Below are 144179 nucleotides of genomic sequence, written 5' to 3'. Positions count from 1 at the left end.
TAACTATAGTCCCTCATCACATGCTCAGGACTTATTTTGTAACTGGAAGTTGGTACCTTTGACCACTGAAGGGTTAACTTTTAAGTAAAGAAGCCTGTACTAGGACTTTACATATAGCTGTACCTTCTGGGCTGTATTATTCACTCAGTGCTGATGAACCAGATTCCTCTCAAGTGTAAGATGATACAATGTCATCTGATATTTGTAATGCTAACCCTGAAGCAAGAATCTGAATTGTTTCTGAGTCACCAAATAAGATTAAACTGTGTGCACTATAATTTGTGTTCTCTGCATCTTAATACATTTGGGTTCTTTAGAAACTGCCCAGTGAGGAGGGCTAGCCGGTGGCTTCAGCCTCTGGTCTCCCATCCGTGCTTCTTCCCGGCTCCAACCTCCACCGTCCTGTCAGAATTCAAATAAAATTATATTCCTATTTTTTTTTTAAGTATTGTATTCTTGATTAAGCAGATAATTTCTCTCCCTCAGCCAGGCTTAGAAAAAGAATCTTTCCTGCTTAGATATGAAAGACAGAATCTGGACAATTCTTTCCAAAAATACAAGTCCCGTTTTGCAGAGTGTATTTTCATGAAGGAGTTCAAGCCTGTTTCAAAAGGCATGTGGGAGGTGTGGGTTTTTTCACAGGGTTGGAACAGCACCTGACAAAATAACGGGGTGTGAAGCCTGCATCCCTAGAGGAAGCGAGCAGAGCCGAGGCAGGAGCACCATGGTCCAAGAGCCATCACCTCTAACCTTCAGGCTCACCCCTGCCTGGACGGCTGCTCCCGCTCCTGCTGGTGGCCCCCTTGTTCTGAGAAGGGCAGCAGTGGGTTCTCCCAGACTCTGAGGAGCTCCTGAGACAGTCTCAGGGGCCGCAGGAGCCGACCTCCCTAAGATGCTGTTGCTGGGCTGGACTCATGCCTGGAAAAGCTCCAGCCGCCTTGGAGGTGGGTTCAGCAGAGAGAGCCTGCTCCGTCCCCACATCCGTCTCGCTTTCCTGACTTTACATCGAGCCAAGGTCCTCAGGGCCCAAATAAGTAAGATGCAGCCTGAGAATGGCACACCAGCAATGAAAGCAGCTGTCAATCTGCTGGTGATAAACCAAGATTACCGAAGGACATTTATTATATTCTCAATTATTCTATTTTTCTCTTTGCAAAACACCCTAGGAAGGGTATACAGAGACTGTAAAGAAGAAAGCATTTCATACAGGGTTGGAAAGGCCTGCAGGGTTCTGCCTTCAAGTCCCAGTTGGATCCAGAAGGCTAACCCTGTCATGCTCAAAGGCAGATTTGACTTTAGGTTACCAAGATTAAGGAGATTTAAAGTCACTACTAAAGGCTACTAAGGTCATGGCATCCGGTCCAATCATTTCATGGCAAATAGATGGGGAAACAGTGGAAACAGTGGCTGATCTTAATTTTTGGGGCTCCAAAATCACTGCAGATGATGACTCAGCCATGAATTTAAAAGACATTTACTTCTTGAAAGGAAAGTTATGACCAACCTAGACAGCATATTAAAAAGCAGAGACATTACTTTGTCAACAAAGGTCCATCTAGTCAAGGCTATGGTTTTTCCAGTGGTCATGTATGGATGTGAGATTGGACCATAATGAAAGCTGAGTGCCAAAGAATTGATGCTTTTGAACTGTGGTGTTGGAGAAGAGTCTTGAGAGTCCCTTGGACTGCAAGGAGATCCAACCAGTTCATCCTAAAGGAAATGAGTCGTGAGTATTTATTGGAAGGACTAATGCTGAAACTGATACTCCAATACTTTGGCCACCTGATGTGAAGAACTGACTCAATGAAAAAGACCCTGATGCTGGGAAAGATTGAGGGCAGGAGGAGAAGGGGTTGAGAGAGGATGAGATGGTTGGGTGGCATCTCTGACTCAATGGACATGAGTTTGAGTAAACTCCGGGAGTTGGCGATGGACAGGGAGCCCTGGCGTGCTGCAGTCCATGTGGTTGCAAAGAGTTGGATAGGACTAAGCAACTAAACTGAACTGAACTGAAAGGTTACAAGACTTTTCATTCAATAAACATGGAAGCAAGGAAGAGAGATGAGGAAAGAATAGGAGAAATGAAGAAACAGGGAGCAAGAAAAGAAAGAACACGAGGAGGACGGGAAGCACCGACACAAACCCTGCTTCCTGAGGAGCTGAGGCATCAGATGAGTGAGGCTTGGCCCTGAATCAGTGGAGCTCATGCCAGGAGGAATGACAAAGTGATCATGAAAAATAGGGTGAATGAAAACAGCTTTTATATACCTACAGTTAATGTCCATTTAAATTATTCTAATAGCAAAAATTGGATGCTATGATAAATTAAACTTTGTAAGTAATTATCTCGACAGGAAATTTTAAACTGTCTTGAATTTTGTTTTCTTTTTGGAAGAGACAACTTTTTTAAATGTAATATAAGAATTTTATCTTATAATATCTTCAAAAACATGAGGAGAGAAGAGAGATGAATTTAAGAAAATGAATATAAATTCATACACACGTGTCACAATTATTTAAAGAGCCTCCTGTGAAAACATAAGTAAAGGATAATATCATTTTTTATTAAAAACTCTATATATTACTAACAAAGGGAATCATTACACTTGTAATCCAAATGAAAACCAGAAACTAACACCATAAGGAAAATCAGCTCTATAGCTGGAGGCAACACTACTGAGAAAAAGCCAGTCAACGATATATGCCAAAAAGAAAGATAATAACATTTAGGAAATATTTAACTAGAGGAAAAGATTTCATGCTAAATTTGATTACAAGTCACTATTAGTAAAATGAGAAAAACTGACCCTGAGCTTGTATTAAATCAGATTTCATGTGTTCATATGTTCTGTGTTTGAGGCTAGATAGCAATGACAAACTAATTTTTTTTTAAACCTATGGCTCAGCCCATGAAGAACCTACCTGCCAGTGCAGGAGACGTAGGAGATGCAGGTTCAATCCGTGGATCTGGAAGATCCCTTGGAGAAGGAAATGGCAACCCACTTCAGTATTCTTGCCTAGAGAATTGCATGGACAGAGGAGCCTGGCGGGCTACAGTCCACAGCGTCACAAAGAGTCAGACACAAGTGAAGTGACTTAGCACGATGAGCACAAATAAATCCAATATGAATTCACTGTAGCATTACGGACTTGCTGACCAGGTATATTAAATAATTTAGTACGGAACTGAAATGCCCAGAAACAGAAAGAGTTTCCATATGTTGATCTCAAAACTCTTTACTTCCACTCTATGAAGCATCCACGGAGAAGGCAATGGCACCCCACTCCAGTACTCTTGCCTGGAAGATCCCATGGGCAGAGAAGCCTGGTGGGCTGCAGTCCGTGGCGTTGCTAGAGTTGGACACGACTGAGCGATTCACTTTCGCTTTTCACTTTCATGCATTGGAGAAGGAAATGGCAACCCACTCCAGTACTTTTGCCTGGAAGATCCCATGGACGGGGAAGCCTGGTGGGCTGCTGTCTATGGGGTTGCACAGAGTCGGACACAACTAAAGCGACTTAGCAGCAGCAGCAGCATGAAGCATCCAACTAGCAAAGATATAACCAACATTATCCAGATAGCTTCAGCTTTGGGTCTTGACCTGGACTCATCAAATAAAATTCAATATAAGTTACATGACACCATAATGCCGGTATGAACATTTTTATAGATTAATATCCCCCTCTGGCATGCTGAATCCAAGAGAACATTAAAAGACAGTAGGATTCATCCTGGGAATGTAAGTGGAGTTCAGTTCAGTTCAGTCGCTCAGTCGTGTTCAACCCTTTGCGACCCCATGAACCACAGCACGCCAGGCCTCCCTGTCCATCACCAATTCCCAGAGTCTACCCAAACCCATGTCCATTGAGTCGGTGATGCCATCCAACCGTTTCATCCTCTGTTGTCCCCTTCTCCTCCTGCCCTCAATCTTTCCCAGCATCAGGGTCTTTTCAAGTGAGTCAGCTCTTCGCATCAAGTGGCCAAAGTATTGGAGTTTCAGCTTCAATATCAGTCCTTCCAATGAATATTCAGGACTCATTTCCTTTAGGATGGACTGGTTGGATCTCCTTGCAGTCCAAGGGACTCTTGAGATTCTTCTCCAACACCACAGTTCAAAAGCATTGATTCTTCGGTGCTCAGCTTTCTTTATAGTCCAAGTCTCACATCCATTCATGACTACAGGAAAAACCATAGCCTTGACTAGACAGACCTTTGTTGACAAAGTAATGTCTCTGCTTTTTAATATGCTGTCTAGGTTGGTCATAACTTTCCTTCCAAGGAGTAAGCGTCTTAATTTCATGGCTGCAGTCACCATCTGCAGTGATTTTGGAGCCCAAAAAAATAAAATCTCTCACTGTTTCCCCACCTATTTGCCATGGAGTGATGGGACTGGATGCCATGATCTTAGTTTTCTGAATGTTGAACTTTAAGCCAACTTTTCACTCTCCTCTTTCACTTTCATCAAGAGGCTCTTTAGGTCTTCTTCACTTTCTGCCATAAGGGTGGTGTCATCTGCATATCTGAGCATATTGATATTTTTCCCGGCAATCTTGATTCCAGCTTCACTATAGGGAAATCAGTTAACGGAATGCACCATATTAATAGACTGAAGAACAGACACATGTAATCATGTAAACAGACGCAAAGAAAATATTTGACAAAATTCAACACATTTTGCTGATTTAAGAAACAAACTCGGCAAACCTGGAGGACAACAGAACATGTTTTCAGCATGACACAGGACAGCTGGGAAAACCGCAGCTAAGATCACACTTAATAATGAAAGACTGAAGCATGTCCTCCCCCCACAAGATCGAGAACAGGACAAGGATGCCTAATGCCGTGAAGTACTGCAGGTCCCAGCCAGAGCAGTTGGGAAAGAAAACGAAATAAGTTGTTCAAATTGAAGTAAAGTATCTCTATTTGCAGATGACACGATTCTGTACATAGAAAATCTACAGAATTCATCCGTGGCCAGAATAAACTGTTAGTACTGATAAAGCAAAGCTGCAGGGTGTGAGATCAACAACAACAAAAATAATCAGCTGTGTGTCCATACAGCAGCAGTAAAGAATCTGAAAGGAAATTAAAACTAAATTTACAATAGCATTCAAAATAGTAAAATATCTAGAAAGAAATTTACCCAAGAAAGTAACAGCTTTATACACTGAAACTACAAGACAGTGTTGAAATAAGTCAAAGACCTAAATAAATGGAAAGACATCCCATGATTATAAACTGGAAAATGTAATATTGTCAATATGGCAATACTCCCCAGAGTGGTCTTCACACTGAAGACAATCTCAGCCCAAATTTAATGGCCTTTTGGGGGGTGGGCAGGAAAAGCTGATTCTCAAATTCATATGAGGAGTCCCCAAATAGTCAAAACAATTTTGAAAAAAAAAATAGGAGGACTCACACTTCTAGTTTCAAAACTTATACAAAGCAAACTCACTTCCTTGCTAGAATTTGTTACAAAGTCAATACTTGCAGCACTTGCTTTCCGGGCTATTTGCAGGCATAATCGGACTGATGAAATTTTGAGTCGCCCAAGGCCCATGTTCCCAACTAGGGTTCCCCGAGGCTGCCCTCTGCCTTCCTGTCTCAGATCTTACCTGTAAACGGTGAACAGGCGTGCCACAGCAGCGCATTTAGTGCCACATTTTTAAATTCTCGTGCGTGTTTGCCGTGATTTTTGCTTTAAAATGGCCTCAGGCATATTGTGAAGGCTTGGCTAGTGCTCCTAAGCACAAGAAAGCCAAGTCCCTGGTGAAACAACCCTTGTTTACAAGTTCTAACAACTTTGCCATAAACAAGTGTTTCGCCCTCCCTCATTCTCAGCTTTTCTCTCTACTTTTATCAAAGGCAGCCTCAATGCTTTCGTATAACGTCCTCCCTTCTATGTCACATGGTCAGTCTTCAGAGCTACCTGCTCTGTGCTCCGCTACCCTGCACATCAGGACCGGCCCTCTCCTCCCCTGCAGGCTCTGCGTGACTCCCCATCTCCTTCAACAGCGATCTTATAATTCGGTTTAGATCAATACCAGCATTCAGTTTTGTCATTATAAATGTAATTGACAAAGACACGTACTGAGCTATGAGTGTGTTTCACAGTAGATTCCCCCTTCTCTGGGGCTGGGACTGCCTCGTTTTCTCTCTGGTTGTTACTCAAGTAACACAACGCCAAATCGCCTCTCTAGGCTTTCAGACACGTCATCCAGTTTTCTCCCAGTCCCGTCTTCTGGGCGTCCTTTAAACCGGCTGCACAAGCCGCTCAGGGCCAGCCACCCTCCGCCCCGGGAGGCTCCTCCTTGGCGGCCTCCCTGGCTCCTGTTTCCCTGCCTCCTCTCTTGTGCCTCAGTGAAGCACACGTCCCAGGGCTTCCCCAGGAGGGCAATCAGGAGGCAGATGCATTTCCTGTCTGAAGACCTCTACATTCTACCTTAGATTCTGGTTGATCGTTTGGCTGGATTTGGTACATAAGGTCCACAGGAAGCTGGCTGCCCCTGATCTCCGTGCTGCGTGTGAATGCTGGTCCTCGTGTTCTATCTCAGGGGTTCAGCTTCCTTCTGCCCTGAAGTGTCCTGGCATCATGTTTTGCTTTGACTTGATCTTCATCCCTTGTACTGGGCTGTCGGTGTTTCCTTTCAGTTTGGAAAGCGGTGTTATCTGGCTCTGGAGGTTTGTTCTTCGATTATTTCAGGGGTTGCCTTCCCTCAGGTGCCTCTGACCCTGGGTCACCGATTTAGGACAAAGGCTGGGGACCAGCTGTGCAGGCTTCGCTTCCCCAGCGCCCTGCCTGCCTCTTTCAGCTCCAAAAGATTTCCTCGACGGCAGTTTCCAACTCTTTCACTGTTTTAACTTGGGCTTTCCTGATAGTTCAGCTGGTAAAGAATCTGCCTGCAATGCGGGAGACCCCAGTTCGATTCCTGGGTCGGAAAGATCCGCTGGAGAACGCATAGGCTACTCACTCCAGTATTCTGGCCTACAGAATTCCGTGGACTGTATCATCCATGGGCGACAAAGAGTCAGACATGACTGAGTGACCTTCACTTTGACTTTTATGTATTTTTAATGTCTCAGTGTTCGTTGTTGTCCGCTGAGTATTTCTGCCTGATGACACCTTTTCTCATTTCATACCATCTCTAACCTCTCTGAGGATGCTGATTACTTTCTGCTCTCTTCTGCTTGCACTCTTCAAACTGTGCATTGGCTTGCTGTCGATTTGTTCTGCCTTTCCTGCTAGTAAGTTTCCCGGTGTGCCTGGTAATCACCGGGGCCCTTTCACGGTTAGGAGGCGTACTGAGCAAGGAACACACGCTTCTGTGTCGCGGCCCCCCTGCAGCGTCCCAGCTTCCGTGCAGCCCTCTGGAGATGAAGCAATGGGGGGCCCTGAGCTCTGGGAATGCTGCGCCCCTCTGGGACCCTCTAGGACTGGCTCAGCCAGCTCTCACTGCCTACCTTTCTCCTCAGGAGTGAGACAGGCCCCTGCCCCCAGGCCTCCCTGCCAGTGAACACTGCCACCAGTGAGTCCAAGGGTCTGCAGTCCCCGAGCAGCTCCCCTTCTAAGAAGGAAAGATGCAAGCTAAGAGGCAGGGTGAGAGCAGAACGTCCCCAGTACAGGTGGGCCTTCAGGGAGCCAAGTCCAGACTTGTCCCGCTGTCCGTGTCCTCTGGGACCTGCCCAACAGCTCCCCTCTGCAACATAACCGACCAGCTCCTGCAGGGAGTTGCTGCCAAAGGGAAAGATGCAGGTGCTTAATCTGCTTCAAAGGAAAAAAAAGAAAATGCCTAATTTTATATAAAATTGTAAGTGCGCACAAAGACAGGAGGGGTTCTGGAACCTCAGTCAGCGAGAACATCCTACAACATCAAGCAACAAGATGTGTGCACCTGGAGGGCCTCCGGAGGCGGTGGCTGAAGTGTGCCCACCTGATGCAGAGTCCAGGTGAGCCTGGGACCCTCAGCCTCAAGTGCACAAGCGCTGCAGTTGGCACAGCCAGCTGAGAGCTGCAGACGGGGTGTGCAAAGCCATCACATTTTTAAACATGTTCAGTTATTTTTAACCTTTTATAGTCCTTTCTGGTTTGCACTGTTCGGAGACTATTTTAAACCTTTTCTTTATTATATTTGGAACTGCAGACAAGGACACACTGTAAATTGTGAATGAGAGAGAAAGGGCCCCCCACAGGCCGGCAGGCTGAGAGCCGACCCAGGAGGGGCTCCCCGGTGCCAGCAGGGCCAGCCCGCCTGGACCTCCGCCCGGTGCCCCGCCCTGGACGTCGGCCGCACCTGCGCGCGGCTCGGCGGCGCGTGGCCCAGTGCTCACACCTCACTCCCACCCCAGGCCGTGCACCAGCCCGAAAGGCGCCCGCGGAGCTTTGCGGGCTGCCGCCTTCACCCCGTGTCTGCAGGGTCATCCGCTGGCGGCCACGCTCCCCCGCGGTCACTGCCTGCTGTCCCGGGCGGCAGCCCGCACCCACTCCCCGTCCCCCCGGACTCGTCCTGAGATCACCCCCAGACTCGTCCTCTGAGACCGCCCCTCTCCGGCGCAGCCTCCTTCCTCCCGAGTCTCCTGTCCAGCCTCGCTCTGCGGTCCCTTTCCCTGGAGGAAATCAAGCCGCAGGCCCCCAGGCCCCCTCCGCGGGTCAGCCGAGGCAGGCGCGGTGCACCCGGGGCGCTGGCCGGACTCACGTGAGCACCGGGGCGCCCAGCGGTGGGAGGCGGGTCAAGCGGCACGGAGGAAGAGTCTGGAAAGGTCAGTGTAAAGGTGAAGGCGGCGATGGCCCTACTCTGCTGCTGTGATTTAAAGGAACTGAGATGTGGCAGGTTGAGAACCACTGAGAATAAGAGCCACACAAAAATGCCACGTGTGATAAGATATTCCAGTGTGCGTACGCACCACGACCTCTTTATCCATTCGTGTGGCAGGGGACATCTAGATTGCTTGCACGTCCTGGCTATTGTAAACAGTGCTCCTGTGAGCATTGGGGTACGTGTGTCTTTTTTGATTACGGTTTCCTCAGGGCATATGCGCAATAGTGGGATTGCTGGGTCATATGGTAGTTTTATTCCTAGTTTTTAAAGGAGTTTGCACACTGTTCTCCACAGTGGCTGTGTCAATTTACATTCCCAACAGTGTAGGAGGGTTCTCTTTGTCCTCACTCTTTCCAGCGTTTACTGTTTGTAGATTTTTTGATGATGGCCTTCTGATCGATGTGAGGTAATATCTCATTATAGTTTTGATTTGCATTTTTCTAATAATGAGCGATGCTGAGCATCTTTTCATGTCTTTGTTGGCCATCTGTATGTCTTCTTTGGAGAAATCTCTGTTTAGTCATAAAAAGGAATACATTTGAGTCAGCTCTAGTGAAGTGGATGAATCTATAGCCTATAATCCAGAGTGAAGTAAGTCAGAAAGAGAAAAACAAATATCATGTATTAATGCGTATATATAGAATGGTACTGAGTGCCAAAGAATTGATGCTTTTGAACTGTGGTGTTGGAGAAGACTCTTGAGAGTCCCTTGGACTGTAAGGAGATCCAGCCAGTCCATTCTAAAGGAGATCAGCCCTGAGTGTTCTTTGGAAGGAATGATGCTAAAGCTGAAACTCCAGTACTTTGGCCACCTCATGCGAAGAGTTGACTCATTGGAAAAGACTCTGATGCTGGGAGGGATTGGGGGCAGGAGGAGAAGGGGACGACAGAGGATGAGATGGCTGGATGGCATCACTGACTCGATGGACTTGAGTTTGAGTGAACTCCGGGAGTTGGTGATGGACAGGGAGGCTTGGCGTGCTGCGATTCATGGGGTTGCAAAGAGTCGGACACGACTGAGCGACTGAACTGAACTGAACTGATGAACCTACTTTCAGGGCAGGAATAGAAATGCAGACATAGAAAACAGACTTTGGACACAGCGGGGGAAGGAGAGATGGAGCCAATTGAAAGAGTAGCATTGAAATGCACATGTTACCACTGTAAACTGATAGCTAGTGGGAAGTCGCTGTGTAACGCAGGGGCGCTCAACGTGGTGCTCTGTGACACTCGGAGGGACGGGATGGGGTCGAGGGTGAGGGTGCTTCCAGAGGAGGGGACATATATGTGCTCATGACTGATTCATGCTGATGTATGGCAGAAGCCAACCCAACACTGTAATTATTCTCCAATTAAAAATAAACTTTAAAAAAGCATTTAAAAAATACCGTGTTTGCATTTCCTCCAGAAGAGCATGTCAGAGACCATGGACTCCCATTTTGTTTAGGTACATATTTTTGTGTCTAAGCGTAGAATATATGTTTTTATTTCTTTTTATACTGTTTTTGAGTGGGTATTTTGAAGCAAATTTTTCATGCAAATATACAGATCTCAAGGATACATTTTTTAAATAATTTATTTTATTAGATCCACAACAAAATTGGGAGGGAAGTGTGGAGATTTCTCATACACCCCACCCCCACCACATGTACGTCACATCCCAGTTACCAACATCCCCCTACTTCCTGCCAGGGGACATTCATCACCAAGGAAGACCCCACACTGACACGTCATCACTGCTCATGGCCCAGTGTTTACATCAGGGTTCAGACTTAGGTTGTATGGTCTGTGGGTCTGGACGATGGGTGATGAAGTGTGTCCACCATTACAGGGACATATGGAGCATTTCACTGCCCTGAACGTCCTCTGTGCACCCCCAACTCTTCCCTCCCTGACCCCAACCCCAGGCAACCACTGACCACTTCATTGTCCCCATAGCTCTGTTAAGGGTAACTCTGACATTTTGAGAAATGCCTATAGTCATAAAACCAGCATTAGCTCAGTTCAGTCACACAGTCATGTCCGACTCTTTGCGACCCCATGGACTGCAGCACACCAGGCCTCCCTGTCCACCACCAACTCCCAAAGCTTGCTCAAACTCATGTGCATTGAGTCGGTGATGCCATCCAACCATCTCATCCTCTGTCATCCCCTTCTCCTCCTGCCTTCAACCTTTCCCAGCATCAGAGTCTTTTCTAAGGAGTCAGTTCTTCCCATCAGGTGACCAAAGTATTGGAGCTTCAGCTTCAGCATCAGTCCTTCCAATGAATATTCAGGACTGACCTCCTTTAGGATAGACTGGTTGGATCTCCTTGCAGTCCAAGGGACTCTCAAGACTCTTCTCCAACACCACAGTTCAAAGGATCAATTCTTCGGTGCTCAGCTTTCTTTATAGTCTAACTCTCACATCCATACATGACTACTAGAGAAACCACAGCTTTGACTAGACAGACCTTTGTTGGCAAAATAATGTCTCTGCTTTTTAATATCCTTTTCTTCCAAGAGCAAGTGTCTTTTAATTTCATGCCTGCAGTCACCACCTGCAGTGATTTTGGAGCCCAAGAAAATAAAGTCTCTCACTGTTTCCATTGTTTCCCCATCAATTTGCCATGAAGTGATGAGACTGGATGCCACGATCTTAGTTTTTTGAATGTTGAGTTTTAAGCCAGCTTTTTCACTCTCCTCTTTCACTTTCATCAAGAGGCTCTTTAGTTCTTCTTCACTTTATACCCTAAGGGTGGTGTCATCTGCATATCTGAGGTTACTGATATTTTTCATAGCAATCTTCATTCCAGCTTGTGCTTCTTCCAGCCCAGCGTTTCTCATGATGTACTCTGCATATAAGTTAAATAAGCAGGGTGACAATATATAGCTTTGCCGTACTCCTTTCCCAATCTAGAACCATGTCCTGTTGTTCCATGTCCTGTTCTAACTGTTGCTTTTTGACCTGTATACAAATTTCTCAGGAGGCAGGTCAGGTGGTCTGGAATTCCCATCTCTTGAAGAATTTTCCACCAGCATTCCAGCTATATTTCCAGGGGCTGCAGAACAAATGACTACAAGCCAGGTTGGGGGCAGTGTTAAACCAGTACGCATTTTTTCTCTTACTGTTTGGCAACCGTGGTCAGGGTGCTGGCGGAGCCCTCCCTCTGAAGCTCCGGGGCAGAAGCTGGGTTCCGGCCTTGTTCCGCCCCTGGACGTTGTCCTCAGGACGCTGTGTCCTCAACCTTTACTCCCCTGGTCCCCCGCTCACATCCCTTCCGAGCTGTCTTCCCACCTCCTGTGCCTCCCTGTTTCAAATCATCCAGGATGATTCCCCATCTCAAAGTCCTTATCCTAATTGCATCAGCAAAAGTCCCTCTTTCACATAAAGCAGTTCCACAGGTCCAAGGACTAGGACCTGGGTGTCTCTGGAGGCCACCACACCAGTCAGGATGCAGGAAGGGCTCCGTCACCCCCAGAGCCCCACCATGCTCATGCCAGAGAGGACACAGGCCTCTACAGACACCACAGTTCTGGCTTCTGTCAACAGGAGAGCCAGGGAGGGAGTCAGGCTGTCCACACTCCCTGCACCTGCGTCCCCTCCTCCGAACCTCCCGCACCCACACGTGCTGTGTGCGCTTTAGTCCCTGCCTCTTCATTGCTGAGTAACATCGATCCTACGGTTGGATGTGTTGCTATGCTTAGTCACTCACTTGTGTCCGAATCTGTGCGACCCCATGGACTGTAGCCCACCAGGCTCCTCTGTCCATGGGGATTCTCCAGGCAAGAATACTGGAATCACTTGCCATGCCCTCCTCCAGGGGGTCTTCCCAGCCCAGGGATCGAATCCAGTTTTCCCATAATGCAGGTGGATTCTTTATCATCTGGACATCATCAAGATGCGGAGTAGAAGGACGTGCGCTCATTCTCTCCTGCGAGAACTCCAAAATTACAACTCACTGCTGGACAACCATCAACAAGAGAATGTTGGATTTCACCAAAAAAAGATAACCCATGTCCAAAAGATGATGCTGTTAAAGTGCTGCACTCAATATGCCAGCAAATTTGGAAAACTCAACAGTGGCCACAGGACTGGAAAAGGTCAGTTTTCATTCCAATCCCAAAGAAAGGCAATACCAAAGAATGCTCAAACTACCGCACAATTGTACTCATCTCACACACTAGCAAAGTAATGCTCAAAATTCTCCAAGGTAGGCTTCAATAATACGTGAACTGTGAACTTCCAGATGTTCAAGCTGGATTTAGAAAATGCAGAGGAACAAGAGATCAAATTGCCAACATCCATTGGATCATCGAAAACGCAAGAGAGTTCCAGAAAAATCTCTAGTTCCACTTTATTGACTATGCCAAAGCCTTTGACTGTGTGAATCATAAGCAACTATGGAAAATTCTTAAAAAGATGGGAATACCAGATCACCTGACCTGCCTCCTGAGAAATCTGTATGCAGGTTAGGAAGCAACAGTTAGAACTGGACATGGAACAACAGACTGGTTCCAAATTGGGAAAGGAGTACGTCAAGTCTGTATATTGTCACCCTGCTTATTTAACTTATATGCAGAGTACACCATACGAAATGCCAGGCTGGATGAAGCACAAGCTGGAATTAAGATTGCCCGGAGAAATATCAATAACCTCAGATATGCAGATGACACCACCCTGATGGCAGAAAGCGAAGAAGAACTGAAGACCCACTTGATGAAAGTGAAAGAGGAGAGTGAAAAAGTTGGTTTAAAGCTCAACATTCAGAAAACGAAGATCATGGCATCCAGTTCCATCACTTCATGGCAAATAGATGGGGAAACAGTGGAAATGGTGAGAGACTTTATTTTTGGGGCTCCAAAATCACTGCAGATGGTGACTGCAGACATGAAATTAAAAGACACTTGCTCCTTGGAAGAAAGGCTATGATCAACCTAGACAGCACATTAAAAAGCAGAGACATTACTTTGCCAACAAAGGTTTGTCTAGTCAAAGCTATGGTTTTTCCAGTAGTCATGTATGGATGTAAGTTGGACCATAAAGAAAGCTGAGCTCCAAAAAATTGATGCTTTTGAACTGTGATGTTGGAGAAGATGCTTGAGAGTCCCTTGGACAGCAAGGAGATCCAGCCAGTCCATCCTAAAGGAAATCAGTCCTGAATATTCATTGGCAGGACTGATGCTGAAGCTGAAGCTACAATACTTTGGCCACCTGATGCAAAGAATGGAGTCATTGTAAAACAGCCTGATTCTGGGAAAGATTGAGGGCAGGAGGAGAAGGGGATGACAGAGGATGAGATGGTTGGATGGCATCAGCAACTCGATGGACATGAGTTTGAGCAAGCATTGGGAGTTGATGATGGACAGGGAGGCCTGGCGTGCTGCAGTCCATAGCAGCACAAAGAGCCGGACAGGACTGAGTGACTGAACTGAACTCTTTACCATCTGAGCCACCAGGAAGCCCAGTTGTATGGTAATGTTAAAATCTTTTTTTCCTGCTGATGGGGATTTCAGTTGCTCACAGCAAAGCCAGTGCAGACAGCTTTGAACAAGCCTTTTGTGCGGATTTTTTCCTGCCTATTGGGTGAACACCAGAGTGGTATCAGTGAAGCGCGTAGCAGCATGCGTCTTTACCGTGCCAGAAGCTGCCAAACTTCTGCAAAGCGGTGGAGACTTTCAGCGCTTCCCAACCCCCACACACTGGGTTGGGGTTTAATAACAGCAAAACGGAGTCACACTCCCTATTTGGTGTGTAAAGCACAGTGTAAACCACATGAGGTGGTTTTTTCCACGTTTATTCTGCTGTCCCAGCATCACTTAAAAAACACTTTTTTCCCATTTAATTTCTTTAGAATTTTTGTCAAAAATCAATTTACAGTCTACACAAGTGTCTATTCTGAGCTGCTCACTGTGCTGCTGACACTGCCTCTGTGTGTATGAAGTGTCTTCAGGGTGAGCCTTGGAATTAGGAATTCTTCGTTCTTTCTTATCAGAAGTATTGGGCTGTTCCAGGTCCTTAACACTCCCACATAAATGTTAAAATTATTGTACATTTTTAGAAAACCAGTATTTAGGTTGATGCTGTATTGGATTAATTTGTGGGTGTTTGAATTCTTAATATTAGTGAAAGTGCTTCTCTCTGTTTACTTAGGTCCTCTTTAATTTCAAGTCACAATTCTTGCCCTTTTTTATGAAATATACTCTTGAATGTTTTATATTCCTTTTTTATTCTGTTTAAATAAACTTTTGTTTTATTTTTCACTTGATTTATGCTGCTGCTAAGTCACTTCAGTCATGTCCGACTCTGTGTGACCCCATAGACGGCAGCCCACCAGGCTCCCCCGTCCTGGGATTCTCCAGGCAAGAACACTGGAGTGGGTTGCCATTTCCTTCTCCAATGCATGAAAGTGAAAAGTGAAAGTGAAGTCGCTCAGTCGTGTCCGACCCTCAGCGACCCCATGGACTGCAGCCCACCAGGCTTCTCCATCCATGGGATTTTCCAGGCAAGAGTACTGGAGTGGGGTGCCATTGCCTTCTCCCAATTTATGCTAGTATATAGCAATAAAATTGATTTTTATAGTCGTTTGTGTCTCATGGCCTGGCTAAATTCACTTATTGTTTCAAGTAGCTATTTGTAAATTCCTTAAGAATTTCTGCATGAACCATTGTGCCACACACAAATTTAGAGGTTTTGTTTTCTCTTTTCCAGTCTGTGTGGCTTTCTCGTTTCTTGCTTGAATGCACTGGCCAGGCACTCAATCCTGTGCAGAGCTGAACTGAAGGGGTCAGAAAGGCCTTCCTCCCCCGCTCCTCATTTGGGGGCAAGCCTTCAGCATTTCACCGCTCACTGATCTGCAGGTTTTTCATAGATGCCCCTTTATCAGTTTGAGGGACTTCCTTTTTATTCTTTGCTTACATTTGCTATCTATCTTGAATGTTTTTAATGTCAAATATTTTTCTGCATTTCTTGAACTGACATATTTCCTCTTTATTTTGTTAATATGTAGACAAATTAATGGTTTTTCAAGTGTTCGATCAATCTGGAATTCCTGGGATATATCTCACTTGGTAATGTTCTATTATCTTTTTATTTCCAATATTTTGTTGAATATTTTTATGGTTTGTTCGTGAGGAAAGTTTGTGTGTACATGTACTTATATACATATGCATATACATGCGTGTGTTTATGTCTTTGTCGTGTTTTGGTGTCAGGGTGGTGTCGATTCAAAACCACACCACACGTGTTTGGCATTTTCCTGTTTCCCCTGCTTTCTGTAAGAGTCTGTGTAAGTCTCCATTCCTTCTCCTGTTATTCAAGAATTCACTGTCTGGGCTCAATGCTGTCTTTGTACTAAGGTTGTCTGATAAACTTCAATATAAATGGTCAAATTTGTCTTTAGATACATGGCTATTCAGATTTTCAATTTATTTTTGTGTCAATTTTGGTAAACTATCTTTGTCAAAGACTATGCATTTCATCTGTGTTATCAAATTTAGTAGAATAACTTTGCTTATAATTCTTTCTTATAATCTTTCTAAAATTATGTAGAAAACTTGTGTTTTCACTCATCTCACTAGAGATTAGTCAGTTTACTATTCTTTTCAAAGAACCACCTTAAAATACTTTTGTCTTTATTGTTTGCTTTTCTCTGGTTTACTTATGTTGTCTGTTTATTTGGTTTCACTGTACAATTTAATTTACGTTACTTTTTCTAGTTTCTTATGCAGGCACACAGAACAAGTTTCAACAATTGGTCTTTTCTAATATTGGCATTAAAACTGCAAATTTCCCTCTAAATGCTGTTACTATTACTGTATTTATATTCATAAAGCTCGAATATTTTCTGATTTTTCTAGTGCTTTCGTCCTTCATCAGTAAGTTATTTACAAGTGTGCTGTTTAAATTCCAAGTACTTGGGGGCTTTTCTAGCTTTTGTTGTAGTTGCTCTTTCCTTCGATTCTATTCTGATCAGAGAACAGAAACTGCAAGGTTTCAAGCTCTCGAAAGTGACTGACACTTACTTTATGGCCCAGCACGTGGTCAACCCGGGAGAGTCCCAGCTGCACGGGGACGGCACAGGCATGCTCTAGCCGTTGTTCGGCATGTTCTGTAAAAGGAAAGTAAGTCACGGAGTTGATAATTGTTTCAAATGTCCATATGCTCGTTTTTTCTAGTTATTCTAGTAATTACCAAGAATGGGATGTTAAAAGTCTTCAACTGTAATTTTGGATTTGTCTTTCTTTCATTCTCAGTTTTCTTATAAAAGAAATGACTCGAGGTTTATACTTAGATACATCCACATTAATGATTATTACGTCTTCCTGAAAACCTGACAATTTCATGTCTGTAAAGTGTCCCCGCACCTTTGGTAACGGGTTCTGACTTAGTCTACGCCTCGTTTCGGGGCAGCATGACGACCTTCTTGCGCTCGTGGCATGACAGTCTTCTCCTACCCTTTTATTTTCAACCTGTTTTCTATACTTAAAGCCTCTTGTAGGCAGCATACATCTTATTTTCTATTTAGTCTATTTAGATAATCTCTGCATTTTAATTGGAATATTTGACCCATTTACACTTAACAAAATTGCAAGATTGTCATGCTTAATGAGGCTAAGCTATCCTGAAAAATGAAAAATCAGATGGAGAACAGTTTCAGAATCTTAGCTGAAAATCACTTAGCCCTGCCAGCTGTGCACAAATGGCAAGAGGGTCCTTCAGATCAGTCAGAGCACTTCAAGCCATAAGAACACCAGCGAATCCACAGAACCATGAACTAAATAAACAGCCATTGTTTCAACTACCAAGAGTTTATTACACAGCCAAAAGCTAGCTAATACACCACCTCATTAGCTACTGTTTAATTAATTGACTTCTAACTATACTTCCCATAACTGTTTCATCTCTGAGTTAGTCTGAATGCTTCTTTGCCTGATACTCTTTCCATGTTATATATCTGTAGAAAATCTGTTAAGACCATTTCTGGCTAAAAACAAACAAAAACACTTTTGCTAAATTTTATTTAGTATATGATTTCATTTGAGTATGTTCAACTTCAAAGCTCTGTGTCCATATTCAAGTAATGACATGATTTCTTAGATGACCCCAATTATCCACCTGAACTTTTATTTTAAAGAGGCTGATGTTTTTCTTTAATATATTTACTCATTCATGACCTTTTCCCTTCTTTTAAAAAAGAGAGATCTTCAATAATATATCAGTTAGAGTACTTTATTTGGGCAGCCAAAAAATCTCACCCGTGTCTGTTTTTGAATCCTATTTTCCAGTAGATATATAGGTAGGGACTTAAAACGTCTCTGTGAAAACTTAATGGGGCTAAACATCAAAACACATGGAAAATCTATACAGCTGATCCTTGAACAAGACGGGGTTAACCTGAGTGTAATTTATAGGTGGTCTCTGCATCCGTGGCTCCTCCGCATCAGAGGGCCAGCCACCATGGACTGTGTAGTCCTGTAGTGTTACTTTTGGGAAACATCCAAGTGTAAGTGGACCCACACAGTTCAAGGTCAATTGTTGATGTGGATATGGCTACCCTGGGGCTGCTCTAGCAGAGAATGAAACGCCCCATTAAAAACATCACTGGTCATTAGCTGATAAATGTTCTAAATATAAAGAGCTTGTATATACACCTCACAGGCTCACCATCACTGACACATGTCATTGATGATAAACACTAACTTTCAAGCTCGCTTTCATCAAACAGCCGAATCAAAACCTGAACACACACTGCCAGGGCCGTGAGGAGGTACTGAGCTGTGTGCACAGGATCAGCCCTCGCAGGGCCCGGCGCTTACTGATGATGGCGTGGGGCAAGATTTCACACACAGATATTTTTAATACTTCATGTATAAATTTTTAAAAAATGAAATTTTCAGTTTAGTGCCATTTTGGAGCCTGAGAATCATTTTCTAATACAAAATTCAGGATTCCTAAGACATCAGCCAGGAGGCCAGGATATCAGGCCTGCTGCTGGTTGAACTGTGCTTGTTTCCATGCCCTCACATTCTCAAGGCACAATATTTTATTTATAGGAACTCTATATAAAACTTGGAAGATTGAATAAAAACAAACAGATATGGTTTGCCTTTTCAGTCATGAGAGATAAAAACTTGCCAGTACAACAATGTGCTCATGGGACCTCCTAAAACAACATCAGGATGGAGCTGGAGAGGATGGGGAGCTAAAGACACCGTCAATTCTGAGCCACAGAATCGCTGCCTCTGACCTGGCACAGTTAGAGCTCCAGGTTCAGTGGGAGTCAGTCCAAGGGTGTGGGAAACAAGATTTCTGGCGTCTGGGCCCTGGATCTATAAACCATGAAACTTGGAACATCTGGAGACTTGAGCTGTGTGTTGCAAGATAGAAGAGGAGAAGTTGATGGAGGCCTGGCAGGAATCTTTGCCAGTCAGCCTGGCACTCTAAGAGTGCCCCCTCCATCCAGCTACTCACGATAACCGTGGGGCATAAGGAACAGACTCCAGGCCTTAAGCCAGAATTGGGAACCAGAGACCGGTTTTCACATTTATCTTCATGGAGTGTAGTTATTAGTGCAGCCCTGGGAGGTCCGGAGCTCTGCAGACAAGGACCTCAGGCGGTCAGCACCTCCCTCGGATGCGGAGTCAGTTCACACCATTTCCAGTCTTGTACCAGGAACAAGGGGCCAAGCTGCCAGACTCAGGGAACAGAGGACCCCACGGTCAGCCTGCAAACACCAGGGAGGAAGAAAGCAAAGCTGCTCCTGCAGGGCATGCGCCTCTCCAGGCCGAGCCGGCACTTCATTGCCGCTTCCGGTCTCGTCTGCTCGCTGCTCTCAACACCCCACCTGGAACTCTTCCTCCGGCTCTTTCTGAGATTTAGGGGGAAACGGTTGATAGACAAATGGGGGCCATGGGAAATTCAGAGGCTAGAAACAAGGGCGCTATCCGTGTGTGTTAGTTGCTAGTCGTGCCCAACTTTTTGTGACCCCATGGACTGTGGCCCGCCAGGCTCCTCTGTCCATGAGATTCTCCAGGCAGGAATACTGGGGTGGGTTGCCATTTCCTACTCTAGGGATCCTTTACGTAAGTCTCCACGTATTTCTGAAATAAACTGGCCCTGCCTTCCCGATCTGAGGTTGCACAGGCACCAGACGCCCCCAGCAAACGACCACACACAGTGCACGGACTCTGGGTCCAGGCCACAGTCCGCCCCCAGCCCCACTGAAAACTCTGCTTACCCCGGTGACTCAAAAAACCCTGGTTCAAAAGGAATAGATGGGAAGATTTTCAGATTTTCCTGGAGCTCTTGGTGCTTCTATCCTCAAAGGTTGCTGCTTACGGCCCAGGACAGTTGAGGGACCAGAGCTTGGTACCTGCTCAAGCAGCGTCTGGCTGCCCTTCACCTCAGACAGCTCAGCACAGCCCTGGAGCTGAGAGATGCACAGATGCGCCTCTAGAAATTGCTCACGTGTCCTTCCTGCGAACCTCGAGGACAGAATCCACAGGAGCCCATGTGTGAGGCAGCGGGCTGGGCAAGAGTCATCAGAGGGCCTGGGAGAGCCAAGCACAGAGCCAGGGGCAGAGCAGGGACGCAGGGGTGACTGCTGGTGGGTGACCGGCGCTCCCCACCCTCTGTGCTTGGCTTGGGGGAGAGAAGCTTTCTCTCCAGAAAGCTCATCCAGCTGGTGCTTCCAGACCCCGTGGCCTTCCCGGGCTGACAACCCTCAAATGGCTCTAGAGCAGCCCCTTGATCCAGAAACATGCCCCCACCAGCCATCCCAAACAGTAGCATGCTTTCTTTCTCTTTGCTTTGGCTTTGGGGGGCTTGGAAATCACACATCAGATGTGAAACTTCTCTCCCCTCGAGGCTATGTGGGGACCCAGACACGTGGCCCTTGTCAGCCCCTGAGATGGGGTGCACCACAGCCAAGCCTCCAATGGGGATTTCTCCTCACGGGCCCAGGGTCACGGCAAGCCCTTGGGGGCTGTCCTCTGCCCCCATAGCTACTAGAGGATAAAGCACCACCCCCTCTAAAAGGGGCAGCTTTTATACTGATCTAATTTCAGATCCAAAACAGATCAACTTAAATAACTATAAGTGGTAGTTTATATGCTGAGTATACCTTAAAATTTCTTTATGACAGTTCTTGGCCTGAGTGAGAGCATCATCCTGCGAGTATTGCTGGAAAAGAGGAAAAGTCAAAAAACTGTCATCCTTCACACATCAGACCTACCTCCACAGGCCGACCCGCGTCCAATGTCCACACATCAGACCCGTGTCCACGCAGCAGACCCGGGTCCACACCGCCGATCTGCATCCACATGGCAGACCCCGGTCCGCATAGCAGACCCGCGTCCACGTGAGGGGCGGCCTCCCTGCCTCACAGACGAGGAAGCTGGGGTTCCAGACCCACCGGCTCACACAGCTGACCGCCGCCCCTCCTCCTCTGCCCCCAGGGATGTCCCTCCGCACCTGGGGCCTGGCCCTCGGTGGCTGGCACACCCCTCAGGATGAGTGAGAAGGGACCCAGCATGTCACAGCTGCCCTCTTCTTCGGTGAGGACACGCACGCGTGCGTCCAGCTCCGGCGCCTGGAGGACAAGGCCCACCCGTGGGGTCTGGTGGTGGCGGGCTTCCTCCTCCTCTGTGATCACCAGCTCAACAGAGTTGGAGTCCACGCCTGTAGGGAAGCACTCTCCCTTGGTAAAGGACTTGCATGGATTGCTTGAGTGAAACTTTCACAAAACTTCTCTTACCTTATATTTTTAAATATTGTATATAAATATAAGGAAGTGTTCCACCAGAGGTGTGGATTCTGCAACTCAGGATACTCCCCACCTAAAGTCACAGTTATCCCCAGGGTGCCCGGGGTTCCAGTCCAGAGCTCACCGGGGTGCACCTCCTGGCTGGCAGGTCAGGCTGTGCCCACAGGGGCTCGGAGCTCACGTCCACTTTCCATGCGTTTCCACACAGAATGAAGAAAGCTCCTCTGAAGCACTCGCTCTACACATGCTCCTCCGCCTCTGGCTTCTGTTCCCCGCTGACCCTTCTTGGGGACGTGTGCTGTTTCCTAACTGACCACTTAGCAGGACACCATCACTCAAGACAGGGGTGATGTCTATGGTGACTGGCTCTCAACTCAGCAGCTTCCTCCTGCAAGTTTAGCTGCATCCTGCGTCAAGGATACAGGACTGTCAAGTCCTGCTCAAAGCGCATGGGAAGGAAGGAGGGAAAGCTGGCAGATTCTGACATTTCAAACACGGCAGTTTTCAAACCCAATTTCCTTCTGAGAAAGGTGTGTCCAAAAATAGCCCCAAGTGATCAGCACCCACTAACTGGAGCCTATAAACAGGAAGACAGGATCTGACATCTCCCTGCAGGCAGGGCAGGTAGGCAAGTGGGGGTCCCAAAGCCAAGGCAAAACCCGTGTGAGCCCTCAGCTTGAAAGGCACCAGGTGAGCAGAAGGGGTCGTCTCACTCCGTGAGGTCAGAGGACGCACTCACCCTGGGAACACAACTGCATGCGACTCTCTAGGCCACCCGGATAAGCAATGTGCGTAGAGAACGGGGCCTTAGGAAACATCATCTTTTGCTTGGATTTTGTGTGATTGCAAGTAGGAAAGCAGAAATGCAAGTGTGCATCTGCAACGCCCGCCCCACCGCCAACAGCACCCGGACCTGGATTCCACCTCCCAGAGAGCAAGGCTTTCTGACCTGAGGTGAGGGCTCCTGAAGACGGAGACGGCGCCTGCCTTTGATTAGAAGTCAGCCCCGCTGCTGTGTGCCCTTGGAGTACCACCCAAGGCCAGTCTAAAGCCAAACCCCAGATTTAACCACCCTTGCCTAATTGGCATGTGCTGTATTGATTGCATGTGTCCAAAAGCAGAGGAAATCTGAAGAGCCTGAATCACAAGAGGTCAAGTCCAGTGGAGCTGATTCAGGGTGGGGGCGGGGCTGGCCTCTCTCCAGCCTCCGTGCAAGCACAGCGCAGGCTGTTTACATCTCCGTGCTTTTTCTGTCACTTGCTAAGCCACCATGGGGGAAATGAAAAATCTGAGTACCGATGGTGCATAAGTAATTTGGCCAGATGCCAACAGTGGCCAGTGGCCTGCCACGCAAAGCTGGTGGTGGAATTTTGCCTTTATTTGGTACCAAAGGAAGAAAGGAAATGAGCAAGTGAGATGTATAGAAGCTAAGAATATCTTCTTGATGAAAAACTCAACTTTCTTTTTGATTTTGATTTTGGGTGGCTAAGGGTTTATCCTTACATTCTGGTGCCAATGAAAGACCCTCCCATAGCCCTCAGCGCCCCACTCCGCGTGCCTGATACATCCAACAGATGTCTCGTATCAGGAACAGAATGCTTGCCTGGCATTAAACAAGGACATATAAGGTGCCAGACACACGGCTCCTCCTTCCCACCAGGCCACATGCGCTGAGATGGTTTACACTTGGGCATGTGAAGCGATTTAGCCTGTCCTGGTGTTATACTGTAAGGGGTCAGGTTTTAGAAGGTGGGTGGGGTGGGGGTCTGTATTTTATTACTTCTGTTCCTTGAAATGGGCCCCTTTTTTGTCCGACACCATATTCTATGGGAATCTGATTGTTGTTCTGTTGTGAGAACAACTTAAAAATTAGATTTCTTAATCTACTTTTCCTCCTATTACCACTACTACAGCCACTACTTTCAAATTTACACATTGCTAAACTCGAAGGTTTGTCTCTTACAAAACAAAGCTGATACCTCGAAAGGCAATAGGAAATCTCAGTCTTAGAGGAAAAGAAGCCCCCATAATTTTTTGTTTGCAAAGATAGGGTTAACTTTTTACCAAAATGACAGAGACCAGTTCTTCGGAAGCCAGCATGGGCTTAGGTGCCAGTCCGGGGCAATTTGCTTTCAGGTCTGACTCATTAAGCGATCGCGCCGTTCGTTAAACTCTCGCGCAATGGGGACTCGCAGAGGTGCCGAGGTGCTGGGCCGTGGGACCCTGACGGGGGCGCTCTAGAGTCAAAGACGTCCCCCGCGCCTCGCCCGGCTGCCCGCCTGACCACAGCCCTGTCGACCCCACAGCCTCAGGCCCTGAGCCAGCAGGACACAGACTCGAGGGCCCCGCAGCGGACCCTGTGGCCCCACTGATCACAGATCACGCTAAAGATCCCTGCCACTCACAGGCTGGTAGCGACAGGCTCAGATTTTTATTCCATCACAGCAAATGTGTTACTCACACTAGAGCCTCCAACTCAGCTCTTGTGTGGGTTGACAGCTCTGCCTATACAACAGAAGTAATTTAGTTGAAAAGTGAAAAATGCCATTTACTTGGATGAATGGTGAGTCACGAAACTAGGACCACTTAATTTGCACAGACTGTGAATGGTCCTAGGAAATCTTCTAACTTCATCTTCTTTTTTCTCACTGAAGGGCACAGAGGCTGAGGTTCAGGGTCATAAGCTGCTAGTTGGAGCTGGCCCCAGAGCCCTGCCCGGAGCGAGGACCAGGCGGCCAGCGCCCGAGACCCGCTCTCAGCCCCGCCTCCGCTGCCCGGAGCTCCGCCCCCGCAAGATGCTCGGACGAACAAGCGCAGTGCTCACTGTTCAGAGACTGAAAGCGCGTTTTCTCAATTCTTTCAGCCAGGGGACAGTGATGGGTGGTTTCGGAACACCTGGGCCCCCTCAGCCAATGTACGAAGCCAGGGTGGACAGTGGAAGAAACCACCCCAGAGCACCTACCCTTCCCACTGATAAACACCTGTTTAGCAGTGAGTCAGAAATTCATGTGAACTCCATGGGATGACCCTCCAGCATGAGCCATGACTTAGATGTTGGGCGTTGATTTACTATTGATGCAGGAAACATTGAGTTGTATATGTAATATATGTATAAAACATAAAAAATTGGGGGCATAGTACCTTTTGGGGCCTACCCTGCTGGTAGGCCCAATCAAAGAGACATTTCCTCTTTGACTATTACTTTCTATTTTGATTAATTTGGACTTTGTGAGCATTTTTTTTCTATGATCGCCATTATAACCCTATTTAAATATTAATAGCTATTTATTTTAGTAGAGTGTTTTCAATATCACCTATACAAGTGGTTTTGATTTGGAAACAATTGAAAGCCTAAAATTTCCATTCTTGGTCATAAACTGAGTAAAGGCATCGATTCAATCATTCAGAAACAATCCTGGAGTGTCTACCAGGTTTCGAATACTCCACTCGGTGTGGCGCAGTCTACAGGAGACAGAACAGGTCCGCTCTTGCTCGTCACTGGCTGACGCTCCAGGAGTGCTGGAAGCTCTCGGATCGCACACTTTCACCAGGAGGCCCAGCCTGTGGGCATGAGGGCCGGCGTCCTTGTGCACTGCTGGGCTACAGGACACCGGACAACAGATGCCCTGAGGGCTCTGACCCGCACCCGCACCCCACAGCCACGGCGCTGACTCACAGAAGCCAGGCGTTTACCTCCTCAGGACGCGGAACCGCAGCGGCACTGCCACGGCATTCTGCCTCATATGGACCACAGGTTACTTGGTGCAGAGACCTGTAAGGCTCACTTTTGAAGGCATTGCGTGACCTCAGTTTTCTCTGCAAAAAGTCATCATTTTCCTTCTTTCTCCTGTTTTCAATTCAAAGACGTCCTTTTAATAAAGCCCAAGGGGAAAGATCCAGTAAATGTTAAACAAATGCGCTTGGGAATAAAAGCTGAAACCCAAAGCTAAAGCCGCATCTCAGGCAGCCTCAGGTAAGCCATCCTGGTGGGTAGCAGGTCAGGTGTCCGGGCCTGGGAGAGGCGGCCAGGCCCGCAGAGACACAGGGCGGTCCAGGGCCAGGCCCCGTGGTGGGCGGCCTGCTTGGGGCCAGGTTTTGGACTGCAGCGGAGTCCCCCGTGTGTTTCCAATTTGGGGAACAGAAACACACCCCAAAGGCCGTAAATCTATACAGCCCGCCCTCCCCATCTAGCGACCACATCTCTGGACACCCTTCCTGGTAGACGGCAGTTGTTTCAAGAGATTCCCAGAGAGAAACAGATTCTACCCTGGCTGCAGACCACTGAGACAGCAGCCAGAAGGCTCGGCCACCTGGACCTGGTGATGGGGTGGGTGGGGGGCGTGAAAGAACCAAGCGTGTCTGTCCTCCTCCTCCTGCCTCCAGCGCCGCTCTGTAATCTCTGTTTTCTTTGGACTCGCTTAAGTGGAGGATCGTTGCGACTCTTTGAACTGCACTAGCTGCCACTTTCCAGCTCTCCTAAGTGAACAAACGCTAGAAGGCCGGCTGGCCCAGGCGCTCGGACTGAGTGCAGGCTGAACGCTCGCCGCCTGCCTCCCGTGCCTTTCCGCCCTCTGAGCTGAACGCCAGATGTTTTACAAGCACAGAGGGTCTGTGTTGCCCTCTGGTCAGAGAAGTGATACAGGCCCTCCTGTGAGCCCAGATAACACCTACGGAGCGTTCACACCTGACAGCAAAACGTGGGCTCCCAGGGGATCTTAAGTATAAAACCTGGGCTCATTTTAAGATGCAGTTGTGAATATAAGTATTAACATTTATTATGTCTCCTCCATTCTCCTCCTTAACAAATTCATCTTATATCTTTTTCATTCTGTATTTTTAAATGCTCAATTTCTTGTTAGACTTACAAGATTAAATTCTGATTCTGTTACTTGACTGCCTCTTGAGGCACAGGGAGGGGGCCATCATTAAGGCCTTGCTGCTGCTGCTGCTAAGTCGCCTCAGTCGAGTCTGACTCTGTGCAACCCCATAGAGGGCAGCCCACTAGGCTCCTCTGTCCCTGGGATTCTCCAAGCAAGAATACTGGAGTGGGTTGCCATTTCCTTCTCCAATGCATGAAAGTGAAAAGTGAAAGTGATGGCCTAATCTCTATTTGAATACTTCTACTGTTACATGAGGACACTAAATCTCAAGAGAGATACATGACTTTCCATAGTTTACATAGCCAAAAAGGTACATGAGGTTCCTTGTTTCAGTTCAGTCGCTCAGTCGTGTCTGACTCTTTGTGACCCCATGAATCGCAGCACGCCAGGCCTCCCTGTCCATCACCAACTCCCAGAGTTCACCCAGACTCACGTCCATAGAGTCAGTGATGCCATCCAGCCATCTCATCCTCTGTCGTCCCTTTCACCTCCTGCCCCCAATCCCTCCCAGCATCAGAGTCTTTTCCAATGAGTCAACTCTTCACATGAGGTGGCCAAAGTACTGGAGTTTCAGCTTTAGCATCATTCCTTCCAAAGAAATCCCAGGGCTGATCTCCTTCAGAATGGACTGGTTGGATCTCCTTGTAGTCCATGGGACTCTCAAGAGCCTTCTCCAACACCACAGTTCAAAAGCACCAATTCTTCGGTGCTCAGCCTTCTTCACAGTCCAACTCTCACATCCATACATGACCACAGGAAAAACCATAGCCTTGACTAGACGGACCTTTGTTGGCAAAGTAATGTCTCTGCTTTTGAATATGCTATCTAGGTTGGTCATAACTGTCCTTCCAAGGAGTAAGCATCTTTTAATTTCATGGCTGCAGTCACCATCTGTAGTGATTTTGGAGCCCAGAAAAATAAAGTCTGACACTGTTTCCACTGTTTCCCCATCTATTTCCCATGAAGTGATGGGACCGGATGCCATGATCTTCGTTTTCTGAATGTTGAGCTTTAAGCCAAATTTTTCACTCTCCACTTTCACTTTCATCAAGAGGCTTTTTAGTTCCTCTTCACTTTCTGCCATAAGGGTGGTGTCATCTGCATATCTGAGGTTATTGATATTTCTCCTGGCAATCTTGATTCCAGCTTGTGTTTCTTCCAGTCCAGCGTTTCTCATGATGTACTCTGCATATAAGTTAAATAAACAGGGTGACAATATACAGCCTTGATGAACTCCTTTTCCTATTTGGAACCAGTCTGTTGTTCCATGTCCAGTTCTAACTGTTGCTTCCTGACCTGCATATAGATTTCTCAAAAGGCAGATCAGGTGGTCTGGTATTCCCATCTCTTTCAGAGTTTTCTACAGTTTATTGTGATCCACACAGTCAAAGGCTTTGGCATAGTCAATAAAGCAGAAATAGATGCTTTTCTGGAACTCTCTTGCTTTTTCCATGATCCAGCGGATGTTGGCAATTTGATCTCTGGTTCCTCTGCCTTTTCTAAAACCAGCTTGAACATCAGGAAGTTCACGGTTCACATGTTGCTGAAGCCTGGCTTGGAGAATTTTGAGCATTACTTTACTAGCATGTGAGATGAGTGCAATTACGTGGTAGTTTGAGCATTCTTTGGCATTGCCTTTCTTTGGGATTGGAATGAAAACTGACCTTTTCCAGTCCAGTGGCCACTGCTGAGTTTTCCAAATTTGCTGGCATATTGAGTGCAGCACTTTCACAGCATCATCTTTCAGGATTTGGAATAGCTCAACTGGAATTCCATCACCTCCACTTAGTTTACATAGGAATCACCAAATCTTTGTTCCTGTTTACAAAGAAGAGAGCTGAATACAGATGGTTTAAGCAGCAAAGTAACTCTTCTAAAGGTGTAAGACGGTGGAAATATCTCCAAGAGCCAGAGCCAGACCCCAAGCTTCATGCGGCGCTATTGCAGGGGCTCCCTGGGAAGGTGCTCCTGCACCAGCCACACGGCATCTGGAGGGCCGGCCAAGTGTGGGGGCATCCCCCCTGCCCCTCCCCAGTGGGCCACCAGGTCTGACTGAGAGCTGAGGTCACACACCTGCAGGCTGCACCTGGGGCGCCTAAGACACGAGGATATTCAAGACGCCTCACAATGACGGTGGCAAAGGTCCGCACAGGAACTGAAACACCAAGTGAAATCCTCACTTCTCAGGGGCCACGGAGCACGGCGTGCAGCTGAGCGCGTTCAGAGCGGCCATCGCTGCTTCCCTCCAATGGAGACAGTCATCCGCATCGATGGTCAGACATGTATCAGCCAAACACAGCCAGTGGCTGTGATTCACGTGTGCTTTGAGCCAATCTGAGAAAACAAGCAGCCCAATAAATCAGAGTAACTACTTGTTGCTAAATTATGGCAAAAGTTGTCTGTTTACCAACATCATAGGTTATCCTCTTTGTAGGAGTAAAGGAAACAGAGCTGAACATTTTGGACTGGTTAGAACTTTGCTAAAAATGCAAAGAAATTTAAAAATATATTTCAGTAGGCATATTTTCTTTCATGGTATTAAAATATGCAAAGCTGCAAAGCACCAAGAATAAACAAAGTGCTTTGGATCCAGGAAAGCAAGTCACTTTAGAATATGGGCATCATCATTAAAGTGTGTAGACTTTATGCAGTCACTCAATTTATCGTTTAGGTTGAGATTTTAAACTGCAGGCTCAGGAGCTCCATGTTTGGATGATATCGATACTGCTGATGCGTGCTTAGCAGACCAATTTTTCAGACTAACCTGGGCTGCCTCTGGTCCACTTTAAGGAAATCTTTCCTTCTATCATTATTTGGGGGAGGAGGGTAACATTTCTACTAAGAATGTTAACATTTCTGCTAAGAACAAAATGCTTTCTGTAATAATTGGCTGAGAAAAGAAGAGAAACAAAAGGGAAGGGAGAAAAGGAAAGATATAAGCATCTGAATGCAGAGTTCCAAAGAATAGCAAGGAGAGATAAGTAAGCCTTCCTCAGCGATCAATGCAAAGAAATAGAGAAAAACAATAGAATGGGAAAGACTAGAGATCTCTTCAAGAAAATTAGAGATACCAAGAGAACATTTCATGCAAAGATGCGCACAATAAAGGACAGAAACGGTAGGGACCTGACAGAAGCAGAAGACATTAAGAAGAGGTGGCAAGAACACACAGAAGAACTGTACAAAAAAGATCTTCATGGCCCAGATAACCATGATGGTGTGATCACTCACCTAGAGACAGACATCCTGGAATGCAAAGTCAAGTGGGCCTTAGGAAGCATCACTACAAATAAAACTGGTGGAGGTGATGGAATTCCAGCTGAGCTATTTCAGGTCCTAAAGGATGATGCTGTGAAAGTGCTGCACTCAATATGCCAGCAAATTTGGAAAACTCAGCAGTGGCCACAGGACTGGGAAAGGTCAGCTTTCATTCCAATCCCAAAGAAAGGAAATGCAAAAGAATGTTTAAACTACCGCACAACTGCACTTATCTCACACGCTAGTAAAGTAATGCTCAAAATTCTCCAAGCCAAGCTTCCACAATACATGAACTGTGAATTTCCAAATGTCCAAGCTGGATTTAGAAAAGGCAGAGGAACCAGAGATCAAATTGCCAACATCCAATGGATCACAGATAAATTAAGAGAATTCCACAAAAATATCTACTTCTGCTTTATTGATTATGCCAAAGCCTGTGACTGTGCGGATCACAATAAACTGTGGAAAATTCTTCAAGAGCTGAGAATACCAGAACACATTACCTGCCTCCTGAGAAATCTGTATGCATGTCAGGAATCAACAGTTAGAACTGGACATGGAACAACAGACTGGTTCCAAATTGGGAAAGGAGTACGTCAGGGCTGTATATTGTTACCTTGCTTATTTAACTTATATGCAGAGTACATCATGCGAAATGCCAGGCTGGATGAAACATAAGCTGGATTCAAGATTGCTGGGAGAAACATTAATAACCTCAGATACACAGATGATACCACCCTTATGGCAGAAAGTGAAGAAGAACTGAAGAGCTTCTTGACGAAAGTGAAAGAGGAGAGTGAAAAATCTGACTTAAAACTCATCTTTCAAAAACCTAAGATCATGGCATCTGGTCCCATCACTTCATGTCAAATAGACGGGAAACTGGAAACAGTGAGAGACTTTATTTTCTTGGGCTCCAAAATCACTGCAGATGATGACGCCAGCCATGAAATTAAAAGCTGCTTGCTCCTTGGAAGAAAAGCTATGACCAACCTAGACAGCATATTAAAAAGCAGAGACATTACTTTGCCAACAAAGTTCTGTCTGCTCAAAGCTATGATTTCTCCAGTAGTCATGTATGGATATGAGAGTTGGGCTATAGAGAAACCTGAGTGCGAAAGAATTGATGCTTTTGAACTGTGGTGTTGGAGAAGAGTCTTAAGAGTCCCTTGGACTGCGAGGAGATCAAATCAATCCATCTTAAAGGAATTCATTGGAAGAACTGATGCTGAAGCTGAAACTCCAAAATTTTGGCCATCTGATGGGAAGAACTGATTCATTGGAAAAGACCCTGATGCTGGGAAAGGTTGAAGGCGGGAGAAGGGGACTAAAGAGGATGAGATGATTGGATGACATCACCAACTTGATGGACATGAGTTTGTGCAAGCTGCAAGAGTTGGTGATGGACAGGGAGGCCTGGCGTGCTGCAGTCCATGGGGTTGCAACGAGGCAGACATGACTGAGTGACTGAACTGAACTGATCCCTTGGCCACTGAACACTGTCATGTTTCAGTGCAACATTGATTCCAAGGCAATCAATTCACTGTGTCAAACCCACAGAATTATATCATCAGTTATTAGTGAAAGCAGTTGATGTGTTTCCATTTTATTATTTTCAAATTTTTATGGAATCATCTAAGGAGATGTTTTAGAGCTTCCCTGGTGGCTCAGTGGTAAAGAATCCACCTGCCAATATAGGAGACATGGGTTCAATCCCTGGGTCAGGAAGATTCTCTGGAGGAGAAAATGGCGAACCACTCTAGTATGCTTGCCTGGGAAATCCCATGGACAGAGGAGCCTGGTGGGCTACTGTCCATGGGATTGCAAAAGAGTTGGACATGACTTAATGACTAAACAATAACAAAGGAGATGTTTTAGCCTCTAGTAGAGGAAATCTTGTACATTGAAGATAGGTTCTTCAATCAAATGGTCAATGTCATTCAATATGGATTTCCAATCAGATGCTGAGTCACCACCTGCCAAGGAAAAACACTGATGTCTGGATAAGCAAGAAGTGTTCAGGAGAAACCCTTGGACAAAATAAAAGATTCATGTTTTCTTTTTTGTTGTTATTTTTAGTTCTAGAAGCTCTTATAAGTCTTCATAGGACCATTCAACTTCAGCTCCTTTGGCATTACTGGTTGGGGCATAGACTTGGATTACCATGATATTGAATGATTTGCCTTGGAAATGAGCAGAGATCATTCTGTCATTTTTGAGATTGTACCCAAGTACTGCATTTCAGACTCTTTTGTTGACTATGATGACTACTCCATTTCTTCTAAGGGATTCTTGCCCACAGTAGTAGATATAATGGTCATCTGAATTAAATTAGCCCATTCCAGTTCATTTTAGTTCACTGATTCCTAAAATGTCAATGTTCATTTTTGCCATTCTGTTTGACCACTTCCGATTTACCTTGATTCATGAGCCTAACATTCCAGGTTCCTATGCAATATTGTCGTTTACAGCATCAGACTTTACTTCCATCACCAGTCACATCCACAACTGGGCACTGTTTTTGCTTTGACTCAGCCGCTTCATTCTTTCTGGAGCTATTTGGTGATGGAATTCCAGCTGAACTATTTCAAATCCTAAGAGATGATGCTGGTAAAGTGCTTCACTCAATATGCCAGAAAATTTGGAAAACTCAGCAGTAGCCACAGGTCTGGAAAAGGTCAGTTTTTATTTCAATTCCAAAGAAAGGCAATGCCAAAGAATGTTCAAACTATTGCACAATTGTACTCATCTCACATGTTAGCAAAGTAATGCTCAAAATTCTCCAAGCCAGGCTTCAATAGTATCTGAACCGTGAATTTCCAGATGTTCAAACTGGATTTAGAAAAGGCAGAGGGACCAGAGATCAAATTGCCAACATCCGTTGGATCATAGAAAAAGCAAGAGAGTTCCAGAAAAACACCTACTTCTGCTTTATTGACTGCGCCAAAGCTTTTGAGTCTATGGATCACAATAAACTGGAAAATTCTCCAAGAGATGGGAATACCAGACCACCTTACCTGCCTCCTGAGAGATCTGTATGAGGTCAAGAAGCAACAGTAGAACTGGACAAGGAACAACAGAATGGTTCCAAATTGGGAAAGGAGTACATGAAGGCTGTATATTGTCACCCTGCTTATTTAACTCACATGCACAATGCATCATGTGAAATGCTAGGCTGGATGAAGCACAAGCTGGAATCAAGATTTCCATGAGAAATATCAACATCAACCTCAGATATGCAGATAACACCACCCTTATGGCAGAAAGCAAAGAGGAACTGAAGAGCCTCTTGATGAAAGTCAAAGAGAAGAGTGAAAAGATGGCTTAAAACTCAGCATTCAGAAAACTAAGATCATGGCATCTGGTCCCATCACCTAATGGCGAATAGATGAGGAACCAATGGAAACCATGACAGACTATTTTCTTGGGCTCCAAAATCACTGCAGATGGTGACTGCAGCCATGAAATTAAAAGACGCTTACTTCTTGGAAGAAAAGCTGTGACTAACCTAGACAGCATACTAAAAAGCAGAGACATTACTTTGCCAACAAATGTCTGTCTAGTCAAAGCTATGGTTTTTCCAGTGGTCATGTATGGATGTGAGAGTTGGGCTATAAAGAAAGGTGAATGCCAAAGAATTGAAGTTTTTGAACTGTGGTGTTGGAGAAGACTCTTGAGAGTCTCTTGGACAGTAGGGAGATCCAACCAGTCCATCCTAAAGAAAATCAGTCCTGAATATTCATTGGAAGGACTGATGCTGAAGCTGAATACTTTGGCCACCTGATGAGAAGAGCTGACTCATTTGAAAAGACCCTGATGCTGGGAAAGATTGAAGGTGGGACGAGAAGGGAATGACAGGGGATGAGATGGTTGGATGGCATCACCGACTCGATAGACATGAGTTTGAGCAAACTCTGGGAGTTGGTGATAGACAGGGAAACCTGGTGTGCTGCAGTCCATGGGGTCACAACGAGTCAGACACGACTGAGAGACTGAACTGAAGTGTTTTATTTTCAAGTGTATAAAAGATTCAGAGACAGAGAGAAAGCAGACAAGAGAGAGAAAGACAAGGGGTCCTGTATTTGTCTCTCTGTTTACATGAAATGTGTACAAACAGACCCCTGGAGAGTCTCCAAACACTTAGGAGGCCAGTGGGGTGTGAGGACTGTCCTGATTAACTCCCTAACATCAAAATAAATTATTTCTCAGTGAAACACAGTGAAAAGGTGTTTTCAGATCACTGGTGTTGTTCAGCAAATTTTTTTTAATATACTGTATCATACTGTACTTTCAGATATGTATTAGTGAAGATTAGCTATTGATGCAGCATAATAAGTAACTGTTTATACTGTTTAAAAAAAAGATTCAAGAGAGAAAAATTCTTGCAAGCAAAGGAATAACTGGCTATAAAATCCCTAGATTGAAGTCCTTCAGTCAGCAGAAAGACTGAAACTGAATGCCAATTAAAGCTCCATTTGGTAGAAAGGATAATTAACAGAGTGGTTACCATAGCAACAAAGGGAGACTAAAGGTATTGGGGTACCTGCATGAAAGCAGGTGACATTGTAGTTGATCATTCGCTGCACTGACCCTCACCTGATGCACATCAGCCTGTCTCAGAAAGGCTGGGCCACACAGGACCAACGTGTTTAAACAAATTATTGAATACATTAAGAAATAAACTAACAGAAAATACTAAATACATGTACGACAGATGAATTTTTGTTGACCATCAGTCACTATGGAGATTTCCCAGATATCCTCAGCTTGAAAACTCACTCCACCTAATGTCGGTGTCCAGGGGTCCTAGCAAGCTCTGGAGACCACGGGGGACTTGCTCCCCGTCAGCCTCCTATTGTCTGAGATGCTCAGACCCCGAAGCTCCGGCTCACGGACGGCAAGGCCTTCACCTCCTCCTCCTGCTGCTCTGTGAGAGGCGTGGCCCAGCTCCCTGCCCATCATTTGCCCAGCTGGTCCCCATGAACACTGACATCCACTCAGATGTTCGACTCTTGTTTTTATAAAATAAGCCTGTATGTTCATCTTGTTTACATAGTTATATTTAAAAGGTTACCATAAGAAATTAGGAGTCTAGTGGTAAGAGTACAGTTGCAAACATCCAAAACCTTGATTCAGGCCTCAAATCTACCACTTAACAAGCTGTGCGATCTTAAGAAAAATGGATTTCCAATAACTGTTTTGAAAGCATTCCTACGAAGGTGAGAGCATCGGCATAGATTAGTAAATTTCAATCTTTATTAAGCAGTTAAATTCTTTAATTTTTTCCAAAGTGTAATGTTAGGCAGAAGCTCAGTTTGAAAATGAAAGAGTTGTCCTAGATTAAGGGCCCTACTGTCAGAGCCCAGATGTCCCAGTCCATTGTGGGGCTCCTGGAAGCTCTTGAAATACTGATCCTAGTTCCAGTGCAATTTGACATGATTGTATCAAGTAACTCAACAATAAGAAAAACATATGGGGTTTTCCACACAAAGACACGGAAAGCACAGAAATGGTGCTGTCTCTAAAATGAAGATGTCTCAGGTTCTTGATGAAGGAAGATACAAGGAAGTTGTCATTTATGAAGAGAATCACCCAGGTTGACAACAATAGCAGCCTCAAGTCGCAGCGGTTGATTGTGTGGTAGGGTATTTCACTGATAAAGTAACATGTATTAAGGTTGAGTTTGGTTACATGGGGGTTTCCCTGGTAGCTCAGCTGGTAAAGAATCTGCCTGCAATACAGGAGACCCTGATTCGATTCCTGAGTTGGGAAGATCCCCTGAGAAGGGATAGGCTACCCACTCCCTATGTGTTGTTGGCCCTGGTGGCTCAGCTGGTAAAGAATCCACTGGCAATGCAGGATACCTGGGTTCAATCTCTGGGTTGGGAAGATCTCCTGGAAAAGGGAATGGTTACCCACTCCAGTATTTTGGCCTGGAGAATTCCATGGACTATATAGAACACGGGGTCACAAAGAGTCAGACATGACTGAGTGACTTTCACTTTCTTTCTTTCCTTTTTTCACTTTTGGTTACATGGACCAGGATATACAACTTGCAATGGCTTGACCCCATAGAGAATTATATTTTGCATAAAATAAGCAGGTGCCATTAGGCAACCTAGCAGATAAACAGCAAATCCACAATATCACCAGCCTCCTACTAGCCTTCTGCTTCACACACCCTAGACTTAGCGAGGTTCTCTCGGCCAGCAGGAAGCCCACCCAAGGGAGAGAGAGAATACCCTTCACTGTCACCCCCCTGCTCCCTGCCTGTGAAGTCACCCGAGCTGATCTGTCTCTCCTGAAACCAGATCTGTGGTATTCTCACCCTCATCACTCTGGGTGTGGGAGGTGGAAGCCCTTGTGGTTTCCCATGGCCTGTCTCTAGTCATCATGTCATTAAATGTCCCCTCCTAAGTCTGATGACTGATGAGTGTAGTCATGATCCGTGCTCTTGCAGAGCACCCCCTTTGGCCAGCCAGTCCCCGAACACTCTCCTCTGTAAGGCCTCACTCTCTCTTCACCTGCATTCTGCCTTCAGTTCAAAAATCCAGGGTTGCAGACAAAGTGAAGACCAGAGGTGGCTCCCCCCAGTCCACCGACCCATTCTCTTAAAGGCTAGAACTTGCTGACATGAGTATGCTCTGGTGCAGCAGGAACAGGAACAGAACTAAATCACACAGTAAACCCTGGTCATCAACATCTTCGGTCACTGAGTTGGGAAGACTCTCCACTGGGGACTGGGGAAAAAACCCTGAGTCTAAGGCAGCCAGCATGAGACCAGGACAAAACATCCAGACGAACGACGGAGGTGCCGGACTGACGTCCTAGAGCCACTGACCAACCCCCAGAACTCCTACCTGGCTCTGTGCGCGTGTGCATACAACATGTACATGTGTATTTGCATTGTGCGCGTATATTTTTAGCCCCCTTTGAGTTTCCTGTTATTATTTAAAAAATCATCACTAAATCCTTCATTCTCAACTTTTAGGCCAGCTATAGCCAAGCATGACAGTCTTGATGGTGGTCTGAACAGAATGTGTGACTGATCAGCCTTGAAGCTAAAACGCAGAGGCCTAGATGCTGAGGTCGGGAAGGGGCAGAGTAAAAGAAGTTAAGTGCTTGTAGAGCAGAAGGGCAGGTAGGTTATTTACAGTAAGAGTCAGAGTAAAGTGTGCGCATCTCCAGTGGAATCCACGGAAAAGCGAAATGCAGAGAAATAATTCCCTTTGTCTCATGGGAGGAGAGAGCTAAGAGGAGCAGGCCACATCCAGACGTCACAGGGCAAGTTTAAATCATCTAACGAGTTCAGTATGATGTAAATGACTGCTTCTACCTTTAAGGTGTGCGGAATCACTGGGCCTCACTGAAATGTAGACGCGGATTCTTGGTGAAGGGTGTGGGGGCGGTTATGCCAAGGGGATGCCATGCTGGCCAGTGACCCGAGGCACCACCTGTGCCTGGGGTCCAGCGCCAGCCCAAAGAACGGCTTCAGGAACCGTCTCCTTGGAGAGGAAAGGACTCAGGGCCTCATGCCGAGGGTGGTTTTTTTCTGCTTGAGGCTTGTTTACTCATCTGACCGTTGTAAGTCAACATTTTTTGGAAAGGACAGTGTACACATAGAGAATGCGGCATAATAAGCAAGTGGTCTCTCCTTGACTGTCAAGATTTTCCAGCAAGTGATGATGAATGATGAGGAGGAGGAGGAGAATAAGACTGACAACAGTAAGATGACTCCTTCCTGAATAAGAAAAAGGGCTGCATTGCACTTCTACGGACTCTTTCAAAGCCCCAGATTCCAGTTTAGCCAGAGTCCACTTGGAGGTAATGAGGCTTAGAAATGCAGAATTCCACAGTGGCAAACATGAAGCCTTTGTATGTCTGTAGATACCAGATACCAGAGTTCTTACATAGCTTATTATAATTTAAATATGAGGATTAAAATAACTATTGTAAAAATGTAAGGAAATAATCAAAAGAAAGGCATCCAAGATTGTTTTAAAAATCCATTTCTACTTAGTGAAATAAATTTAAATTTGCAAAAAATTATAATGAATATCAATTTTCCTCATTTTTAAAAAGTATATATTTCTTTAAAAATAAATTAACCAGATTCTTTAAATAACAAACACTGTTAACATGTTTAGGATTCAACTCAATTTAAATTTCACCCACGTTCTCGGGAATATATATAAGTAATTACAAGCATATTCTCAGGGTCAGCTCTATCAAAATACTTTCTAAAAAATGAGCTAGTTATTTAGATGGAATTTCTACAGATGCCAAACATTTGAAAGCATAGAAATGATTGATACCATTATTCATTTTTCATCTGAATGTTCTTGCCTTTTGTAGAGTGGATATTGTCATACTATATATCAGTTTCTCAAAACTGAGTGCATTTTAAAAGATGGAGGAAATTATAATTACTAAACCCCTACATATGGGACTATTCTTTCACAAACCGGCTAATCATAAGGGTTCAAATAAAAGTCAAAAGTGTAAAGAGCTGTTTTACTTTCTGTACATACAAATTACATCAGGAAAAAGCTGGACCCAGTGAAAGCTGCGACTTTGGAATTGATATAAATTTGTTTCTACCATTTTCTATCACTCTAATTTCAATATGCTGACAATAAAAATGGAATGTCTTCATACTGTGGTATGCACATGGAATTCATTTATTTATTCATCAGGATCTGAGTAGGAGCACACTTAGGAAGTAAGAAACGCTGTCAACCACTTAAAATAGGACATCAATTAATTTTATCAAAAACGTCCTTTGAAAACTGCTTATTGTTATCACTTCAACTAGGAACGCTTTTAAAATTACACCAATCAATTCTAGGTTGTTCCAACACAGATCTCCATTAGACTGGTTACATCCTCATCAATGCCATGGTATTGATAACATTTAATCAGGGCCTGCCTGAAGGAAGTCCGATAATCAAGATTCTGAACAATGCAAACTGGATTCACTTTTTGCTATTTATATCCAGTTACTATTTTATAAAATAAATGCAATACAATGCTAAACAAAGTGCCCCTTTTAAGGTGCTCTCTCTTCTCAAACTCAAATCCTCCCACTCTTTGGGGAAAAACCCCACTGCCACTGGCTTAAACTCTGCTGTACAGGAACTGTTCCCATTTCTGTGGCAGTGGCAAGAAGCAGCCAGGCGTGTGACTGTGTCCCCTGCTGCAGAGCAGGTTACAGCCTTGGTTTAAACTTTTGTTTTTGTTGCCTATTTTTTCTAAGTGGCTAACGTTACCTCTTAAGCCAAGTAGTGAGAACTTCGGCTTTGCACACTGCAGTGTTCCCAAATCTGCTAAGACTGCTCAACGCACGGTGGGCACAAGACCGGTATCTGCTGAGTGGAAAGATGAATCAGCTAATGGAGGTTCAAGCTTTGGTCTTTTCACTGTATTTTTAACGCACGTGGGGAACCTTGCCTCAGTGGGCATGTTGACCTCATGATGAAACAAGAAAGCAAAAGAGGTAGTTGTCCTAGGCAGCCAAGGCTTTCCTTCCTTTCCAGCCTCGTCTCCGCGCCCTCATTCTGGGCTTCGTCCTTTCCTCACTCCTACTGCTGTTTCCATTCTTCAGATTTCTGTTCAAACGACACTTCTTCAGAGATGATTTTTCCTGCTACCTTGTGAAACACAGGTTCCTCTCCACATCTTTTGACCCCATCTTTCTCAGAATTTCTTTCTTTCCTTCTTCTGAGCCTTTTGTAATTTACATTTTTATTCAGTCATCTGTTATCTGGCATGAGAGCAGCACCGGGCAGGGACCTGATGTAGCGCTGGACAATCAGTGAGGTCCACAGTGTGAGGTTCACGGTGTGAGGTCCATGGTGAGGTCCACGGTGTGCGGTCCACGGTGTGAGGTCCACAGAGTGAGGTCCACGGTGTGCGGTCCACGGTGTGAGGTCCACAGAGTGAGGTCCACGGTGTGAGGTCCACAGAGTGAGGTCCACGGTGTGAGGTCCACGGTGTGAGGTCCACAGAGTGAGGTCCACGGTGTGAGGTCCACAGAGTGAGGTCCACGGTGTGAGGTCCACAGAGTGAGGTCCACGGTGTGAGGTCCACGGTGTGAGGTCCATGGTGAGGTCCACGGTGTGAGGTCCATGGTGAGGTCCACAGTGTGAGGTCCACGGTGTGAGGTCCACGGTGTGAGGTCCACGATGTGAGGTCCACGGTGTGAGGTCCATGGTGTGAGGTCCACAGAGTGAGGTCCACAGCCCTGCAAAGGACAGCTGCTGCCTGGAGGGAGGGTTGAGTGAGAGAATGAACCGTGGGCCTCTTCACTGGGCCACTGCCGCTGGCAAACCCCTCTGAATCTATTTTTCACGTCCACCCCCAGCAGGATCCATGTAAAATATAAACCTGAGGACCCTGCAAACATTTATCACACACCACAGGAGAGAGTCCACAGAGCTCAGAATGGCCTTGTCTCTCTTCATTTCCCCAGAGAGGAGCTCCTCAGATTTTCCAGGACTTATAGCAGCTGAAGGTGTGAGTTAAAGTTTCTCCACGTGCATTCACCCTGCCTTCCTAGAAGTATCGCACTGTTTGTGTCTGATGTCGCTGAAACCGAGCTCCATCAGGACCAGGTATCAGACTGCATCTGATGGGTGCCAAGTATCCCAAATGCTCTGCTGACGGATTGCATCATAAAAGTGGCAAAAACAGAAGTAGTGCTGCCACGTTCAAATGTTCCCATGATTACAAGGGGCAGGTGACCAAAAAATAGACCGTTCCTACGTATTCGTGTCCCAAGCCAACCAACACACTTGTCTTCCTCACTTAACAGCGGGTCCTGTGCTGCCTCAGATTAGGGCAGTGGCCCTCACCCGCTGGTCTGAGTGCAGCTGGTCACATGGACTGTTAATAGTTCTGGATGTTTCAGTCCACTTTCTAACTATAGATTCTCCATGCAGCTGTGAACGAGTCACCAAATTCTGCTGCCCCAGACACTGTAGGATTTGGATGATGCTCTCTTTCACAGCGTATTGTAAGAAGTGCTGAAAAAGACTTTTGGAGTGGGGCGCAGGAGTCAGACGAGCCGCGCCCTCCACCCCCCTGGGCTCCCTGGTCCGCAGCCTGCTCCCAGCAGCCTCTCACACTCCAGACCCCTGTGGCTTTGTGCACTCAACTTGGCCTTGGACACGCACGTCCCTCATCCCCACGGACAACCCCCATCATTCAAGTGCATTTCAAATATCACTTTTCCTACAGGAGTCTTATGAGATAGCTTCAGCTGGAGATAATGTTTTCTTATTAACAGTGTATTAGTTGATGGCACTCCACTCCAGTACTCTTGCCTGGAAACTCCCATGGATGGAGAAGCCTGGTGGGCTGCAGTCCATGGGGTCGCGAAGAGTCGGACACGAATGAGCGACTTCACTTTCACTTTTCATCTTCATGCATTGGAGAAGGAAATGACAACCCACTCCAGTGTTCTTGCCTGGAGAATCCCAGGAACTGGGGAGCCTGGTGGGCTGCCGTCTATGGGATCGCACAGAGTCGGACACGACTGAAGCGTGTCAGCAGTCATAGCTTTATCATATGATCAGACACTTTCTAAAGGGATGTCCCCTCTGTCCATGGGATACTCCAGGCAAGAATACTGGAGTGGGTTGCCATTTCCTGATAAGTATTTAAGTCATGCTTTATGAGTATCTGTCAGAAAAATTATATAAAAATAATATCTTTATTCATATTTCAAACATATTTACTTTGTATGCACAATGTTCCCCATATGACATCAACATTGACGATCTAAAAGAGCTCCTGGCTGCAAGAGGATACAGAAAAGTAACGCAGGATGTTTCGGGAACTACATGGAGTGAGTGAGGTTAATGCCGTGATAGGAAGAAGCACAGATGCGAAGCTCAGGCAGGTGGGGGCCGGGGGTTCCCAGAAGATCTGCTGTCTGAATTGGGAATGAGCTATTCAGTGAAAGTGAGGAGTAGAAGGAAGTGGTTCTGCACAAAAAGAGCAGTCTGGATGAAGGTTCGGGGGCAAGAATTCCTGAAGCACAGCTACATGGCTGAAGCACAGATCTTGAGGCTGGGGTCTCCTTCAGGGAGGCCAGCGAGCCCTGCAGTCCTGCCTCTCTGCCCGGAGCCTGGCAGTTGGCAGCACAGGGCTGTCTGCTGGCAGACATTCTACCCTGTTCCACTGTCCACAAACAGGCACAGGCACCCTGACCTGAGGCCAGGGGTTAGGAGCTGTTGCTTCCTGAATTCCTTAAGGGAAAGAAAACAGGTCTTAGGTTTCTGAAGAGAGCCTGCTCCTGCTACTCACAGTGATCTGAACCCCACGGTGAGAGGACAAGCTGGCGTGTTTGGCGGGCTGCTGACCCCGGGCACTGGGCGGGGTACCATGTGCCAGCTCCAGGCCAGCTCCCACCACCCGCCAGGCCAGAGGCAGAGGGCCCAGTGGGGCCTTCCAGCCCAAAGAAAGGCAGCCCTGAGTGACAGCAGGGAGAGACCATGCCCCTCCGCATGGTAGACCCAGGCTTGAAAGGTTTTATTGCATTTAGCCACTAAAATACAAGGACTGTCTGTTAGAGAAGTTGCTGCTGCTGCTGCTGCTAAGTCGCTTCAGTCGTGTCCGACTCTGTGCGATCCCATAGATGTTATCTTACTTTAAAAAGTACTACTTGGTTTGGGAATATCTTTGGAATATGGTATCTTTTTGGCACATTGGAATTGCCTACATAACCCCAATCATTACACACATCTCTTTTGATCAGGATGTTTGATCTCCTGCAGAAAAAAGTATCCAGAAAATATTAATAGACTGAGTGGGTGTATCACATTTTTCCTCAGCAGGACTATAGTCTGTACAGATATTTCCATGGGAGAACCTGACTGTTTACAAATTTGAGACGTATTTACCAAATAAGGAGTCTTTTTTTGATGTGGGGTGTATACATTTCAATTTACTCTCATTGTTGCCATCAAAAGGCACCAGAGTGTTACCTCTAAGGACAGAAACGCTCACCAAGCCTCAAGACACCTTCACTAGCTGGGTTCTATAACCGAACCAGTTCCAAGGAACAAGGTAAGGTCCACACTCCCTTTAAGCTTTGCCCCTGAAGGGCGTCCTCTTCAGCCCTGGACAAAGATCTGAGCAAGAATCAGTCAGTGGCGTCATCAGGGGCCCTCGGGCCCTGTCCTCTCTGGACCAGCATGAACACGGCTCTGCAGACTGAGAAGTGTGCATAGAAAAATGGAAAGTGGGTGGACGGCCTACATATCTTTAGAATAGCGTGCTCCCTTCTCATATCTGAGGGAAAGAACTATGTGGAAGCTAAATTTCGTTAATCCAAAATACACTGCCAGGTAGCATTGTTACTTGTATGTACATATAACAACGATATTCGTATTACATTTGTACTAAGAAGGTCGCTCCTGTTAGAAAGATTGTCTTCCTAAATGCACAGTTTCTAGTACATGCCTAGCATACTAACAGCATATTAATAGTGAAAATAACAGAGCTGATAAAAGTTAAACATTAAACAATATTTCATTATAGCACATAATGTTATCCTTTATGAAAGGTAATTGTTTTCTCCCTAGTAAGAGTTTAGTTAGACTATTAAATGATAAGCATAATGGTTTAACAAATGTAACAATTCATTTTGAAACATGTAGTTAATTAACATATACCTACTTTGGAAACCTTTGAAGTTAGTTAATAGTTATCTCAAATAAAATATATTCCTTTTGGAGGGAAAGAGAAAATTGATGTAGCTGAAACACTGGAGTTTTACACTGTTTACAAAAAAACACTTTTCATCTCACAACATACATTTACAGTAAATACAAGTTAAACACAGCACTTCCCTTTATGATCCAATATTGCTTTCTCAAAAGACGAAATCAAATCTAGCAAAATAAATTATTTTTGTTGTTGTGTAATTTTCTCCCTTATCTTTTCTGGGCCCTTCAGAGTGGAAAGCTGTTCACTTACTAAAGGAGGGAATTAAATTTCTTAATATGAATATATCACCTCTTCTTGCCTAAAAACAGATGTGAAACTTGTAGAGATTATTTCAGTGAATTATCTTCAGCTTTTGTAGGAAACTTCCATTTTGTGGTTTTTAAACTTTGTTGGTAACCATCATGGAATTACACTTAGACTTCAGAAACCATCCAGTCCAATCAGCATTTGACACAAAAGATAGTCCAGTTCAGTTCAGTCGCTCAGTCGTGTCCGACTCTTTGCAACCCCATGAATCACAGCATGCCAGGCCTCCCTGTCCATCACCAACTCCCGGAGTTCACTCAGACGCACGTCCATCAAGTTGGTGATGCCATCCAGCCATCTCATCCTCTGGCGTCCCCTTCTCCTCCTGCCCCCAATCCCTCCCAGCATCAGAGTCTTTTCCAATGAGTCAACTCTTCGCATGAGGGGACCAAAGTACTGGAGTTTCAGCTTTAGCATCATTCCTTCCAAAGAAATCCCAGGGCTGATCTCCTTCAGAATGGACTGGTTGGATCTCCTTGCAGTCCAAGGGACTCTCAAGAGTCTTCTCCAACACCACAGTTCAAAAGCATCAATTCTTCGGCGCTCAGCCTTCTTCACAGTCCAACTCTCACATCCATACATGACCACTGGAAAAAACCATAGCCTTGACTAGACAGACTTTTGTTGGCAAAGTAATGTCTCTGCTTTTGAATATGCTATCTAGGTTGGTCATAACTTTTCTTCCAAGGAGTAAGTGTCTTTTAATTTCATGGCTGCAATCACCATCTGCAGTGATTTTGGAGCCCCCCAAAATAAAGTCTGACACTGTTTCCACTGTTTCCCCGTTTCCCATGAAGTGATGAGACCAGAGGCCATGATCTTCATTTTCACAAAAGATAGGGGAGAGTCTAAACAATTTGCACATACAATTTCACATTTTGTGTGAGCCAGTTTATATATATTATACTTCAATTTGCCTTAACCGGCACAAATTAATTTAGCCAATCAGAAGTGTTAACAGTCTGTACAATACACATATTTCTGGTGACTGGAGAGCTCCAGAAAGTTAATTCTGACAATACCACAAGTGGAAAAGCTCAGTAGAGATTCTAAATCAGTGCACTCTTTTATTAAGTTGAAAAAGTTTGTTAAAAAGGCTCATCCAAACTGAGGGCACCTAGTCATGTCAGCCTGTGCAAAGAATGGATGAACTAACGCATGACCTGTCTGAGCCTCGTGGGCAGATCTCATGAGTCTAAAGGCCGACTAAATACCAGTTTTGTCACTGCTGTTTGTACATCTAAGTATCTAATAAGCTGAGCTGAAGTGTTGGCATATATATAATTGGGTGATAGAAGGATTCATTCAAGAAATCCATTTGTCTGTCCCATTTAAACACTGCAAAATAAAAAAGGACAACAGTGATTACTATCAAGGCTTCTTTGGTATAATTTGGGGTGCAGTGGAAGATAGTTCTTACTGGTATTTTTTAGAAAAAAAATCTATTTTGATATGGTAAGATTTAGAAAGAAAGATTATATGCAAATTTAAAACAATATGAGATTGGGCTAATTTCTTTTTTCACTGCAGCAAGATGTTTTTACAAAAACAGATTTACACCAAAATATTTTTTCATAGAAACGTCACCTGCTTCCACTATGCTGGAGAGGAGTCCAAAGATGTCCCGGCTGCACAGGGATGCTGTTGAGAGCCGGCTGGGAAAGACTTGTCACTAGGCGGCGCTCTCCCTAGAGCAGCGTGAACTCCATCTACACACAGAAGGGGGAAAAGGAAAAATACCTCTTTCATCTGCCTCAGAGCAGTTTGATATGAGTTTTTACTTTTCTAGAGCACACCTTGACAGAAAGTTCACGTTTTAGTCGTATTGCTTGGAGAAAGAAAAAGTTCACTGAGAAATCAAACCATCTCCTTCAAACACATACCCCCAGAGTGTGTGCAGAAGGCGGTGCGTTTAGACGACACGGTTTTTCAGCTCTATTCTATTCACCCTACCCGACTCTGCCAAACACTTTCCTGAGGACTCGGACCTCCGGGAGGGAGCGAGAGGAAGGGACGCGGAGATCCGCGCGCGTCCGGCCGGGGTCGCCGCGCGCGTCCCGGGCGCATCCAGCCGGCCGGCGGCCGCCGCGCTCGCGGCCGAGGTTTCCATTCCCGCCGCCGCGCTCCCTGCGGTATTGCGCCGAGAATACCTTTCCCAACCAGATCGCCGGTTTGGAGAAAGTCCAGCTCTTGCCCAGAAAGAGCCAATAAAATGGGAAAGTGCGCAACTGATTGATAATACATTTTACAAGAAGAAAAATTAAAGGAGGTAAACTGCTGAACTCTCACAAATGGGCCTGCCTACAACCTAAAACTTTCTGCAGGACGCGGGCCTGGACGGAGGGCCCGGGGCCGAGGGTCCAGCGCGCCGTCCTCCGGGGGCTCGCCGGGCGGGTGAGGGTGGCAGGGGGCCGCCGCGGTCCAGCCAGGGGGCTGTGTCCGGGGGTCCCAGCGCTAACTCAGACCCTGCCCTCCCCGCCGCGCCCCGGACCGGCCTGGGGCGAAGCGACCTCGCCCCCGGGAGTGGTCCCCAGCCTCGCCGGCAGATCCCCCAAAACACACAGACTCTCGTTGACTTATTAAATGTGAGGCAATCAGGCAGCTCCTTTTTTAATAGCCCGAGATCTACATTTAGACAAAAACAGATCCGAGTTCCTGGTAAAGGCGTTTCTTCTCATCCTGTCATAAGTGACAGGAACGGAGGGAAATAGACTGGAGGAGAGAAGGGGTGGGGGGAGGTGAAGGGGAGGGACAAGGAGGGGAGGGAGATGGGAGAGGGGGGCCGCCGGGGTGGGGGTGCAGGGTGGGCAGTGGGGGAGGGAAATGGAGGAGACGGGAGAAAGGGGGATCGGGTGCGTGGGGAGAGGGGGTGTAGGAGGGGGTCGGGGAGGGAGTGGAGGGGAGGAGACGGGGAGTGTGGGGAGACGGGGCGGGGAGACGGGGAGAAGGAGGGGGAGACGCGGAGGGGCGATGGGGGGGCAGACGGGGTGGGGAGACGGGGAAGAGATGGGGGTGGTGAAGGGGGTGTCTGACGAAGATCCGCGCGGGGATACGAACACTCCGGCGGCTTCTAATTAAAGACCGGAGCCGGGCCCTCGGGGACCCGCCTGACGTCGGCAGCCGCGGGGATAAGAGGCGCCCAGAGGTCCGAGGCCGGACTCCGCCAGCCCGCACCCCAAGCCACTGCGAGTTCCGCGCCCGCAGCTCCGAGGCGCCGCGTCCCTTCCCCGCGCGTCCAGTGCGCCCCGCGGCCGGGCGCCGCCGGGCATGGAGTAGGGAGCCGGGCGCCAGCTCCGGGGCGCGGGGACGGACGCCGGAGGACGCGCACGGCTGCGGGGCGCGGGGACGGGCGACCCGGCCGGGTTCCTGCGCGCAGGTGGCTCCGCGGCTGGCGCCGGGCAGGTACGAGCCGGGCTCCCTCCCCGGGGCCAGGGGTTTTCCAGAACCGGGCCCAGCGGGCGTCTGGGGAGAGGGTCTCGTCGCCGGGGCTTTTCGGCGGAGATCGGGGACACCGGGAAGAGGGGCGACCGCCACACAAAGGCGCTGCTGGAAACTTGAGCCCGGCCGCCGGGCGGGGCGCCCACACCCCCGGCTTGCCGGGGTGCGCGGCGGTTCCCTGAGGCAGACGCCTGGGCCCGAGCCCCCGAGCCCCCGCTGCCCCCCGCTCGGCGCCCGTGGGGGAAAGAAAGTTGAGGCGCTGCGCCGCGCTGCGGGGCTCCGGCCAATGTGCCATCTCCAGGAAAGTTCGGGGCCGCGGCGGGGCCGAGGCGCGTGCCGCCCTGCGCGGAGGGCGCGCGGCACCCAAGGCGCGCTCTCCACGTCGCCGCGAGGGCCTCGGGGAGGGGGCGTCCGCGTGGGACCCCGCCCAACCTCCCGCCCCGGCCCCGCGGCGGCCTCCCCGGTCCGGACGGCGCGGGCGCCCCTCCACCGGCTTGGCGACTCCGGGGCGCGGGGGCCGGGGCGCGCGGTCCGAGGGGAGTGGCCTCGCCGCCCTCCCTACCGACCGGCTCTCCAGGTCTCCGCGCACCCTGTCCCTCCAGCGAGCCGAGCTCCGGGAGCGCACCGACCCCACCCGGCCCGGCCGAGCGCAGAATGCACGGACCCGGGCGCCCCCTCCTGCTGGGGCTGCTGCTTGTGCTGGGGGCGGCGGGGCCCGGCAGGGGCGGCGCGGAGCCCCGGGAGGCCGCGGACCGACAGACGCTGCTGCGGCTCATCGTGGAGATCGTCCAGGAGCTCAGGAAGTACCACTCGGGGGAGTCCAAGAGGCTGCAGCTCTCGGGCCGGCAGGACTACACCCTGGACCGCAGGGAGGTCGCGGACTACGCTTACCCAGAGGAGCAGAGAGTGGGTGAGTCCCCGCCCGCCCGCTGTGGAGGCGAGCGCCGCCTGCAAAGGCCTCCAGCTTGTGGGGCTGGCCGAGCCCCCGGGTCTGCCTGTCTGGTATCAGGGGACGCTAGAAGAACCAGGACTTGCTTGGAGATAGAACTCTGAGAACGCATACGTAGTTTTAAAATATAAATGCATTTCTACTGTTTTTTTTTTTTTTTTTTAGCTGGGAAATATTTTTATTTAAAAAAGGAGATAGGAATTCCATGAATGATGCCTGGCAGATAACATAACTACCCCTCATCCACATCTAAGACGTGTGAGTTGTTACCCGGGTCGGTAATTTCAGCATGGAACTGTCATCTGTTATTTTGGAAATGGAAATATTTTCAGCAAAGCAGTTTCAACTGAGACAGAAATGTTTCAGAACCCCCCACCCCCATCCCCACGGCAGAGCCTTCCCAGAGTGGCTGCCCTCTGGGAAATTTCCAAGGAAAGCATGCAAGCTTTTAATGCTTTCATGACACAATCAGGTCAAATATGATAAGGTCAATTTTATATAGACGGACTAAACTTAGTTGTAAACGAAGACTGACATTTAGGAGATGTCTAAACCTTGCAAGCAAGATTCTTACGGAAATTTTCCCTCTTTGAATGAGAATTGGTGGTAGTGTGACCACATGCCATCACATTACTAGTGCAGATCAGGTGAGTAAAAGTGAATCCAGATGACTGTTAAAAAGAGCAAAAGCAAGGCTGAAAGCAGAAAGGATGTCAGCCAGGCTAGTCACCAACACCAGCTGGGACTGTGCAGACACAGCTTTCCCTGGGAACTGTACTTTAGCTCATCTGCCCGGTTACGTCTGTTTGCATGCATTCATACCAACCTTCACAACAGGTGGTATTGACAGACCCTCACCCTTTTTCTAAGTGAATACCTAGAAGAATACGCCTATGGCAGATTCTTTTGTTTGTTTGAAGGATGATATCAGGTTTTCCTCTTAGAACTTTGAGAGACGGTTGAATTTGATTTTCTAGGTCTTCAAGATCAAAGTGTCTAGAGTGATTTATTCACTGGAAGATAACTGTCACACACACACACACACACTTCATGGTCCCTGCCTCTCTCCTGATGGTGGAGATCGGTGTTAGTAGCAGATCTTGGAGTGTTGTGAACCTGATTTGAGGACAATGTGCCCACTCACCCGTCCTCATATCGCCGTGTATGGCAATCAAGGGGCTGCTATGATTGCTGTTTATAGCCGAATATCCAGTAATTTTAAAACACCCACTTCAGATCACATGAGAAAATGCTTCTTTTGGTCAAGTTAATAATTTACTTCTTTTCCCTTAAACAGAAATTGTCCCTCGAGATCTAAGGATGAAAGACAAGTTTCTAAAACATCTTACAGGTAAGCTTGCCCCTCGTTCCTTCGCCTCTCCCCAGATACTGGCCTCCCAGGAGCTCTCACTATCTGTTTCTCCTTGCACGCTCCAGGCCCTCTGTATTTCAGCCCAAAGTGCAGCAAACACTTCCACAGACTTTACCACAACACCCGAGACTGCACCATCCCCGCATGTAAGTGACCACGTCTGAATCGCTGCGTAGAGTAGACGTGAGTATGGGCCTCCACCTGGGTGAACAGCGCCTGCCTTGTGTCACCCAGACTTGCTAATATTTACTCCCTGTTGACTCTGCAGTCAGGGGCTGGGCTGAGCAGACCATTGAGGAAGATAACGACATGCAGCAGCTAGTGCCAAACAGAACACAGTTTACATTTGCTGGAATTAATCAACTCTTGGAATGGGCTGGACTCCTCCATGCATTTCTCGAATTCTGGCCTCATGCCTGTCCTTGTATCCACTCGACTCTGACAGTGGAGCAGACGTTTAAAATGAGTTGCTAAAGTGACTACTGTAGGGTATAAAGTATCGAAGGATGGATCTGGACCATTCCCACCACCCTGGCCAGAGACTTTTTGTTTCTACCAGTAATTATAACCTCATCACCCAAGAATTTTACTGCTATTTCAAAACTTTGCTCTTCTGCTTGGTTTCATCATTCATTCAGAAATGCAGGTGTCCCTCTTCATGTGGCTCTCAGCTGTAACTTTCTGGGTTATCTACAACAAAATGGATTTCATTTCCCTCAAAAGTGGCTCCTTGTGCTCTTCACAAAACATGCAATGATGACAAGTAGCTGAGTAGCTGGAGTGACATGTGCTAGAGCTGTCAACCAACTTTTGTGTGTTGTAGGGACCACAACTTCCCTTCCCTTTAAGGCTCACAGGAGGACAGCTGTGCAAATAAGTCAAGCCTCTTAGAAGCCGTTTTCAGGACTGTCCTTAGGCTGTCCTTAGACTGTCCAGACCTGCCTGTCCTGCTCAAAACAGTAAACCCCTTTCCATGAAGGGGAAACTGCTCTGCGTAGGCAGCAGAGCCACTTTGTGGAGCTCTCCCACCCCCAGGCACAGCAGGAAGGCAGGGAGCTCCTCCTGGAGGGAGGGGCGGTGGCCTCGGTCAGCGCCGTCACAGGGACAGAGGCACAAGCGCTGTCTTTGGGCTGCGTGTGCCTGATCGCAGACGCCACACGCTCATCCACAGACCCTCCCCGGGACCCCCCCACACACACACACACACTTGCTGCCTCCTCTGCTGATGTAACTGAGTAGCGAGGCAGCGATTCTCCTGGCCATCCAGAAGGGGAGGTGGCAGGACCAGGACGCATGACGGCTGCACCTGGAGACAGGTCAGTGCCCTGGACGCGCGGCTGGCCACACGGCTCCCACCCTCTCAGCTCATAATGAGCTGCGGAGCCAAATCTGGGCACGTTTGTGCAGCTCGAGGCTGAATACAAGAGTTCCAGCATCCTGGCAGGTCAGACAGAAGGAACAATGGACCTTCTCACTCAAGGCGTGGTCTTGGGGTGAGCTCCTTTGAAGAGCAGGACTTTTGAGTCCATCACACCCGCTGAGCAGTCTGCACCTTAAGGGGACCCCCCAGGTGGACATCAGGGTGGAGACCTGTTGTCCAGCAGGGAGATGGTTGACCTCAGGATCTTAGGGCGTGTGTCAAATGCCAGTATCTTCTTTGAGCTCATACAATCCACTGTATCACATATGGTCTGTTTAGGAAAACCGCATCCTAAAAAATGTGGTGCATCTGGTGAAGAGCCAAAAAGCCAGGAGTCCCAATGACCCTGCTTCCAGCTGTCAGATCATCCTTTGAGTCTAAATTATGTCCTCTAAATATTTATCAGGTGTGATTTTCGAAGAATTAGCTGCTTGTCCACCATGTGGTGCATACTCATTGCTGTTAATGTATTCACTCACTCGGGATTTGGCCAAGAGTATGAACTCTCCCATCTTTAAGTAGGGTTTTGTGACTCTTGAGAAGTAAACTCTGTCTTGAGGAATCCCTGTATGGCTGTGACTGCTGAGCTGCCTGTCCTCTGAGGCAGCATCTGCGAGACGAATGGAGCAGGCAACCACATGCGCTCGCTAGGAGGGCCAGGCCGCACCCAGAAACCAGCTCTTGCTTCCCTCCATTGTCCAGCCAGGTGTTTTCACTCTGGTACTTGGCTGCTGACCCCCTGTCTTTAGAATTTTTGTGCGGAAGGCTTTATGTTATGATCAACTCAAGAGGGGACCCAGCCTGCACGTGACCTAAAAGTTATGAAATAATACAGGGCATGGAAGACTGTCTGCCAGCAAGCAAACGAAAGCCATTTTGATGAGCCCATCAACCACTGTGCGGAGCAGACGGGCAGAGCAGGCGTGTGGACGTCTGCGTCCCCACCCCCAACAGCCTCCCGGTCACATCACCTAGCTTCTGTCACGTGACACTGGCGGTCCTGAGGTGCCATGAATTATTAAGTCAGCAGCTTCAAGCCATGATTGCAGACGACAGTCTGCGTGCTGCTTCCAGGGAATTTAGAGTGTATAAAGGAATGAATGGCTTTAGCAGCTGCTATGGTTTTTAAAGTGAATGCTGTTCATCTAAGCTGCTGAGGTATCTCACGAGGGTCTGTGATCTATTCCCACTTGCAGACTACAAGAGGTGTGCCCGGCTTCTAACTCGGCTGGCAGTCAGCCCGATGTGCGTGGAGGGATAAGGTAAGTTGGCGGCCCTGTCACCATGCCCTGCACACCAAAGATGGGGTGTGTCTGGGACTTGAAAAATTCACGGGGGTTTAGAGACAGTCATTCTCAGTGAAAGTAGAGTTATTGTGGGTCAGGCTGACAGAATACTCCAAATGTCTCTAAATACTGGCCAGCAGTAAAACACACAGCCGCGCAGGCAGCCTCTGGGGCCCAGTCCCAGGAGGACGTGCTGGCCGAGTGCACGGTAATCTGCACACAGCCCACTGGCTACTGACTTCAGCACGCGCTTGGTGCATGCGTGAAGTCCTGCTCACCCACCTACAGGCTCTCGTTCAGACGTTCATAGATGAGGATATGACTAACCGTATCCATGCAGATTCTAGAGACATACTGTTTGAGGCGGACGTCTATCAGGATGTCAGGGCACTGATGAAGCTGTAAGAACAGCTGAGAACAGGTCTATCTGCATCTGATGGCTGCCCCCTCGTTTCCCGTGAGTCGAGGAGAGGTGCTTTTTGTGGCGAAGGCCACGCTGACCAAGGTCTGTGCGGGTGTCCAGGGCAGCCGCCGTGGGTGCTGCCCTGAGCTCCATCCACAGCACTGCTTCTCCCTAGCAGAGTCTGTCCAGCAAACAGGGGTTCAGGGAAGCACGCGGTTACTGGAGGCTGTGACCCCACACCCTCCACAGGCTCATGGAACTTACAACACTTCCTATCTGCGGGGAGTGAAAGCACATTTTTTAAAGTGAAAGCTGAGAAATCCCTCCTCCTTCGTGTTTCATCTGAATGCTGCCCAGTCTCTCCTCCACTGCCCACGTGGCAAACAGAACACTTATTTTTAAAGCAATGAATGGATTATTATAAGTCTCCCAAAGAACCTGCCAGGAGAGATGAGAATGCTTTTATTAAGTATTTCTTTATAGTTAAAGCATCACTGTCCCAAAGATGAACCAGGCACATCCTTGGAAACAACTGCCATTTACTCACAAGTGGGGAGACCCGGTCAGGCCGCAGGCTCCCTGCCTTCCTGCCTGTGAGCTGACCCCTGCATCCCCTAACTGCTCTCCCGCAAAGACAGCTCGTCCGAGTGCAAAGGCGGGAGTAGTGGCTTCCAGGAGCCCTGGCGGCTGTGGAGCTGCTCCCAAGCGTGACCCCGCCCTGCTCCGTGTCAGGAAGGGCTTTCCCAGCACAGCAGGCGTGTCACCACTGTCAGTAACCGTGTTTGTTTTGGCCAAGGTGTCATTTACAATATAGATTCTTATGCTAAAATAGCTTTATAGTGCTTTAAAAGATTAATTTCTTCCAATTCCAGAAGCTTTAAGCCACAATTGCAAACGCTTAACTGGTTGGTGACAGTGCAGAGTCAAGGGTCTCCCTGACCCCCTGGAGGGTAGAGCCCACATCCTGCATCAACATCCGACTTTGCTCACGAGCCATAAGCTGTGCCCAAGTGCCTCTTCTGTGGTCCTAACCCACGAAGACATCAGGACGCACCTGCAGAGGGAGATGCTTCTTCCCACGCCAGACCATGACCTCAGCCTCTTAAAGGCTGGTCTGAAGGAAGTCAGGCTTCAGGGGATCCTGAGCGTGGAACCCCTCCACTCCGTGATCTCAGAGCAGAGCCCTCTCCTTCTTTCTGCACCTCATGACCTGATCTCCTCCAGCCAGAGGAGTCTAGCTTTCCAGCCCCTCTCCCACATGGCAAGACAGCCTCCCCACACACTCTCCTTGTCCTGGGCTTCCCCTCAGGTAATTTCACAGCCTCAGACCTGGAATATTTTCAGAGGAAACAAGTAGCAAGCATCCACCTCATTCTACAAAATGCAGCCCAGGATCACCGCAGTCAGTCAGACTGCACTGCCGAGAACTCACAGCAGACGCGGCAACACCGAGCTCTAGTCTTCAGCCCAGCAGGCATTCTCTTCATCTGAGACAATTTCACTCCTTCAGCACAGCAGGCCCATGGTGACAGCAGAACTGAGTTATTTCTCACAGTAAAAGACGCACAGGAACATGGGGAGACACATGCAGACTGAAAACTCCTCAGGTCTGGACACACATCAGTGTCAGTCACTCAGTCGTGTCCGACTCTTTGCGACCCCATGGGCGGTAGCCCGCCAGGCTCCTCTGTCCACAGGATTTCCCAGGCAAGAATTCTGCAGTGGGTTGTCATTTCCTTCTCCAGGGGATCTTCCTGACCCAGGAATTGAACCTGGGTCTCCTGCATCGCAGGTTGATTATGTTACACGTAATTTAACATATAGGTCTTCCAGTGTGAGTCATTCTAGAAAACCAAGCCTGTCTGTTTTGCAGTGAGCAGAGCTGTGCAGCAGCCCAGGACCCATGAGAAGTGCCTTGGAGACCAACAGGACAGAACCCACTGCCTTCTGAACACACCCCGTGAACAGAGATTTATTTTTGCAGACAGACTTCCATAATTCCTTTACCTTGAGTTTCGTATGTGGTTGACACCATGTGTGGACACATATTCAGTAAATTTGTGTGCCTGACAGTAATGCTTGCCACTCAGTATTTTAGACAACAGGACTGCCTTTGATGTGTCATGCTGTGAAATGGCAGAGAGAGATCTTTTTCCTGATTAGGTGACATCACAGATATTTCTTTAGAAACATAAGCAGAGTCAGCAGAATCTAAAAATATATTTTCATATAGCATATGGTATTAATATTTTATTATTTTTACAATTAAATTCCCAGAATATTATTTGGAACTGCATGAAAAAAAAAAAAAAAAACTTCAGTGTGGAGACATCTGTGTACATGCTCAGGCTGATTTCATTTGTCCTTTTGTAAAATAAGTGTAAAGTGGTGTCCAGATCCTGTGCAATATGTAAATACTGTAAATAAAACACCAGTAATAAATGAAGAGTTTGGTACAGTGAAGGCTTCAGAGTGACTCTTTACTTCTGAACAAGTTTATCTGGGGAATTTGTGATTTACAAATCTTTATGACACTGAAATACTGGCAGAAGTCACAGAATAAAAAAGGCATAAATAAAACGAGAAAGCTACACATTCTTGTAAGGGACAATCAGCATTTTCTAGAGAGTGGTATTATATTGGTGACATACTCCGTAAGACACGTGCTTTAGTAGTGAATAGTTCAAATGAGTGTGCCTCTACTTCCTATGTGACTTTGTAATGGAAACATGAAACCAAGAGGGACCTTAAAACTTCCAAGAAGCTCCAGATTTTATAGGTAGATATATTTTGAACAAATCTGACTGGATCTAATTTTTTTAAAAACAAGTGAATTCAGCAGTGACATTTTCTGTGCAGAGGATCCCTGGTCTGAATACAGCCTAACATGTAGTGTGCTGTTGCTTCAGTCCTCTCTTTAGACTGTAGCCCGCCAGGCTCCTCTGCCATGGGCTTCTCCAGGCAAGAATACTGGAGTGGGTTGCCATGCCCTCCTCCAGGGGATCTTCCTGCCCCAGGGATCTAATTTGTGGCTCCTGAGGCTCTGGCATTGCAGGTGGGTTCTGTACCGCTGAGCCACCAGGGACGCCCCGGATATAGCCTAGGGACAAAGTCAACTAGAATCCTAGGATTTGTGTGATAATCCGCATGGAAGACATAAACATTAAGGGAAAGTAAACTATGAACATGAAAGAACAGAAACAGTAAAAAATTCTCTGGCCCTGAGATTATTAAGCAGTTACTAAATGGTCAAGACTCTGGGGTATAGCTTCTGAAGTACTTTGCTTCCCTGTTTTCTAGCTGCAGTTAAACTTTTCCCCTTGATTCTTTACTTTTTAGAGCTACCATTATCAAACCCTCAGTCCACCTGACTCTCAAGTCTTCAGGATGAGTCTGACGTAGCAGTCTTCTGGCCAAACCTCCCCAGCGTTTCACCTGTGCTACCCCTGACGGCCTGGGGTGACGACAGCCTTATCCGCCCCTCAGGCCCAAGGACTAAATGCCCCCACCTGAGACCCTCACGAGACTAAGGACTGGACACCATGCCTCTGCGCTCTCCCTGCTGCTGAGTGACCGTCACTCAGACTGACCTGAGACTCAGTCCTCCCAGGGCTTCAGGTCACCAGCTATGGACAGGGGTGAAGACTCGGAGAACCGCTGTCCCTCATCGAGCCGTCCATGCAGAGTCTCTCTTGGGGTCCCAGGCAGCTATGGCTGAGGGCCACCAGCTTCTCCCATGAACAGATGAGTCAAGCGGAAGCAACATGCTTGCTCAGCAGGCCCGCTCCTCAGGCTTCTGCCCGACCCTGAGCAGACAGGCACACCACACCCCAAACACAGGGACAGGGGAGCCCAGGCGTTCTGACTCTTCCTCACCTCTCGGTAAAAAAGCAGGCAGACACCAGACTTGCACCTCAGTTGTGTTTTTGTAATTTCCCCAGTTTATTTGAGAACAATTTTTTCTGACATATATTCATATGAATTTTAGATTAGTTATTTCAAAGTGTGCACAAATTATGTATATTTCCCTATAACCAGGCACTGACAAAACAATACTTAATATATTGATGTTTAAGCATTCCAACATAAAAGGGCTTTTTCCAACTTAATACTTTTCCCACACAAGGTGATCTGTAATTGACATTCAGGCAATTGTACGCATGTAGAAGCAGACACAGTCCCCAGCTGACCATAATACAAACCAGCACACACGTCCTTCTCCGGGATATAACTACATTTCCAGAGGCAAAGGGGTTCCAATGGGAACACATAAGGTGACTTCCTTATGAAACGAACCACACAGACACAAACTAAGAAGGAGTGAAGGTGCTGAGGAGGAGTCCCACGACCCTCGCTCCGTCCTGTCCTGAGAGTGCGGGCCTGGCAGCTCACCGCCGCTGGGCGCCGGCAGTGGAGAGGCGGTGTGGCAGGGCCCGTCCACAGCGGGGGCAGCGCAGGCCCCCGGGGGCGTCTCACTTCCCTTCACGATGGTCTACTGTGCTGCTCCACTATCTCGACGGTTCCACTCTTTTTGTAACTGGGGCATAGTGGGAGGTTTAGCTAGTCTAAGGAACTCTTACCCCACATAAAGATTTTTTATTTACTCTTTCGCCAAACACAAAGACTGATTTCCATCTACAATTTTTTTTTCAGGTAGGAAACAGTGAGTCAACTGAAGAGAGGGCTGCGGCCTTGGCTCGGAACGGTGACACAGTTGACACTGGACACACGGCCTGGGGGGACGAGCCTGGGCCACAGCGGGACGGCCGGTCAGCGCACCTTCTCCAGGAAGGCCCTGCAGCACCGCACGCACTGCTGGTAGACGGTCTCAAAGTCGGCGTCGTTGCCCTGGAAGGACAGGGAGAAGGGAGAGTAACAAAACCACTCAGGAATTCGCCTTCAGGGAGCCTGCCTCTGACCCCCGACGGCAGGCACTCACGCGGGCTCTCTGTACGTCGCCCTTGTCTGTGAGCATCAGGATGGAAGTGAGACCACACTTACATAATAGGGATCTTCAATGATAAGTTGTTTTTGTGGATCATAGCTCCCGAGCAGTTCGATTTTCGCTCTGCAGTTTTTAACTTGATTACTTTTTCTATTCAAATCTCTGTAAAATTGAAACATGAACTTAGTTTTCTGATCTATGGCTTCCAGTTAAACTGGGACATCTGCTAGGGTTTTATGAAGTATCCGTATCAAAATCCAGCAAAAGTGACCTGATTTAAAAAGGAAACCAAACACTCGGCAGTTGGGCACAGCCTCCGGGTGGCTGCCCCCGCGGGCTCTCTCTCCCAGGCAAGGGGGCTCCGACGGCAGCACGTTTACACAGGATGTGCTCCCTCAGGTCGGACAATAATTAGCCCTCTCCTCTGAAGCACATGTTCAGAAAGACCCAGGGTCAGCAACTGAGCAAGAAGACAGGACGGAACTCAAAAAGCCACAAAGACAGGTCCCAGAGGGTGGCAGGCTCCCTGGGGAGGTGTCCTGAGCGGACCCTACAGCCACTCCGTCTGCTTCCAGCTCAGCCTTCTCACTGAGCTTTGTGGGGCCTGATTAGCAACCTCCACAGGGGAGGCCAGCGTCTCACAGGAAACCTGCAGCCCTCAGAGCAGAGCCTCCTGAGAAGCCAGGAGGCTGAAACAAGAAGGGCGGGGAGGACTGGGGTGGCAAGGGCTGCACCACCAAATGCCAACCACCTCTGAAACTTCTCTAATAAATATGCACACAGAGTTCTCTAGCAAGATACTGCTAGAGATAATACTGATAAGCTATTCAGCGAGAAAAATGAGGCCAAACAAGTGAAAAACAAAAATAGAAAATTTACGCATTTTAATGAACTTAACGAAAACCTAGTAAGCTTGGTGCATCTGTGCCTGACCACCCCACAACAGCGACTCAAGGAAAGTTTCTCTTAATTAAATGCATGCACATTTACGGGTTAGCAGGGAAGCAGTCAGGGTGGTCCGGTGCTCACGGGGAGGGCTGGTCTCTGTCCCCTTGGTGCAGGCAGACTGTGACAAGCAGCTCGGCGCCTGTCTCGCAGCGGGCACAGGGCCACACAGTCCTCTGAACTGCCAGATGCACCGTATTCACTCATCTTTGCACCCTCGGCACGTCATATCATATTGTTTGTTGGGTTTAATTTCCACACACGTGGCCCACCCTAGACTTCACGGGAGGCCCAGGTGACCAGTGCTAGGCACACACCGCTGAAGAAATGCCACCAGGTTCCTTGTCACCCAGATTTAGGTCGCGAGGGTCAAACCCACGTGAGGTGGGGGTGTGACTCAGGCCATGCAGAGCCGAGGCCTGAAGCCCACCACGTCCACCCCGGAACTGTGAACCCGGGCACGTGACGAACCCCTCTGTGCCTCCAGTTCCCAGTGACGAGATGGGGCCAGCGTGCAGACTTCTGGGCTAGTGCTCTGGTGCGCAGAGCCACTTTTGTCTAATACCTTAATCTGACAGCTTTTGTTTTTAAACTGATTAAGGGAATCAACAATTTAAATGGAGTAAGAAGACTTTTTTGGCCAGCCTTTCCTTCGGGGTGGGGGTGGGGCAGCACTAAAGGGGAGTTAGATGAGACACAGTAAAGCACCCCGCGAGTCATCACAGCAATAACAAAGGCTCTCTTCTGCAAAACAGAGTCACCTTACACACCAGACCTTTCCTTGTCAGAAGGTGTGCCTCAATGCAAACACACCTGTGAGGCTCAATTCTAAATGACTCTGGATTTCTCACTCTTCTAAATAAATAATTCTGCATATTATGACCACCACTATTTATTAAAAGTTTAAGGTAATAAAAAATCATTTGGACAACAAACTGCCTGGCCTATTACTGAAATGAGTTGAAGAGAAATACCCTTAAAAATGTGATTACCTCAGATTGCTCTCATCCATACATAGTATATAATCAAAAGTGACAAAGTCTTCTTTGGTAACCTAAAAGCAAATGAGAAATCAAAACTGTTTACATTCAGACCAATCAAGCCTAGAGGACGCAAAACAACTTAAAAATAAAAAAAGCTATACTGGAATCTGCTACTAATTAAGTTAAATCATTTAGGGCACTTTAAAGTTAAAACAGAGTTAACCTATTAATAATTTCCTAAAATTGTATTACAAAGAAGTTTTATAAAGTTTCCTGGGGTAATCATAAGATAGTATTTTATAGTATGTGCATGCAAAGCTTATACTTCATCTTAGACTTCTTAGAAACAAAGTGAAATACAGCTAACTTTTTATACATTCCATATCTGAGTCCTGTTCTTCACTCTCCAGGCACTCATTCTGAGCCCCAGTGACGGGTGCCCACTGCAGGGCAGACACTGGCCTTGTGGGGCTTCCCCAAGCAGGGCGCGCAGCTCCCAGGAGTGACTGTCTCATGGAAAAATAAAGCAGAGCAGAGGGGAGAGGAAGCTGACATGTAAGTGGGGCTCAGGGATCTAAGACAGAAACGCATGAGTGACACTCCCTGGATCTTCCTTCTCCTTACTGAATGTATATAATTTGGACATGACACGGAAGAGAGTGCCGCTCTATATTTTTACTAATTCTAACCTAAACTTGGCATTTTTTGACATTTGTAAACACAAGCCTGCTAAAATATAAACGAAAAATTATTTTCTGATTTTTTACTGTTATAATGACAATAAAAAGGAGCAACTATATTCAATTTTAATAACCTATAAGGGAAAAGAGTCTGAAAAAGAATATATATAATAGAATCACTCTGCTGTACTCCTGAAACTAACACAGCATTGCAAGTTAGCTATATGTCAACTGAAAAAATGGCAGGAAGGGAGGGAGGGAGGGAGGAAAACATGCCCCAAACCAAAGGTGGAAATAATTTCTAGGAATGTTATTTCAATAATCATCTTCATCACTAAAAAGTCCTCTGAAATACAGTGGTACAGTGATAACCACAAGGAAGATTCTGATAATCTGGTTAAGAGAAGTGATACTCGACTATAGTCGGTGTTGCAACAGAACAATAAATATACTCATTTTCTGTTAAAAATAATAAATTTTGGCTCTCAGTATGCATTTGCATTAGTTTTCAGTATACTATATTAATAAAATACTGGAATCAAATTTTGTTCACATTCCCAAGGTACTAGATTATTTCAAAATGTTTTAGAACAAATACTACAAGTTATTTCCCCAAGTTAGCTGTCTGAAAATGTCCTGGGATTAAACATTGTTTTTAATTTTGCAAAGACTGTGACCGCAGATCCTAAAATTTAGTAACTGACAGCTACATGTAGCTACATGATGTTAAGATGTTAAAATAACTGTCAAAGAATTGACAATTAAAGAATGCATGGTAAAGGATTTTCGCTTGCAGCTATAAATCAAATAGCTGTGACAAAACAACCCTATTGCTAGAAAAAAACTAGAAAACGCCCATCAAAACTGAACACTTCTGCACAATCATTAACACGCTCCCATGATGGCCAGGCTGAAAAATCCCAAGTGCGTGCGCAGAGCCAAGCGTGCAAACCTGGGGACTCTCTGCCGCTGTAGACAAGCCTGGCTACTTGAGAGGCTGACCTGCCAGAGGCAGCCGGCAGCCTGCTCCCACCCCCAGAGCACTTGCTGACCCTGCGCCTAGGCTTGAGGTCGGAAGAGAGATCTTAAACTTCTTGGCTGCAGAACGTTTTAACTCTTAAAATATTTACCAAAGTTATTAAAAGTAAAACTGTTATAAACTGTTTGCTTAAAATAATAAAAATTCATTACTTGTTATTATAACATTTTTGTAAATGAAAAACAGCTATATTTTCCACACTGAGACACAGGGAGGAGGAGAGCGGCACTGTTTCACATTTCTGCAAATTTCTTTAATATCCACATGTTCAAGACAGGTGGTTATCCTGTGTGCTTCCGCATCTGATTGGCTGAAATACACAAACTCAGCCTCATACAAGTACATAGTTTAAAAGAAGGCTTTTTACACCCATTGTATGACTGTGGATATTCTTTGATCTAACACCAAAACTCATTCAGCAGTGGTTTCTCACAGGTTACCTGCAACGTGGATTATGAAACCACATCAGCAAGCTTCTCCTACTCTGCCCATGTTCACTGGTTAGTCTGACCCTTTGAATGGATCCCTCCCTCACTCATACATTTTGACCTCAGGACCGAGGGTCCCTGGACCCCACTGTGGGGATCATGCTTTAGACTCACAGGAGGGGCTACCAGCAGTATCTGAGGACACTGTGATCATCGCAATGGGGGGGAAAGTGGGTGCTCGGCATCAAGAGAGTAGAACCACACGGCCTCCCGGGGCCACGAGAAGCCTGGGCAGAAGCACCAAAGGACAGCCAGCAACCTCACCAGCTGGAGAAGCTGGAGGTAAGGATGGCAAGACGGCCAGAGGAGGAGGGAGACCCCAGAGAGGGAAGCCTGGTCCCCACAAGGTCTCTCTCAGACCACCCGATAAGCTCCTAACAGACTCAGCTCAAGAAGCCAAGAGGACAGGGGGCCGGCGGCAGCAGGCCCAGGGAGGGAGAAACAGAACTCGGCCTCCAGACAGAAGCAGGCCACCCGATCAGGTGGGGTCCTGAGTTCCCCCGAGAGGAGCTGGCCAGGACGGCCAGAGCCCCGTGAAGCAGGATGAGCTCCCAGTCAGCTCTGAACCAGACCCTCCCCACCAAAGTGAAGCCCCAACGGCAAAGGACCTGAACCCAGAGCGTCCACACGACTCACACATCATGCTCAGCATTTAATCCAAATCAGCACAGAAGCAATAAACAAAGCAGGAGAGCAGACTCACAGAAGACCCAGGTGTCAGTCACCAGACCTTATTTTATTGGGTTGGCCAAAAACCTCATTTGGGTTTTTCCAGAATGTTACGGAAAATTCCAAACAAACTTCTTCCAAACAAACTCTTGTCGTCGTTGTTCAGTTGCTCAATTGTGTCCGATTCTTTGCGACCCCATGGACTGCAGCACACCAGGCTTCCCTGTCCTTCACTATCTCCCAGAGCTTGCTCAAACTCAGGTCCGTCCAGTCAGCGACACCAGCCAACCATCTTGTCCTCTGTCACCCCTTCTCCTCTCACCCTAATCTTTCCCAGCATCAGGCTCTGTTCCAATGAATTGACTCTTGGCATCAGGTGGCCGAAGTATTGGAGTTTCAGCATCAGTCCTTCCAATGAGTATTCAGGGTTGATTTCCTTTAGGAGTAACTGGTTTGATCTCCTTCCAGTCCAAGGGACTCTCAAGTCTTTTCCAGCGTCACAGGTTGAAAGCATCAATACTTTGGCACTCAGCTTCTTTATGGTCCCACACACATACATGACCACTGGAAAAACCACTGCTTTGACTATATGGACCTCTGTCGGCAAAGTAATGTCTGCTTTTTAATACGCTGTCTAGGTTTGTCAAGCTTTTTGGCCAACCAAATAAACAGCTATAATCAGAACTGTTCAAAAAAATACAGGGCAAGATGCATAATTTTACCCGAGAGCTGGAATCAATTTTTAAATGAAATAAAATAAAATTTATTAAATAAAACAACAGACATCAAATATTCAATAAAGGCTTATAACAGTTTGAAAACACAGAAAGATTAGTACATCACAGAACAGGTCAGTAGAAAATCTCAGACTAAAAACTGAAGTGAAAAGGATGGAAAAAGTAGAAAAGTCGTAAGAAATTTATGTTTAAAATACATTTAGGTTGAATTTCAGAAGAATGAGGGGAAGAAAAATATACACAGATAACAGCCCAGAATTTTCTGATAAAAAACTGATAAAAACCATCAAGACACAATTCAGGAAGTGAAGCTGACCACATAAAATTATCGGAAACTACACACCAAAGAAAAGCTAAAGACAGCAGAAGAAAACGACAGCAAGGGTAGGAAACAACAAAATTAGGATGGAGCAGATGAACCCTCCCAAGTGGTTAGAGCAGAAACGCTGTCGCTGTTTGGCGAAAGTTTTCTAAGTGAAGAGAATGTTAGGCCACCTGTGTTACGAGGCTGCTCCACCCAGAGGTACTGATAAACAGACTGTCACTAACTGTGGAATGACACCGAATCCACAAATGAAGATGACTGAAGCTTTGCTAGGAGCAATATGGAGAATCTCACAAAGGAAAATGCTGACAGAAAGATATGCACTAGAGGATCCCACTGCCATACAGGCAGGAGGTTAGAAGGCATTTTGAGTGGGGCCCTCTGCAGTAGAGGGGAGCTGGGATGATGCAAGACGCACTGAGCACCCAGACATCTGTGTACGTGTCAAACAAAGTTGACTGAAAAGGAAAGAGTGTATGGTAAGGAAACAACCCCACAGAACTAACCGGATGTGAGTTCACATAACTAGGGAACTGATTTACACGTGACAGAGAAAAAAGCACCCTAAATGTATTTTGTCTGTTAAACTCAGGTTTAGTAGAAGTATTACAGTTCTCATACAAGTTGTGACAGGAAGAGGAAACCTGTAAACATTAGAAAATGCTAAAAAATAACAAAGATCTGATGTGATACTGACATATCTTACTAGGACTTTGAAATTAAAAAAAAAAATCATCGTTGAGAATTTTCTTAAAAGCAACAAGGAAAAGGAAAAAGTAGTTTATGTGGAGATACTACTTCAAAAACGGGTAATAATTTCATAAGCAATAACTTCCTAGCTTTGTTTTTTTAAGGCATGTGTATTTAAAATACTTCATTTGTGTACATTTTTATTATAAACTTAGTGTATGAAAAATAATCTGACCTTAAAAATAGAAAACATGAAAATATGATTGCTCATAATTCTCAAGGACTACTCAAAATATTTAAAAAACAGAAAGTAGAAATTAGCAAGGAATCCAAAACCTTGAAGAGATTAGAGTGCAGAAATGATATAAAAAATGTTTAATCTCTGTCCAGTGAAATTCCACTTAAGAAAGGGTTTTTAAAATAGTTAAATAGTAAATTGTTAACACACACAGTCAACTGACATAGCCAGAAAATTAGTTCACAAATATCTCAGAATAAATTAATCTAAGACAAAAATAATCTGTATATTACTAATTCCTGAGACATAAATGTGTTAGAAGTATTTCTATAGCAATTTTGTTTTGTGAATTTTCTGGCTCACATTCCACCAAATAAACCTGTAATTAAATCCAAGTTCTACTACTTGGCAGCTGGGTAACCTTTAATAAGTCATTTATTTTCTCTCTGGAAGTGCTTCTTGATCTGCAAAATGTGTTTATCAACTACTTCCTCCCATAATTGGTAAAAATTAAGACATTAATAATTTAAAATATGACGCATGGCAAAGCAATCTGCAGTTTTAAGTCGAGACAAGATTCAGCGTAACAATGACTAAGGGACCTTCATCCAGTTTTACAGCAAGTTCTGCTTTAAGCACTCGTGCTCAGCTACAGTTCCCACGCTGCCAGCCACACTTACAAACATGCAAGGTATCTGACAAGCGATTTGAAAATATTTGGCTTCTCGTTTTGAAGGCCTCAAAAGCTCTTCTCCAGGCGTGGGCTCTCATGCTCTGACACCAAGCCACAGCCCTTCTTGGGCTGTGCGTGGTTCAGCTGGAATCCCAGTCCACAGAGCTGTACATTTTGTTGGGATGATACAAAATGAAGTTTGAAGGTTTTAGACAGGTTTTTTAAAACATCCAATTGAATCTCCACAATATAATCGTACCGATAAAAGTAACAATTCCTGCAGAACAACACAGCATCAGAACGAAGCCTGTTTCTGCAGAAGCTGGTCCCATGGCTACAGAAGTTCCCGGTGCCAGCACCCACCGCAGCTTCTGCACAAGGAGGGACAGGGCTGGCTGCCCGTGGGCCCGATGTCTTGCCGGGCATGCCACCATGGACACCTCTCTCCCCCACCCCACAGGCCCATGTGAGTCTGGAACCCTACAGGCACCCACCAGACCAAGTGGCTATTGAAATGTGTTATAATTTAAAATTCAGCTCCCATCACACTGGCCATACCTCAAAGGTGAAGAGCCACACGCAGCTGGTGGACTCCACCCTGGAAAGCAGGTGAGATGCACCAGCCTCAATGTAGAATGCTCTCCTGGGCCACACTCCAGAAACCAAACTCAGAAGTAAAACTGCTGTGTGCAGAATACGCATCCATAAAAATATCAGCATTACCCTGTACTTCCAAGGCACTTCACAGCTGGAAATGTTTTTGTATTAATAGCAGAACTGTATTCTGTTGGGTTGGCCAAAAAGTTCATTCAAGCTGTTCTGTAAGATGTTGTGAAAAACCCAGACAAACTTTGGGTCAGGCCAACAGCAGCAACCTCGCAATGGAAGCAGAGTAAGCCGCCTGGACCAGAACATAAAAGGGCACCAGAAACAAAATGGGGACGACAGCGCAGGTCACCCAGCGCTCGGTCAGGGCTCTCGACCTTGTGCTCTAGTAAGCCAGTTCCAAGGTCAGGCAAACCTTTCAGAACTGCGGACCCAGAACGGGTGCACTGTGGCTGCTTCAGCCAACCCTACATAAACACATTCGTTACAGGTAAGTCTCACTAAGCTTTCACAACTCTCAGGTTATGGGATCAATGTATGAGAAATTAAACAAGGTTTCTTCTACCTGTCTTGCTTTATGGGCTGTGTTAATGCCATGATTTCTTAGGCAGCTCACAGCTCTTGGATCTGGTGACCGGCCCACGTTCCAGTCAGAAACAGCGCCACTGTCAATGACCCACTGCAACATAAAACACACAAGTGCACTTTCAAAGTCAAGTACGGTACCTGCCGGGCAACGTGACTCATGGGGATACCATGCTTCCTCATGCAAGCCTGCCCCCGACAATCAGGAGGGTTTCCTAGTTCATACGTGGATGTCGCTGCACTGTCTATCCTCCACTGCAGGAGAAAAAAAGAATTCTTTTCACAATTTTCTGCCCCAAAGCCAATCAAGTTGGCCTCTTTAAGACAGTGAACAGTACTTACATTATCTGAAATGTTTTGATCAGTTACAAGTTTCCTGAAAACCGCTTCTGCGATGGGCGATCGACAGATGTTACCTTAAAAAGAGGTGGGGGAGCAGAGAGTGAGCGGCTGGTTTGAGGGAAGTGTAGGTGCCGAGCCCAGCACAGCACAAGCGCACAAGACTTCACACAGCTGGGGCAGCGAGGAGGCAAGGCCAACGCTCTTCTCTGCGGTGACTGTTCTACCAGCACATGGCAGGACCCAGCAAGACGGCTGACCCAACCCCACTCCATGACTTCAAACCAACTGTCCAAATACACAAAGTACAAATGACAAGGACGTTAAAATCAGAAGTCAGGACCAAAATCATCATTTTTCAGTTTGCTATCACTAACCCAGAAGCTAACCATGAAATCAATGAAGTGGGTTGCAACCAGTCTATTTTAAAATGATATACTTTAAAATATATACTTTCAAGTATACTACACACAATAAAGCAGTATGTTGTTTCATAAAACACAGAAGCAAATACATTTAGGCCTAACGGTGGTTCTACACAGACTTCTACTCAAGGACCTGGGCAGAGCCCCTGCTTGAGTGCCGTGCACCCAGGAGCCGGCCAGCTTGGTAGGGACCATCCTCCAAGCCGTCCAGTCTGCCCAGAACTTTTATCAGCTGCAAGTTCATGGATTCCCAGGACCACCCTCAGTTCAAACTAGCTGGCCACAGTTTTGGGGGTCTGCACCTGATGTGAAGAGCTGACTCACTGGAAAAGATCCTGATGCTAGGAAAGACTGAGGGCAGGGGGTGAAGGGGGTGACAGAGAATGAGATGGTTGGATGGCATCATCAACTCATTGGATATGAATCTGTGCAAACTCCAGCAGATAGTGAAGGACAGGGAAGCCTGGCGTGCTGCAGTCCATGGGGTCACAAAGAGCTGGACACGACTTAGTGACTGAACAACAAAAGGTTCAATATTTCTCTAAAAGGATTGTAGAATTCAGGAAAATGTTATAGTTTCACTATTACAAAAAGACACAGAACAGAACCAGCCGAACTCAGAGGGCACATCGGAGATTCTGGAAGAGTTCTAAACAGGCAACTCCGGTCTTCAGGGACAGGTCACCTTCCCATCATCCACGTGTGACAATACTCAGGGTACTGTCAATCCAGGATGCCACCCGAGCTCCAGTGCCAAGGACTTATCGGGAATAACTACAATTAATTTATAGCTTAATTAACTATAATTAAACTCAATTAAAACAAGAAAATAAATGCTGGTAGATACAAGAGAACAGGAAAAGAAGATGACAACAACATTTCTTATAAGAAAACAAGAACAGTTAGGCTTGGTTTGTAAAGGATGAAAAGTATCTATCAATAAACCCTGATTAACTGTCGGGAAAGGCCACCCGGCGCCACTGAGCTCTCATCTCCCGCGGCGCTGGCTGGACACGAGCAGCACACACCCTCCAGTCGGTCCACTGCACAAAAGCACCCAGTGCTCGGTCTCGCCAAAATAAGCAGTTCCATTCTTTTCTGCTGTCACCCTTACTGACGGTGAACATGTGACACTTTTCTGCACTTCAATCTGAAAAAGGTCCACACAAATGCTCTGAAGGAATAAAACCTTCACCTTTCGGAAACGCACTGCTGTTACTGTCCTGCATACAGGCTGCCAAGTGAAACGGTAGAGTGACCTCAAATCCCGTCAGAACCTACGTCTCACCCCCTCCACAGCAAAGCTCTGGTCCAACACACAAGCTCTCGCAATGGTGGGCCTCCCTCCTGTGGCATCGCCCTTCTCCAGTCCAATCTCAACACAACAGCTGAACTTCCCACCTCTGCTCAAAATCCTCCAAAGGCTTAACTCACTCAGTGATCCAAGTCCTTACACAGCCTCACCAGATTCTCCACAGGACCTACAGTGGGTCTGAAAACTAGGAGTCAGGACCCACCACCTTTGTATACAGTTCTCAATGCTAAAAATAATTTTTACATTTTTAAGCGATTGAAAAAACTCAAAAGTACAGTATGTTGTGACATGAGAATATTATACAGAATTCAAATTCCAGTGGGCACGACCAATCACACTGAGCATGACCACGCACTGGCTAGGGCTGCTCCCGCACTACTTCTGGTGTGAGCGTTGGAGCTCAGTGTATTTGTTCTCTGGCTCTTTAAAGGGTTCGCCGACTTCTGCCTCAGAACACTCACTGTTTGTGCACCAAGAATGGGACAAGTTTCAGATCCACTGGGCGCTGAGAAAACAAGTCAACATTACCTCCAAGTCCTCGGGAACTGAGGTAAGTCTGTCCAGAAGCAACTAGGGCACCGGGCCCAGTGCTGCAGCTTCCCTGCTGTGTCGTGAACATGGCCAGAACCCTCATTTCAGAATCTTTCACCTGCTTTCCTCCAGGTCCAGGATGCTTTTCCAAAATACCCTATGCTTGCTTCCCTACCTTTTCCAAGTCTTTCTTCAAATTGCACCTTCTCAGTAAGGCCTCCCCACAAAACCCTTCTAACAACTGCACTCCACTCCCATCTGCCCTTCCTGCCTTAGTGTTAACACCAGCTGACTGAGTAGCCAAATACTTGATTGTTGACGACACAATGTGAACTCTGGAGAGGCAGGGATTGTTGTCTGTTTTCCTCTCCACTGTATCCCTAGCACTCAGAACAGTGCCTGGTACCATGGCAGTTGCTGGAAAAAGAAAGTGTACGGAAGAAAAATACACACAAGCAGCTATCTCCCATCAACAGCCAGCAGAGTGCACTACGTCAGCCTAATCAACACTGCTAAGTAAAATAAGCACAGCAACGGATCCCTACTAGCTACTCAACATAGACCCTTTAACAAAGCTGCTGAGTCCATCAGTCACCTTCAGTGTAGAGCTTAAAATCAAATGACGCCCATTGTCAACGTGCAACAAGGAAGCCTTTCAGTTTTTCCTTCATAGATATTCAATTCCACAAATACTTGGTGAACATATTTTGTCTTAAAGCTGTAAACAGAAAGAAAAATAAGCCACAGTCATTGCAGCAGGCTTTCAAGTAATTATAATAAAATTTGTGTGAGGAAAGATGTCTATAAAGGGTCATGGGAACAATTACCTGTACCAAGAGGATCTGGAAAAAGTAAAGAAGGGAATGCTTGGGTCTGACCTTTTAGAAAGAGTCTCCTGGAAAAATGCAAAGTGAGTTCCCAGAAAGAAGTACACAGTGGAAGGCACGCTGAGCAGCTGTAAAGCAAGGGAGCGGGCAGCCAGAGGGTGTGTGGGTGGGAAATGGGAAAGGGGAAAGGCCAAGCAGATCTCTCGTGGTCTTCCCTAAGAGCGCATCTGAAGAGGACTGGAAAAGCTATTATTCTGCAGGAAGTGCGGACTCATCCAGAGCTTTTTATGGACTACTGGCCATTTAGGTCTTTCTCTCTGGGAATTAAGGAGATGGAGTGGAAGTGCTGAGATGCAGTATCAAAAGACGAGTCCCAAAAGCTAGAGGGACACTGAACTCTATTTTAAGAAACGAAAGCTGATTGCTGAAATCTTAAAAATGAAATAATTCCGAGCTGGAAAGTACCTGAAGAATTAAAAGGGAGAAAAATACCTTCATTTCATGTACAGAAATACTGACACATCGGGCGGTTACACAGCGACCTAGAGAATCACATCTCCCGGGTTTGAATTTTACAAGAAATCCTAAGCCTTCGCACCCCTTCTGCCTTTAAAGTGCGCTCCATCTGGGAGCCTGAGGCAAGTAAACAGGCCAGCAAAGTAAACAGGCTATCATGGGTCTCGGCTATCAGCAGACCCTTAAAGGTCAGATCAGTTCAGTGGACTCGGGTTTACCTGTAGGGGAAGGAATTATAGGCAAGTACATGGGGTCGCAAAGAGTCGGACACGACTGAGCGGCTGAAGTGAACTGAACTGAACTGAACAACGGCAAGAGCCCCGGCTTGGAGTGCAGATGCTGCAGGTGAGCGGGGACCCGGGCTTGAGAAGACTGAACAAAAGCTAGAGACCCAGACCTGCACAGAGGAGTCGGCAGGCGACAGAGGTTCTGACTCAGACACCGGACTTAGAACCAGGCTTGTCAAGAGCACCCCACGTACAGAGCCGCCCGGCGGCCGCGGGGAGCAAACGAGGGGCGCCGCGCACCGACCACCCTCGGGTCTCCCCTCTCTGGCCGCCTCCCTAGCACTTTCCCTGGTTCAGCGGCGCAGCGCAGCTCAGAACGCATGACGCCCTACCCAGCCCTCCGGGAAGCTCAGAGCGGGGCTAGATCGGCGCCGTCTCACCCAGACACACGAACAGCACCGACTTGGTCACCTGCTCAGCCATCTTCCCGCTCGCGCAGAGGCGCCCAGTAATAACGTCGGAACGCTTCCGGCGCGGCGCATGCGCACTGCGAGCGGCCCGCCTGTGCGCCTGCGTAGTCCGGCGCCGACCTCCGGGGCGAGCGGGAGGTTTTGCGCTCGCGCAGTCTGGCCCAGCGCCGCGGCTGGAGGCGGAGCCGCGAGCCACCTGGAGGCCGTGGGGGAGGGGACGGCGGGGCGGCGCAGAGAGCCACCTGAGCGGGGAGGGCGCCGGGGAAGAGCGGGGTTCGGGCCGCCGAGTGACCGCCGGGGCCGGAGAGGGCGTAGCCCCGGGCTGCAGGGGCTCGCGGAGCCGCAGGGCGAAGCCAGCGCGGCGGGGCCTGCTCGGTGCCCGCTCGGTGCCCTCGGGTCCTTGCAGAGCGCTCAGGTGAGCGCGCGTCAGCGAGCCACCACCTGCGCGTGACGGCCGCCCTCGGGGGCGGGTCCACTCGCGCCTCCCGAGACCTGGGGCCCCGCCCCCGCCCGGTGGGATCGCCGCGCTCGGCCCGCGCCGCGCGCGACGGCCGTGGGCTGCGCGCTCGTCGACGACGGGCTGGTTCCGGGCCCGAGGGCGGGCGCGCCCCCTAAGTGCGAGCCCGTACGAAGCGGTGCTCCCCCGGCGGGAGCGTGTGGACCTGCCCCTCACCTGCCCCAGGTGTGCGCCGCCCACAGCGGCCTCACCTGCCCAGGTGTGCGCCGCCCACAGCGGCCCCTGCCCGGAGGCGGAGCCGCGGCAGCGCCCGTCCTCTGCCCGGGCGCGGTCCACAGCGCCGGGGCGCCGGAGCGGGCCAGGCTCGGGGTCGCGAGTGAGTAGGGGCGTCGGCGCGGGCCTCTCCTGGCCTCGGGCTGCCCCCGGGCCTCGAGAGTCTCGCTGGGGAGGGTCAGTCTTCGGGGAAAAGGGAGAAGCTGTGTCTCTGGGATTGTTTGCTGTTGCGCGTCTTTTAATGCTGTCATCCCACAAGCTGTCAGAAGTTAAAAGGACTCTCCACAAACGTGGTTGTGATGCGGACTCAGCCCCCGTCGATTCGATAAACAGACGCGCTCTTGTTTCCAGTTTTTACGGTTATCATTCATTTTATACGATGTGTAAATATTTAAAGCTTGAAAAGCCAGGTATTAGTTGCTGTCCTTTCCGTTTCCTGTGTGTAAGTGCAGGTCATTCTGGACCTCTGTAAGAGCCGTCGGGGTTGAGTGGGCCTCTGACTCTGGCAGGAGTCCGGGTGCTGCCCTTGCTCCGCGACCTCCTGAGGCGTAACTGCCAGGCCTTCCAGGCTCGCTTAGGGCAGACTGACTGCAGCCCGGCTCTGAGAGCCCTGGACCCCGGTATCTCTTTGCTGTGGTAGTTTTTCCTTGTTTAAAGAAGCAGGAAACTGCTCTGAGTTGGTAGATGACCAGGCGGTAATGAGATGGAGCCTACTAGCTGGAAATGTGTCGTTTTCACTTCCTCTCAGTTGGAGTATCGCCACTGCTGCTGCTGAGGCTGAGTCGGAGAGGATGACACAGACAGGGGACCCCTGCCACAGACAGTAGGAAGCTGATGGCCCCCCAGAATGTTCTACCAAAGGGGCGAGGTTTCTAGGTTTTATTTTATATACAGAACATGCAGTGTTCTGCATTTTTGTCCTCATGAGACTTTTATTGGGATGTGAGAGATGCCTGAGTTAATAATGGGTTAGTCAGACACTCTGCACACACCCACCTCTGAGAAACAAGTCTCCAGTGGTATTGTTTAGTTCTTTGTGTGGCTTGCTGTTGAAATACCTGTGCAGTGACCAGCTGGAGGTTAAAGAAAGTTATTACTTCCAGCCTGTTTATCATGCTTAAACTAAGGAGAATTGGTTGCCTGGTTTACAAATGTTCTATTTAAACAAAGATTCTATAACCTTAGTTAATACTGCTCCTCATCTTTTGAAAGATTAAAAAAAATATTTAAAAGAAATTGTTGCTCATCAAGAGTGATTTGATGCTTTTATTGCATTTAGGAAATTTTCTCAGGGAGTTTCTCTCTGTTTAGAAATTAGGAAGTGGTGTTTGGAAAGAAGAGACTGCCGACAAGTCAAGGGGATGCTGCTGCCGTGTCACTAAGTGACCGGTGAGCACAGACGTCTTTCTACAAGTTGCCTTATGAGCAAGTAGTTGTGGTAAGACGTCATCCTGTGCAGTTGAAGACCTTAGCACACTGAATTTTTATTTTCTTTGGAGGAATCAATTTTTCACAGTCAGTGATCGAACTAGAGTGGCATATGTAGCCTTACTCTGAGCCAGGATCACTCTTCAGTTTGAGAAATGGTAAAGCGAGTATAAGTCAAGGGTCTCCTTACGCTGGAAGTTATGGGTCTCGTCACTCCATACTTCTGTCCCCTATCCAAAGCCTGCAGTCAGGGGAACAGAACAGAGGCAAAGGCCGCGATAATGTTTGGGGTTCAAGTGATCAATTTGGTTTGAAGTTTGGACTAGAAGGTTAATGACCTGACCAGAGGGGCCCGTTTTGATTTCTAGAACTGACAGACTTTGTCTCCTTAAGACAAAGGAAGCAGTTAAGCCTGGACCACAGAAAGATAAGAACTGGTTTAAGAAACAATGGCCATAGTTATCAGGCAGTGGTGTCCATGATGATATACTAATAAAGCTAAAGGCAATATTTCAAAGATTTTTGAAAGATCACATATAAAGTTTCTTTTAGCTAAGATTTATAGCCAAAATAAAAATTTGTAAAAAATTTCCTGTAGATAGCCTTCTCGTAATTGAGACTCTGTTGAGGAAAATAATATATTGGATGCTTGTCGTCAGCAGAAGGAAAGTTTGGAAGCCCTTGAAGTCTTACAATGTTGAGGTGCTGGGAGGGGTCATTCCTCTCCTGCATTCATTCCAGACCTCTGAACGGCCAGACAGGAAACTAGTCAGACTTCTCTCCGAGGTGGCAACTTTCTCTAAGTAGATTCTAATGTCCTGGTTGTCCCCAGTGCCCCCAGCCCTGAGTTTAATACCCTCTGATCAATATGGAAATTATTTCTACATCTTAAGGTCGTTTCAAGGTTTTGAGGTTTCAAAAGTAAAAAATTTCTCCTTAGTATTTTAAAAAAGTCCTCTCAATTAAAAAAAAAAAAAAAACGACTTAGTATGGGGATTTTCAATTATTTTAGTTACTTTTTAAAATTTTATTTTATTCTTGGCTGCACAGGGTTTCTGTTGCAGGGTGTGGGCTTCTCATTGTGGTGGCTTCTCCTGTTGCGGAGCACCGGCGCTAGGCACGTGGGCTCAGTAGTCGTGGCTTAGTTGCCCTACAGCCTGTGGGATCTTCCAGGACCAGGGATCGAACCAGTGTCCCTTGCATTGCAAAGCAGATTCTTAACCAGTGGACCACCAGGGAAGCCCTATTTTAGCTACTTTTTAAAGGAAATTTTGCCTCTATTTTCTGGGCTTGAAGTTTGGCAGCCATCCTTCTCTTAGGAGGGAACTCAAATATTTATATATAATTTGCTTTGCCTTGGAATTCAAGAGACTTAAAACTTTTATGAATGTTCAGATGCAAACCATAACTTAATAGTGACCTGTATCTTCATAACTTCAGCAACATAATGATACTAACCTGATCAGACCATGCCCCTCTGCCTTATGGTCAGCAGAAGAATGTGGAAGAGCCACAGCATGATACTGAGGACTGGAATTGAGGCTTGTCTCCAAATCATTATTGTTACTTGTTAGCTCTGACAGAGAAATTCAGTGTACACAACTATGGTTGGGCAATGTGCTTTTATTAGAGATTCAGTAGGATCTGTGCTATTCAAATGCATTAGGCAGGCTCTTCTGGAGTTCAGCTGAACATGAAGCTGTCCTCACCATTGCCAGCCTTGTGACACCAGTTCTCAGTGACCAGGGCTGTGTCTGGCACTCAGGCTCAGTGGTCTGCAGGCATCCCAGCTGGATCTGAATTCCCCAGCCCAGTAGCTTCCCTTCCCTTGTTTATAAAAGAGGCTCTGACCTTCCCTAAACAGGATGTTTGCAATAGCAACTCTCAACATGGAATTTTCTTGTTTAACTGGTTTAACTCTGCTTGGTTGATAGAGTTCAAAGTAGAAGGTCTTTTGAGGGTAGGATTTATGATCATTTACTAAACTTTAGTTGCACGTTCCAGAAAGTCTGATCCAAACTGGCTTTAGCAGAAGAGGATTTTACTGCCCCTGTGCCTGAAGAGGGGGCTTCCCAGGTGGTGCTAGTGGTAAAGAATCCGCCTCCAGTGCAGGAAGCGCAAAGAGACTGCAAGGGCTGCTTGTGGCTTCAGCTGTGGCCCAGCCCCGGCTGAAGCAGAGCCAGCAGAGCCCGGCTTCTCTCTAACTCTAGTCAAGAGCTTCTCTGCACAGCTCTGCTCTCAGGCTCTCCCCAGTGGTGAAAAAATCTTGCAATAAGTCCAAACACAAGGACCTGCAAGAAAGTTCTGACAGCTCCCACACAAACCCGGCTGGATGTTGGTGTGGATCAGCTTTGGTTACAAAGTACTGCTGTGGCACAGGGAGGACACTTGTTCTGATTCAGCAAACGGGTCACCTGTCCTGCTCTGGATGCTTCTTTAGGGGGAACAGACAAACTGCTGGTCCCCCCCCAAAAGACATAGATATTTAGCAGCCAAAGGAACCAATTTCCACTGCAGTTTATTAATGCAAGGCAGTGAGAGAGACTGAGCATCTGTGTGCTTTGTAAAAGCACTCCTGACCTGCGAGGACTGCAGCTAAGCATGGTAGACTGGTATGTGGATGAGTCTCAAACCACACACTCAAGTGCCAGAAATGTAAGCATTTTATCCTGAGCCCTCACGTTCAGTCACTTTTCAGAGTGGGTTTGAGAAGAGGAGTTGGGTCTTTGCCATCTCTGCCCAGTCAGGTTTGCTTTTGGTCTTCAGTTCAGTTCAGTCGCTCAGTCGTGTCTGACTCTCTGCGACCCCATGAATCACAGCACGCCAGGCCTCCCTGTCCATCACCAACTCCCGGAGTTCACTCAAACTCATGTCCATCGAGTTGGTGATGCCATCCAGCCATCTCATCCTCTGGCATCCCCTTCTCCTCCTGCCCCCAATCCCTCCCAGCATCAAGGTCTTTTCCAGTGAGTCAACTCTTCGCATCATGTGGCCAAAGTACTGGAGTTTCAGTTTCAGCATCATTCCTTCCAAAGAAATCCCAGGGCTGGGATTCAGAATGGACTGGTTGGATTTCCTTGCAGTTCAAGGGACTCTCAAGAGTCTTCTCCAACACCACAGTTCAAAAACATCAATTCTTCGGCGCTCAGCTTTCTTCACAGTCCAACTCTCACATCCATACATGACCACTGGAAAAACCATAGCCTTGACTAGACGAACCTTTGTTGGCCAAGTAATATCTCTGCTTTTCAATATGCTATCTAGATTGGTCATAACTTTCCTTCCAAGGAGTAAGCGTCTTTTAATTTCATGGCTGCAATCACCATCTGCAGTGATTTTGGAGCCCCCCAAAATAAAGTCTGACACTGTTTCCACTGTTTCCCCATCTATTTCCCATGAAGTGATGGGACCAGATGCCATGATCTTAGTTTTCTGAATGTTGAGCTTTAAGCTAACTTTTTCACTCTCCTCTTTCATCAAGAGGCGTTTTAGTTCCTCTTCACTTTCTGCCGTAAGGGTGGTGTCATCTGCGTATCTGAGGTTATTGATATTTCTCCTGGCAATCTTGATTCCAGCTTGTGCTTCTTCCAGCCCAGTGTTTCTCATGATGTACTCTGCATGTAAGTTAAATAAGCAGGGTGACAATATACAGCCTTGATGTACTCCTTTTCCTATTTGGAACCTGTCTGTTGTTCCATGTCCAGTTCTAACTGTTGCTTCCTGACCTGCATATAGGTTTCTCTTTGGTCTTCAGTTATCATTCATTCTGAAGATGATCCTTGTTGCATTCACAAGGTCTGACACTCCAGCTCTCGGATGGAACAACGTGGAGTTCCCCGCCACAGGCACAGCTGGCTCTCCTGTGCCTTCTGGGCAGAAGTGGTCTTAGTGGGGTGCGCACCATTTACACTGGAGCCGCACACAGATCTCAGCTTTGGTTTGGTTTGGTTTTGTCTTCCCTTTCCCATGACAACTTTGAAAGGACTATTCTAGGGCACTATACCACTTATACCTTACTACCCCCTTACCCTCTACTCTTTCAACGTCTGGGAAATGTTACAGAGTTTGAGAGGTAGGGAACCTTAGCTCTTATTCAGCACATATTCTTCTAAACCTATTGGATTTTCCAAGTAAATGAATCTTTCCTAGTCCACACAGAGATTTGACCTTTAATTCCAAAAAATCACAAATACTTTATTCATTTAACAAATATTTATTGGGCACTTACTGTATACACTTAGGGTGTGTGCTGGAGATACTACACCGAATAATATAGTCAATGTGCTTAGCCTGTGGCACTTACACTGTAGAGAGAGATTAGGTGAGAAAGATTAGATAGACAGGGTAGTGATATAGCCCATGTTGTTGTTGTTCAGTCGCTAAGCAGTGTCTGACTCTTTGCGACCTCATGGACTGCAGCACACCAGGCTCTGCTGTCCTTCGCTATCTCCCAGAGTGCTCAAACTCATGTCCATTGAGTCGGTGATGCCATCCAACCATCTCATCCTCTGTCGTCCCTTTCTCCTCCTGCCTTCAGTCTTTCCCAGCATCAGGGTCTTTTCCAGTGAGTCAGCTCTTCATATCAGTTGGCCAAAATATTGAAGCTTCAGCTTCAGCATCAATCCTTCCGATTCAGGGTTGATTTCCTGTAGGATTGACTGTTTTGATCTTGCAGTCCAAGAGTCTTCTCCAGCATCACAGTTCGAAAGCATCAGTTCTTTGGCACTCAGCCTTCTTTATGGTCCACCTCTCACATCTGTACATGACTACTGGGAAAACCATAGCTTTGACTATATGGACCTTTGTTGGCAATGTGATGTCTCTGCTATTTATTACACTATAGGTTTGTCATAACATTTCTTCACTAGTGGATCAGATGGTAAAGAATTTGCCTGCATTACCGGAGACCCAGGTTTGATCTCTCGGTGGGGGAGATTTGCTAGAGAAGGGAATGGCTACCCACTTCAATATTCTTGCCTGGAGAATTCTATGGACATAGGATCCGGGCAGGCTATGTCCCTAGGAAAACAAAGAATCAGACACCACTGAGCAACTAACCCTTTCACTTTCACTTTTCTTCCAAGGAGCAAGTGTCTTTTAATTTCATGTCTGCAGTCATCACCTGCAGTGATTTTGGAGCCCAAGAAAATAATTGGGCTGTCTGTCATTGTTTCCATTTTTTCTCCATCTATTTGCCATGAATGGATGGGACCAGATGCCATGAACTTAAGTTTTTTGAATGTTGAGTTTTAAGCCAGCTTTTTCACTTTCCTCTTGCACAGTCATTGAGAGGCCCTTTAGTTCTTCGCTTTCTGCTATTAAGCCATCATCTGCATATCTGAAATTGTTGATATTTCTCTCAGCAGTCTTGATTCCAGCTTGTGAGTAATCCATCCTGGCATTTTGCATATGTACTCTGCATATATGTTAAATAAGCAGGGTGACAATATACAGCATTGACATACTCCTTTCCCAACTTGGAACCAGTCCGTTGTTACGTGTCTGGTTTTAACTGTTACTTCTTGACCTGCATACTCTTTAAGAATTTTCCACAGTTTGTTGTTCCACACAGTCAAGGACTTTAGCGTAGTCAATGGAGAAGTAGTTTTCTTTTTGGAATTCCCTTTTTCTATGATCCAACGAATGTTGGCAATTTGATCTCTGGTTTCTCTGCCTTTTCTAAATCCAAATTATACATCTGGAAGTTTTCTGTTCATGTACCGCTGAAGCCAGCTTGAAAGATTTTGAGGATAATCTTGCTAGCATGTGAAATGAGTGCAGTTGTACTGTAATTTGAACATTCTTTGGCATCGCCTTTCTTTGGGATTGGAAACTGATGTTTTCCAGTCCTGTGGCCACTGCTGAGTTTTCCAAATTTGCTGGCATATTGAGTGTAGGACTTTACCAGCATCGTCTTTTAGGATTTGAAATAGATCAGCTGGAATTCCATCACCTCCAATACCTTTGTTTGTAGTGATGCTTCCTAAGTCCCACTTGACTTCACCCTCCAGGATGTCTGGTTCTAGATCAGTGACCACACCATCATGGTTATCCACATTAAGACCTTTTTGTACACTTCTTTGTGTGTTCTTGCTACCTCTTCTTAATATCTTCTGCTTCTGTTGGGTCCTTGCCATTTCTGTCCTTTATTGTGTCCATCTTTGCATAAAATGTTCCCTTCTGCATAAAATCCCCAATTTTCTTGAAGAGATCTCTAGATCTCTTTCCCACTCTACCATTTTCCTCTGTTTCTTTGCATTGTTCACTTAAGAAGGTTTTCTTATCTCTCCTTGCTATTCTCTGGAACTCTACATTCAGTTGGGTATATCTTTCCCTTTCTCCTTTGCCTTTCACTTCTCTTTTTTTCTCAGCTGTCTATAAGGCCTCCTCAGACAACCATTTTGCCTTCTTGCATTTTTTTTTTTTTTACTTGTGGATGGTTTTGGTCACCAACTCCTGTACAGTTCTCACTCTCACATGTCCAACTCTCACATTCATACATGACCACTGGAAAAACCATTGCTTTGACTAAGTGGACTTTTGTTGGCGAAGTGATGTCTCTGCTTTTTAATATGCTGTCTAGGTTGGTCATAGCTTTTCTTCTAGGGAGCAAGTGTCTTTTAATTTCATGGCTGCAGTCAGCATCTGCAGTGATTTTGGAGCCTAAAAAGATAAAGTCTGTCATTGTTTCCATTGTTTCCCCATCTATTTACCATGAAGTGATGGGACCAGATGCCATGATCTTAGTTTTCTGAATGTTGAGTTTTAAGCCAGCTTTTTCACTCTCCTCTTTCACTTTCATCAAGAGGCTCTTCAGTTCCTCTTCACTTTCTGCCATAAGGGTGGTGTCATCTGCATATCTGAGGTTATTGATATTTCTCCTGGCAATCTTGATTCCAGATTGTGCTTCATCCAGCCCAGCATTTCACATGATGTACTCTGCATATAAGTGAAGTAAGCAGGGAGACAGTATACAGCCTTGATGTACTACTTTCTTGACTTGGAACCAGTCTGTTGTTCCATGTCTGGTTCTAACTGTTGTATCTTGACCTGCATACGGATTTCTCAGGAGGCAGGTGAGGTGGACTGGTATTCCTGTCTCTTAAAGAGTTTTCCACAGTTTGTTGTGAGGCACACAGTCAAAGGTTTTGGTGTAACCAATAAAGCAGAAGTAGATACTTTTCTGTAACTCTTGCTTTTTCAATGATCCCCTGCTGCTGCTGCCAAATCACTTCAGTCGTGTCCGACTCTGTGCGACCCCATAGACGGGCAGCCCACTAGGCTCCCCCGTCCCTGGGATTCTTCAGGCAAGAACACTGGAGTGGGTTGCCATTTCCTTCTCCAATGCATGAAAGGGAAATGTGAAAGTGAAGTCGCTCAGTCGTGTCTGACTCTTAGCAATCCCATGGACTGCAGCCCACCAGGCTCCTCCATCCATGGGATTTTCCAGGCAAGAGTACTGCAGTGGGGTGCTATTTCCTTCTCCATCAGTGATCCCTTAGATGTTGGCAGTTTGATCTCTGGTTCCTCTGCCTTTTCTAAACCAGCTTGAACATCTGGAAGTTCATGGTTCATGTACTGTTGAAGCCTGGCTTGGAGAATTTTGAGTATTACTTTGCTAGCGTGTGAGAAGAGTGCAATTGTGCAGTAGTTTGAGCATTCTTTGGCATTGCCTTTCTTTGGGATTGGAATGAAAACTGACATTTCCCAGTCCTGTGGCCACTGCTGCATTTTCCAAATTTGCTGGGATATTGAGTACAGCTCTTTACCAGCATCACCTTTTAGGGTTTGAAATAGCTCACCTGGAATTCCATCACCTCGACTAGCTCTGCTCATAGTAAAGCTTCCTAAGAGCCACCTGACTTCACTCTCCAGGATGTCTGGCTCTAGGTGAGTGAGCACACCATTGTAGTTCTTGGGTCATGAAGATCTTTTTTGTATAGTTCTTCTGTGTATTCATGCCACCTCTTCTTGTATCCTCTGCTTCTGTTAGGGCCATCCCATTTCTGTCCTTTATTGTGCCCATCTTTGCATGAATTGTTCCCTTGTTATCTCTAATTTTCTTCAAGAGATCTCTAGTCTTTCCTACTTTATTATTTTCCTCTATTCCTTTGCATTGATCACCAAGGAAGGCTTTCTTATCTCTCCTTGCTATTCCTACTTTCTTCAATTTGAGCCTGCATTTGGCAGTAAGGAGCTGATGATCTGAGCCACAGCCAGCTCCAGGTTTTGTTTTTGCTGACTGTATAGAGCTGCTTCATCTTCAGCTGCAGAGAATATAATCAGTCTAATTTCAGTATTGACCATTTGGTGATGTCCATGTATAGAGTCATCTCTTGTGTTGTTGGAAGAGGGTGTTTGCTATGACCAGTGTGTTCTCTTTGCAAAACTCTGTTAGCCTTTGCCCTGCTTCATTTTGTACTTGGAGGCCAACCTTTCCTGTTACTCCAGATATGTCTTGACTTCATACCTTTACATTCCAGTTCCCTGTGATGAAGAAAGTGTTAGTCACTCAATCATGTCCAACTCTTCATGACCCCAGGGACTGTAGCCCTCCAGGCTCCTCTGTCCATGGGATTCTCCAGGCAAGAATACTGGAGTGGGTAACCATTCCCTTCTCCAGGGGATCTTCCCAAGGCAGGGGTCGAACCTGGGTCTCCAGCATTGCAAGCAGATTCTCTATCATCTGAGCCACGAGGGAAGCTGATTATGATGAAAAGGATATCTTTTTTTTTTTTGTGTTAGTTCTAGAAGCTCTTGTAGGTCTTCATAGAACCATCCAATGTCCTCTTCTTTGGCATTAGTGGTTGGAGTATAGACTTGAATTACTGTGATGTTTAATGCTTTGTCTTGGAAACAAACCAAGATCATTCTGTTGTTTTTGAGACTGTATCCAAGTACTGCATTTTGGACTCTTTTGTTGACTGTGAGGGCCACTCCTTTTTTTCCTAATGGATTCTTGCCCACCATAGTAGATATAATGGTCTTCTGAAATAAGTTCGCCCATTCCCGTCCACTTTAGTTCACTGATTCCTCTAATGTCGATGTTCATGCTTACCATCTCCTGCTTGACCATGTCCAATTTACCTTGATTTACCTTGATTCGTTGAACCTGGACCTAACATTCCAGGTTCCTTTGCAGTATTGTTCTTTACAGCCCTGGACTTTACTTTCAACAGCAGATACATCCACAGCTGAGTGATGTTTCTGTTTTAGCCCAGCCTGTTCCTTCTTTATGGAGCTATTTCTCCATTCTTCCCTAGTAGTATATTGGACACTTACTGACCTGGGGGCTCATCTTCTGGTGTCATATCTTTTTGCCTTTCATTGTGTTCATGGGGTTTTCAAGGCAAGAATACTGAAGTGTTTTGCCATTGCCTTCTCCAGCAGACCACGTTTTGTCAGGCCCTGACTAGCAGGGACATGCCCTTCAGCCACTCCCCGTAGCCGGACAGCATGCTGGCACCCTGGTTGTCCCACAGCTGGTCCTCACTGAGCCTGTAAACCTTTACTGGCCACCCAGTGTCGATCAGCTTGCCACCCAGGGGCCTTGGCAGAAGCCATGCTGGAGTGCCCGGAAAGGGGTCTGGGGAGGTGGGAGCTGAGGTTGGAGCACACTCGGAGCCCATGGTTCCTCAGCCTCACCGCTGGCACTGGCCACCCTGGGGCTGATCCGCCGCCCACATGACCCGCAGCCCGCCGAGCTCTGGGCCCTGTCTGTCCTCTCCTCTGGCTCCTCGGCCTTATTGTTCAGTCCCGGCAAGCCCAGCCACCCCGCATCTGCCCCACACAGATACGGGTCATGGTGCAGGCTGAATGTGATGGAGGAACTTTAAGGGTGTTATCAGTGGACGGGTATTGTTTGAGATATTACCTAGAGCATTTCTTCGGAGAAATGACCACAGGAGTTCAAGACTGGAACCAGAAACCCCAGAGGAGGCTGCTGAATGGACACCACAGGACTGATACTCCCTGGGCCAGACTGGAGGTGGGAGGAGGGTGAGCTGCAGTCAGATTCTAAGCTGGAGGTTTGTGTTCGGAGCTGTGTACTGGGGGATGGCAAGGCACGAGAGAAACGTGGGAGCCCCAGCTGGCCTGGGGTTTGAGAGTGCGCTCCCTGATGGATGAAGCCCACCTGGAAAGGAAACTTGGGGAGCAGGCTGGAGAGGAGTTGGGCGTCACTGTAATGTCTAAATGTGATTTATTTGAGATGCTGACTTGATTTCAATGTCAATTAGTAACTGATACTCTGAGTCTGGCATTTCGGGAAAGGATTACCAGATATAAATGGTGTTTAAAGTCACAGGCCTAGGGTTGAGTGTGAATAGAAGAGGATGGCGCCTTGGGGAGGCTGAGAAGACCGTAGCCTCCACCTCTTGGCTCATTCCTAGAGGCTGTTGACCGAAAGAGATGCACAGCGTGAGAGCTGAGAGTTCAGTTTATTGGGCGCAAAACGAGGACCGTAACCCAGCAGACCGTCGCGGAGGTTCTGCTGAGGAGCTGCTCTGAAGAGATAGGGCGGGGAGGCCAGTACTTCTGTTTTGCTGAAGGGGGTACCTGCAGCCAAGCACACATTTTGGCAGAAGTTGCTGCCCGTCACAAGGAAGGGGTGTCTCCATTTATGATTTTAGTGCTCTTCTAGATATGAGAAAAGGCAAGAAATTGGGCTCTTAAAATCTTCTCCTGAAAATATCTATCTGAAGGCCTGTTCTACCAGTTTTTCCAGAGCAGAGAGGGCTTTGTTCCTGATCTCCAGCCTGTACTCCCTTCAGGGTGTGTGGAAGGTCTGCACCTGCAGTGACCTAATCTTTGTAGAGTCAGATGACAAGTGACAGTGTTGAGCTGGCAAGGTAGATGAAGTCAGCGTTAGCAGCCTTGGTGCTGCTGGCCCCCGGGCCTCGCCCTCCAGGCCTGGGGTAGGGCTGTTCCTCATCCCTCAGCTCACCCGTGTTTTGTGTGGTCCAAGTGGTGAGGCTCTGCTTAGCTGCCCCAGGAAGGGATGGCCTGGAGCAGGGCAGGTGGGTGGGAGGGCTTTGTGCCAAATCTCAGGCCTGGTCTAAGATTTCAGTTCCTCAAAGGGCTGTCTGTGTGCAATGATTTCAAGTAGAAAAAGCGTTTAAAGTTGATCTTGAAGAATGAATGGTATTTTAAGAGGTTGCCATTTTTTTCCTGTAGGGCCAGCCAGCCAGTAGATCAGGCTTTGGCAGCCAAGAGGCATAACTGTGCATTGACACACAAGAGAGAAAACAACCTTCCACAGATTTTATTGGTAACTGGATTGTAACAATAACTGAGCACTTCTTCTGTAATCCAAGTGTACTGATGCGTGGAATGCGATTCTCTTTGTGGGAGAACACTTTCGACTTGAGCTCACTATTTAGTGCCCTTTATCACCACAGGTCACGAGTGTTTAGCTGTCAATGCTAATCTATGACGGGATTTTACCTATTTCATCTTTGAAAGTGTGTTCTCCCCCGAAACGTTCTTTTGATTTGGTTTTTTGCAACCAACCACTCTTCACATCCGAGAAGGCAGTGGCACCCCACTCCAGTACTCTTGCCTGGAAAATCCCATGGATGGAGGAGCCTGGTAGGCTGCAGTCCATGGGGTCGCTAAGGGTCGGACAGGACTGAGCAACTTCACTTCGCTTTTCACTTTTGTGCATTGGAGAAGGAAATGGCAACCCACTCCAGTGTTCTTGCCTGGAGAATCCCAGGGACAGGGGAGCCTAGTGGGCTGTCGTCTATGGGGTCACACAGAGTTGGACACGACTGAAGCGACTTAGCAGCAGCAGCAGCAGCACTCTCACATCCAGGCCATAGGAGAACAGGTGGCTTTGCCGAGTCCTTGGTGCTCTCCGCTTCGCACGCGGCCTTCATCGTGTGCTCCGAGAGGACCAGCAGAGTTCCTTTAGAGGGGCCAATGCCCAGCTTCCTCAGGAAGGGTCAGGCGGGGTCAGCGAGTGGTGAGAGGTCATCCGGCAGAGCCTTCTGAGCCACAGGCCCAAGAAAAGCCCTCAGAGAACTCCACACAGCCCCCTCCACTCAGAAACTGGAGCCCCCACAGGCTCTGAGGGTCCCGCCCCCGCCTCACCCAGATCCCACGTCTGCCTCTACCCTTGGGCACAGCTCCCAGAGGGGCCCAGCCTGGTGGAGCACGGCGCTGTGCTGTCTGCGGCTGAGCCTCACCTCCTCCAAGAAGGGCTGCGTCCTTGCACATGTCCCCCTTCAGAGCGAATGGTTCCCACAGTTAAGGTCCCGGTATACCTGCCACATGCCTCCACCTGCACCTCCTCCAGGCGGGCGGGAGGTTACAGCCACAGGAGCTGGCATAACTCAGGGGTCAGGGGGGGAGTGCAGGGAGGGCCCTCTGACGTGAGGCTGTTTCCAGGTGCAGCCAAGATCCATCTTTTCATCCATTTTAACATTTAATGAAAAGGCAAAAGCCACATCTTTGCTTTCTTTAAGAAGGACTTGCAAATAGTTTATTATAAAAGCTATGTAATCAAAGAGAAAGATATTAACATATGTATGTTATATCTTAAAAGTGTTTTTACCCATTTATCTACCTCCCCAAACTAATTGAGTGATTAGAATGTATATAAAACAAGTCAAGTCTAGTTCTAAAGAAAATAAAAATTGCAAATACTTTCCCATATTCTGTAATGCCATGGAGAGATGATAAGTTTCAGCCGCAACAACAAGCCCACAAATCTCAATTTCTTGCCACTATAAGAGTTATTCCCCCCTCATGCTCCAGGTCATGGCAGCTCCCCGCAGCCAGTGAAGGAGAGGGAAAGGGTGGGGAAACATGCTGCCCTGCTATCTGAGCAGCCGCTCCCGAGGACAGCGTTGCGCTGACGTGGGTGGGAACTCCTGCCCAGCTGCGCGACTCACCCAGCAGCCCTCCGCCTGCAGCTGTCCGTTCTGTTAGGAGCAAGGCTTCGTAAGAGAACAGAGGCCTGCCTAGTCGGGTGCAGTGTGCAGACAGGTGCAGTCTCGTCAGTTTTCCCCTCGTGTCCCTGTGTGCCCTGCTGACTCTTGCGGCTCAGCGCCTCCCTCCCTCGTCATGATCACTGCAAGTGGGGCTGGCTTCCATCACTTGTTCACTCTGGCTGCGGTTTTCAGTCTGTTCACTGCGTCAGTACTGTGTTGAAAACTTGGAAATGCCCCCACCATATACACTTTTTCTGGATCACTGTGGAATATCAAAAACAGTTACATGTCTTTAGCCTGCTACTGGTGGCTCTAGTGGTAAAGAACCCACCTGCCAATGCAGGAGACATAAGAATCGAGGGTTCGATCCCTGGGTCAGGAAGATCCCCTGGAGAAGGAAATGGCAACCCACTCCAGGGTTCTTGCCTGGAGAATCCCATGGACAGAGGAGCCTGGTGGGCTACAGTCCTTAGGGTCACAAAGAGTCGGATATGACTGAAGCAATGTAACACAACATTAGTCAAGTCACGACTAACAGCTACTTCTATAAAATGTACTTTAATGGCCCAAATAGCTACATAAATATGTTCGTTAGGAATTTTTCTAGGTTATATATTTTTCTAAGACCTTTTAAATCCAGATTGTTTAACCAAAGCACTGATAATAGGAAATGTTTAAAGTCACTAGTACATTGACATACTTTTAAATGGGTGTTTTAAGATTGCTTCCCTATTTAAAAATTATGTCTTCTGAGAATTTTTCTGTGTTCGTCTTTGTGCTTCATATCCACCGCTGAAAGTGAGAGCAGAGTACTGAGAATATCAGCCCTTCAGTATCTTAGTACCATCAGCGAAATGGGACAGTGTGATTTTAAATACATGACTGGGGAGACGAAGAGCAACTGCACGTTAGTTCCTAAAATTAAAGTTTAAGAATTGGCAACGATACACAAATGCATATGATAATAATTGAACATTTAGTGTGTAGCTACTCACCCAATCCCTATCCTGTGAATTGTGTGTGTGTTTGTGTGTATCCAAACATGCCCAGGGGAGGGGAGGCTGTCTATACTCTTGTTTGTGTAAAATGTAAGGATATATTTTTCACTTTTCTACACCTCTTCATACAAGACATGTTCATTGTGAGAGGTCACATTTTAAACAGAAGATAATGTATGGAGTAATTATTCATAATATACATTTTTTTTAATAGCTGGAGTCATGCATTTCCACTACTACATTAAATATTTAATTGTTCAATATTCAATTTATGCTGAGCAATCTTTGTTATGTAATATTTCATACATACAACATACAAAGGACTATTGAGAATAACAATTTACCTCCATGACTTACTATACACAGTACAAGTTTCCAGCAAGCGTCCTGTATAAGCCTTCCCCACACCCCACAGCAAGTATCATTATACTTGATTTTTATATATATTTATATAAACATTTACATGTGTGTGATGCCCTATATGTCTTTATGTAGCTTGCTTTTCCTCTCAATACTCATATTTTGCCATGCTGATACATGTAAACCTAGCTTATTTGAAGTTCTGTGTAGAATACAGTTTCAATACTATACCAAGCTAGGTATGTCCATCCTCCTCTTGAGCGGAATTTGTTTCCTGCTTTGAAAGTGTTTGGTTTTATGTGCTATTCTTACTATTTTGCTATTAAAAGCATTGCCTCAATGAACCTTCTTACACATGTAGAACTGGTTTCCTGGGTGCATGACAAGCTACCCAGAACTGGTTGGCTCACAGCAACAGGCAGGTCGTCTCCCACAGGGGAGGCCTCCTGTGTGGAGTCAGCGGCCGCACCTGGAGGGCCCCATGTCTCCAGAAGGCCCGCCTTCTCCCCAGCCCGCGGGCTCCAGGCTGGCGGCTGCACAGTGCAGCCTCCCCTCCTCTCCAGGTCTCACCCTTTCTGTCTGCTTAAGGATAGTCATCTTGCACTTAGGGACCACCTGGGGAGTCTGGAGGATTAACTTAGTTACACCTGCAAAGGCCCTTTTTCCAAGTGAGACCCCTTTCACAGGACCCGGCGGACATGAATTTGGGGCCACCGTCCCGCCCAGCCACCAGTGTCTCCGTGAGTGCATCCAGGTGTGGAATTGGTGGGTCATCTCTGCTGTCCTCAGAGAGCTCCCACAGCAGCTGCCCTTCCTCAGGACCTCACCAGCAGGCCACAGGCTTCCCTCCGTGCCCCTGCCCGGCCTGCATATGCGCACTGCAGGCCTTGGTCGTTGCTGTCCACCTAGAGGACGAGAAACGATCACGCATTATGGTCTGGCTTTGCACGTCCCTGGTTTCTTAGGAGTTTGATCCACTTTTCATGTATTTATTGGCCATGGTGGTCTCTTCTGCGGATTAGTAGTTGAATATTTTGCCTAATTTTCTATAGTAATTTCATATTTTTTGATATTAAAAGATCTTTATATATTCTTGATGTGGTACATATATACAGTGGAATATTACCCGGCCATAAAAAGGAATGAAATCATGTCATTTGCTACCACATAGATGGACCTGGAGATTCCCACACTGAGTGAAGTAAGTCAGACAAACACAAATACCATATGATACCACTTATATGTGGAATCTAAGAAAAAGGTACAAATGAATTTCTCTATAAAACAGAGTCACAGACGTAGGAAACAATCTTATGCTTACCAGAACTTAAAGGGTAGGGAGGGATGAATTGGGAGATTGGGATTGACATATACATTTGACTACGTATAAAATAGATGATAAGAACCTACTGTGTAGCACAGGAACTCTGATTAATATGCTGTAATAGCCTATATGGGAAAAGAGTGTTAAAAAAAAGTAGATAAATATGTGTGTAAGTGACTCTTCTGTACAGAAGAACCTAACACAATATTGTAAATCAACTATATTCCAATAAATTTTTTTTTAAAAAAGAAATTGAAGAAGCAAAATGTGCAGAACCAAAGATGGACTTAAAAAAGTCTACCTGAAGAACTCTAAATTTTAAATAACAAAAGAAAAAATACTAAGGATATGATAGAGATACAAAATTGAACAATTCAATGATTTGTAATTATAATAAATCAATTAACCATAAATTATATCAATCATAATACATGTAAATACATTTAAATGTATTAAAAAGTAAAATATCTTTATATATTATGGGTTCTAAATCTCTGTCATTTATACTTATGACAAATATATTCCAGTCTGTGGCTTATATTCTTATTTTTAAATGTATGTTGATATATAACTTTTTACATTTTAATGTAGTTGAATATATCTGTAGTTTCCCTTTATTTTGTGCCTTGTTTATACCATTCCTCCATCCTCAGATCATAAAGATACTCCCTATTCTTTTTATTCTAAAAGTACAAAGTTATGCTTTTAATATTTAGGCCTTCAGTTACACTGAATTTTTTGTATGATATGATGTCGTAATCTAATTTTATTTTGTTTTCCTTTGAATGACCCAGAGTTGTCCCAGAACAATTTATTAATCTACTGTGTCATCTCTGTCATATATTTTTAAACATGAGTATATATATTTATATGAATACTCCTTTCTTTTGTTGTGAATGTAGCACTGTTAATTAAGTGCTGTGGTTTATTCAATAAATTGTGTCATATATGTTTAAAATATTAGGTTCTAACTTCACATCCTATACAAACACGAAGTTTGAAGTACGTCAAATATTTAATGTAAAATGAAAGCTCTGAAAGAAAATCTGAAATAATACTCATGTAACTTTTTTCTTAAAGTAAGACTTTTAGTCACAATAATAGAAAGATGATAATGGTAGAAAGCCCAGAGAGATATTGCCACATAAATGAAAACAAATACTGAGAAACTATACATAAAAGTGTAAAAAACAAGAAGCTGAGATGGAAACTTGCGACATGAGATTTTAACATGAAAATTATAGAGAAATGAGTATAGGACCAGAAAGATAGGCAGAGAGCACCAACAGAAAATACGCAAAACAAAATGAGACGAGTGAGACGTTGGCTGGTGTTGGATAAACACAAGTTTGCCGTCCTGTTCTGACGTGCCCACCTCGCCTGTGCTGCTTCCCTGGTGACAGTACACGTCTCATGGTAACACTTGGTGGTTCTAAGGTTGGAGAGTGTTTTTAGAAGGCGACTTCATAATGGAAAAAAGCCTAAAAATTTTTTTAAGTCATTAATTCCAACTCCTAAGATTCTCTCAAGATAATTACTATCCAACAGTGGTATCAATAAAAACTAAAAATGAAATAATCGACTTGTTTAACAGTAGGAACCAACTGAAGCCATGCTAAATGCAGACAGCGGTACTGGTGCATCTCAGTGGTAGGGGTGTCTTTTTTCTTCAGTATTTGCATACCTATACTTTTTCTGTTATTTTTACAATGCACTTATGCCATAATTTGTTTTTTTTTTTTTTTTTAACTTTTCGTCTCAAAATTCATGGGCCTTTACACTATGAATTTGAAAAGTAATTCTCCCATAATTCTAATTCTTTTATGGTTTGACTTTTGGCATTTTGAATCATTGATAGATTTGGAGTTCATGTAGTGTGACACTGCGGATGATTTTTTCCCCCAAAGGATGACTATTGTGTAAGATAACTTTTCCACATTTATTTGAGATGCAGTATTCATCACATATTAAATTCCCTTATACATTTGGGCCAATTTTTGAATTTTCTATTTTGTAAAATTGATTTTTCTGTCCATATTTGTATCACCAGGAGGTAACTTATAGAGGCTTTATAATATGTTAGATGGAGGTTTTCACCTTCTTTTTCCCGGTTCACACATTTTCTTCTAGCCTTTCTTGCTTATTTTTCCAAATGAATTTGAAGACTACTTTATTTAGTAAAAAAAATACTTGTTAGACTTAAACGGAGAAAGCAATGGCACCCCACTCCAGTACTCTTGCCTGGAAAATCCCATGGACGGAGGAGCCTGGTAGGCTGCAGTCCATGGGGTCTCTAAGAGTCAGACAAGACTCAGCGACTTCACTTTCACTTTTCACTTTCATGCATTGGAGAAGGAAATGACAACCCACTCCAGTGTTCTTGCCTGGAGAATCCCAGGGACGGGGGAGTCTGGTGGCTGCCGTCTATGGGGTCACACACAGTCGGACACGACTGAAGCGACTTAGCAGCACCAACAGCAGTAGCAGCAGACTTAAAAGAGGATATGAATTTGATTTCATTTTTTAAAAAGTAGAAAAACTATTATAAGAAAATTGAAAAGACAAATGACAAAGAGGAAATCAATGTAACTTGTATTCTAGAAAAAAAGGTTAATTCCTTTAATATATAAATCAATAAGAAACAGAAATACCCTCCCTAAATAGACAAGAAATATTTTAAAAAAAGACTTGACAGAAATGGAAGGATATTAATATTACTCATCATAAAAAAACAAAAGTGCACTGAGAGCTTCAAAGGCAGAAGCTGGTGTTGGAATTGCCATTTGTGTAAACAGAAACTGGGGGAGGTGTTTAGAGCATCAGTTTTTACATTGAATGTCAGCAAATGGATCTAGGATTCCTGAGGGGAGGGAAATGAAGGCCAAGATTTCCCGCTTTTCTGCCTGGAAGCTGCATCGTGGGAGAGAACCCACCTTAGCCTGTGTTGCTTCCAAACTGTTGCTATTCAGTTGCTAAGTCCTTTTAAGATCCTTTAGATCGCCGTGATTTTAAATTTCTAAGATTTTTGAGAGTTTAAGGTTTCCCAATCTCAGAGTGAATTTAATTTATTAGGAAAATAGAGATGAAATGATTACCAAGTAAAGATTTTCAATTTATTTCTTTTGTCTGGTAGGATACAGTTTGTTAATGCTTAATTGTGTATGACAAAAATGAAATTACAACAAACTTCTAACTTCTATTTAGTAGATTTTTTCATTAAAATCACTTTTTTAATCTTTTAGTGAACAACCCTATACCTTCCAATTTGAAATCTGAAGCAAAAAAGGCTGCTAAAATTCTAAGAGAATTCACAGAAATAACTTCCAGAAATGGACCTGATAAGATCATCCCTGGTAGGTGAATAATATGAGTACTTTCCACTTCTGCATTTGCTCTGTTTCCCAAATTATCTTCTCAACCCTTGACTGCGCACAGGTCCTCAGACCACCTCTCTGCTCTGGGCCTGTTTTCCCCGCCCCGCCTGCTCTCCTGCCTGCCTTCCTGCTCCTTCCCCTTTTGTGAGTATTCCCTGTCCTTTGCCAGCGCCACTTCCCTCAAACTCACAGGTCCTTGTCCTCAGTTTCTGAGGGCTTTGCAAACTCACTAGCTAATCTCATAAATAAATTTTAAATTTGTGTTTTTTCTTTCTAGATAAGATAGTTATACCTTACAGTGGTTTAAGAAGACTAATCATTGATTTCCAGTACAACCAGAAATCTGTATTCCTGGGGTCCGAAACCTCAGTTCCTAAGCTCCCTAGACCTGCTGAATCAGACTCCGTGATTCTCCTGTAGTCATGCGGGCCACATCAGACCTGGTCCAGAGGCAAGCCTTTGGGACCACTGTCTGTTCATTACTACTACCCGTTGTTTCCAAAAGGTGTTTCAGAAAATACTTATCTGATGCTAAGAGACTCGTATGCAAACTAGCTTGGGAAGGCAAATTTCCCTCTTAGTGCAGGACTTTGATCCTTCATTAAAGAAAGGAGTTTAATTTCTTAAGCTAGATTTTCTGAAGTTATTTAACAGGTCTTTAAATGTTTTTAAAAATTACTAATTTGTTGTTATAATAATAATACTAATTGCTCTTATTTTGGCCTAGCCACTCCTCTCATCTTAAGAAAACAGGGCTTTTTAGAGCATTGATACTCAAAGAGCAGACTGGACAACATTCGGGCATCACCTGGGAGCTTGTTAGAAATGCAGGACCTCGGGCTCTTCTTAGACCTAAGGAATCATAATCCGCATTTTTCACAAGATCTCCAGTGAGGTACATGCATTTGAGAAGCACTGCATAGGACTCGAAGGAAATCCAACCAGAAAAATCTGAGTTTTCTTAGCTCTGTTCTGAAGCAGGAGGTAGAAGACATTTCTTGATATATATCAGCTACATATCAGGCTAGCCCAACTTACAGATAAAGTGTATTTCCTACCGTAAAAATATCTGGGTATGGATTATGTCTCAACGATTTTGTCCAGCAGAATTCTGTCTTGCCTTTTCTGCCTCCAGTTAAAGGTCACCCAACTCCCTTTCACTGGCTGTCACTCAGAAAATGAAAATCTATTTACATAGGAGCCTTAGGAAGAAGAGCTTGCTCCCAGGGTATACGGACTGCGAGTGGAGGGTGGGGGTGGGAGGCAGGAAGGCCCAGCCGCCAGGGGACCAAGCCTTGCCTGTCCATGGGACGCGGAGGGAGGGCCGCTACGTTTACTTTAAACCGGGAGCTCTGTTACAGAACAGGAGATGAAGTCTCAAAGCATTCTAAAACAGAATGCCCAGCCCTTTATGCCTCCTTGGCTGTGAGTTCACAGTTTTCTGGTGTAAGGGCTCTGAGATGTGAGACTGAATTTAGAGAGTAAATTTGCAATCGATCCATCCTTGTTACAAATGAAGAGCTAACTGGACAATTATTTAGCAATTGTTGGTAGTTTACTGTCCCTGAACTTGGGTGGATAAGATATTAAAAACACACCTGACATTTGAAATGTGTACATTAAAGAAATCTACTTTGGTTCTGTTTAATGTTTCTGAACAGAGGCGGAGCTCACTGTAAAAGCAGTGGGAACGCCTGTGCGGTGTTGAGGATGGCCTGCCAGTTGTGCTGTATAAACAAGGCTCCTGGCTGTAACGAAGCTGTCCGTCATCATCGCCTTGTTACACCCCTTAGAAATGGAGCTCAGGCACCTCAGCAGGCCGCCCTCTGAACAGCATTACTTCTGACCCTGGTTCAGGACCAGCAGCTGCAGACAGTCTGTGTGTCACCCTCCTGGTGCCTTTGGTTGAATCATCTCTGAGGGTCTATTGTTAATTTAAATTTTGAAATGGTATGCATAATTGTATTCGAAATTTAGTGTCTCCTAAGGACTGAAGGATACATACAAAGTCTTTTGTGTGTATTTGAGTACACTATTTGGTTTGACTTCTTCAAAATAATATATGACTAAAATGATGATAAACTACCTTAAAAGTAGTATTGGGTTCCAAGAATAATTTCAGTCTTAAGGCTTCCTTTGTTATTTGAAAGATGTACTATTGTGTAAATAAATCCACCAAATAGTGAGACACTGTGTTTAGTGGGACCTATGTTAATAACCTTGCTTTTATGGAAAGAACTTCCCTGAAATGTGAATAAACCAATATTTTGTAAATGGAATTATATTTTCAGTGCTTTGGTAGTTATGTGTTATTCAAATACTGATCAAATCATTTTGTAAAGTTAAAAGCCTTTTTTAAGTGGCAAAATCATTAAATTTTTCTGGTTTTGAATCCAGATTTTCATATTATTAGCAGGTGAGCTCAGTGATGTGGCTTTAAGCTCAAACACTCTGCCACACACACGGCGTATCAGTCACTGTTTAAGTTTCTCCTTAATACTCTGTAGATCTTAATTTCTTTGAATAAATTTGAAAATTATACATTACGTTCTAAATTGAAATCTCCAAATTATTTCCCCTGCTGCTAGACATCAGCACAATTCCAGGCTCTCATTTCTTGTGGCCATCGCAGAATTTCTGAGCACCTCTCCTGTCGGGTTAGGGCCACCAAAGGCTTCAGGCTCTCCTGGGGTGGATTGTCCTCAGTTACCGGGGGGCCCGGGTCCGGGAAGCACAGCTCCGTGCCCAGGTCTGACCCGTCGGGGTGCACCCTGCCCTCATCTTTTGCAGCGCACGTCATCGCCAAAGCCAAGGGCCTCGCGATCCTGTCGGTGATAAAGGCTGGCTTTCTGGTCACGGCGAGAGGAGGCAGCGGGATCGTGCTGGCGCGCCTTCCAGACGGAAGTAAGTCAGCGGCTCTTCACCGGGAGGAGCGGAGAGCCCCCCTCCACGCTTGTGTTCCGTTTCCGCTGTGAGCTGCGTCCCAGGGAGGGAGGCAGGCTTTGTGGCTCCACCGGCACCGCCTCCCTTGGGCGGCTCCCGGGGGGTTTTCTGTTAGCCGGCCAGCCCGGGAGCCTCTCAGAACACCAGAAGGTGCTCCCCCGCCTTTGCGTATTTTCTCGTCCTTCCGTGGAGCAAATACTAAACGTTGACATTATATTTCTCTTGTCAAATATGCATTCTTATTCCTCAGCTTCAGGGTACTGTTTTCTAATGTTTTATGGAAGCTGATAAGGTGAAAGACCATTTGTAAGCTTTTACCCCATTTTTCCTGTAGGAGACCTTAAAAACGGAAACATTTTAAAGAATATCCATCCCCAGGGCAGAATCATATCAAGATTAGTATAATTTGGCTTTACTTTCTGGTGTGAAATCTAATACCTGATTTTTCAGACATGACATCAAAATACATTTGCCTTGAATCTCAAGAACCAACATTTATCATATTTGAAATGTGTGTAGGTGTGTGTAGGGGCCGGAGAAGGCAATGGCACCCCACTCCAGTACTCTTGCCTGGAAAATCCCATGGATGGAGGAGCCTGGTAGGCTGCAGTCCATGGGGTCAATAAGAGTCGGACAAGACTCAGCGACTTCACTTTCACTTTTCCCTTTCATGCATTGGAGAAGGAAATGGCAACCCACTCCAGTGTTCTTGCCTGAAGAATCCCAGGGACGGGGGAGCCTGGTGGGCTGCCGTCTATGGGGTCGCACAGAGTGGGACACGACTGAAGCGACTTAGCAGCAGCAGCAATGTGTAGGGGCTTCCTTCGTGACTCAGTTGGTAAAGAATCTGCCTGCAGTGCAGGGGACCAGGGTTCAATTCCTGGGTTGGGAAGACCCCCTGGAGAAGGAAATGGCAACTCCAGTATTCTTGCCTGGAGAATCCCTCAGACAGAGAAACCTGGCAGGCTATAGTCCATGGGGCCGCAAGAATCAGACATGATTTAGTGACTAAACCACCACCAGGTGTGTCATAACCATCTAACAGCCTTATTACATGAATTTAACATTAGCTGTTCAGTTATATAATTGAACACATTTTTTTCTGTTAATGTGTTAATGTGTCAGGCTTCCCTTGTGGCTCAGCTGGTAAAGAATCCCCCTGCAGTGTGGGAGGCCTGGGTTTGATCCCTGGGTTGGGAAGATCCCCTGGAGAAGGGAAAGGTTACCCACTCTAGAATTCTGGCCTGGAGAATTCCATGGACTATATAGTCCACGGGGTCGCAAAGAGTTGGACACAACTGAGCGACTTTCACTTCACTTCTGTTCATAGCTCTTTTTAGTGTCAGTAATTTAATTTTCTGCTGAGAGAACATGGGCCATCCACTTGCAGTAGATAAATCTGGGCATTTGTGGGGTGCACAGCTCTGGAACATGTGTCAGTGGGACTTACTATCCCCTGTGAAGTGTCCCCACGGTAAATGAGAGTTTGCCTGCGAGTTTGTACTTCAGATTTCATAGCTCCAGACTTCCTATGAAACCAAAATGACAAAATTCTCTTTTTCTCAGGAGGACACGCGTTACCCAAATTTTCATAGGCAGATTCTCAGCAGTACAACCAGACAAGTAGGCACATTCAAATTGAGTCCACTGTTAGGCTCCAGGTTTGCAAGAACTCCCCCATCTTGCCCTGCAGGTCAGCGCTGTGGTGGACAGGTGCCTGTCAGAAAAGGGGAGGAGCTATCCACCCTGGGGCTCCTCTCAGAACCTCAGGGGGACCCACCAACTAGTTTAAGTACCCAAGTTTCTCTCTCCCATCTTCCCAATTAGCTGATGGTCACTCCGCAGAGAGTATTTCAAAAGCCAGCCAGTAAGGCAAGCATATCCCTGGATCCTGGCCAGGTGGGTGGTCTTTAAACAGGGACAGTCCCTAACAGAGGAAGTGGAAAACAACTTTGGGGTTACAAGACATTAATTTCTATAGTCAACCCCCCCCTAAGCCCAGACAGATGAGTTCTGGATGCATTCAGGCACCAGCCTGTCATCTGAGGTATCTGACAGCAAGGATGCTATGGAGCGTCTTCCTGAAGTGCTCCAGCAAGATCACCCCCATCCCCCCGGTTACTTTTCTCTAGACTTGTCTAACATAATTGTGTCTACATCAGGAAATATGCACAAATAGTCCTGAAATGTACCATATCATGGCAAATGGAGTTATTTTACTGAGCTTCCAAATGTCAGGTTATGTATCTTGTTAGAATTTTCTTAATCTTGAATTGATTATCTGTTTATTGTGCTTCTACTAGGCACAAAGGGTGTCAAAACCGGTTTTTGCCCTCAGAGACTTACAGTAGAAACAGTTTAGTATTATGTTACCCTTAGAAGTGATTATAACACTGTTTTGAATCCTTTTGCTCTCATATCTATGATAAAGTTCTAACTAAAGACTAGAATTCCAGTTCAATTATTTTGCAAAACATTATAAATAGTGATGAAACTATCAAATGCTATGTATAGTTAATCAGTGAGAATTCAGTAGTTTGGTATTATGCATATTTATAGGGAAAGATTGGAAAACATAGACTTGTAAGTCTATGAGGCTCATAATACATATCTAACACCTTTCAAACATTTTTAACTTAAAAATTATATATGTTTATTAAAGAACATTTAAAAACATAGGCAAAAATGCCAAAGTCTCATTATTTTAAAAATAAATACTGTTCATTCACATTTTAGCATTTTTCCTCTCTATATTTATATGCCAAGGAGTTTTATTGTTAGAGTAATTGCTTGTTTATTTCTATTAGAATGGTCTGCGCCTTCAGCCATCGGGATAGCTGGGCTTGGTGGCGGATTTGAACTAGGAATAGAGGTGAGTGAGTGCTGTGTGTATGTACAGTTGCCTTAGTCTCTAGAAGCAGCTGATACGTGAAAGATGAGGGGTTTGAGATTTCCTGCTGTTCTTGTTTTACCACCTGCCGCAATTGTTCCCCTTTATTTTCTTGAATCTCTGCCTAAAACTATGTAATGTTTATCATTTGTCTCTTTTTCTTTCCTTGGCTGCAGCGTTTCTTCCATTTACCATCTCATGTGTTCCCATCTTTAGCACATCTGAAGAGCAGTTATTCTCAGATCTGACAAAATTTAATTGGCAGCTTCTGGCTTCTGATTGCAGTCGTGGGTGCAAACAGCTTAACGTTATGTATCATCATTGTGGCAAAATCCAGTTTGTGTTACTACTAATGTTCAAATTACTTCAAATTTTTAAAGTACGAATTGTCTTTGTATTATTTCATTTTGTAACTTTGCTCTAATTATGGTTTCTGTCAAATGGACTAGAAATTACAGCAGTACACACGCCTTTTCAGAGGTCTCTCCGTCAGCAAGCATCTGCATGATGTTAACCTTTCATCTGTTGTTTTACTGCTAGTGATGGTAAATCACAGCTCCTAATGTTCCCGAATCCTTTTCTTCCCAAATTGCAGCCAGTGTCTTTCTAAGCTCTGCTTTTATGCATTTGTTCTTCTGCCCCTGGGCTTCCCAGGTGGTGCTGGTGAAGAGCCTGCCTCCAGTACTGGTTACACATAAGAGGCGCGGGCTCAGTCCCTGGGTCAGGAAGATCTCCTGAGAAGGGAATGACAGCCTGCTCCAGCGTTCTTGCCTGGAGAATCCCGTGGAGAGAGGACCTGGCAGGCTGCAGTCCATGGAGTCACAAAGTGTCGAACATGACTGAAGCGACTTAGAACCCACACACGAGGAATTATTTCCACTTCTGTTTTGTTTTTGTTTTTTCATTTTTATTTGACCTTTACTTGCTGCTGCATAAATCTGTATCATAAAAAGAGGAACATATTTTAGTTTTGCTATTACGACTGCTTTTTTGTTGTATATTCAATGAACCCAGGTCTCCAGCATTGCAGGCAGACGCTTTACCGTCTGAGCCATCAGGGAAGCCCTTTCAGTGAAGTCATAGCCTTCAGCAACGCGGTGCTCGTACGCAAAGTGTGTTTTCAGCATCTGTCGTGCACCCCTGCTCACACCTCCTGGCACTGTACCCGAATGTCCCTGTTGTCACTGCCCTCTGACCCCAGATTTTGGGGCTCCATCTCAAATAACATTTACTTATATTTGCTATCTTTGGGAAATTTGGGGCTTCCCTGGTGGCTCAGATGGTAAAGAATCTGCCTGTAATGCAGGAGACCTGGCTTCAATCCCTAGGTTGGGAAGATCCCCTGGAGAAGGGGATGGCTACCCACTCCAGTATTCTGGCCTGGAGAATTCCATCGACTATACAGAGGAACCAGAGATCAAATTGCCAACATCCACTGGATCATCAAAAAAAACAAGAGAGTTCCTAAAAAACATCTACTTCTGCTTTATTGATGACACCAAAGCCTTTGACTGTGTGCATCACAACAAACTGTGGAAAATTCTTAAAGAGATGGGAATACCAGACGACCTGACCTGCCTACTGGGAAATCTGTATGCAGGTCACGAAGCAACAGTTAGAGCTGGACATAGAACAATAGACTGGCTCCAAATCGGGAAATGAGTACATCAAAGCTGTATATTGTCATCCTGCTTATTTAACATATATGCAGAGTACATCATGCGAAATGCCAGGCTGGATGAAGCACAAACTGGAATCAAGATTGCCGAGAGAAATATCAGTAACCTCAGATATGCAGATGATACCACCGTTATGGAAGAAAGTGAAGAAGAACTAAAGAGCCTCTTGATGAAAGTGAAAGAGGAGAGTGAAAAAGTTGGCTTAAAACTCAACATTCAGAAAACAAAGATCATGGCATCTGGTCCCATCACTTAATGGCAAACAGACGGGGAAACAATGGAACCAGTGAGAGACTTTATTTTCTTGGGCTCCAAAATCACTACAGATGGTGACTGCAGCCATGAAATTAAAAGACGCTTGTTCCTTGGAAGAAAAGTTATGACCGAAAAGCAGAGACGTTGCTTTGCTGACAAAGGTTCATCTAGTCAAAGCTATGGTTTTTCCAGTCATCATGTATTGATGTGAGAGCTGGACTATAATGAAAGCTGAACACTGAAGAATTGATGCTTTTGAACTGTGGTGTTGAGACTCCCTTGGACTGCAAGGAGATCAAACCAGTCAATCCTAAAGGAAATCAGTCCTGAATATTCATTGGAAAGACTGATGCTGAAGCTGAAGTTCCAATACTTTGGCCACCTGATGGGAAGAGCTGACTCATTTGAAAAGACCCTGATGCTGGGAAAGACTGAGGGCAGGAGGAGAAGGGGACAACAGAGGAATGCGATGGTTGGATGGCATCACCGACTCGATGGACATGAGTTTGAGCAAGCTTCAGGAGTTGGTGATGGACAGGGAAGCCTTTTGTTCTGCAGTCCATGGGGTCACAAAGAGTTGGACACGACTGAGAGACTGAACTGTGGAAACTTTGAACACAGCTTACCCTTGTGTCTGTATAGAAATTAACTCTAGAATTCTATTTAAATACTGTACATGGAAAATACATACTAACTTTGAAAAATATCCACTTCAAGTAGAGATCAGACTGTCCTAGGAGTTTGTGCCTCTTGGATATGACCCGGCTTTGCCTCCCCAAGCACAGCTGTAAGGTTAGAGTCATCAGTCACTTTTCAGTGCTAAGTGAAAGCACTTCCTCAGTGCTAGGAAGAGGCCGAGCTGGTCCCCCAGGAAGCATCTCAGACCTGGACGGGAGTGTGTTTCCCTTCCGGGCACACCCCTGAAGCAGGATGAGTGAGGAAGCTGGTGGGTTGTTGGCCACGAGCCCACAGAGCTCCTGCTCCTGGATGCTCTTGTTAGCCCAGCTCTGGTCCCAGTGAAATGCAGCAGAGCCATGGCCAATGGTGCTGAAGATCCACACCCCAGAGTCTGCAGCCCCCTGGGCTTCCTGGTCCTCTCTCTGGTGTTCTTCTTCCACCAGACACTTGCTGTTAATGAGATGGAGTGCTTGACACACACTCCAGCCTGGAGAGTTTCTTGTCTGGCCCTTATCTGAATTGTGAGTCCTTCGTACCTATGTCCTTAGACTGACTAAGTATCAGCCACAAGTAGACACACAAAATAAGTCTGTTTCTTTAAAGCACTGGGGTTAGTGGTTCAGAGTATCAACTATTTGTTGAATACTTTAATTATCTGCCATTCTGTTTTAGAGTGGAATAGTTAGCAATAATGGTTAATAGTCTCATAAAACGCTCACATGTCTTCTTACAGAATCATTTCCACACCATGTCATGAAGGATGTCATTGTGTAGATAACTGAGTTACATGACCCCTCCACAGCCAGAGAGTGACAGGCTGGTTATTCAGAGGGAGGCCTCTAGCCCCAAACACAGTTATGAGTTGTCTGCAACCCTGGGTCCTGGTTCCCTCATGAGACATCTCGTCTGGCTGCCTTTCACAGGCAAGGAGAGGGAGGCTCAGAGACATCGAGCCCTGTGTGCTTGGTTCAAGGGCTGCTTCCGGTGCCCCATCTGGTCTTGCCTGTAACTGCCGACCCTGTAATACGCTGTGGATTTGAGGGCACATGCGAGGTAGGCAGGGTGCGTGAGGGTATTTCAGTACCGAGAGATGCTCAGCACCATGCAGAGGTGGTGTGTGGTTGTCTCTGATTGGTTTCCCTGGAGACAGAGCTTGAGACAAGACTCGGGGCACAGGTGATTTACTGAGCAAGTGTTCTTGGGGGTACTGTAAGGGGCCCAGGGAAGCAGACGGAGAAGGGGAAGCGTCTGGGCAAGGCTGTCATCCCTGGTAAACTCACCATGGTCTGATGACAGGGAGAGGAGGCGAGTCCTACAACAGAAGCGAACCCAGCTGGTGTCTGGGGATGGCGGCTGTCACCACCTGTCAGTGTGAACGTGGCTGAGTGCTGGGTGCAGGGCTGGAGGAGCCGGTGCTGCCCCTTCGTGTGACCAGACCCCTCTCCTGAGCCCTGGACCCCAGTGAGTTTCCGCCCTCCATGCTGCCTCCCACAGGTGGTGACCCCTTTCATACATGTGGAAATGTGGATTTGACCACCAGGAAGTCTAGATTTATCTCTGCTTTGGAATCTAGGCCAGGCTGAGGCTATGAAGTCCTTCATAGGACTGTCATGTTTTGACAGGATTTGTTGGCCTTTATTAGCTTGGACATTAGTTAAATATTCAGTCTGGCACTGGTCCACTTGAGACAACTGCTGAGAATTCCCAAGGTTGAAGAACTTACACAACCCACCAAACACAGCAACAACAAACAAAAGTTTTAAAAGTGGAGTCAGGAAAGACAATGCTAAGATCTAGTTTAAATGCTACTAATATTTTCTTTCCAGGACAATTATAGCAGAGGGCAAAGCTCTGAAAACCCCAATACTGCGGATTATCCCATTGTTTGTCGTTCACCAAACCCAGAATCCACACTGGGCCATGGAGTCTGATCAGCCTCGCCCCAGACTGTAATGCGAGAAAAATGGCTCAGTCTTTTCCAGGAGAATTTGGATGAACTCTTTTACTTTAATAATGAGAAAGGCTAGATCTAGGCTTAAGCTGAGAAGCTACTGTTAGAGATCAGAGTTCAGTGTCTAAGTCCCCTAAGGTTGCTGTGCAGGAGAGGATCTGTTGGTGTGAGGAGTGAGAGGCGCTGGGAGCCTCTCAAGTTTGGCTTGGATGTTGAGGCTGATGATGCCCCTGAGTGAGAGTGTGAAGCTTGTCACCCACAAGAGAAGGCTTTCCAGGGGAGTGGGGCAGACTCCCGAGCAGAATGGCTGGACAGATGGAAAAAAAGACCGTCTGAGCTTCTGCAGAGGGTGGAGGAGGTGGGGGCAGGTCTCACCAGAACCACAGGAGGAGCCCTGGGCTTTCTCACCAGGTTGCCTGGATGTGGGGCTTCATCAGGACCGCAGTGTCAGGGACTCAGGTCCTCGGTGGGTAAACGACTGAGGGCAGAGGGCAGGGTGTGTGGGGCAGGGGGTCGGGGAGCTGTGGCCAGTGGCTCCTGAGAACACTTTTCCCTAGCTTTTCCTGCATGATAGTGATTTTTTAAAATTCTTGTTTAAGAATTGGATTTAATTATAAAACTTTCATTTTATTTACAAGTTCATTGTATCTTAATTCAAACTTCTTAGGAAGCCCTTGTCAGATTCTCAGCTGTCGGTCTTATATGGCTTATGAGCGCCACTGCTCCGGTTTTCTTTCAGGAAACCTGTCCTGCTTTTCGTTCTAAGCTGTGGAAATAAGTGGAGAGCCATTGACACTGCTGCTGTTCTTCAAACTGTGGGGCTTTGGAGCGGGCTCTCTGTCTAACTGGTCGTGTCACCGAAGAACACAGGATTATCTTACTCTTATTCCAGGAGAACTGAATTGAGATTGGACATAAAGGATTAATTTATCTTCTTTATTGACTCAGAGTTGTGCCTTACTTTACTAAGGTGTACCAAGCAGAAGGAGACGTAATCACTAGAGCACCTACAATGTCATGACTGGAGACGTAGTTTGAAGTGTGCATACACTAAGCACTATGCAAAGTAGTTTCATGTATGTCATCTTAAAAAGTATGTACGATTTGGTGATACAATCATTGGCAAAATTGCTTAACTTTGCATGAGAAATGCTAAATAATTCTATATCATTAAACAACATGATCCTCAGAATTGTTCTTATATAAAGTAGAAATAACAATTGATATGAGTCAGTGGTATGTTTTGCATGGGTCAGTTAGCTGGCATATTTACTCTGTCCTTCAGACCTGAGTGTACTTTTTCATGAAGTGATTCAAATTAAACTGTATCAGGAATTCTACTAGGCCCTTCCAAGTGCAATCACATTTGATAATAATTGGATTCTTCTGTCAGATGAAGACATCTACTTGAAAAGTGTAAAGAACAATATAAATGAACTCATCTTTTAAGCATTAATTTACTTGGCCTTTGCATATTTTATTGAGATGTAGTGAATATGCCAGGCTTTACAAATTATTTTAATTCATCTTTCAAACAACTGTGTCTGTGCATGCACATATATACATGCAGAAGAGCCAACTCAGTGGAAATGACTCTGATGCTGGGAAAGACTGAAGGCAAAAGGAGAAGGGGGTGGCACAGGATGAGATGGTTAAACAGCATCACCGATTCAGTGGACATAAATTTGAGCAAACTCAGGGAGACAGACGGAGAAGGCAATGGCACCCCACTCCAGTACTTTTGCCTAGAAAATCCCATGGACGGAGGAGCCTGGTAGGCTGCAGTCCATGGGGTTGCGAAGAGTCAGACACGACTGAACAACTTCACTTTGACTTTTCACTTTCATGCATTGGAGAAGGAAATGGCAACCCACTCCAGTGTTCTCGCCTGGAGAATCCCAGGGACAGGGAAGCCTGGTGGGCTGCCGTCTGTGGGGTCGCACAGAGTCGGACACGACTGAAGCGACTTAGCAGCAGCAGCAGGGAGACGGTGGAGGACAGGGGAGCCTAGCATGCTGCAGTCCATGTGGTCGCCAAGAGTCGGACACAATTTAGTGGCTGAACAACAACAATGCACATGCCTATGTGAGTACTGCTGCTGCTGCAAGTCGCTTCAGTCGTGTCCGACTCTGTGCGACCCCATAGACGGAAGCCCACCACGCTCCTCCGTCCCTGGGATTCTCCAGGCAAGAACACTGGAGTGGGTTGCCATTTCCTTCTCCAATGCATGTACTTATAAATGTGGGAACTACTATTATACCCATTTTACAGAGAAGGAGACTGAGGCTCTGAACTGCTCAATTTGCCCAAGGTCATGCAATGTGCTGGAGAAGGAAATGGCAACCCACTCCAGTATTCCTGCCTGGAGAATTCCACGGACGAAGGAACCTGGCAGGCTACAGTCCAGGGGGTCGCAAAGAGTCGGACAAGTGAGCGACTAACACGCACACACACATACAGTGTGCAGGGGGCATAAGAGGAGTTATCACCCAGATGGTTTTCATTTTGAGCCCAGATATCCAGCTAAGCCCTCCTGCCTTCTGCTTTCTGGGCACTTGACCTGTTTTCTGGGCACGTAGCTCAGGGGGTGGGTCCTCTTGTGGACTTTAAGTATGAAAAGGCCAAAGGTACCCGCAACGGCCCTGGGACCCTGTCAGCCCTCCTGGCGGTCCTGCCCCAGAGTCTGAAGAATACACCCCCCGGGCGTGTTCTCCCTCCAGCTTCGCTTGTATTGTACTTGGAGACTAACGTGGTGATAGGCACAGCTAGTGGCAACAAGTCTTCCTCCTGACATCTTGCAGGTCTGTGCGGGGTGGGGTGGGGTCGTGGGTGGGATCCAGACCTCGGACCCCCGACCTTCCGGCCTGCTCCTCACTCCCATTCTCCGGCTCGGCCTTCGCCGAGTGTTTAGTTTGAGAAAGTCCTTTGACCTTTCACACCTACCTGAGTGTGAGCCGGTCACTAGGACAGCCCACCCGGCCTCACTCACCCACGAGGCTGTGGAGAAGCTGGAGCGGCCCCTGGGGCCCCCGGTGGGTGGCGGCCCCTCTCTTTACCTGGGGGAAGGGGGCTGCTTAAGTCCTCAGCTGAAAGTAAAGCGCGACTCTGTTTCTGTGCTCTTCCTTTGACCACACTGAAATTCTTGCTGCATTACATACTGCGTGTTTGAGTTGTAACAAACATATTTTAAATGATGTACAGGCGGGATTATTTTAAAATACATGGCTCTACTTTTCAGGTATCGGACTTGGTAATAATTTTGAACTATGACAGAGCAGTAGAAGCTTTTGCAAAAGGTGGTAACCTAACACTTGGCGGGAACCTCACAGTGGCCGTGGGGCCCTTGGGAAGGTGAGTGCTCGAAACCCTGTCTGAGCAGCTATGGACAGTAAAAACTTTAAAAACCATATTGTTTTGCATTAAGAGAAAATTGAATTAGAATGACAGAAATTTATGATTTACACATGTCCCAGGGGATTTTCCCAGGTGGAGCAGTGGTAGAGAATCCACCTGCCAATGCAGGAGACAGAGAGACAAGGATCCCTGAGTAAGGAAGGTCCCCTGAAGGAGGAAGTGGCCTCCCATTCCAGTATTCTTGCCTGGGAATCCCGTGGACAGAGGAGACTGGCGGGCTACAGTCCATGGGATCCAAAGAGTCGGACATGACTAAGCACACACACATGCAGAGAGGGTTTGAGGTTGCTTACAAATAAGAAACTTACAAAGCACAGCCAGTGTAATAAAATGAGAAAATCTGAAACTAACACATGTAAAAAGAAACTCAATTTTCAGCAATGCAGGATTAACATAAAATTTATATATATGCTTTGAAGGAGCCAGGTCAAGTCAGTTTTAATTAACTGAGAAAGAGTAGCATTGATCAGGAAAAAAAAAAAGCATTTTTCCAAACTACATTGTGAAAAACTGAAGTGGAAGTGTTTTACTGAGTGATGTTTACAATACTGTGGTTTTCCCTTCTCTATTAATGAATAACTAATCTTGAGTTAATCGAGCAATTAAATATTTTAAACTCAGACTGTTTGTAGAAGTCAGTAAAATCATTTAAAAATGTTTCTGAGTTCTATGAAAATACTCACAGTAAAAAGAACCACAGTCTTTTACTCTTGAGATGCACTTCCCTGTTTTGGTAAAAGAAGACAAAGTTGGAAAATCTCAGCTCAACATGTGTTCTTCCCGTGTATCACCTTGTCCTTCAACCATCTTGCCTACTATGTCGTGCTGTGAACTGTCCTTTCCTCTGAAGCACCTTCAACACACCTAGCTTAGGCCAGCAGGAAGTGAAATATATAAACATAAAGTAGGCATAGGGCGAGAAGTAGGTTAGGGCGAGACCCTTCTTTTGGGTTGGAAGTTAGTGCCCGTCAGACAGCCACATTTAGGTGAAGATGCTCACAGTTCTGGGATGCTGTTTTGCAGGAATTTAGAAGGAAATGTCTCCCTAAGAAGCTCAGCTGCCGTCTTTACTTACTGCAAGTCAAGAGGCCTCTTCGCCGGCATATCTTTAGAAGGCAGCTGTTTGATTGAGAGGAAGGAAACTAACCGAAAGTAAGTCTAAGGCAAATAATTTTAATTGATCTGAAGAAAATGAGGCTTTGCAGATTCATATGGTTCTTAGGAGTGTACAGAGCACCTTCGTACGGCAAGTCTGCTGGCACCGAGTTTCCAACAGCACCTGCTCACTTTGCGTCTCTGTGTCACGTTTTGGTAATTCCTACAGGATTTCAAGCTTTTTCATTAGCACATCAGCTCCGGTGGTCTGCGATCTGTGACCTTGGATGTTGCGGTTGTGGTTGTTTGGGACATCAGGCGCTGCGCCCTGTCAGGGGAGAACCTAGTCAGTCAGCCTGTCTGTGTTCTGACCGCCCCTCCCTGAGGCTCTGTCCCTCTTCTCAGGCCTCCCGGTTCCCTTAGATACAATACATTGAAATTAACAAGGACCGCCAAGTGTTCAAGTGAAGAGCTGCACATCTCTTAGTTTAAACCAAGAGCTGAAAACGCCCGAGCTTAATGAGGAAGGCACGTCAAAGCTGAGACAGGCCGAGAGCTAGGCCTCTGGTGCCGAATAGTCAGCCAAGCTGTGACTGCAAAGGAGAAGTTCCCGAAGGAAGTGACAGGTGCCACACCAGTGAAAGCATGAGCGATAGGAAAGCAGACAGCCTTATCACCGATACAGACAGTTTTAATGATTTGGGTTGAAGATCCAAAGCAAGCACAACATTGCCTTCAGCCAAAGCATCATCCAGAGCAAGGCCCTAAGTCTCTTCAACTCTGTGAAGGTGGTGAGAGGCGTGGGAGCTGCAGAAGAAAAGTGTGAAGCTGGCAGAGGCTGGTTCATGAGGTAGAAGGAAAGAAGCCGTCCTCATAACGTATTAGGTTGGTGTGAAAGTAATAGCAGTTTTACATTGTTGAACTTTGTCATTTGATATTGGAATCCATTCTTAAATAAATATGGTTATGTTATACTTAATTTTAATGCTCATTTCTCCCTTTATGTTTTTTGCTAATGACTTATTACTTGCTGTTTATTTTATATTTATTTTAGATAAGGGAAATGATGTTTAGACACAAAGCAAATTCGAGTGATATTTTTATTCGAGTTCAAAATGGGTCGTGAAGTAGCAGAGACCACTTGCAGTACCAACAGTGCGCTTGGTCCAGGAACTGCTAATGAACCTGCAGTGCAGTGGTGGTTCAGGAAGTTTTGCAGGGAGACGAGAGCTTTGAAGGTGAGGAGCGTAGTCTTGGGCCATCAGAAGTTGACAACAATCAATTGGGAGCCATCAATGAATCTAATCCTTTTACAACTACATGACAAATTGCCAAAGAATTCAATGTCGACCATTCTACAGTCATTCTGCATTTGAAGCAAATTGGAAAGGTGAAAAAGCTCAATAAGTGGGTGCTTCATGCTGCTGCTGCTGCTGCTAAGTCGCTTCAGTCGTGTCCCACTCTGTGCGACCCCATAGATGGCAGCCCACCAGGCTCTACCGTCCCTGGGATTCTCCAGGTGAGAACACTGGAGTGGGTTGCCATTTCCTTCTCCAGTGTGTGAAAGTGAAGTCACTCGGTCGTGTCCAACTCTTCTTGACCCCATGGACTGCAGCCTACTAGGCTCCTCCGTCCATGGGATTTTCCAGGCAAGAGTACTGGAGTGGGGTGCCATTGCCTTCTCCAGGGTGCTTCATGAGCTGACCAAAAATCAGAAGAATCGTTTTGAAGTGTAGTCTTCTCTTATTCTAAACAACAGTAGTGAACCATTTCTTGATTGGATTGTGACATGTGATGAAAGGAGGATTTTATTCAACAACTGGTGATGACCAGCTCAGTTGTTGGACTGAGAAGAAGCTCCAAAGCACTTCCCAAAGCCAAACTTGCACCAAAAAAGATCATGGCCACTGCTTGGTGGTCTGCTGCTGATCTTATCCACTACAGCTTTCTGAATCCTGGCAAAACCATTACCTCTGAGAAGTATGCTCAGCAAATTGAAGAGATGCTTCAAAACCTGCAGTACCTGCAGCTGCCATTGGTCATCAGAATGAGCCAAATTCTTCTGCGTGATAACGCCTGCCACCTGTCACACAACTGCCGCTTCAGAAGGTGAACAAATAGGGCCACAGAGTTTTGCTTCATCCACCGTACTCCCCCGCTCTCTCGCCAGCTGACTTCCGCTCTTCAAGCATCTCAACAGCTTTCTGCAGGCAGAATTCTCCCACAACCAGTGGGAGGCAGAAAATGCTTTCCAGGAGCTCACTGAGTCCTGAAGCACGGAGTTTACACTGCAGGAATAAGCACTTAGTTTTTGTTGGCAAAAATGTGTTGATTGTAATGGTTCCTATATAATAAAGATGCTTTTGAACCTAGGTATAATGATTTATAATGATTTAAGGTCTTCCCTGTAGCTCAAAGGGTTAAGAGGTCTCCTGCAATGCAGGAGACCACGGTTCGATTCCTGGATCAGGAAGATCCTCTGGAGAAGGGAATGGCAATCCACTCCAGTATTCTTGCCTGGAAAATCCCATGGACAGAAGAGACTGGCGGGGTCCATGGGGTCGCAAAGAGTTGGACACGACTGAGCGACTACTACTACGACTACCATAATGATTTAAAATTCATGGTCTGAAACCACGGTTACTCTCGTACCAGCGTAATAAAAGCGCAGTGCTCATCACTGTAAGAGGCTCCCGATTGGTATACTCAGCCTTTGTCTTTCTTCCATAACTCACAGACCAGTTTTGATCTAAAAAAATACAAGATTGGAAGTATCCTAACAGGGAACAAGGAACTTCCTCTTTAACCTGGCATCTAGCTAATAGTTCCCAAAACTGCGCTTCCAAATTTCCACTAAAATGTGTCTAATTGCCCAGGAAAAGGTAAAAAGCTAGGACTGAGAGGACTTCTCGTGGAAACGGCAGGAATCCCACACCAGTGACCCTGACAGACCTGGCCCTGCTGGCGGCAGATGAACGCCTGCTGCTCACGGCTGACAGAGAGAAGGCAGGAGCCATGTCTGTGGTGCTTTTCCACCTGGAATCCCACACTCGTTCAGTAATGTTCAGTGCAGACCTCAACAACCAGAAAATGGGAGGAATGGGGGAAAGCAAGGCTTGCAGAACTCTCTAACTTGTAAAGTCAAGAGAAATGTTTTTACTTCTGGTTTTATTAATTTGAGAAATTTAAGTGAAGAATGCTTTTAGAAATGTGTGATTCTAGGCCTTTGGAAGATTTTCCCACAAAAGTTCACCTAATTCCTGGATAAACTAAAACAAATATACTTTTTAATCAACTGCAGGGCTTCCAAACATGTAAGGCAAATCCTTAGATAATTTTGTTACAAATAAACATTTTAGGGAACTATAGGTTGGCACCATTTTTATAAGAAACTTGTAAAGCAAAAACCTGTAAAAAATGTATGTGCTTGTAGGTACATGTCCATAAGTGTTTAATATATGTGTATATATATGTTTATATATGAATGATATATATATGTTTTTATGTATAAATGTATGTTTATGTGAAGTGCTTTTATATTATTGGGAAAAGGACATAAATATCAGACCACTTATGGCAGTGCCTCTAGAGGTGAGCTTAGAGGGATGAATTTGGGCCCTAACATGGGTAGTTAGTGTTTGAAGAGTGGTTTCTGTAAAGTGCAGTAGGCAAGTGAAGCACCCCAACGTACATGGGTGTGTGTCCTGCATTCATCTCTAGAAAAGCTAGGCAAGAATACTGGAGTGGAGAAGGAAATGGCAACCCACTCCAGTATTCTTGCCTGGAGAATCCCAGGGATGGGGGAGCCTGGTGGGAGAAAAAAATCTATGTCTGCAAAATAAGGGTTCTTCATATGTTTCCTGTTAGATTTTATTGTCAAGACATTCGAGCGTACGACATTTTATTTGGCGATATAACACGGCCTGCTCAAGCAGAAGACCTGTATGAAGTTCTGGATTCCTTTACTGAGAAGTATGAAAGCGAAGGACAACGAGTCAACGCCAGAAGAGCCGCCCGGGAGCAGAAGAAGGCTTCGGTGGTGCTGGGTTTCTCTATTTTTCTTAGTAGCTGCAGAGAATTTCTTCATATAGACTATTCTGTCTTTGATATTGGCTTCCCGGGTGGCTCAGTCCATAATCTGCCTGCAATGTGGTGGGCCTGGGTTCCATCTTGACCCAGGGAAGACCCCCTGGAGGAGGGCATGGCTACCCCTCCAGTATTCTCGCCTGGACATTTCCTTGGACGGAGGAGCCTGGTGGGCCACAGTCCATTGGGTCACAAAGAGTCAGATGGGACTGAGCGACTAACACACACATCCTTCGTATCCGATTCTAAACACCCTATGAAACCTCCCTTGTAATTTCATTTGCATACAGTTCTTGTGGAAAATGTCATAAAACCTTGACAATCATCTATACAAATTTCAGGAAGAAATGCAGTTTTCTTTGATTGCCTTTCTGCGAGGATAGACCTTTATAATACTAATTAATAATACTAATAACCGCTGCCGGCCTGGTGCCTTGATGCGCGGAGAGCCTCCTGCGCTGGGTTCATAGCTCCGCTCGGCTCATCACTGTCTCCTGCTGCGCAGTTGCGGGGCTGGGAGGAGGGATGCTTCCGGCTGCAGAAGCGCGGCCCCTGCGGTCACCCGCCTGTTGTCCAGTTCAACCAGGGGTGGCCGGGAGCAGCGTGTGTGCTCTGCTAATGTGTGCAGGGGCTAGCGTTCGCATGTACATGCACTGGCGGGGGCGGTACATATGCTCCTAAGTAAAAACAGTTTTAAAATCATGTGCATTTTTCCTGCTCTTCCCAGGCTAAATTGCCTCCAAAACCATCGTCAAGACCAGAGCAATCATCTGCACAAGTACAGCTGAGTTCTGGCTCTCAAAGTAAGTGTTTTTGTTGCAATTCAAATACAGTTATAATTAAGTAATTATGAAATATTATTAAGAAATCAAAAGTTATAGCTTTAGAGTCCAATAGAAGAACTGATGCATATTAAAGAAAAAAAAAAAACCAAATGCTTGGCCTCTTCTAAACACATGAGGCTAATTGTCATTCCTGTCATTTGTGAAAATGTTTATTCTCATTCAGAAAATGCTTTTTCCAGTGACAGAGATTTACCTTTAAAGTTTTTCTCTCTCCTCTTCTTCTTTTTTTTTTTTTTGCATCTCTTCCAAACACTGTTATTCTGCTGATTTGAAATGGAAACAATAAACCTGTTTTTCTCTTATACACATAGATTTATATTTCTGAATATTGATTTTACCATACATTCTTGGAAGCTCAGGGTTTCACAAAATAGAAACCTATTTTCTAGGGTTACTAAATAGCTCAGGGTTGTAAAATAGAATAAATTCATAAAGCATCAGGTTTTTGGCCTTTACTCCTCTTTCCATTACTCATTTTTATGACAGTCACTTTTGGAATTCTGGTTTTCATGTGCAGAGGCTTCCAGTAAATAGCAATGTAGTAAAGTAGGCAGTGTTCCATACAATGATTAACTATTATGCAAGTGGCATTGTGCTATGGCTTTTAAGAGCACAGTGATGAAGCTAACTTATCTCCTGCCTTTAAAGAACTTTCCCTCTAGGAGCAGAGAGATGACATGTGGAAAAGTAACTGCAATTACAGGAAGATGTACCACGAACCCCCGAATAATGCAAGGGTCTGAGGCACCAACCCCTCTTGCCAAAGTCAAAAATATATATATATATATATAACTTTTGACTCCCCCAAAACTTTACTAATAGCCCACAGCTGCCTGGAAGCCTTACTGATAACATAAACAGTTGATTAACACATATTTTATAAATCATATATGTTACCTACTGTATTCCTATACAAAGTAAACTAGAAAAAATATTAAGAAAAGTATAAGGAAATGAAAATATATTGATGATATTGTACTGTATTTATTTATACCAGAAGTTTACATCATCTGTTTACAAGATGAATTGTCTGTCAGTACCCATGTCAATATTGTCTTATGTGACACAAAACACTGTGAATGTTATATGTAATACTAACATAAAAAATTAATAGGAAAAAGAAATTTGCATTTACAGATATAATGATTCATGCATTGATAAAAGTAAGCAGCAATATGATTGCTTTATGGTAGCTTAGCTTATATACTGATGAATGAAGAACTGTAAAGTTTTTTGGCATACAGTATTACAGCCATATTCATAATAAATATTAGAAACATTGATACATTTTTTTAAAACCACTTACATGTGATGAAGACTGATAGTTTCTACAAGAAGAGAGAGAGAGGCATGCTATGCAGTAATGTAATTCTTTGAAAGCCAAGTTACTCAACAGTGAGAAAACTAGCACGTCGTTAATTTTGTATCATATGTGGCTCATCTTGGCCTGTGTGAGGGTTGCCTTTCCGCTTCTTCACGAGCCTTGCACACACTGTGCTATGTGGTGAACACTTAGGCGATGTTGGTGATGGCAGAGACCTCTCACAGTTATTAGATTTTCACAGGGGGACATGCGCATACACAGCAGATAAGTTTGTTAACTGAATGACATGATGATTATTTACTATTCATTAAGTGGAGGTGGATCATCACAGAGGTCGTCTTCCTCCTCATCTTCATGCTGAGCAGGCTGAGGAGAAGGAAGGGGAAGAGGATGGGGTGGTCCTGCTGCCCCAGGGGTGGCAGAAGTGGAGCGGGGCGGGGTGGGGGGAAGAGAGGCAAGAGAGGCAGGCACCCTCGATGTCCCTTTACGGAAACACATCATAATTTCTGTCTGACTTTTTTGCTTTTTCATTTCTCTAAGAATGTGTGTACAGGGTCCCAGTCCTCCTTCCACTGTTTGCTTTTATCATACAAGATCCATGTTGAAAAAGAAGTTTAAAAGCAGTCTTGAATAAGCAGGGGCTGCCCGGTAGCTCAAGCATTAAGGAATCTGCCTGGCAATGCAGGAGATGTGAGAGACTCAGGTTTGACCCCTGGGTCGGGAAGATCACCTGGAGAAGGGCGTGGCAAGTCACCCCAGTATTGTCGCCTGGAGAATCCCATGGGCAGAGGAGCCTGGCGGGCTGCAGTCCTTGGGGTCACAGAGAGTCGGACACGACTGAGGGACTGCTGCTTTCACTCTCACTTGAGTAAGCAGAGCCCTCCACCAGACTGTCTGGTGTCAGTTTGTCTGGCACTGCTCCTGCATCTTTTTCCTCATTGTCTGGCACTGATTCAAGAGCTCTCATCTGCATCAAGTCATCTTTTGCTAATTCCTCTGATGTGGTGTCCATTAGCTCTTGAAAGTCTCCAAGACCCATGTCTTGAGACCCTTCACAGCCACCCTTCCCCCACCTATTTTGCTGTATTCGCAATCTATTTCCTGATTTCCTTGATTGGCTCTATTGTAAATTCTCTGAAGTCATGTATGACATCTGGAACAGTTTTCTCCAGCAGGAATTTATTGTTTCAGGCGTGATGGCTTTCATGGCTTTTTCTATAAGAAATGGCATCTTCAGTGGTGTAATCTTCCAGACTCGCATACTGTTCTCGCTCTAGGCATTCTCTTCCACAGCATCAGCAGTTCTTTGTGTAGAGTACCTTTAAAAGTCCTGATGATATAGAGGTTTGAGATGTTGTGTTTGAGGCCAGCAACACCCCTTGGTGGTCTACTCATGGAGCTGAACTTGTGGGGTTCTTGGGTGGCCAGGGGCATTGTCCAATATCAAAAGAACTTTAAAAGGCAGTCCCTTAGTGGCACAGTGCTTCCTGATGTCAGGGACCAAAAAAAGAAAAAGAGTTGTCATGATCCAGGCCTTCTTTTTGCACAGCCAAAGGTTGTCAGCTTGTGTTTATCTGTTCCCCTTCTAGGCTGGGGGTTAGCAGTTCTATAGAGGAGGGCAGACCTGGTCATGAACTCCAGTGCCTGTGCTCGGAAGAGTAGAGCTTGTCTGTCCCTTCCTGCCTTAAATCCTGGTGCTCACTTCTCTTCCTTACTAATAAATGCCCTTGGTTGCAGTTTTCCCAGAATAGGGTAGTTTCATCTGCATTAGAAACTTGTTCAGGCAAATATTCTTTCTTGTCAATGATTTTCTTAATGACGTCTGGGATGTGGCTATTGCCTCTTGGTCAGCAGAAGCTGCTTCTCCTGTTATCTTGATGTTACTTAAGCCCAACTTCTTACTAAAATTATCAAAGCAAACTTGGCTGGCATTTAGTTCTCCAGTTTTGGATCCTTCACCTTCTTTCTGCTTTAAGTTGTCATATGATGACTTTGCTTTTTCTCACGTCTTATTAGAGTCTATTGCACCCGCGTAACAGCTGCGTTTGCAAGATAAGATAAAAGGGGTTTCACAGAAGGTGCAGCGCTTCCGCGCCTGTTGGTGTAGCTGCAGCAACAACTTCATGGATTTCCTTTTCTCTCTTAGAAGCGGTTCTTGCCCTGAATTTACTTCTGTCGGAGTGGCGGGCGGGTGCAGTTGCAGGCCTGTTTCTACACGTCAGGCAGTTCGGCTTTTGCTTGTAATGACTTTTCTCTGTTTCCTGGGAGCACTTCCGGGAGCACTAGTGGTACTTTTTATGGGTCCCTTGGTGTTAATCAAGGTTTATAGTGTCGTTTTAAACACAACGAAAAATACACCAGAACCATGAAAGAGAGCTTATCATAGTGATACACAATTGACTGCAGAGACAGCTCGTCACATGGAGACGATTAAGGTCAGCATCTTTGGCAGTTACTTGCAACACTCGTCACCTCAGCACAGCAACAGGGGGGTGGCTACACAAGTATTCCAGGGTATAGTATGTGTACTCGTGTATGTACAATAAGTACGTTCATTTATATGGTTATGACTAAGTACTGCAGCTTCACATCTGTTTACATTTCTCTCCACTGCAAATGGAGAGTGTGAGTGTGCATGTACATCAGTTTTGATAAATTTTAGCTCCTAGTAAAAGATTTGTGTGTATCCTACAGTGGCAAATGGTGAAACAGAATAGTATCTCTATAAATTCCATGCATTCATGACACACCTAGCTTTTCCTTATTTCTTTTGATATTTCTAGGCTGTGTGTTTCATCTGAGTTTTTTCAGACAAATTTTCCAGTGTTATCAGGAAAAATCCACTTGTAAGTGAACCCACACAGTGCAACCCATGCTATTCAACCGTCAGCAGCATATGATAAGCTCTGGGCAAAGGACTCTAAGTGCCAAAGTGCTGCCAAGGCCATAAAGCCGGTCCTGCCCTCCCCCTCCGTGTTTTGTATCCATGTGCCCAGTTTTCATGCCCAGGTGAGAAATGAGCATGAAACCCGACTCATGGTGCTCATACTGATTCCTGGCTATGCCTTTAGCTTGTCTAAATTTACCTCATCGAGGCAGAGCCTCAGGAACTAGACCTATTTTTCTTTATAGTGTGTATGTGTATGTGTGTGTGTGTGTGCTCAGTCACTCAGTCGTGTCTGACTCTTTGCGACCCCATGGACTGTAGCCCTCCATGCTCCCCTGTCCGTGGGGTTTCCCAGGCAAGAATACTGGAGTGGGTTGCCATTCCCTCCTCCAGGGGATCTTCCCAACCCAGGGGTCAAACCTGTGTCTCCTGCGTCTCCTACGTTGACAGGCGTGTTCTTTGCCGCTGAGCCCCACCCCACGCCCTAAACACACACACAACTTGCTGTGTATCCTGTTCTCTTGGGATGCTGCTTTCTTCCTCCAAAGGGATGGTCAATTTTTATTTATGTTCTGGTGATTGATTTGCTTACACTCTTATTTTCTGTAGCAAGATGTGAGCATTGAATCTATTTTTAATTTAGATAGGAGTGATTACATAAAATCTGACCTATATGTGAATACTTCAAAATACAGAGTGTTTCTAAAATTTCCTCACTGAGGGAGTAGGTATCTGTATCATACCCACATAAACATCCTGCTGGTCTTCAATACCAGTTACTTGTCAGTGTAGATTAAAAAGCTGCTTGCCTCATCTCAAGAAGCTCCTCTCAGCCAACAATGGAGCGATCTTGGAGGGTGTTTCTCTTGCGTGCTCTTCCCGAGCGGGCATTTTAACATCGAGCCTCATTGGCCACGGGTCCCCCGCTGCACCAGCCCTGTTCTGTCTGTTTGCCGCAGTGACCTCTGTCTTTGGAAGCTTCCTGTCCCGGCAGGGGCTGCTCTCGCTGGTTTCACAGTGTGCTTGCCAGCTCAGCTGCTTGCCTGGGCACGTTCCTGCAGACGCAGCTCTATTCACCATCCACTCTTCTCCTCCCTTTACTTTTTCAGCTTTAGTATTTGTTGCCGGATTCCTGTTTTTTTTCACATGCCTGTCGTCTTTTCTCATGTAGCATATCATGCCTGGTTGCGAACACCTGGTTTTGATTCAATAAAACCAAAGTTTAAAATTTGTATCTGTTCTTAACCTTTCATTTTAAATATGACTTATTCCTAAGTGCTTTATTAAAAACCAGAATCTTAATTTTTAATTTCTTATATATCCTCACATATATAATTTTATTTAAGTGTATATGTGATTCATAAATACAGTTTTTGAAAGCATTTTTTTCTTTTTCTTTTAGGAGTCCTTGCCTTTTTCCCATTTCTCCTCTGTCCTAATTACACGTCACTCTCTTCCATACTCACACCAGCAAACCATGGGAACAGTAGGAATAATACTTTTCCCGTGTTTCTATAGTTCCTCCGTATTTTCTCCGTGTCGTCCACACACAAGCATGTGTACGAACGTGTGGACACACAGGCCCAGTGTTTTGTGGTCATCTCACAACAATGCTGCTACAGTTTCGTGCTTTCCTACCGCTTGTTTGTTCGTGGGATTTATTTGGTCCTTTTGCTCAGCAACATCTCACGGAAATCCCTGAATCAACTGTGTTCTTGCAATTATTGGATACTTACTCCTCAGTTCATTTAATTCCTTGTAGTGGCTATTCAGTATTCCATCATGTAGATGGACATTTTTATTCAGCCACTCTCCTACTGATAGATATTAACTTTCAGCTTTTATTCCATGCGAAGCAGTGTCACAGTTAATTTCTTAAGCTGTCTACATAGTGGAAAAAATTTTAAGATAATTTCCAGGAACAAACATGGTAGGTGAAAGGATGTATTTGTAAATTTGTAAGAGATTTGGTAGATTGACTTTTAAAGTTTTTACTACTGCAGTCCTGTCAGCCATTACCCACGACCTACACTCCCACCATGCGCACGCCTATCAGAGACCTACACTCCCTACTGTGCACACTCCTATCAGACCCTTACACTCCCTACTGTGCACATGCCTATCAGACACCTACACTCCCTACTGTGTATACCCCACTCAGATACCTACAGGCCCTACTGTGTACACCCCACTCAGATACCTACAGGCCCTACTGTGTACATCCCACTCAGATACCTACAGGCCCTACTGTGTCACCCCATCAGACACCTACACTCCCTACTGGGTCACCCCATCAGGCACCTACACTCCCTACTGTGTACACTCCTATCAGACCCCTACACTCCCTACTGTGTACACCCCAATCAAACATCTACAGGCCCTACTGTGTACACCCCATCAGACACCTACATGCCCTACTGTGTATACCCCTATCAAACATCTACACGCCGTACTGTGTATACCCCTATCCGACACCTGCACTCCCTACTGTGCACACTCCTATCACACACCTACCGTCCCTACTGTGTACACCTCATCAGGCACCTACACTCCCTACTGTGCACACTCTACCGCAACACGCCTCACAGTCATCCCTCGTCACTGGTAGTGTTGGAGTGTCCTGAAGTGTTTACTAGTCTGACAGTGGGTTAGATTTCCTTGTTAAGTGACTGTGTTTGTCCCTATTCGTGATTTAAACACTTTTTTCATCTTATTGCTGGTGTTTGGAATTTAGTCTTATCTTAAAAGTCTCTATTTAATTGGTTAATTTTTTTCTCTTGGAATACTTATTGCGTTTTCAACTTGTATGAGTGTTTTGTATATTAAGGGGTTTCTCATTTGGATGACAGTTTATTTCTCTAGAGGTATTGTTTGTTGATCTCAGTTTTCATGTGGTTCATAATCTATATGAAATATAAAAGTTGATATATAAACTTTCATATGTCAATGTTTTAACATTTATGTAAAGGTATCTGTCACTTATTTCTTACAGATTTTGTACGTTGGAGTTGTTGTTACTCAGTCGCTAAGCCATGTCAGCTCTTTGCAGCCCCATGGACTGCAGCGCGCCGGGCTCTGTACCCTCCATATCTCCTGTAGTTTGCTCAAGTTCATGTCCATTGAGTCAGTGATGCTATCTAACCATCTCATCCTCTGTCATGCCCTGCTCCTTTTGCCTCCAGTCATTCCCAGCCTCAGGGTCTTTTCCAGTGAGTCAGCCCTTCAACTTCAGCATCAGTCCTTCCAATGAGTATTCAGGGTTGACTTCCTTTAGGATTGACCAGTTTGATCTCCTTGCTGTCCAAGGACCCTCAAGGTCTTTTCCGGCACCACAGTTTGAAAGCATCAGTGTTTTAGCGTGGTTAGGGTCTTCTCTCCTGTACATTGCCTTCATAGTGTCCTAGGTTTTCTTGAAGTATTTCATTCTTGCAGTTACTAGATACTTACTCCTCAGTTAATTAAGAGCATTTTACCAGTACTCCTGTCAAGTACCAATATGCAGTTCTGGTTAAAGTAATGTTATGTACTTATATGAACTCTATGATTTTTTAATATTAATTACAGTAACATTATATATATAGACAAATAAATTTGGCATTTGTATGATAATCTTCCTATTTTACTCTTTCCATTTGTAGAGATATTATGTCTTTCCTAAGATTTCATGGTTTCTGTGCCTTTCTTGTTAAATTTATTTCTAAGTACTTTGTAATTTTGTTTTGCTGTGTTGAGTGCAAGACGCTTTCCCATTTATTTTCAGAGTGCTTCTTTTAATAGTTGAGAAAGCCTTAATTTGCACATCTTTTGTCTTATATATGGTCACCTACCCAAAATCTCTTACTTCTCATCAGTTTTTTAAAATAGATTCTCTGATATTTGTTCCCTCTTCCCCACCTTGCCAATGCTTATTTCTGTATTTTTGTATTCATAAACTTCTTAGGCCAGAGGCCTTCACACTGATGCACCTCTGTCCTTAAGGGGTACACAGAGATGAGGAAAGCATGTGCTTACTCACTCAGTAGTGTCCAACTCTGTGACCCCGTGGACTGTAGCCCACCAGGCTCCTCTGTCCATGGAATTCTCCTGGCAAGAATACTGGAGTGGGTTGCCATGCCCTTCTCCAGGGTATCTTCCTGACCCAGGGGTCGAACTTGGGTCTCCTGCATTGCAGACAGATTCTTTACCAACAGAGCCACCAGGGAAGCCCTAAGGGCACACAGAGATTGAGAAAGCGCTTCTGGGCACAGGTAATTTAAGGTACAGTTTACAGATGGCTGGCTTCCACTCGTGTTCTTTGTTGAGAACATGATGTACATGTTGCCCTCTTTGTCTTCTATTCTTTCACAGTAGTTTTTTTCACACTTGAATAAGAAAAGCAAACTCCAGACTATCTTATTAATACTACTACAACATTGTCCCCAAAATGTAAGGACAGTGATACAATTTGAAATATGAAAGTTGATATTAGTGTAGTTGGTAAGTCTGATGAACAGTAAATAATTTTGTAAATTAGATGAATTACATTTTTTGTCGCTTTCAACAAAGCTGAATGGAGACCTAATGGACTGTTATCTGAATTTATAATAAGAATAGTAATTAATATTATTATTATATATTAGTTATTTATAAAATCACATAGCTATCATCAAAATAAAAATTATAGTAGTAATAGTTTATTAATTAATAAGTGATATTTTATTATTGCTGTTGTTTTGATGATAGATCTCTATTATGAGAATTTTTTTACCTCTATCTAAGAAGGGAAATAAAAAATTCTGTCACATTCTTACAAAATATCTTTCTTGCCCTCTCTAGTTTTTCTAAAAACCATCTTTATTAGCATTGATATCTTTAAAAAAGAACAGTGAGATACAATTTTATGTTGAAGCTATGTCATTCCATGAATAATAGTTATCCTCGGCATATGACCTAAATTCAGGTATGACCTAAATAAAATCCCTTACGATATACAGTGAAAGTGACAAATAGATCAAGGAATTAGATCTGATAGACAGAGTGCCTGAAGAACTATGGACGGAGGTTTGTGACATTGTAGAGGAGGTGATGATCAAAACCATCTTCAAGAAAAACGAAGGCAAAGTGATTGTCTGAGGAGGTCTTACAAGTGGCTGAGAAAAGAAGAGAAGTAAAGGGCAAAGGAGAAAAAGAAAGATATACCCATCTGAATACAGAGTTCCAAAGAATAGTGAGGAGAGAAAAGAAAACCTTCCTCAGTGATCAAAGCAAAGAAATAGAGGAAAACAATAGAATGTGAAAGACCAGAGATCTCTTCAAGAAAATTAGAGGTACCAAGGGAACATTTCATGCAAAGATGGGCTCAATAAAGGACAAATGGTATGGACCGAACAAAAGCGGAAGGTATTAAGAAGAGGTGTCAAGAATACACATAAGAAGTATACAAAAAACATCTTAATGACCCAGATAACCCCAGTGGTGTGATCACTCACCTAGAACCAGACATCCTGGAGTTCAAAGTCAAGTGGGCCTTAAGAAGCATCACTATGAACAAAGCTAGTGGAGGTGATGGAATTCCAGCTGAGCTATTTCAAATCCTGAAAGATGATGCTGTGAAAGTGCTGCACTCAATATGCCAGCAAATTTGGAACACTCAGCAGTGGCCACAGGACTGGAAAAGGTCAGTTTTCATTCCAATCCCAAAGAAAGGCAATGCCAAAGAATGCTCAAACTACCGCACAATTGCACTCATCTCACACGCTAGTAAAGTAATGCTCAAAATTCTCCAAGCTAGGCTGCAGTAGTATGTGAACTGAGAACTTCCAGATGTTCAAGCTGGATTTATAAAAGGTAGAGGAACCAGAGATCAAATTGCCAACATCCGTTGGGTCACAGGAAAAGCAAGAGAGTTCCAGGAAAATGTCTACTTCTGCTTCATTGACTGTGCTAAAGCCTTTGACTGTGTGGATCACAACAAACTTTGGAAAATCCTTCAAGAGATGGGAATACCAGACCGCCTTACCTGTCTCCTGAAAAATCCATATGCAAGTCAAGAAGCAATAGTTACAACCGGACTTGGAACAATGGACTGGTTCCAAATGGGATAGGAGTATGTCAGGGCTGTATATTGTCACCCTATTTATTTAACCTATGGACAGAGTACATCATGTGAAATGCCAGACTGGATGAAGCACAAACTGGAATCATGATTTCCAGGAGAAATATCAATATCAACCTCAGATATGCAGATGACACCAACCATAGGGCAGAAATCAAAGAGGAACTAAAGAGCCTCTTGATGAAAGTGAAAGAGGAGAGTGAAAAAGCTGGATTAGAACTCAGTATTCAGAAAACTAAGATCATGACATCCAGTCGCATCACATCATGGCAAATGGATGGGGAAACAATGGAAACAGTGAGGGATTTTATTTTCTTGGGCTCCAGAATCACTGCAGATGGTGACTGCAGCCATGAAACTAAAAGATGCTTGCTCCTTGGAAGAAAAGCTATGAGCAACCTAGATAGTGTATTAAAAAGTAGAGACATTACTTTGCCAACAAAGGTTCATATAGTCAAAGCTAGGTTTTTTCCCAGTAGTCTTGTATGGATGTGATAGTTGGACCATACAAAAAGCTGAGCACCAAAGAATTGATACTTTTGAACTGTGGTGTTGGAGAAGACTCTTGAGAGTCCCTTGGACTGCAAGGAGATCAAACCAGTTGACCCTAAAGGAAATCAGTCCTGAATATTCATTGGAAAGACTGGTGCTGAAGCTGAAACTCCAGTACTTTGGCCACCTGATGCGAAGAACTGACTCATTAGAAAAGACCCTGATGCTGTGAAAGATTGAAGAAGGCAGGAGGAGAAGGGGAGGACAAGGATGAGATGATTGGATAGTATCACTGTTTTGATGCACATGAGTTTGAGTAAGCCTGCTGCTGCTGCTGCTGCTAAGTCACTTTAGTCGTGTCCGACTCTGTGCGACCCCATAGACGGCAGCCCACCAGGCTCCCCCATCCCTGGGACTCTCCAGGCAAGAATACTGAAGTGGGTTGCCATTTCCTTCTCCAATGCGTGAAGCTGCTGCAATCCATGGGGTCACAAAGAATCGGTCACGACTGAGCAACTTAAGTGAACTGAATGGTGTATATGAACCAATTTTTAAAAGTCTAGTCCACCTGTTGAAATACATTTCAAGTAACACTTTAATGTTTAGTAAATTAATGAATTTATAATATTTTTAAGGTTTTGATCAATGTGTGCTTATAATGATCATGATAACTCGATCTATAAGAAATTATTAAATATATGATTGTGTTATGTAAAATAAAATTTTTAAAATAAAATTTATGTATAAATTCTTGTTGTAGAAATTTGCATAAGTTCAGTTCAGTTCAGTCGCTCAGTCGTTTCTGACTCTTTGCGACCCCATAGACTGCAGCACACCAGGCCTCCCTGTCCATCACCAACTACCCGAGTTTACTCAAACTCATGTCCATTGAGTCGGTGATGCCATCCAGCCGTCTCATCCTCTGTTGTCCCCTTCTCCTCACACCTTCAATCTTTCCCTGGATCAGGGTCTTTTCAAATGAGTCAGCTCTTTGCATCAGGTGGCCAAAGTATTGGAGTTTCAGCTTCAACATCAGTCCTTCAAATGAATATTCAGGACTGATTTCCTTTAGGATGGACTGGTTGGATCTCCTTGCAGTCCAAGGGACTCTCAAGAGTCTTCTCCAACGCCACAGTTAAAAGTACAATATAATACACTGGTCAAAAATCTTTGGAACAAATGAAATGAAAATATGATTTAAAGATTAAAAATAATAAATAAATAAAGATTAAAAATGAACAGTATATAATTTCTGACTATTAAAAACATTTTGTTGATTTTCTTTATGAATGGTGATGGGTTCAGATCACTATCATATTTAGATCCTTGTATCCAAAAAGGGAGTGATATGAATTTTAAGTAATTGACATTAAAATATGCTAAAAATACATCCTTAATCTTACATTTAACAATTTTAGGTATCAGTTTAAAAATATACATATAAATACTTCTTTAAAAACTAGATGTTAAACAAGCAAGACTGAAAACCACTGGCTTGGTGATTGCAAATTTTATTATTCTGGTAGTTTTGGAAGAAGATGTATGTGTTCTCTGTGAGCGTGTGATCGCGATGCCGTGAGTTGTAGTTTCTGCACACGTGGTCATAGGTATTAGACATTCACTGTCTGCCTTGCGTTTGGTCTGCTTTCTGTGTATATTCAGATATTCCTTTTGATTGAAAGAGGATAAAATAATTATATTTTGATCAATTTGAGTGATTTAAAATATCTGCTTATCAAGAACAGTATTTGGCATTCTTGGGTATCTTATATGTGCGTGAAGTCACTCAGTCGTGTCAGACTCTTTGCGACCCCATGGACTGTAGACTACCAGGGTCCTCTGTTCATGGGGATTTTCCAGACAAGAATACTGGAGTGGGTTGCTATTTCCTTCACCAGGGGATCTTCCCAACCCAGGGATCAAACCTGGGTCTCCAGCGTTGTGGGCAGACGCTTTACCATCTGAGCCACCAGAGAAGCCCTGGTTATCTTATATACTATATACTAATAAATTTTCTAAATGTTCCTCTCTTATGTATCTATTTACTTTTTGCAGGTAGCAGAAACGAATATAATCTGTATCCTGAACTTTCCAGCTATCGTGAGAGAGTTGGTAAGTAAAAATATGTCTGTTTTAAAAAGATTTGTAACCATCTTATAATCACAAACCTTCTAACTAATCTGGCAGGTTGTGAAAATATCAGTACCTCTTATTTCATTTATAGGATATTCACGTTACTTTGAGAAGCACTTCATTTAAAACATACTCTGCACAATTGGACTGATCAAACTTGATGAGGTCAGCAGATAGACTGGACCCACTTGGGAAAGGGCCACTGGGCCCTGAGGGGTTAGGGGCCTTGACTACAGCGGAGTAGAAGTGGCGTTGGCAGTGTGACTCTGGGGATTAGCGTGTCTTTTCTCAGATCCCTCTAAAGTCTGCACTTGTAGTCTAAGTGCCTGATAAATATTAGAAATATCTCTTAAAAAGCAATGAGGGAAGATAAGAAACAAAACCCTACGTGGGATCTGGGGACAGAGGCTCAGACTTCACACCCGTACTTTTATTCTCTGGCTGTGTGTTCCACACACTTTACTTCCCATGGTTGGTCGGTTGGTTGGGTTTTGCTTTTATATTTGAGGGTAGCACAAGCTAAGTGTTTCAAACAGTAGGTAATAAGTTAATATTAATTTATTTTAGTACTTTCTCAAAATATAAGGGATTTTAAAAAAGAAAATGCAAGGAAAGATTTAAAGTCTATTTTAAAAATAAAGCTTACTTTACATTGCTGTGTGAAACCAGTTAAACTCTTACTAAGGACTTCCTTATGCCAGTCTATCAGCCTTGCAGAGAAAAGTCCCAGCCCTGTGACTCCTTGGTCCTGAGGCTTGAGTTGAAAACCCGTCTGAGCAGGACTCCTGGCTGCCTGGGCTGGCTCTCCTGGGCCTGCCCACGCTGCGTGGGCACAGCGATGGTTCTCCAGGTGGTGTGTGCTTTTGCTTCGAACCTTTGGAAGCTCCTGCTACCAAGTCTTCTGGCCTCACGGTAAAACAGGGGATGGGCATCCATAGCCCTGTTTACTGAGGTTTTCATACCTGGCGGTCCAAACCTCCTTGGTCAGCATCCATCACCGCCCCCTGTCCACCCTCTGACTGGCAGGGGCCCTCTGGGCCTGGTGCACAGCTCTCTGCCATGGGGCTGTCCTGAGCTGTGTGTGCCTGAGGACTAGGCCCACTCGATGCCAGTAATGCCCCCTCCCTGAGTGTGACAACCACGGATGCCCTTCATCTTTTGACTTTGCTGTTTGAGAATTGCGGGTCTCATGACCTCTCCTGGTGGCCCCATCCAGCTCACTCACACTCCTGTAGAGAGATCGCGGTCACCAAGGGTTGTGGATACCACCCATATCCTGGGGCATGTGGGTGCCGGGATCGAGTCAGCTGCCCGGCTCATCACGGCGCCACGTCTAGTGCGTCTTGGAGGAGACCTTCCAGGGTCTGAGATTGTTCCGAGTCATGTCTGGGGCCAGATGTGTCGATGTCATATGGGTCACATTATGCAGGCTCCACTGAGAAGTGGCATCCTGTGGACGCAGACTTGCTAATTATGAGCTCAGAGCAGCTGCCAGTCACCAAAGCTGACTGTAATCTGTTTCCTGTTAAGTGTGGCCCTGATTTGGGAGAGAAAAATAACTTCTATTTGAATAAACTTGAATATTTGGATACAAAATAGTCAATTGCTTCAAAGATCCTCCAGATTGTTTTGAAGTGTAGGAATGTAGGTCTTGAAGGCGCGTGTCCTCAGCAGGGAAGGCGCCTGTGTGTGGACACTGGCTGTTTGGGTGGCCCTGTGGGCCTTACTTCCCTGCGCTCCAGGGACCCTCTTGGCTGGCCTCTTCTAATGGATTACGTTGTGGACATTAAACTTCTCCTATGGAAGCCGTCCCTACTATTTACAGTAAAGCGGAACTGTAAGTCATTTTGAGCTCGTTGAAGAGAAAGCCAGCAGGGGGACCTGGCACCAAGTGCACATGGACTGGTCCCTGCTGGGGGCGCCTGCTCTCACCCAGGCCAGCTCTGTCCTTTGTTTCCCGTGGATGAACTTTCCCAACAAGCCCTCAACTCAAGACCCTTCTGCACCCTCCTAAAATAGAGGGATTGCCTGACTGGTGAGTGGGTGAGGAATTGGCACACCTCTGTCTGCCTGTCCTGCCCACACCCTTCACCAGCTCTGCCAGCAGCGGCCCCTCCCTCTCTGCTTCACCTCTGTGCAGAGTGGATGCCAGGAGGGACGCAGAGCGCCAGCCTCCTCCCACCCAGCAGCGCCGCCTTGTCCTCTGTTGGCTCAGAACCCCTGCTTGGCCCTGAGACCCGTTTTTCCTGTTACTGTTTTATCTTCATCTTATTTGGAAACTGCAATTCAGAGGCAGTTAGACAACCTCCAGCGGGGGGAGGGGCAAAGATTGAATCTGGTCTGCAATCCCTTCTGTCTTTTCTTAAGGTCATAATATCTTTCTTCCTCTAATTATTCGTTATAAAATATATTTCTAAAACTGCTAAGAACAAATTCAGGGATCATCAGCAACAGATATTCCTATTATTTGTACAGTCTGGATAACTCAGTGACTCAGGAAGATAGTTTGCCTAACTAAACTACAGGGAGGGAACACAGCCCCACCCATCAGCCAGAAATTGGATTAAAGATTTACTGAGCTTGGCCTCCCCGAGCATAGCAAGACCCAGTTTTCCCCACAGCCAGTCCCTCCCATCAGGACACTTCCACAAGTCTCTTAGAGGGCAGACAGACTGAAAACCACAGTCACAGAAAACTACCCAAACTGAGCACATGGACCACAGCCTGGTCTAACTCATTGAAACTGTGAGCCATGCTGTGTGGGGCCACCCAAGAGGGACAGGTCATGGTGGAGAGTTCTGACAAAATGTGGTCCACTGGAGAAGGGAATGGCAAACACTTCAATATTCTTGCCTTGAGAACCCCATGAACAGTATGAAAAGACAAAAAGATAGGACACTGAAAGATGAACTCCCCAGGTCAGTAGGTGCCCAATATGCTGCTGGAGAAGAGTGGAGAACTAGCTCCAGAAGGAATGAGGAGGCTGAGCCAAAGTGAAGACAGTGCCCTGTTGTGGGTGTGACTGGTGGTGAAAGTAAAGTCCGATGCTGTAAAAACAGTAGTGCACAGGAACCTGGAACGCTAGGTCCATGAATCAGGGTGAATTGGAAGCAAACAGATGACAAGAGTGAACATGGACGTTCCAGGAATCAGTGAACTGAAATGGACTGGAATGGGCGAATTTAACTCAGATGACCATTATATCTACTACTGTGGGCAAGAATCCCTTAGAAGAAAAGGAATAGCCACCATAGTCAACAAAAGAGTCTGAAATGCAGTACTTGGGGGCCATCTCAAAAGCAACAGAATGATCTTGGTTCATTTCCAAGGCAAAGCATTGAGTATCATAGTAATCGAAGTCTATGCCCCAGCCACTAATGCTGAAGAAGCTGAACAGTCCTATGAAGACCTAAAGACCTAGAACTAACAAAAAAAAAAAAAAAAAGTCCTTTTCTTTATAGGGGACTGGAAAGCAAAAGTAATACCTGGAGTAACAGGTAGGTTTGGTCTTAGAGTACAAAATGAAAGGCAAAGGCTAACAGAGTTTTGCCAAGAGAACACACTGGTCATAGCAAACACCCTCTTCCAACAACACAAGAGATGACTCTATACATGGACATCACCAGATGGTCAATACCAAAATCAGATTGATTATATTCTTTGCAGCCAAAAATGGAGAAGCTCTATACAGTCAGCAAAAACAAGACCAGGAGCTGACTGGGGCTCAGATCATGAACTGCTTATTGCAAAATTCAGACTTAAATTGAAGAAAGTGGGGAAAACCACTAGACCATTTGAGTATGACCTAAATCAAACCCCTTTTAATGATAAGTGGAAGTGACAAATAGATTCAAGGGATTAGATCTGATAGAGTGCCTGAAGAACTATGGATAGAGGTTCACGACATTGTACAGGAAGCGGTGATCAAAAACATTCCCAAGAAAATGAAAGGCAAATGGATGTCTGAGGAGACCTTACAAATAGCTGAGGAAAGAAGAGAAGCAAAAGGCAAAGGAGAAAAGGAAAGATATACCTATTTGAATGCAGAGTTCCAAAGAATAACAAGGAGAGATAAGAAAGCCTTCCTCAGTGGTCAGTGCAAAGAAATAGAGGAAAACAATAGAACTGTAAAGACTATAGATCTCTTCAAGAAAATTAGAAATACCAAGGGAACATTTCACGCAAAGATGGGCTCAATAAAGGACAAATGGTATGGACCCAGCAGAAGCAGAAGGTATTACAAAAGGTGGCAAGAATACACAGAAGTGAAGTGAAGTGAAGTGGAGTTGCTCAGCTGTGTCCGACTCTTTGCGACCCCATGGACTGTAGCCTACTGGGCTCCTCTGTCCATGGGATTTTCCAGGCAAGAGTACTGGAGTGGGTTTCTATTTCCTTCTCCAGGGGAACTTCCCGACCCAGGGATCGAACCCGGGTCTCCCGCATTGTAGGAAGACGCTTTACCATCTGAGCCACAAGGGAAGCACGGAATACACAGAAGAACTATACAAAAAACAAACATCTTAATGACCCAGATAACCACGATGGTTTGATCACTCACCTAGAGCCAGACATTCTGGAATGTAAAGTCAAGTGGGCCTTAGGAAGCATCACTATGAACAAAGCTAGTGGAGGTGGTAGAATTCCTGTTGAGCTATTCAAATCCTAAAAGGTGATGCTGGTAAAGTGCTGCACTCAATGTGCCAGCAAATTTGTAAAATTCAGCAGTGGCCACAGGACTGGAAAAGGTCAGTTTTCATTTCAAACCCAAAGAAAGGCAATGCCAAAGAATGTTCAGACTACCACACACTTGCAAAGTAATGCTCAAAATTCTCCAAGCAAGGCTTCAACAGTACGTGAACCGAGAACTTCCAAATGTTCTGGATTTAGAAAAGGCAGAGGAACCAGAGATCAATTTGCCAACATCTGTTAGGTAATGGGAAAAGCAAGAGAGTTCCAGGAAAATATCTACTTCTGCTTCATTGCCTACACCAAAGCCTTTGACTGTGTGGATCACAACAAACTGTGGAAAATCTTTCAAGAGATGGGAATACCAGACCACCTTACCTGCTTCCTGTGAAATCTGTATGCAGGTCAAGAAGCAACAGTTAGAACTGGACATGGAACAATGGACTGGTTCCAAACTGGGAAAGGAGTATGTCTAGGCTGTATATTGTCACCCTGCTTATTTAACTTATATGCAGAGTTCATCATGCGAAATGCTGGGCTGGATGAAGCACAAGCTGGAATCAAGATTGCAGGGGGAAAAAAAAAAAAAAAGATTGCAGGGAGAAATATCAGTAACCTCAGATACGCAGATACCACTCTGATGGCAGAAAGCAAAGAGGAACTGAAGAGCCTCTTGATGAAGTTGAAAGAGGAGAGTGAAAAAGCTGGCTTAAAACTCAACATTCAGGAACCTAAGATCATGGCATACTATAAAGCAATTATCCTTCCATTGAAAATACAATAATTTTTTAAGAAGGTAAAATGTACTGATGAATCCAAGTTCAATCTATTGAATGCAATTTAAGACTCCTATGGTTGCTGAAGACCCTGTGGCTTAATCTCAGTAGTGATTAAGATTGCCTGGATACAGGTTTACGAGATTCAAATCTCACCCCCTGGGCAGATCACTTAACATTTGCAGGTCTCGGGTTCATATTCTGGGGAGTGGGGTGAGAGCTCCCTCCCTGGAAGTGAGGAGCAAGTGTGATCATCACAGTGCCTGGCTCAAGGGCCCGCAGCGGCTTCACTTACCCACATGGAACGCCACCTGCTATCATGGTGTTCACCATCCCGTGCATCCCGAATTGTGTAAGTAGTGCTACAGGTGTGTGCACGTACTGCAGCTAAGGTGGCTGTAGCTTCCAGAACATTCCCTCATATTCGCAGGCACCCTTTTTACTTGCCTCTGTTATCCACAATGTTTGGGAGACAAGAAGGGGGAGGAGGAGTTAGTGAGGGCTTTCGTTAATTACGTGTGGTATGTTGAGACTGAGCTTTATGTATGGAAGTCGTGGATATGGTTATTGATACAATCATCTTCAGAGTGACTTTTTCTTGGACATCAGCTTGCTCTCTCTCTCCGACCGCAGTGAGGCTGTCACGAGGGCTCTCCGCGCGTCCCCTCGGTGCAGCGCCAGAGCCAGTTTTCATAGAGCCCAGTGACGACCATTCGTATACGTTCACAGTCATGTGACTGCTTTGATTTTATCCAGACTGTATCAAAACTTTATTCTTTCATGACACACTTTTATTTCTTTAAAGTAATAAGTTAAAAGTAAATACAGTATAAAATATAAAAATACATAGACCTTCTCTGCTTTATAGAAAACTATACCAGCAATATCACTAATATAATTATGTTAAGTATTATTAAAGTTATTTCTTTAGGAGAATTCAAGTACATGGTACATGCTTTATTAAAAGAACTGTAGCACCATCTTGTGTGAGATACAAATTCAGTGCTTCAGTAAATGTAATTTTATTAGAGTGTTGACTATTTTCATTTCTTACTAATAGGTCAAGGTCACTTTATTTTTTATGATTATAGTATTATAGATTCAAGCAAGTAACTAGATTTAGAATTTGGTTATATACGCTTTCAGTATATCTGTACTAAGATGCGTTTAACAAGCATTTAACTGCCTAATTTGTGCACAAAATTATATGAAACATGGAAACACCAGATTCCATGTGCTGAGTACACAGTAAATATCTGGTTCTAAATCTCTTACAATTTGATACAATTTATAATGTTAATGTCTTTTGCTCATGTTACCCACTCAGTCCTCAAGGTATTTTTTCTGAATACTTGTTGAAGTTCTGGTCACACATATGTAGGCATGCTTCTTGATGTGCTAATTTGAATTTCATCTCCCTTTTGAAAGAAAGGATCAAGTATAGAAATAAAAACAGCCATAAAAGCCTAGAGGGAAGTAAGTGTCTACTGATGAAACAGCACATGCGTCTGAGCTTAATCCACGTTATCAGTGACCACAGAGCATGGTTCTTAAATTGAGTCTTGTATAAAATATCAGCTTTTACCTAATAGTGTAATTCATTGAAACTACCATGACTATTCTATTAAAATAGGGAAAACGTAATAATATTATCTTATAGACTGGACAAAATTTAAGCAGTTATAACCACAGATATTTGCCAAACACATATTTAAGTATATAATAATGTACAGTTTGACTTGTGTATTTTAGGAAATGTTATTACCAAATATTTGCTGTTTACGAAGAAAAACATAAGGTTAACCATGTGACGAAAAGTCACGCAGACCGTGTGCTCTGGGCTCTGCTGGCCTCCCACACTAGAACCTCAAGCCCCGAGTTGCTGATTTATCTCTTCCCTACACATGCTTCCTGTCTTTCTCATAAAAATGTGAATAAATATTTTTTTCTTGTTTTAGGCAATTCAAACCAACCCATAGAAGTGACAGCACTATATTCTTTTGAAGGACAACAGCCAGGAGATTTGAATTTTCAAGCTGGAGACAGAATCACAGTTATATCAAAAACAGATTCACATTTCGATTGGTGGGAAGGAAAGCTTCGAGGCCGGACTGGCATTTTTCCAGCCAACTATGTTACTATGAATTAAAGTTTATATTATTTTGTTCTTTGAGAATTACAAAAAAATTAGTTCTACACTGGAGGGAATTACTATTCAGTTAAATAATGTTTAGTATAAATGTAAAGACACCACCTCTGTTTATTCCATAAACTTTTATCCAGTATGTAAAAGATTTTGGTTATATAAATATATATGTGTGTGTGTGTGTGGTTAGCTTACATATCTTTACTTTCCATTGATTTTTTATCACATATACTATTTAATAGTTAATATCACATTTTTCTTGTGTTCATTTTCAAACATACACTAAACCTTTGGTTTGGCTGTGTGTATGGTGACTTGATTGTATCTTAAGAATCTAAGGATTAGGGTATGAATACCACTTCATATATTTGCAAAATGACTAGAAAAGAATAAATCAGCTTAAATAGTATATTAAGTAATACTTGGAGTTGGAGATATTGACTAGAATAGTAATCCCTAAAAATTATCTCTGTATCATCAAAAATTATATATGTATGAAACATTATAAAGAATTTCAAAGAAATTCAACTATGCATTAAAAAAGATGACATCTGTTAGCTTTACTTCTTTGGTGACGCTCATTCATATGTAGCAGTAGAATAAAGTTATGTTGATATGGTTCCTTTGTCTCTAAATAAATGTTTTTAAAATGCTAAGTTACTGTCTTGATTTTGTTTTTCATATTTTCTTTTTTTAACCAGAGGTTTGTGGTTGGTCTGGAGGTTAAAATCAACCTCCATGACTGTTTTGCTAGCTTCTTTTTTTTTTTTTTCCAGCTTTCTTAACATGTAATTTCTTTGCAGTGATTGCTGAGGAAGGCTTTCTTATCTCTCCTTGCTATTCTTTGGAACTCTGCATTCAGATGCTTATATCTTTCCTTTTCTCCTTTGCTTTTCGCTTCTCTTCTTTTCACAGCTATTTGTAAGGCCTCCTCATACAGCCATTTTGCTTTTTTGCATTTCTTTTCCATGGGGATGGTCTTGATCCCTGTCTCCTGTACAATGTCATGACCCTCCATCCATAGTTCATCAGGCACTCTGTCTATCAGATCTAGTCCCTTAAATCTATTTCTCACTTCCACTGTATAATCATAAGGGATTTGATTTAGGTCATACCTGAATGGTCTAGTGGTTTTCCCTAATTTCTTCAATTTAAGTCTGAATTTGGCAATAAGGAGTTCATGATCTAAGCCCCAGTCAGCTCCCGGTCTTGTTTTTGCTGACTATATAGAGCTTCTCCATATTTGGCTGCAAAGAATATAGTCAATCTGATTTTGGTGTTGACCATCTGGTGATGTCCATATGTAGAGTCTTCTCTTGTGTTGTTGGAAGAGGGTGTTTGCTATGACCAATGCGTTCTCTTGGCAGAACTCTATTAGCCTTTGCCCTGCTTCATTCCGTACTCCAAGGCCAAATTTGCCTGTTACCCTGGGTGCTTCTTGACTTCCTACTTTTGCATTCCAGTCCCCTATAATGAAAAAGACATCTTTTTTGGGTGTTAGTTCTAAAAGGTCTTGTAGGTCTTCATAGAACCATTCAACTTCAGCTTCTTCAGCGTTACTGGTTGGGGCATAGGCTTGGATTACGGTGAGATTGAATGGTTTGCCTTGGAAACGAACAGAGATCATTCTGTCAGTATTGAGACTGCATCCAAGTACTGCATTTCAGACTCTTTTGTTGACCCTGATGGCTACTCCATTTCTTCTAAGGGATTCCTGCCCACAGTAGTAGATATAATGGTCATCTGAGTTAAATTCACCCATTCCAGTCCATTTTAGTTCGCTGGTTCCTAGAATGTCAACATTCACTCTTGCTATCTCTTGTTTGACCACTTCCAATTTGCCTTGATTCATGGACCTGACATTCCAGGTTCCTATGCAATATTGCTCTTTACAGCATCGGACCTTGCTTCTATCACCAGTCACATCCACAACTGGGTATTCTTTATGCTTTGGCTCCATCCCTTCATTCTTTGTGGAGTTATTTCTCCACCGATCTCCAGTAGCATATTGGGCACCTACTGACCCGGGGAGTTCCTCTTTCAGTATCCTGTCATTTTGCCTTTTCATACTGTTCATGGGGTTCTCAAGGCAAGAATTCTGCAAAGAAGTAGAGGAAAACAACAGAATGGAAAAGACTGGAGATCTCTTCAAGAAAATTAGAGATACCAAGGGAACGTTTAATGCAAAGATGCGCACAATAAAGGACAGAAATGGTATGGACCTAACAGAAGCAGAAGATATTAAGAAGAGGTGGCAAGAATACACAGAAGAACTATACAAAAAAGATCTTCATGACCCAGATAATCATGATGGTGTGATCACTCACCTAGAGCCAGACATCCTGGAGCGTGAAGTCAAGTGGGCCTTAGAAAGCATCACTACGAACAAAGCTAGTGGAGGTGATGGAATTCCAGTTGAGCTATTTCAAATCCTGGAGAAGGATGCTGTGAAAGTGCTGCACTCAATATGCCAGCAAATTTGGAAAACTCAGCAGTGGCCACAGCACTGGAAAAGGTCAGTTTTCATTCCAATCCCAAAGAAAGGCAATGCCGAAGAATGCTCAAACTACCGAACAATTGCACTCATCTCACGCGCTAGTAAAGTAATGCTCAAAATTCTCCAAGCTAGGCTTCAGCAATACGTGAACCGTGAACTTCCAGATGTTCAAGCTGGTTTTAGAAAAGGCAAAGGAACCAGAGATCAAATTGCCAACTTCTGCTGGATCATGGAAAAAGCAAGAGAGTTCCAGAAAAGCATCTATTTCTGCTTTATTGACTATGCCAAAGCCTTTGACTGTGTGGATCACAATAAACTGTGGAAAATTCTTCAAGAGATGGGAATACCAGACCACCTGACCTGCCTCTTGAGAAATCTATATTCAGGTCAGGAAGCAACAGTTAGAACTGGACATGGAACAACAGACAGGTTCCAGATAGGAAAAAGAGTACGTCAAGGCTGTATATTGTCAGCCTGCTTATTTAACTTATATGGAGAGTACACCATGAGAAACGCTGGGCTGGAAGAAGCACAAGCTGGAGTCAAGACTGCCAGGAGAAATATCAATAACCTCAGATATGCAGATGACACCACCCTTATGGCAGAAAGTGAAGAGGAACTAAAAAGCCTGTTGATTAAAGTGAAAGAGGAGAGTGAAAAAGTTGGCTTAAAGCTCAACATTCAGAAAACGAAGATCATGGCATCTGGTCCAATCACTTCACGGGAAATAGATGGGGATGCAGTGGAAACAGTGTCAGACTTTATTTTTGGGGGCTCCAAAATCACTGTAGATGGTGATTGCAGCCATGAAATTAAAAGACACTTACTCCTTGGAAGCAAAGTTATGACCAACCTAGATAGCATATTAAAAGGCAGAGATATTACTTTGCCAACAAAGGTCCATCTAGTCAAGGCTATGGTTTTTCCAGTGGTCATGTATGGATGTGAGAGTTGGACTATGAAGAAAGCTGAGTGCTAAAGAATTGATGCTTTTGAACTGTGGTGTTGGAGAAGACTCTTGAGAGTCCCTTGGACTGCAAGGATATCCAACCAGTCCATCCTAAAGGAATCAGTCCTGGGTGTTCTTTGGAAGGACTGATGCTGAAGCTGAAACTCCAGTACTTTGGCCACATGATGTGAAGAGCTGACTCACTGTAAAAGACCCTGATGCTGGGAGGGATTGGGGGCAGGAGGAGAAGGGGATGACAGAGGATGAGATGGTTGGATGGCATCGCGAACTCAATGGACATGAGTTTGGATAAGCTCCGGGAGTTGGTGATGTACAGGGAGGCCTGACGTGCTGCGATTTATGGGGTCACAAAGAGTTGGACATGACTGAGTGAATGAAATGAACTGACTGAACATTTAAATGACAAAACTGTAAAATATTTAAAGGGCACAGCATGATGATTTGAAATACATATGAATTGTGAAAGGATCTCCAATTAATTAACACATCCATCATCTCACATATTTACTTCTTTAATGAGAACACAAATTCTACTGTCTTAGCAAGTTTCAGTTATATAACACAATATTATCAACCATAGTCACATGCCGTACATTAGATCACCAGAACATATTGCTCATAGAAACTAGGCGTTTGTATCCTTTGACTTGTATCTCTTAATTTTCCCTCCTCCCAATCTCTGATAACCACCAGTAGAGTCTCTTGTCTCTATGAGTTTGACTTTTCGGATTCCCACTGAGATCATACGGGCTTCCCAGGTGGCTCAGTGGTAACGATTACGCCTGCCCAAGCAGGAGACGCAAGAGGCACAGTTTCGATCTCTGGGTCAGAAAGATCCCCCAGAGGACGAAATGGCAACCCACTCTAGGGTTTGTGCCTGGAAAATTCCATGGACAGAGGAGACTGATGGGCTTCAGTTCGCAAGGTTGCAAAGAGTTGGATACAACTGAGCATGCACACGCATGCACGCGCACACACACACACACACACACACACGAGATCATACAGTGTTTGTCTTTCTCTCAGAGAGGTTGACTTATTCGCTTCGCGTGATGCCCTCTCGGTCTGTCCGTATTGTCTCAAGTTCCGCGATTTTTTGCTTTTATTTATGTATACCGTATTTTCTTCGTCCAGTCTTCTGTTGATGGATGCTTGGGATTTTACAGATAATAACATGCCATCTGCAAACACAGATAACCTTACTTTTCCAATTTGGATGCTTTTCATTTCTTTTCCTTGCCTCATTGCTCTGGCTAAGGATTCCAGTACTAGGCTAAATAGAAGTGGTGACAATGGCATCCTGTTTGTTCCTGACCTTGGAGAGAAAGTTTTCACATTTTCAGTTGAGTATGATGTTAACTGTGGGCTGGTCATATACGAACTTGTTGTTTAATCTCTACTTTGTGAATTTTCCAGTTTTCTTCCTACTCTAGCTTCCTAAAATGTAGTCAGAAAGATGCTTGATACTATTACAGTTTTCTTAACTTTATTAAGACCTGTTTTTTGCCTAACATAGGCTCTCTCCTGGAGAATACTCCACGAGCACTGGAGAAGAAAGTGTGTTCTGCTGCTGTTGGTCCAACATGTTTTTATGGACAGCATCTCCTTGCTGATTTTCTGTCTGGATGATCTATCTACCGGGGAGAGTGGGATATCACAGTTCTGCACTATTACTGTATTGCCATCTGTTTTTCCTTTCATGTCTGTTAATACTTGCTTTATATATTTAGGTGCCCCTATGCTGGGCACATAGGTATTTACCAATGCCATCGCCTCTTGTTGAAGTGACCCCTTTATCATTATGTGGAGACCGTCTTTGTTCTTATTATAGTATTTGGTTTACAGTCTGTTTTCTCTGATGTATATATAGCTACCTGTGCTTTCTTGTGGTTTCCAGTTATGTGGGATATTTTTTCCATCTCTTCATTTTCAGTCTACATGTTTCCTTAAAGCTGAAGTGAGTCTATTGCAGACAGCATATAGTTGAGTCTTTTTTAAAAAAAATCCACGTGGCCTCTCTAGACTGTTTTTATTAGAGAATTTAGTCTATTTACACTTAAAGTAAGAATGGATAGGTATGGATTCACTGTTGCCACTTTGTTCATTGTTTTCTGGTTGTTTTGTAATTCCTTTGTTCATATCTTCCCCTCTTACTGTCTTGCTTTGTGATCTGATGATTTTCTGTAGTGGTATGCTCATTCATTTTTCTTTATATTTTGTGTATCTACTGTAGATTTTTGCTTTGTGGTTACTGTGAGGGCTTACATAACACGTGTTGATAAGAGTCTGTTTTAGGTTGATGACAACTTAGCACACATGTCATAGCTCTGCATTTTTACTCTCCCCTTCCCTTCATGTATCTTTAATGTTACAATTCATCTCTTTTATCTGTGTATCCATCAGCAAATTCTTACAGCTATTTTAGCACTTTGTTATTTAACATTCATACTAGATTTATAAGTGATTTAACTACCACCACAATCACAACAATAGAGTATTCTGAATTTAATGCTGGTGCTGCTGCTGCTAAGTCGCTTCAGTTGTGTCTGACTCTGTGCGACCCCATAGATGGCAGCCCACCAGGCTGTGCCATCCCTGGGATTCTCCAGGCAAGAACACTGGAGTGGGTTGCCATTTCCTTCTCCAATGCGTGAAAGTGAAAAGTGAAAGTGAAGTCGCTCAGTTGTGTCTGACTCTTCACGACCCCATGGACTGCAGCCTACCAGGCTCCTCCGTCCATGGGATTTTCCAGGCAAGAGTACTAGACTTAGACTATTCTCCCAGCTTCCAGCTTCAATTTCTTGCCTCCACACAGCAGCCAAACGATCCTCACGTTCCAGCTTTTTTATCCTACTTCGTGATTTTATTGCCTTACATTTTATGCATAAATGTGTAGACTTTTTTATAAAATACCTCTTAAGGCATGAAAAAAGGAGAATAAAGACCCATATTATCATCACCCAACAAAAAATAAAGCAAACTTCCTTTTCTTACTAAAAGATAATCATCATGCTGAATTAGCTATTTATTAATTCCATATATTTCTTTATATTTGCATTACTTATGTATGTGTCCCTAAGCACGATGTGGTATTGTCTTGTATACTTGAAAGCTTACGAAATTTAAATTTTTAAAAATTATACTTGAATGTACTCATTTGCAATAAGATTATCAGAAATTATGATGTATACATTCAAGGAATTAAAAACATGTTAGAAAATTTCAACAGAAAGTTGACACTATAGGGAGAACTAAATGAAAAAAACTGGGGTGAAAAAATAAACTAGGAACACAATAAATTGATTTAACGAGAATTTAGACTCAGCAAATAGAGAATCATTGCACTGACGGTAGGTCTAAAGCATAGGGAGTTGAAAAAAGTTGAAAACACAGGAAACACTTGTCTGTACATTTTCCCAAACTGATCGGATTACAAGACTTTATGGTATATTTTACATGTAGCAGGGCAAGCAGTTCTTCTCACCTTTTTTTTTTTTTTCTGAAGGTTTCCCTGGCTGTTATTTTTGCTTATGTTACATGTGAACTTAAGAATCAACTTAATTGTCTTTAGGAAAATAGACTATTTTTTAGTGGCACTGTATTAGGTTATATTAATAATAAATGTATTAACATAAGGAAAATTATCCTTATGATGTTCAGTTGTCCAAAGCAAGGACAGTGGGTGTCTTTGTATTTGTCCGAGTCTAATGTCTTTAGAAGCATTCTAAAGTTCTCACATGACACTTGCATACTTCTGCTAAGTTTCCATCTTGGCATTTTATCACGTTTGTGGATATTTTAGTTTTTCATCCACCTACTTTAAATGTCTCAGCACCGCACTTGTTCATGTGCTGCTCCTTTCACCAAAACTCTTGAGGAGAAGACCAAGCCTTAGGCAATTTTGTATTTTCAGTGCCCAGCAAAATTCTCTGTTACTGAATGAATTTCCATTTCTCAACTGAGAAAAAAAATAGAGGACAAGACAATTAAACAGTTTGCCAAGACTAATGGACTTATTAAGAACTGGAACTTAAAATACACTCTTCTGAGTCTATAGAAACACCCTGTGTTTAATGGGATTCACAAAATCCTCCAACCATTACTCATATATCACAAGATATTTGTTTTATATCTAAGACTTCCCTAGAGCCAGCTTTTGTTAAAAAAAAAAAAAAGATAAACTTTTCTTTGTTCATCTAAGACACTCATGAGTATTTCTTCAATATTATCTACAATTTGAAAGCTTTATCAAGAGTTTCAACCAGAACTGAGAATACTTTTTTTTAAAAAGCTAGATGCCTAAACACCTTTTGAGTTTTGTCTTTTGTCATCTGGAGTATTTTCTGTACTCTCTCAATCTCAGTAATCTCATTGTCCTGTCTATTTAATTGCTACGTTAATTTATGGTCACACTGAGTGGTCTGGCCTTTGGGACTCAATGCTGTGTGCTGTCAGTCAGGGCTGCACTTACAACCGTCAGTTCACTTCAGTCGCTCAGTCACGTCCAACTCATTGGCCCCATGGACTGCAGCACGCCAGGCCTCCCTGTCCATCACCAACTCCTGGAACTTGCTCAAACTCATGTCCATCGAGTCGGTGATGCCATCCAACCATCTCATCCTCTGTCATCCCCTTCTTCTCCTGCCCTCAATCTTTCCCAGCATCAGGGTCTTTTCCAATAAGTCAGTTTTTTGCACCAAGTGGCCAAAGTATTGGAGCTTCAGCCTCAGTCCTTCCAATGAACATTCAGGGTTGATTTCCTTTCGGATTGACTGGTTTGATCTCCTTGCAGTCCAAGGGACTCTCAAGAGTCTTCTCCAACACCACGTTTCAAAAGCATCAGTTTTTCGGTGCTCAGCTTTCTTTATGGTCTAAGTCTCACATCCATACATGACTGCTGGAAAAACCATAGCTTTGACTGTGTGGATCTTTGTTGGCAAAGTAATGTCTCTGCTTTTTAAAATGCTTTCTAGATTGGTCATAGCTTTTCTTCCAAGGAGCAAGCATTGAGAGAGTCAATTTCTAGGCAGGTTGATAAGAAGTCCAGGGGTCCCCAAGGAGAAAGGTGTCTGGAATTCTCAAGGAGGGGGAAAGGACAAAGTTTTTTCCCTCTACATTCCTTAGGATTATATAACAATGATGTATCCTGCTTGAGGACAGTTTCTGGAAAAAACCTTCTGGCTAATCCTGTAATCTTAAAACGTAAATTATGGGAGTGGGTCTAGTAAGGTCTTTACAACCTCCAGACATTCTTTTGATTCACTGTAATAAGTAATTTAAAAGTATATAACTCCATTTCTAACACTAGCAAGGGGAGTATTCTTTCTGCCACCTTCTGATGTCTATGTCAGAAGCTTTCTCTATCTCTTTTATACTTTAATAAAACTTTATTACACAAAAGCTCTGAGCGATCAAGCCTCGGCTCTGGATTGAGTTCTTATCCTCTGGAGGCCAAGAATTCTGGCATCTTTCATGGTTCAGCAACAACCTTTCAGCATCTTTTAATTTCATGGCTGCAGTCACCATCTGCAGTGATTTTGGAGCCCAAGAAAATAAAGTCTGTCACTGTTTCCATTGTTTCCCCATCTATTTGCCATGAAGCCATGGGAACTGATGCCATAATCTTCGCTTTTTGAATGTTGAGTTTTAATCCAACTTTTTCACTCACCTCTTTCACTTTCATCAAGAGGCTTTTTAGTTCCTCTTTGCTTTCTGACCTAAGGGTGGTGTCATCTGCATATCTGAGGTTATTGATATTTCTCCCAGCCGCTTTTTTTTTCTTTTTGTCTGTTTTTTCCTATGCATTTGCTAATTTTTTTCCTTTTTTAATTTATTTTTTAATTGAAGGATAATTGCTTTACTGAATTTTGTTTTCTGTCGAACCTCAACATGAAGCAGCCATAGGTGTACATATCTCCCTCACTTTTGAACCTCTGTCCCATCTCCCTCCCCATCCCTCCCCTCTAGGTTGATACAGAGCCCCTGTTTGAGTTTCCCGAGACATAAAGCAAATTCCCGTTGGCTATCTATTTTACATATGGTAATGTAAGTTTCCATGTTACCCTCTCCATACCTCTCACCCTCTCCTCCGCTCTCCCCATATCCATAAGTCTGCTGTCTATGTCTGTTTCTCCATTCAGTTCAGTTCCGTTCAGTCACTCAGTCATGTCCGAATCTTTGCGACCCCATGAATTGCAGCACGCCAGGCCTCCCTGTCCATCACCAACTCCCAGAGTTCACTGAGACTCATGTCCATCGAGTCAGTGATGCCATCCAGCCATTTCATCCTCTGTCGTCCCCTTCTCCTCTTGCCCCCAATCCCTCCCAGCATCAGAGTCTTTTCCAACGAGTCAACTCTTTGCATGAGGTGGCCAAAGTACTGGAGTTTCAGCTTTAGATCAGTCCTTCCAATGAGCACCCAGGACTGATCTCCTTTAGAATGGACTGGTTGGATCTCCTTGCAGTCCAAGGGACTCTCAAGAGTCTTCTCCAACACCACAGTTCAAAAGCATCAATTCTTTGACGCTCAGCTTTCTTCACAGTCCAACTCTCTTATCAATACATGACCACTGGAAAAACCATAGCCTTGACTAGACGAACCTTTGTTGGCAAAGTAATATCTCTTCCTTTTAATATGCTATCTAGGTTAGTCATAACTTTCCTTCCAAGGAGTAAGTGTCTTTTAATTTCATGGCTGCAATCACCATCTACAGTGATTTTGGAGCCCCCAAAAAATAAAGTCTGACACTGTTTCCACTGTTACCCCATCTATTTGCCATGAAGTGTCTGCTTTATGGACTATGCCAAAGCCTTTGACTGTGTGGGTCACAATAAACTGTGGAAAATTCTAAAAGAGATGGGAATACCAGACCACCTGACCTGCCTCTTGAGAAATCTGTATGCAGGTCAGGAAGCAACAGTTAGAACTGGACATGGAACAACAGACTGGTTCCAAATAGGAAAAGGAGTACATCAAGGCTGTATATTGTCAGCCTGCTTATTTAACTTATATGCAGAGTACATCATGAGAAACGGTGGACTGGAAGAATCACAAGCTGAAATCAAGATTGCCCGCAGAAATATCAATAAGCTCAGATATGCAGATGACACCACCCTTATGGCAGAAAGTGAAGAGGAACTAAAAAGCTTCTTGATGAAAGTGAAAGAAGAGAGTGAAAACGTTGGCTTAAAGCTCAACACTCAGAAAACGAAGATCATGGCATCTGGTCCCATCACTTCATGGGAAATAGATGGGCAAACAGTGGAAACAGTGTCAGACTTTACTTTTTGGTCTCCAAAATCAATGCAGATGGTGATTGCAGCCATGAAATTAAAAGACACTTACTCCTTGGAAGGAAAGTTATGACCAACCTAGATAGCATATTGAAAAGCAGAGACATTACTTTGCCAACAAAGATCCATCTAGTCAAGGCTATGGTTTTTCCAGTGGTCATGTATGGATGTGAGAGTTGGACTGTGAAGAAAGCTGAGTGCCAAAGAATGGATGCTTTTGAACTGTGGTGTTGGAGAAGACTCTTGAGAGTCCCTTGGACTGCAAGGAAATCCAACCAGTCCATTCTGAAGGAGATCAGTCCTGGGATTTCTTTGGAAGGAATGATGCTAAAGCTGAAACTCCAGTACTTTGGCCACCTCATGCGAAGAATTGACTCATTGGTAACGACTCTGATGCTGGGAGGGATTGGGGGCAGGAGGAGAAGGGGACGACAGAGGATGAAATGGCTGGATGGCATCACTGACTCGATGGACGTGCGTCTGAGTGAACTCCGGGAGTTGGTGATGGACAGGGAGGCCTGGCGTGCTGTGATTCATGGGGTCGAAAAGAGTCGGACACGACTGAGAGACTGAACTGAACTGAACTGAACTGATGTGATCAGATGCCATGATCTTAGTTTTCTGAATGTTGAGCTTTAAGCCAACTTTTTCACTCTCCTCTTTCACTTTCATCAACAGGCTTTTAGTTTCTCTTCACTATCTGGCATAAGGGTGGTGTCATCTGCATATCTGAGGTTATTGATATTTCTCCCGGCAATCTTGATTCCAACTTGTGCTTCCTCCAGCCCAGCGTTTCGCATGATGTACTCTGCATAGAAGTTAAATAAGCAGGCTGACAATACACAGCCTTGACGTACTCCTTTTCCTATTTGGAACTAGTCTTTTGTTCCATGTCCAGTTCTAACTGTTGTTTCCTGACCTGCATACAGATTTCTCAAGAGGCAGGTCAGGTGGTCTGGTATTCCCATCTCTTTCAGAATTTTCCACAGTTTATTGTGATCCACACAGTCAAAGGCTTTGGCATAGTCAATAAA

The 144179-nt window shown here is 45.0% G+C and overlaps 3 protein-coding genes across 10 annotated transcripts; 2 read left to right on the top strand and 1 right to left on the bottom strand.

Annotated features, from left to right (window-relative positions):
- The first annotated feature begins 46756 nt into the window (after positions 1–46756).
- Positions 46757–56387, top strand: ALKAL2 (ALK and LTK ligand 2). 2 transcript variants are annotated; one of them, XM_070374961.1, is made up of 6 exons: positions 46757–47143; positions 47782–48089; positions 49426–49479; positions 49566–49646; positions 52117–52182; positions 54483–56387. In XM_070374961.1, exons 2-5 carry the CDS (start codon positions 47834–47836, stop codon positions 52179–52181), a joined length of 456 nt encoding a protein of 151 aa, XP_070231062.1. In that variant the 5' UTR covers positions 46757–47143; positions 47782–47833; the 3' UTR covers position 52182; positions 54483–56387. The 2 variants fall into 2 exon arrangements, with proteins under 2 accessions (XP_070231062.1, XP_005889430.2); XM_005889368.3 differs by lacking the exon at positions 46757–47143 and having other exon boundaries at positions 47752–48089.
- A 145-nt stretch (positions 56388–56532) lies between these two features.
- ACP1 (acid phosphatase 1) lies at positions 56533–71029 on the bottom strand. 6 transcript variants are annotated; one of them, XM_070374960.1, is made up of 6 exons: positions 70833–70942; positions 66555–66628; positions 66193–66306; positions 59492–59553; positions 57611–57716; positions 56533–57457 (listed from the first exon to the last, which is right to left on the bottom strand). In XM_070374960.1, exons 1-6 carry the CDS (start codon positions 70873–70875, stop codon positions 57380–57382), a joined length of 477 nt encoding a protein of 158 aa, XP_070231061.1. In that variant the 5' UTR covers positions 70876–70942; the 3' UTR covers positions 56533–57379. The 6 variants fall into 6 exon arrangements, 4 of the variants coding, with proteins under 4 accessions (XP_070231061.1, XP_070231060.1, XP_070231059.1 ...); XM_070374959.1 differs by lacking the exon at positions 66193–66306 and adding an exon at positions 66354–66467 and having other exon boundaries at positions 70833–70935; XM_070374958.1 differs by lacking the exon at positions 57611–57716 and having other exon boundaries at positions 70833–70956.
- A 309-nt stretch (positions 71030–71338) lies between these two features.
- Positions 71339–133041, top strand: SH3YL1 (SH3 and SYLF domain containing 1). 2 transcript variants are annotated; one of them, XM_070374956.1, is made up of 10 exons: positions 71339–71695; positions 91880–91990; positions 94802–94915; positions 97762–97826; positions 105646–105758; positions 106845–106973; positions 110784–110955; positions 111730–111805; positions 124700–124756; positions 132198–133041. In XM_070374956.1, coding segments are annotated over exons 1-10 (1029 nt in total). In that variant the 5' UTR covers positions 71339–71694; the 3' UTR covers positions 132389–133041. The 2 variants fall into 2 exon arrangements, with proteins under 2 accessions (XP_070231057.1, XP_005886775.1); XM_005886713.2 differs by having other exon boundaries at positions 71412–71695; positions 110784–110952.
- The last annotated feature ends 11138 nt before the right edge of the window (positions 133042–144179 follow it).

This window comes from Bos mutus, chromosome 8, assembly GCF_027580195.1.
Source record: "Bos mutus isolate GX-2022 chromosome 8, NWIPB_WYAK_1.1, whole genome shotgun sequence".
Lineage (NCBI taxonomy): Eukaryota > Metazoa > Chordata > Mammalia > Artiodactyla > Bovidae > Bos > Bos mutus.
Note: the sequence above shows the minus strand (reverse complement) of the source record. Positions and strands in the feature narration are given on the sequence as shown.

Bases quoted from the DNA above. Each gene is read 5' to 3' on its own strand.
- ACP1 (XM_070374958.1), bottom strand. From the start codon at position 70,875: ATGGCTGAGCAGGTGACCAAGTCGGTGCTGTTCGTGTGTCTGG. The intron at 66,629-70,832 runs GTGAGACGGCGC...CCTCTTTTTAAG, and splicing joins GGTGCTGTTCGTGTGTCTGG to GTAACATCTGTCGATCGCCC. The intron at 66,307-66,554 runs GTAAGTACTGTT...TTTATGTTGCAG, and splicing joins ATCAAAACATTTCAGATAAT to TGGGTCATTGACAGTGGCGC.
- ALKAL2 (XM_070374961.1), top strand. From the start codon at position 47,834: ATGCACGGACCCGGGCGCCCCCTCCTGCTGGGGCTGCTGCTTGTGCTG. The intron at 49,480-49,565 runs GTAAGCTTGCCC...TGCACGCTCCAG, and splicing joins GTTTCTAAAACATCTTACAG to GCCCTCTGTATTTCAGCCCA. The intron at 49,647-52,116 runs GTAAGTGACCAC...TCCCACTTGCAG, and splicing joins AGACTGCACCATCCCCGCAT to ACTACAAGAGGTGTGCCCGG.
- SH3YL1 (XM_070374956.1), top strand. The intron at 106,974-110,783 runs GTAAGTCTAAGG...GTTTCCTGTTAG, and splicing joins AGGAAGGAAACTAACCGAAA to ATTTTATTGTCAAGACATTC. The intron at 124,757-132,197 runs GTAAGTAAAAAT...TTCTTGTTTTAG, and splicing joins CAGCTATCGTGAGAGAGTTG to GCAATTCAAACCAACCCATA.